The sequence below is a fragment of the Scomber japonicus genome, chromosome 7 (assembly GCF_027409825.1).
Source record: "Scomber japonicus isolate fScoJap1 chromosome 7, fScoJap1.pri, whole genome shotgun sequence".
In the NCBI taxonomy this organism is placed as follows: domain Eukaryota; kingdom Metazoa; phylum Chordata; class Actinopteri; order Scombriformes; family Scombridae; genus Scomber; species Scomber japonicus.
This window is the reverse complement of record NC_070584.1, coordinates 13,791,605-13,935,783: the sequence shown is the minus strand read 5'-3', so window position 1 is coordinate 13,935,783 and position 144,179 is coordinate 13,791,605. Positions and strand designations below refer to the sequence as shown.

Below are 144,179 nucleotides of genomic sequence, written 5' to 3'. Positions count from 1 at the left end.
CACTGAGAGGGAGCTGGGTCAGTAGCCATGCTAAATCTGGAGGCACAATTAGTCCATAAATACGTCAAATGTCAAGTTTTTGGGTTTTTAAAATCACGGATGTTAAGTAAATATATGAAGTGGCTTATTAGCCACTTTTCCTGTAGAGCTGATTAGACAAGTAAGAAACTAGGGGATGTGCTTCAAGATTAAAAGTTGAGGTATAATCACCTGTAATGATGCAAATTTGATGAAGTACTTTTAAACAACAAAGCACTCATAATTTAGAGTTAGTTGTTCTTTATAGTTAGTCTTTAAACTAACTCACCAGTTGATTAAAGTGGGAGTGATAACAGGTTCCAATTCTGTGCAAAAAAGTCTGATTGCCTTTTGAGAACTGCTACAATGCCCCAATCAGATTACTGAACTTTTTTTTGTTCTTTTCATTTGCACCTCCAACCAAAAGATAAATATGAAGACATTTTCTGTAAAGCATTAGTATTGCTACAGATTTACTTTAGGAAGAAAATGTTAAAGGTTTAAGCACAATGATTAGACTTGTTCCTGTACATACCTCTAAGTTTAATTCCGACATTAGAAAGGGTAAGTATGCAAATAGTCACTGATATTACTGTGTTTTACTTAAATTTCAGACAGCAGCTTGCAGTCTATACTTGCTTCATTGATTTATTGATTAAACAGCAAATTTAATAAAATTTTCTACCATCATTTTAAAGACAAAATGGGGATCGTCATTACAAAAAAGTGATCCCTTCTGCCTGGAGCTGAACACTGGCTGATGCTATTCATAGCGAGGGAGACAGGACATTAAAATGAACTTCCTTCTGTTAACTTGGCCCGTAAACGATCTACAATTTCCAGCACTCACAGCTTTGACACCTGCTACTATGATGTCATGTTATCATGACAACCTGCCACACACCAATATAGTACAAATACTAAGAGGTTGTTACCCTCTGATTATGGATCTGAAAAAAATGCAGTTGGAACTCTAATTAGAGGCATCAGCAAAGTACCCCTAATGCTATTACTCTGGGGATTTTGGATTTGGATATGGCTGTGGTAGCCCACACACTCACCAGAGTGGCTTTTAAGAGAGACACGGAAACATTGTTACTGTGTATGAACCTTAGCCTCCACAGAAGCTAAATACTTAAACACATCTTTAATAGATAAACCCACAACATAAAGATGCTCTATTGAGAATGTGTCAACTATTTTCTCTTTTCAGCTGCTGTGGCTGAACCTGCCACAGGTGAGGCAGGTGAGGTCGCTACCCTATCTGCCAGCCCCAGCTACTTTGTCCGTCTGGGGAAACTCTCTGCTAAGGTGCAGGAGCGAGCCCTACAGCAGTCTCTGGTCCGTGCGCGGCATGCAAGGGATGCAACCCATGTTGCCGTGTCTCAAATTACCAGTACTCTGGACCTGCTTGAGAGTGCCCGTTCCAGTCTGGGTTCCGCCAGCAACCAGATAGGAGGAGCCTCAGAGCAGCTACTGCAGCGCTGGACAGAGTGGAAGCAGAAGGAGGGTGGAGCTGGACAGAATGAGTCAGAGCCAGATGGGGCCAAAGATGAGACTGAGGTCAGGGCTATAACATTTGGGAATTGACTATGGTATTGACTAATGGTTTCAGTAACCAGATTATTGTTCCATTTTAGAGCCTTAGTCTGTACATAGACAGCTTGTATACTCAAAAATGACAATAATACTGCTTGAACAAACAAAAAAGGAGTACAAGCACACTTCTCTGATATTTACAAGAACAAAACAAGAGCCCTGAAATTCAGAAATAAATTAAAGTTGCATTTTAGAGGCTGACATTATATAATAATACCACCACAGATTCAGCGACAGGAGTGATTTTACAGTGTGTCAACAAGATTCGGATGCCTCATAATAGAAGGGACTTGCCAGGAATTTATATGATAAAGCTATATTATAATATTTCATTAAATATGCCAATGTTTATCATTCACTGTCTGTTCATAGCAGCTGGAAGGGCGGGTCCTGTCCATGGTGCGTGGTCTGAGTGAACAGCTGCGATCAGCGTCCTCCAATGTGGTGTCAAGTGCTCAGGGTCTGCCAGGAGCGGTCCAGGAGCAGCTGACAAGTGCCAGACGATCAGCTGAAGATCTGCACTCCTCTTTTAGGAACACCAGCACCCTCACACCCCTCCTGCTGGAGCGGAGCCGTCACCACTTGACCCAAGTACTAATTTCTCTACATTGTCTTTACCTCAGTGTATTATTTGCTGAATCAGCTAAACTTAATATAGTTTCTTGCCTGAATTTGTATTTCCTTTTTTTCCATCCTGTCACTTAACACAGGTAGCTCCTCCATTACCTTTTCATTGGTACTTGGTACAGCATCCCTAGGAACCACAGTACATATTGCACATAAATAAACAAACATTCTCAGAAGTAAATCCTCGTTCATATCCATTGATGAAACTAGGACAGATGAGTTTATGTTGTATTTAATAATGTGACACATATAGCCTCAGTGTTCCCTAACAACAGTAAAGCTTAAGCATATTTCTGAGGTAATGTATTTGTATTTGTGAGTATTTATGATTAAGTTATTGTGTATAAAGTAATACACATATGTTCCTGTTTCCAGGTTCAACAGTCTCTGGATGGTGTCATGGAGTACTTGCTAAACAACACACCCCTTAACTGGCTGGTGGGGCCTTTTGCACCTCAACTCACTGAAAAACCAGATCCAGTGGGAGATGTGTCAATGGAGGAGGCTGGACCACAGAAATAGACTTGATGACTTTGTTGTGTTTCTTCATAAATTTCTTTAGTGTGGTGACAGAAGACTTATGTTTACTGTAGATGGACCATTTTAAAAAGTGCTGCATATCAGCTTGCTATAATGAAAGAGGTCTGAAATTCATGCCATAATTACTCTTCATGATGCACTTATTAGGTAATGACACTACACTTGTGATGAAAATGAAAACGGTGTAACCATAATGGAAGCTCTTACCTGTGGCCTTATACATTTGTGCACTTACTTTTATCTTCATCTGGATAAATAATATTTGTACATCTACTCAAAGATTACCTGCCTGTACCCATACTGGGTGTTTGAAAGACTTTTTGTCAGAGGCTAAAAACAATTTAAAGCATTCCCAGAACTAAGCCAAATTTCTGTTGTCTGTAAAACATCAAGATCATCTCATCTAATAAAAGAGACATGAGCAAACATCTACACATTTGACATCTTAACAGTTCATAATGCATTTCATTTGTTTTTAGATAACCAATTTTAATGTATTATGTGTCTGAGCCTTGGTGAGTTTATGGGAGCAGCTAATGAGCTGTCAGTGAGCTTGACATGCTAATAAAAATGTTTGGACGCAGCACAGTGTCAGTGTCATCAGAGTGTCATGTTTGAGTGTTTTGCTGTTGTTGTGAGCGGGGTGGTGGACTTTGTGCTGGCCGTCTGAATCGATGCTGAGCATGACGTCATGGTCGTTGTTTCGAATGTCGGGAGCTGGCGTCGGGTAGGAGGCCGCGCGCTCTGCTGGGGACAGAACTTGTACAAATCTGAAGCCCAAGGTCGTCGACAGCCGCCGGTACCTTGAATTTCAGGTATTGTCTTCCCTCTAGACTGCTATGGTTGGGTTCCGCTGTGTGTAACCGATTTAAAATCAGCCGGGACACAGTCGGTGAGCCCTCTGTTTTTTGGGCTGGCAGATAATGCTAGCAGTTGAGCTAACGTTAGCCTGCTAACATGAGCCGTTTATTCGATTTAAAACAGCAGGTTTGTTTACAGCCTGTCGCTAAGGACGCTGTATTTCTTATTTTCTTGATTTTCATCATGATGAGAGGCTACCAGACGAGATGTGTCCTTTCTTTTTGTATTGGTATGTAGTGTCAGGCAGACAAAACGTCCAGCGAAGCTGTTTGCTAATGTTACAGTGTTTGCTTTGAGCTATGCAAGCATAGGACGTCAATTGTTTTCTGCTGCGGACAAACTCAAACTGGGGGCAGTCAGCTGTAAGTTGTTTAGCTTCATTGTACTTTTAACGTTTGTCAGATCATCGGCTAAATTTAGGCTTCTGTTAAAGTTTTCAAGGTGTTTTTGTGTAGACGTGTCTTAGCTTTTGTTCCTTTTTGGTTAACTTTGTTCTGACCAAAACATCTTGCTGTGCGGCGGAAGAAACCACGACCTAGCTGAGCTAGCGTATGCTTTCGCAGACTGTAATTCGCCTTTTTCACTGGAATTGTGCATGTCTCTTTGTACCTTTTTTGTTTTCATTGTTGTACTCAGCTCTCCACCTAGTTTGAGGGGTAATGCTATAGCTTAACGTTACTACTTGTCAAAAACTCCGGGTACCTTCTGGTAATCAAGAGGATCATTACATTATTTAGTAATCCTATAGTTTAGTATATATTGACTGCCATATTATGCTATGAATCTCAGAGATCGCTTTTGTTTTACACACTTATTTAGCTACATAATTTAGACAGTATTTTCAGTTAAGTGTGACCAAGTCCAGTTCTGCTTCAGTAGAACTGGACTTTGTCACTCAGTTGGTGTTGGATTTAATTATGAATGATGTAGTTGTGAACCTTTCATTACAGCTTGAATTAGCTGGTCATAACCCCTAGTTTACAAATAAGCTTCCAGTTTGCTCCAACTCTACTCTCATGCTCCTATGCCAGTCTCCAAGCTCTTTTAGCTTACAGATAATTAATCATGTAATTCAGCAGGGACTGTTAATCATTTTAACTAACTTTTGCAACCCCATTTTCAGGAATATCCTCTCCCATCCCCCTTACCCCCTCTGTCAGAGTATGGCTCAGGAGACCAATCAGACGCAGGTGCCAATGCTTTGCACTATGGGATGCGGTTTCTATGGTAACCCCCGCACCAACGGCATGTGCTCGGTCTGCTACAAGGAACACCTGCAGAGACAACAGGGAGGGGGGCGATCCAGCCCCCCAGGAGAGAAAGGTAGGAAGATGGGAGAGACATGACCAGTAAAAAGCAGGGGGTCCTGGATACAGATCTTAAGTGAAAAGTTGACATAAACTTGGATCAGGGGGTCACTCAAAATTTGCACTTGAATTTGCTAAAAGGGGTTGGAGAACAGAGGTAGCAGTAGCTGCCTACACTGTGGCATCAGAAAGCAAGAGAGTGACTTCTCCATCTGTTGTTTCACATTAACTCAAAAAACATGTTATCATGGTAGACAAGCACAGGCAATAAATAGCACATAATAAGATACTTAGAAACAGATGGAAAGTTGTCCATGTTTAGGGCCAGAACTTCAGGTTCTGTGTTGTTTGTGATGTCAGATTATTCTGTCCCTGCACAGCTGCTACATCACCGGCAGGATCACCAGGATCAGCTGGTGTGACTGTGGAGACGACGACCTCAGAGCCCAGCACAGAGGTGGCAGGAACCCCACCTGAGGAACAAACAACCAGGTATGTTTACTGATTGGAAATTTGTTCATGCTTGTATTGGTCTTAAAAGCACTAATAAATGTTTGTGAAGTAGATATAATCCATTCATCATGTAGAATTTAAATCCTCTGTGTTTATTTTCAAATGTTTTTTTTTACAGATTATGCATTCTATAATATTTAATTTGAAAGCTTCTCTGCATATGTTTGTATTTTAGTTTCTTCTGCATAGATTCACCATTTAACCTATAGCAATATTGTGACGTGGACATTGTGGGGTTTTTAAACAAATGTATGTTTTATTTTTGTGAAAGAATGTGTTTTTATAGTGGATGGTGGAGTCCTTGGGTAGTATGGATCAATGTTTGTTTTTTTTTGTTTGGGTTTTTTTTTGTTCACGTAGTTAGTTTTGGTGATATTTGTTTTGTGGTGATAAACAAATACAGCTTTAGTTTGTGAGAGGTCAGTTGTTTAAAGTTGACACAGAAAGAAGAGCTGAAGAGAAATGTACTTGCTTGAAGGCCTGTTCTTAAAACTGCTGCATAATGATGTTGAATACTTTTGCAGGCCTAGTTCATTTTTTTGTAATAAAGCATTTTGTGAGAGCTATTGTGTGGTTTGCTTTAGTTATGCCAATAAATCAATATTTCTGGAATTTTAAAACATAATTCTTATGGGTAAGAAACTAATTGGAAGATGATGGTGTTTTGGAGTTTTACAAATGTGTTTTTAATAGATGAAAAGCAAATGTTTGTATTATAATGTGTTTTCGCTGTTATAGAGATAACTGTCATTTGTTGGAAAGAGACCACAGAAAATAACAATAGACCAGGAAAGAATTTAAATTAGGAACATGAGAGACTTTTGGAGGATTGATTATTTGAGCTTTAACCTAACTTAATTTAACTTTAGTATAATACAAGACCTGTGACTGTATTTATGACTTTCCTGGGAAACACACAAAACCAACATTATAGTGCACCCAGTTATCAAAATATCTAGAAATAAAACATTTGTTCCTGGTATGATGAAATTTTGGAATTATCAGAAGGGCTTTGTGTTGCTTCTGTCTCATTAATTTAATTGTGATAGAAACAGGTCCAAACAATAGTAAACCAAACGAAGTGATGGGCTGTAATGTATGTAGCAAAGTAAAACAAGGAAAAAATGCAATATACCAAAATGCCTTGCATCATTTTTGGTGTTGTTGGGCTACTATAGCCATATTGTTGTTCATGAATACATTTACGGTCCAACAAAACATATTTCTTCTGTGGTCTAATATTGTTTTTTATGTTCTTGTAATGTCAGTCCCAGCTCTCCCAGCCCGGTAACTCAACAGATGACAGCTATGAGCATCTCCCAGGATTCGGGAGCTGTAGACTCTGATCGAGCAGAGGCTGAGGAGGGAGAAGAGGAGGGTACTTCCAACAGCACAGGTTAGCGTCACAGAAAGCTGTGCTTCTTTCACAAACCCATCAACCCAGGTGTCACTCCACATACAGCCAGTCAGGCTAACTGCAGTGGAGAACACTTATCAGCTGGTTATCAATAAACAGGTAAACTGGGGATATATCAGGTATTAGCTGGATGTTACTGATCCACTTTGATTTACAGTTTCTTAATGTCATTAGTTATGAAGTAAGTAATGCCTTCAGTTGCATTCATAAAGTCACCACAGATTGCTGACATAGTTTTTTAATGCCTTAGCAGTCCCTTACCTTATGTTAGCTTACATAAAAATGATTCCAGTGAGCTCCCCACAATGTGGTGTACAGATACGCAATATTGAAAAAAAGAAAGCACTGGTATCAGATCAGGAATCTGTAATAGATACCTTGAGTTGAGGTATCAGTAATGTGCAAGAAAATTTGTGACGGGTGCATTGCTACCCTTCACTATGGATCCTGAACGATGCTTGCTGGTTCAGCAGAAGAATTATGCATATCAAATCGGTAAAATGATTATTTTGCCCCTGTTTTTGCACTACATATTCTGTGACTTGTTTAAATTCACCAGAAAATTACAGTATAATGAAATCGTACTAATGGAAAAACCTCCATTAAGATGTATATGCTGAGGCAGGGTATATGGTAGTAGTCTAGTGGCCAGAATTGGTCCCAAAAAGAGAAAGAAACTGCAGACACAATAATAATTTCTTTAGAATCTGTCTAATGCTCTAATGTTCCTTTCCCAAATGTCTTGATCAATGTACCTTTTTATTTTACAGTGCATCTTTTCAATATTTCACTTTGGGTTAGTGTTATCTGTGGTATTTGAGCTGTTATTGTTAACATACTCTGCTCCCTTGTGCTACTGTGGAATCATCCATTTCAACATGTAAAGAATGAACTGCTTTGCACTCATTGTGCTTTGTTTCAACAGAGCCAGTGGGGGAGGCAGCACAGGCTTCTGATGGCGACCAAACCCCTGACAAAAACAAGAAAAAGAACCGCTGCTTTGCTTGCCGGAAGAAAGTGGGGCTTACTGGTAAGGAAGAATTTCATGGTGCATATTGACATAAACAAAGAGCAGTGAGCTCCTCTTAACTCCTGACATGGTTCAAAGGTTTATGAGCCATGAACTAGCATTGTTGGGATTCTCTGCTCCTCACCCAACAGTCATAACTAGACAGCGTTTGAAACTCAGAACAGTTTGTTTACAGCAGTGAAGATCTTGTCATGGCACCATTTTTGATGTTACTGATATCTTCTTGTGGCCTCAAAGAGCACAGAAGAGGGGCCGTTTTTGCACTACTGTCAGAAGTCCTGTGTAAATTGAAAGAAGAATAAGAATCACCCCATCAAAATGTATTGTCTTTAAATCAGCTGACTTCCAGGTAGATGCGAACAGAGCCCTTTTAACTGTTATAGATAAATGAACTGTTTCTGTTTTTATAACTCTGGAGATTCACCTGGTTTCTGAAATAGAAGAAATATCTTACTGCTGTTTCTGATACCACTGATCAGAGCTTGCTGCTCAGTAGCTTAGAGCATCAGGCCAAGCTCACTGTAATTTCTTTCTTTACATCTCAGTTGTGGTGTTCCCCGCAGGAACAGCTCCTTGTTATTTTCTACTCACATTCTCCTTCAGAGCACATGCAATCTAAGATATGGCTCCCACATGGTTATTCAGTGATGATTCCTCTACCTAAAAGACATCTCTAAAATTCACCGTTAAGTCCTTTTTTTCATCACTCACAGGTTGTATCAAAAGCCTAATCTGTAATCTAACCAAGAGCTCCATCAGCTGATTCTAACTGCTACAAAAAAGAGACTCTGAGTTTAGTATTTTGTATGTATATCAAGCTTTCATGCACTTACTGTTACATTTTGAAATAAGTCATTGCTAATTTCAAGGGCTTAGCATCATCAAGTAGCTGTAAGCTACATATGCAAAATCCAACTGCCAGTCCATGGTTTGTGCCACATTTTTTCCACTTTGGTACAGAGAGCTGCATACTGCAGGTTGGTGGTGCATTTCACAGTCAGAGGCATTTCACAGTGTACAGTTGGCCTACACTTTTTTCCAAACTGGATCGTGATTAAATCGTCTCCAGGGGCCATGTAAAGTTCAACTGTAATATTTGTATATTAAACCCAAAACCTCAGCATGCAATGGGCACACAATGGGCTTGTATGCATCCTAATAGAAGCAGCACCCTCCAGGGCCTGTCAAACTCTTCATTTCAGCCCTTTCTTGCTCTTAAAGGAATATTTTGTTGTACACTATAAACACAATTTTAGATATGCCCAGTTTGATTGCAACATACTTACTACACCCAGACGGTGATGTTAGGTGTGCTCAGAGCTGCAATAAATTTAAATCTTTCAACCCATAGAGGTCAGTGCTGCAATTTGTGTCTTCCATACAAGAATTAGTGTGCAATTGCTCTTTTAATATGTAATAATGTTTACAATAAAGACTTAAGACTGATTGTGTTTACTTCTCTTTATTGAAGGTTTTGACTGTCGCTGTGGCAACCTGTTCTGTGCCATTCACCGTTACTCTGACAAACACGACTGTCCCTATGATTACCGGAGTGCAGCTGCAGCCCGCATACGTAAGGAGAACCCCATCGTGGTGGCTGAGAAAATTCAGAAGTTATGAGGACTGAGTGCTAAAAAAAAAAGTCTCTCTGACTTTGTGAATTGAACAATGGCGACTTGGCTGAAAACACCTGATATCATGGCTTCATTTGTTCATGGTAGACTAAGACGGGCGGGGTGGGGTGGTGCAGTCACAGCCACTGTCCAGACGCTTCCCTTGCTAGCATCTCCCTCTCTCTCCACTAGTGACTGTTTGCGGCTGAACCTAAGTGTTTCTGTTTGTGTGTGTTTGTATGAAAGTGTGTGTGTGTGTGTGTGTGTGTGTGTGTGCACATTTTGCTTGAGAGTTGGGGAGAGAGCCGTAAGGGCTTGGTGGACATGTTGCTCTGGGGAGGGAAGGCATTTGATTTTACCCCTTTTTGTTTCTCAACTTGGGGGATCGTGTGGGTTTATTTTTATACAGTCCCTGTAAGGTAGTTGAAATGAGACAGGGGTAAGCTGTTAAGGAATGTGTCACAGCCTGGGTAACGACACTGAGGTCAATTACGAAAGTCTAGCAAGTTAAAGAATAACTAGCTGGGAGATTTCATCCATCAGCAAGACCTTTTAAGGGCTTTGGAATATAATTTTTTTTTCTCCCACAGTAAAAATGATGTCAACTTCTTGTCAAATTGGCAGACTTTTTTTTCCCCCCTCTCACCTCCTCCTACCCTTACTCTATGGGTCACCACACATTGGACTCCCAAGTCTCAGCATTTTCCAGAAATATTTCTCTTTGATATATTGACTTATCATACTGATATTGGGTGCATGAACAGTTGTGGGGGGGTTGGGGGTGGGGAGGGAAATGGGAGGGGAAACTGAGAACCTTGACTTACCTGAGTGATTGAATTCTGTGTTTTGTTTTATTTTATTTTTTTGTTTTATTTTTTTTTTCTTTCTGTTTTAATGAGCGTATGACATCAGAAGATCTATATTAATATATTGTAGTTAGCTTGAATTGTGTGATTGCATTCTATTTATTTTTTATCGTTTGGTTGGTCTGTGCTGGAGGATTGGCAGCATGTGTCAGCAAATCAGTAAGATTTGTACTTAACCTTTTCACTTATATTTAAGTAATTCCATCTTGATTATATAACCATTGAAGAAAAAAATACACAGGCTCTGACATGATGGAGTAGAGTCCAGTTAAGCTGTTATGTTACAATTGTGCAGTAAAATGTTCCCTATTTAGGATTTGGAAACAAAAGCACAACAAAGTGTGTCAACTGCAGAGCGCAAAATAATGTGCCACACCTACTCAGTTTTGTTCAGCATCTGGGTCATTTGCAGTTTATACTTGATCTGTTCAGCAGGCTAGTTGGAAAAAAAGACATACTTGATTGATGAGATGTTGGTAAGACGGTGTGTTCCTCTTGAATGCCCTTTTTTGTTTTGTGGAGTCACAGAGTGAAGCTCCATGTTTCTCTAACCACCAGCAGACCACTGACACATGCTGAATGAAAACTGACCCGGGTTGCAGTTACTCTACACATTGACACACTTCCTGCTCAGCTAAAGTTAAGATTGCTGCGATGCTACAGAGCTGCGCGCTGTGCTTTTTACGATGTGCTCGGATTCAGATGAGTCTTTTACAATGGAGACCGCTTCTAGCTAGCTTCTTCTAGGAAGATCAAACTTACTTGCATGTGTGCAGTCAAACATATGAGTTACTGTTTGGTAACTGACTGCACAGTTAGAAATGAAGCTGGAATGTTTAAAAAGCCACACAGCAGCAGCACAATGCATGGCTGGGACCTCAAGGTTCAAGTTAACAGGACTCTACTGTTTTTTTTCCAAATGTAAATACCATATGGCTCCTATTCATATAGTATAATCTTAATGTAGATTTTTGCCAGGTAATAAAGGCGGGGGACTATGGTGAAGAATAGTACTATGTGTATTAAAGTGCTTTTCATAATTATCCAAACAAAAAAAAGAATGTGCCACAAATGGCACAGATGTCTTCCCCCAATTTTTGTTCCACTTTTATTTACAAGTTATTTACCACATCATCTGCCCATGTAATGTCCAAAGTATTTTCAATAACTAGCTCGAGTATCACCTGTAGGCCACATGGTTTCTGTTTTACAATAGTCAGATTGTCAACAAGCCCCTGTAAGCTGTATTAACCTCGCCGAATTACACAGTATTCCAGTCCATGCTTTTATCCTGTTACTGATTCTATTCATAGCATAGTGATAATACTGAGAGTTTAAAAGGCCCCTTGTGAGATATGGACGGGGCATTTGAGGTTCCATCTTCCTTATAAAAAAAAGCTTTCCTTGTAAATGTTGCTTGGTCTTAATTATTAAATATTTATGGAAAAAAGCTGTAGAAAAGTTGCAAGGAATTGGCAGAGAATGCATTTTCTAAACAAGCCAATGCAGAATGTGTTGGACCTTAATGACTCTTTTCCTTGTATACATAGAATATCATACTGGACCTGGCCGTATTTAGCTCTAGCTACTAAGATTGGAAAATTGGCCTTTATCAGAACTCCCATTAAAGTCTCAGTGTTGATAGTGGACAGGTGGTTTTGTGACTTAATATACCAACACTGAGACTGTTTAGCTGGGATACGTCGCTCATGTAAATCCCTCGACTGTGGTTTGATTTCTTTCTCCATCTCATTACTTGTGGAAAATTGAAATTTGGAAGTTTTTGGGGGTTCTTGAGTGATGATTATATACAAGGAAAATAACTGTCTAAATATGACAGTTTGGTGTTATATAGTCTGAATATACAAGCTTGCCTGCTGGGTTGATGACAATAACAAAATAGCATCTCCCACAACACGATGGTCATTATTCACAGGTTAATAGTTCTTTCAGAGAGAAAGTCTTTTCTTTGGAATGATTGTTCAGCTGATGTAAATCGTGTGGATTTCATGGTTTACACTTTCTGTTTTCTATTGACTGCTCATATCACACCCTCTTTTTTTGAATAAATGTGAGCAGTTTGAATGTAAACCACCATAATTCATACAACAAGCTGTAATGTCATTTATCAAACTATACTTAGCCCTCATATTGATTATGACTTTGGGAAGACCATGGACGCCCATTTTTCTTAATGTGAGATTTGAGACAGTTGAATGGAGAAAACTGTTTTTGTTTCTGATGAAGGACTTGGCACCAGCAATTAGGGCAAAAAATTCTTAATTAATCTAGATATTATCAGTGCATATGTTTTCTTCCTTCTGTTTTGTTGCTTTGATAGAGTTTTGATGTGTTCAATCCTGTCTTTAGCACAACATTTTATAATCAATGTCTTCATCATGAAAAGGGTTTTGATCAATAATAATGATAAACCTGCCAGTTATGATGAATCCACTTAGAATTCTGTTTCACTGCAGAACTGAAGACAAATGAAGATGAGTTTATTCATTTTTGTCTTTCAAGATGAGCTTGAGGGACATCAAATGAAATCTGCAATGTTCACAGAGCTGTAGTTCCTGTCCCTTGGCACTCCAGTCCCCCAGAAACACCACCAGATATCTTTTTATTTTGTTTTTCTTTAAAGATTTAGGATTGTATGATGTGTAAGAGTAAGTACAAAACAATAAAATCGCAAAGTTTATTTTAAATTATACTTGTCTTTTGTATTTTTTATGCATTTTAATGTGCTAGATGCTTATGGAAACAGTCCTCTGTTAAATAAACGGATCTTTTTCTTTGTGTATTTAGTGGTTTAGTCACTATAGCACTCAGAGTAGTTTCTGTGTTGCTCCACATACTGCATCTACATACTGTGGCCCCTTTGCTTTGTATTTGTATATTGTTTCAGACTCGGCAATACGCTGTAGGCACAAATGGTACCACACAATGGTACCTAATGTTCAGCTTCAATGTATACTGTATGAGGACTTGCTATAAGGGCCATTCAACTACACTGAATTTAAAGCTCTGTAACACAAAGTTTCTGTAATGAGACTGAAATATGTCAGTTAGGAAAAAAGAGTTTTAAGAAAATCATGAAAAAATTTTTGACTAAAACATGCCATTGTCAAATAACCACATTTCATCATACAAAACTTAAAAAGTAATTGAATGTGACATCCAAGTAATAGAAGAAATCTTTCTCTGGAAAAAATAAAGAATGATGGATCCAAAAATGCTTATCACTGTAGAAATGTTGTCTTATAGGAAACACACAGATGTAATTCGTGAGACTAACCATGGCTTCAATAAAAGTGTCCCAGTAAGCCAAACCAATGAAGCAGAGAGCAGGGTCCCTGAACTGAATGGACTGCTGCCATCATTATGGTTATTAATCACTCCTGTGCTTTTCCTGCTGTAACATACTAAAATATCTGCTGTGAAAAAGGTCAATCGATGGCGATCTTCAGAAAAACACCAAGCCAGAATTATTGAATTCTCGTTGGTGCTGACAGAAGAAACATTAGCACTGAATATCAGTGGTATGAATATTTGTGCATTCATGTTTTACACTTTAGTGACACCAGTAGACACCAAAGTCAGTTTTTTTGTAACATGATCATTTTGTCAAGGTGCAATAATCAAAGTGCCTGCACAACAATGATCTACCTACACAGGTGTTTTCACTCAATTTGCCTGATTAAAATTCCTCCCAGGGCCACGTAGGTGTATTCTTGATTGATGTGTTGCCTCTTAGTTTTGTTGACCCAGTAAAGATCGAACTTTGATTTTGTTTTTTCTTTTGTACATGTTTTGTTGACCCAAAATTACAAAAAACATACTGTATTTTGTCACTGATATCTAAAGCCATCCTGGTTTTATTTACCCAGGTTTAATAGATACACCCCCAGAATAACAGAACATATTTGTGGGGTTACAGGGCCAGAAAAAAGCTGGCCTATTTCATGTGACCACGGGTGGACTACATTACAAAAGCAAGTTGATAGGCTGACATGAGCATTTTCCGGGGAATAGGTAGTAAAGGTGGTTCCTGAGCCAGCAAAACTTTCTACTGAGCGCTCACAGGAAAACTGTGTGCTCTGCAGTGTGTGTGTGTGTGTGTGTACTGGAAGGTGGGAGGTGGGAAAGGCTTTCCCGTAAGGATTTTTTTGTTGTTTCTAATAGGCTCACACCAACACTAATTAATCATTCTACCAATCATTCAAACTTAATTTGAATAGCAACTTTCATACAGATGAGTGCTTCACAGATGACTGAAAAGCCAAAAATAATAAGTGTAGACAGTAAACAGTAAAACAATGGAAAAGATAAAAGATAAAACACAATTTCACAACATGAATACAATAAAATGAGTCAATAAATAATATATATAAATCATCCTTTTATTGAAACAAGTATACAACAGGTTTACAGCACCTTGTGTATACAACGTCAGTCTAAAATCATAAACCATACAAACCTACAATCATAAACCAGGAGGACTAATGGTTGTAATAAAAAATAATAATTAGTTAAATAAACATCATGTAAAGCTTACAATGGTTATACATTACATACATGTAGACATGTATTGTTTGATGTGAACAGTCAACACTGAAAAATGTGGCTTTTTGATTAAGAATTTGTGAATATAAAGTTTGGTGAACACAGTAATCAAATTAATCAAAGAGTTGCGAACATAGATGTATGAACTCTCGCGAGAATGGGGTTAAGGTTATGCAGAGCATGTAGGTCATGGTTATGGTTAAAATCTCGCGATAGTTTTGCAAATCGCCCCTCCGGTTGATTCAATCTAACACCAACCTTTATAAACATATAATATTTTACGTATCTTTTACAACAACGTCACCCACACTGATAACAAGTGTCCCTTAATTGTCCAATGGAAACTCTCTGCGTCACATCCTGTCAGCTGTCACTTCCGGATGCGGTGAAACAGCGGAGAAGTAGGAAAACACCGCACGTATATGGACTCATTTAAATGACGAGACGCTGTCTGGAAAGTCAGGAGGAGACGTCAGCGGCATTAATGTTTACACAGAAAGAAATACACAGGCTGGAGACCGTGTTTTAACGATGTTTTTTGGAGTCGTCTGTGTAGTTTTTTACTGAGTAGCCGTGTTTATGTCTTCTTGCTAGCTTAAGCCAGCGTAGAGCTAGCTGGTACGCGCAGACGACTAGCTCCTGTCCCCGGTCAAATGCAACTTGTCATCGGTTGTTTTCCTTAAATATATATATATATATATATATATATATCGCTCATTCTCACAGGACGGAACAGTATAGTATGTTAAGTGTTTAATTGCGGCTGAGAAGGGTTCAGAGTTTGCTCTTGGTGAGATCCGGGTGAAGATTGCTTTGGAAACGTTTCCTCTTCACTCTCAACACAAGTTTAAAAAGCTGAAGAAACTAATTCCGCTTCATTAAAATATCCAGGACACTTCTTGGGGAAACGGCTGATCACTCTTCGACCTCTCAACTAGTGGACAAAATGGATGTTATCTGGACTTCAGGCACCACACTGAAAACCAAGCACATACTTTGTAAATAACACCACTTTTTCCTCCTTCCTCTGCTGACAGGGCGCTTATCTGCCTCCTGTGTGTAAATGTGGCTTGCATTTTGAAGAGGAGGAAGTCTTCTTTGTTTTATTTTTGTTTCAGCGCCATTTATTTTTAGCTTAGACTAAGCCTTTCAGCTCAACAGGTAGGTCTACTTTTGTCATATGCTGTATGTTTACAGGGTGGTGTGCAGGGCCCCATCTACTTAATATTTTTATGGTGACTGAGCAGTTAATTATTTTCCCCCTAGCCTTTTGAAATAATGAGTCACATTCACTGGTGTTTACCAGAGCCTGAAGTGAAGTCCTGGATCAGGTTATAAATGATATGATGAGAAGGAAACTCTTCTCATATGTGAGAAGCTATATGCTGTAACCAGTATTGTTTTCCTTATTGCTTAACCTGACTGAAGCTGCAAGGATTATTCAATTTAATTGAATAGTTGTGAACTATTAAGTTAATCACCAACTATTTTGGTAATCTCTATTAATCTTTTGGAGGTTTCTCTGATTCCAGCTTCTCAGTTGTGAATCTTCTCAGTTGTCTTTAATGAAAGTAAATTGAATATCTTTGCATTGTGGCCTGTTGGTCAGGTGATCGCCATTTTCTGGCACTTTATAGACCAAACAGCTAATTGATTTATTAAGAAAATAATCAACAAATTAAGTCACATTGGAAATTATCGTTAGTTACTGCCCTAAATCTGACAATTTCTTTTGGATTTAATGGATTCATCATTTGGCATCTGAAGCATCACAAAATAGTGGAAAATGCTCAGCAGAAAGGGGCGGTACATACAATGTACTGTATGTAAGACAAAGTAAAGCAACAGACACTCACATTTGAGACGCTGGCCCATCAAATATTTTGTTTTTTAATAAAAATGACTTGAAAATGCCTGACGATCAAAATGTAGCCATATATTAATCATCAATAACCCTTACATGCGCTAAACTTGCTCGAAACATTTCCATCATCATTGTCGCTGCATTTTGAGCGAGTGCATTGTACATTTCACTGTAATAAGTATCTCATTGTGTTACACTGGGATGATGTAGTTTCATTAGCACACTAATCCTCTTGTCCTCCTTGTGCACAATAAAGGATGAATGGCCTCTCTCTCAGTGAGCTCTGCTGCCTCTTCTGCTGCCCACCCTGCCCCAGCCGCATTGCAGCCAAACTCGCCTTCCTGCCCCCTGAGCCCACATACACCTTTCTCCCAGACCCAGAGGCAGGCCCCAATGCTCCAGGGGGAACAGGGACATCCAGCCTGCGGGTGCGTAGTGGTGCTTCAGTGGCTGGAGGTGCAGGGGCTGGGGCTGTAGAGGGAAGATGGAAGCTCCACCTGACAGAGCGAGCAGAGTTTCAGTACTCCCAGAGAGAACTGGACACAACTGAGGTGTTTCTCACTCGCTCCAGCCGAGGGAACAGGGTCGGCTGCATGTATATTCGCTGTGTTCCTAGTGCCAGGTGGGTTCACCTTTTGAGTAGTTTAACGTCACAGCATGCGTGACCTTTCTTTGTCATTTTATGACAGTGTGTCACATTTCCCTAAATGTGTTTCCACACCCTCCTTTCTTGTCCGTCTTGTCCACTCACATCCAGGTTTACTTCCTTTACTTATCTCCCTGTTGACTCAGCTGACTCAAACATGTTCTCTTCCTGCTTTTTCAGCGGATCACTGCTATCCATTTTTTCTATTTTCTCTCTTGTTTTTAGTCCTGCAGGTTTGTATTAAACTTGAATGTTGAGTTTCCTCTGCATTTTGTAATTCTTGTTTATGATAGCTATCGTAATAGAGTGTCACGCTCAGTGGCAAGATATTAGTTTCATGTGAGTCAGAGACTAAACATTTTTAGCTATCTGGCCATCTTTCCTGGAGGCTTGTGTCATTGAGTTTATTGGCAGTGATTTTTTTTTATGAGACAATTACGGCCTAAGAAGAAGTATTTTATGTGCAGAGATGTAAAAGTATTTATCTTCAGTTTGATGCATATCTTGCTGCTCTCTGCTGCTGATTAATTTACCCAATCTATTAAAAAGAGATGGACAGGCTTGTGTTACAGTCTGTGTATCTTGTTATAATGTAAATCTAGTATTACACAAAAATGAATCCAAACTGGTCCTGATATGGCAGAGTCATTGTTGTGCCATCTTGTGAGTGGAAAGGCCAAGAGCGAAGCCACAGGTTCATAAAAAAACCACTGAGGGAGGATCTCAAAACAGTTAGTGTGTGTGTGTGTAGAAGAAGTATCATGTTGCTGCAGGCAGCGCGACATGCATTCATGAATAAAAGCTAAGTGCAGGTATACCCAGACTTAATAGTGGATACCTTGCTTCTCAGGTTGTACAAAATGTCTAGAAGTAAGAGTCATTTGACACAGGGCCATCTCAGTGAACTCATCCGACATTATGCTGCATTTGTAGACGGAGAGACTAACTAACCTGTCTTTGTTTGTCAGCAGGTTGTTCATTGTTTGACTCAGGATAGAATTACATTTGTAGGTCGATTTAAAAAAAAAAACAAACAAAAAAAACGAGTTGGATTTAATTATGTTCAATTTGGTTTGTTTCTTTGTTTCAGTGTTATTGTTAATCCTTCCTGTGATGTATTCATTTGGCTTTGCTTAAATAGAATTTCCAGCATTTATACAAATCCTGAGGCATGTGCTTTTGAATAAAGCCTCAACTAAAGATAGTGGTTGTCTACACAAATAGAAACATGCGGCTTTCAGGGATTAAAGCAAGAAAAGATTCGAGAGCCTGAAAAGTTGTCCAGGAGGAAATGTGTACAATGTATTGAATTCATTGTTATGTGAATTTAAAACTGCTCTATGCCTGAAATTCAGTATGATGTCTGAGAGCTTTAAGCTCTGAGCCTTTTTTATTTTTGCTACAATATAAAATGTTGGCCTTAGCAAAGAATAAGGATGCCATGAAAAACAGGTGCCTCCTGTAATTATGAGAATCAAGAGAAAAAAAAAAGGATAAATGTCATATAAAATCCATCTCTATCTCTGTATGTTCATATCATAACCTCAGTTTTGTTTGTCTATCCTCTCAGGTTTACAGTGCTTTTCTCCCATGGTAATGCGGTGGACCTGGGCCAGATGAGCAGTTTCTACATCGGTCTCGGCACCCGCATCAACTGCAACATCTTTTCCTATGACTACTCAGGATACGGCGTCAGCACTGGCAAGCCCACTGAGAAGAACCTCTATGCAGACATAGATGCTGCTTGGCACGCCCTGCGCACACGGTATGATAGGATGTAATTGACTCATATGTGTCCTTCAAGGGATGATTTATCGCACTGCGCTTTGCTGTGTGACGACAGGATTTTAAATATGTTTAGCTTAGGAGTAAATCGGTTTATATCGTCATTGTGTTATGGCTTCAACTTCTGTGGGTACTGAGAAAAAGCAAGAAGGAGTGAGAAATGACAATTGAGAGATGAGGTCAAGTAAAGATGAAGATGCAAAGAAGGGGTGACTCAAGGAGGCAGAGCAAGTGATCAGGGGAGAGCTGTGATGAAGAGTAGAGCAGAGTTGAGACAGATGTCGTGGGAATAAAAGAGTGAGATGAATGGTGGGGAGAGGGGAGGCTGAGGGGGGTTTAGTCTCTCAAGGACATTGTGGAGTGATAAAGTGTCTCATTAGTGAAAGCGGAGCTGCCTTAATGCGACTGTTGCCCAGGGAAGACATGACACAGCAGAGCATTGAATAAGGGTTGGTTGGTGTGAATTATTTTTGTGTGTAGCAGTCCGTCTCCTGTAATTTCAGCATATTTATTAAAAATCTTGTCATATTTAATGGAAGTGCTCCATATCCTTGAAATGAGGACATCACAAAGAAATTATTTTTCTTGTAGAAGGTTCAATGGAATTTGTTCATTCAAACTGAATAGACTGAAGAAACTCTAAAATGGTCAGTCAGTTGATTATGACTATTTATTCCATTCTGTCACTTAATTAAATTACCAAAAATGTCCAAGTTATTGCTTCAAAACTCTGATTGTTTTGTTGACTTTGAGGGTGGGGGGCAGGCATCAAAGAAATAATCAATAATGTAAGTAATTATGTGGTTTTGTCCGGGGTTTTCTGTATATTTGTGTCAGTGTTGTCCTCTATCTTTGTCTCCCTGCTTTTAACCAGGTATGGCATCAGCCCAGAGAATATCATCCTGTATGGACAGAGCATTGGTACAGTTCCCACTGTAGACCTGGCATCACGGTATGAGTGTGCTGCAGTGGTCCTTCACTCACCTCTAACGTCAGGCATGAGAGTGGCCTTTCCTGACACAAAGAAAACCTACTGCTTCGACGCTTTCCCCAAGTAAGTCTCTGACTAGTGATTGTCTCTTCACATTTCAGCCCGTCTCTCTGTATTATCAGCCGAGCCTCTGCTACTAAGTGTTTTGCATAATAATGTATTTTCAGAAATGTATCATTCCAATTTCCAATCCAATTTTTGTAAGTAATAGATCCTACAACTACAGAAACATAAGAATGAAATCTGTACACTCTTATTTTATAAAACCCTAAATAAGGTGGTATGTTATGTTGTCGTGTTAACATAATGACATTGCACAGACAATTTGGCTTCACGTTGGCATTTCCACATAATTACAGATGCGTCAACAGAAAAGCATAATTGCCGCTTTCAGTTCAGAGCTTTTTGTTCAAGACAAAACATCTGTGCCAAAAGAACAGCTCCAGTGTCTTTCGTTAGTCTGTAGGTTATTTTATTGTATCTTCATTATACGTTAGTAGGCCAGATTGAGTAATATTTCAGAGAAACATTAATACCCCAGAGGTCTGTGATATCTTGCAGGAGTGATCTTGCTGCACAGAGATCATTCACATCTTGCAACTTATCAAAACCAATATTCTGCCGTATAGCTTGCAGCTCGAGTATGTGTCGTTTTCCACAGAGACTTTCTGTGCGTCATTCACACACGATCGTGTCAGATGTAATAACCATCATCCTCTCACACCAATATTTACCAAAACCTCTTATGTAAGTCCATCCAATATAGGTGAATAGATCCAGACTGTAACCAGCACAGACAGTTGCGTGGTGTGATGAACAGATGCTGTCAAAAGCAGTAAATACTGAGACATGTTACATCAGATTTATTAAGTCTCATTCACTGTCACCAGGCTTTAAGTTTGCTTAAGTAGATCTCACTGGAACTCCAGAAATACCATTAACTGCCATCATCTGTGGATATTTACCTTTGACAAAATGACATATTAGTATTATGTATTATCAGCCTACTACAACACATTTGAATATAAATCCTGTGACATGAAGTAGTGTTACATAATACAGATCAGATGGTTGGTTGTACTTTTTGGTACTTGTCAGAGATCATTTTAATGTATTTTAAGTATTTTAATGAGTTTAGTTAAAACCTCTGAGATTTGCTGTTGCATAGTTGTGTGTGACTGTAATGTGTTGTTACAGTATTTTTATTTTTAAACCATGGACACAAATCACTTCTCTTGGCCAAACAATAACAGCATAGAATAAAACTATGGTTACCTCTTCTGCTCTTGCTGTCAGGTTAGTTTTAGTGCCTGAATCTGATGAAGGGTTAATAGCAGCCGGTGCTAGTCTTAATGTAGAAACTAGTCCCAGATGGTGTGTGTAGGTGAAGAGCAGAGGTGGAAGGAAACCAAGGAATGTCTCACTGAGTCTGTAGTGAGCTGAGAAAACCTCCAGTGTTGGCATGTTATTGTAGCTCAGAGTGGGCAGCTGGCATCCCTTCTTTCTCTGTATCTCTCTCTCTCTGTCTGTCTTTCTTTCTCTGCTGTTTTTCACATAAAATATGTCCATATTCCACGGGATGATTTTGTTGTAATTTTAAGATAAGACCATTGTGTGCTTTACTTTTGTGGATGAGATAATTGAGCAGACATGGGTATATCTTATTTGGTGATGAATATGACCGTTTCTATCAGGATATAATCTACAGATAAATATCAAGACTAGAGTTTCTCTCCACAGACATCAAAATCATTCTGCACAGATTGATGAGGCAGTTCAGATGTAACATTAATCTACAAATGTTATCATTTATCTATAATTGACTAATCAGTCTGTGGGCTGCTGTGCATGCTGTGTTTGATAAGTAAAAATATCAGTGTAATATTCAGCAATAAATATGATGAAATATAACGATTAATGTAGCAGTCTAGACCAAAATTAAGCTTCCATGAAAGTTTTTATTATTTCAAATATTTAGACTTTTTTCAGAACATTTTTTATGACCTGATCCACAGAGCAAGATGATATATTTATAGATGATTGGGGGGGGGGTGGATATGTATATTTTATCATTATCTCTCAAATGTGACCTCTTTTGTTTTCCTTAACTCTCCCTTTATAGCATTGAGAAAGTGTCCAAAATCACATCTCCGGTGCTCATCATTCATGGGACAGAGGACGAGGTGATCGACTTCTCACACGGCCTTGCTCTGTTCGAGCGCTGCCCCAAAGCCGTGGAGCCTCTCTGGGTGGAAGGTGCGGGACACAACGACATTGAATTGTACAGCCAGTATCTGGAGCGCCTGCGCCGTTTCATTGGACAGGAGTTGGCAGTACAGCACGCCTGACCCTCCCATTTTACAACTACCACCGGCATCAACGTCATTATTACCAAGCCTCAACTCTCTGTGTCCAAATTGGAAACATCTCCAAGATTAATTTTTACCCTTCCCCAACCTACCACTGCACTGTATTTGCTCTAAGGTTTTCAAGGGGGGGTGCGCAGTATGCCTTGAATGGACCCAGAGGAAAATGGATGAACATTCATGAACATCAGATGTGCGTGAGTGTGAAAGACTTTGTCACTCACTACATTCAGACTGTTTAAACAGCAAATATATTCCTTAACTGTGCAATAATAAGGACAATGACTACAGGAAAAGGACATCTGTTGAAATTGAATGAAAAGAAGATTGAACAGAACAACAAACTTCTACTTATACTACTTATGTAGGTTGATAACAGTGAGGTTCAGACAGCAAGTTTCACTCGATTTTTCCACCCTAACCGTGTGTTTCACTTCATTCCTGCTGTTAATCCATGATAAATGGATAAGGATGTTGATGTTGGGGAATATTTTGGTTTTCTAATAACCTTTTAAAACAAAAAAGCAACCAAGTTCTCTGCATTGAGTCACCAGTTTTTATTAGATACACTTGTACAATCTAATGCAACCCAGTACTAAAATGCAGTTTTATGAAGCTTATAAAGTTCAATAAATCAACTATATGATAATTTTCTAGTAAGTGGTAGTTGTGTATTGGACTGCATTATATTGAGAATGGTTTCCCACGTCTATGTAAAACGAATGGATAAAACTGGTGACAAATGAAAATTATACATACACAGAGATGACTTTAAATTTTCTGTCATTGATTTCGTTCTCGAACATTTTGCTCAGGTAACCCTGTAAGACATTAGGGTCAGTGTGCTCCACACTTGTGTCTTTCTTTGTTTTGTATGCATTTAACTAAACCTCCAATCCTTTGAGATTTCTCCTTTTTAAGATTTCTGAAACATCTGATGTGAGGGCTTTTTTTTATCTTTGATTTTTAACCAAGTCATGAACCAAGTTATGACCCTGAAACTGAGGTGCGGACCAAACCTTGTGTTTGATGATCCGTTACTCATGTAGGTTTTTATTTCTAGTTTGAACTGAGTTTCCATACTGTCTTCAGTCTGTGCCGCAGTGATGGAGCGGCATTGGCTGCATTAAACAAGGAGCAAACATTTAGATTGTCTGAGAGTCTGTTAGCCCTGTCTCTTTTGTTTTACTCTTGTTCGTCTTGTTTATGTCTCGCACCAGTAGGTCACAGCTGTCAGGGAAGCTCCTATTTCCCTCGCTGTCTGGAACAACAACACTAAAATTAAACAGGCTTTGGTTTTCCAGCCTGTTTTTATCTCTTTCTGTCTTTTATTTCTTTGAATCTGTCTGGCAGACATCTTCCTCATTTGTAGTCTTTGTTTAAGGGCAAGTTTGTCAGTTTAAACTTGACAAACATGCCCCTGAAAACTTGACTTTGTAATTACATATTTTATGATTGTTAACAATAAAGAATTACAATTGATCTGCTTCTACAGACAAGCACAGGAACATATGTTTTTATATAATACAGCATTATGATTCTACACTTGTTTTACAGTTTGAACAGCATTAGGAAAGAGCACAGTAAGATGTTGTTCTTACATATTATCCAACATGATGACAATGCTATTCCACTGTTACTCTGCTATAGGTGAAAATTGAAATAGGCTGTGTGTCAGGAAAGAATATCCCTTTCCAAGTCTGTTCCCCTCGCTGGTTTACTGTCTTTACAACAACTGCCTATAATAATTATCTCTACATGCATACAAGTCTCATGTAATGGTATTTGTACTCCTTTTGAAAATAACTTCTTGATAACACTTGGTAACACTATGGATTTTGCTACACAGTAAGTGTGATGCAGTACTTCTTACAGCTGCTGGTGTGATTTTTTTTTTTTTTTTTGTAAATCTGTCTCAAATGTGGTATTGCTGTTGTGGATTACTGATATTTTGTGCTGAATATTTTGGGGGATGTATCACTTATCATTATCTATGATCCCTCTTGCTGCATTTGCCATCTTGTCCCTGTCACAATATTGTGATCATATGCTAACAAAACTGGTACAAGATTATGTCAGCTAGCTGCCCCGTTCAAGTCACTCATAAGATAAATTGTAATCCCTTCATTTTTTTTTTACAACCTCTTTCAGCCTCAAAGCACTCCAACATGACAGAATCCCGACATTCTCTCACTAACAGCCTGTTTTATCAACCAGACATTAAGTGCAGTCTAAGCATTCTTCTTTAAAGGTGCAACATTCAGGCCACTGAAGCATGAAGCAGTCCCCAGAACTATATCCACTAAAATTGTCATGGATTTATGTGTTTTTAACTAAATGAATTCATTATTTGAACCTTTTGAGTGTTGCACCATTAAACATCTAAGCTGAAGCTGATATTAAGACTGTTCTGTTTGTTAGATTGCTTTTTGAAAGAGAGGTCTGGATTTTCAGGCTTTCTTGTATTATGTATAAACCAAAGTTAAACTATTTTTTAGCGCTTTACCCAGTGTACCATATGTTTATGTTGGTATCTTGATAACCAAAGGCAAAAATGTTCAAATGCAAGTTATTTTATTTATGTATGTGGTCAATCTGCTGTTTTTCCACCATACATTTGGATAAAAATGACATGTAAATTTGTCAGATTGCGAAATACTTGTGATTCATCATATCATGTCTGCTTTCAGATATATGCAGGAACACAGTCTGAACAGCATAAATTAACCAAGCTCTGTTTGTGTGTGCGTGTGCGTGTGTGTGTTTTAAGCTGTTTATAATTGATCATCTGTGGAGGAGTACAACTAAGCAATACAGCAAAGCAGTGTGTGTTTTGATATGTTTAGAGCAAAGCGTGTGGGATGATAAAAGAACAATGACAGAGGAGCTTCAAGAAAACACTTGAAAAAGCTTTTTATCAAGAAACTCTTCAAATGTTTGCATCTTTGGTCAGAATTGGTATAACGCAGCTGTGTGTCTCATTAAATGTCATCGCACATTGGTATTCATTGTTTATTATACAAATTTTTCGTTTTTAAAGATATTGTCTTTTTTTTCCAAGAATGAGAAAGAAATAAGAAGTTAATAAAACAATCACAAATTGATCATTAATATGACTCTTCCCCTCTCTCCTTCAACCAGGTGTCATATTGCAGTAAAAATATGCCCTAATGAGCAAGAGAGGACTCTTTCTGCAGGAATCAGTTTTATATGTGTCTCATTCAGTCCACGATTTTCCACTCACCGCAACTCTGGCACTCAGTGAATAAAGATCTGCCTGTAGTGAAAGGCCTCACAGACACAAGCACGAGACAGATCCAAAAAAGGCTCTAGTGAATAATTAGGTGATGAGTAAAGTCTTTAATTGCCTGGTGTGTTTTCTTTCTCCTCTGTAGAGTTGTGTGTTGGGATCGGCTTGTTATCATCTGTGCCAAAAAAGGTTCAAATGATGTGTTTTAATTAAACCAGTACAAGGACTCATGTCTGTCCCAGCCTCCCCTCGCTGTCGAGTCTGCCACCATGTTGCATTGTGGGGAAACGGGGACAGATGGATTGTAAGCTGCGCCTCTCCACCAAACACAAAGACACACACACACACATGCTTGTGCCAGCTCTTTTTCAAGGGATGGCATAAACAATCTGGTGTCCCACTCAAATGCTCTTTCGGATTAAAAGCAGTCGCGGCAGCACATCCCCCTGCATAAGGCAAAGTTAGTGCAGCCTGACCTACTGCATCAAACACAGCCACCACCCCTCTAATACACAAATGCACTTTCACACAGCCCAGAGCATAAAAAGCCTTTTTATGTTGACAAAAGGGGTTGTGGATGTGCTTGTTTTTAACAAGAGAAGACTTAAAACAAGACTAGAGAATTGGCTCTGAATGTGAGAATTGAGAAGTGTGCTGAATATTTGACTATAATCCTCATCATCCATGGGAATGGGTATAACATGTAAAAGACGGAGCACTATTCAGCAGGACAAATGTCACAAAGAGTGTACATCAGATGCCAACACAGTGTCGCTTAAGGGAAGAGTATGAAGGGCTTGTACAGTGGACGGGGGGGGGGGGGGTAAGGCTACCAGGAGTAAAGTGCTGCAGATTTGCATCATCACTGTGTGGATGTTGTCAATCTGTGTTATCTGGCAGCCTGAATTTTAAGCGGTTTCCATTACACTATGTGTGACTGTGACGCAGGGCTGGATATGACCTGTAAAGACTGTGATGCTTGCTGGGGGAAAATGAGCACCATCTACTATGAGAAAATAAAGCTAATACGAACACAGCATGACAAACCAAGGTATCTGATCTGAGAAAAAGTCATGATTTTGCAAGTCACAAGTCTCAACACAAGGCCCTACAGTTCACATTTATGTCCTAATCATTATGTCATTATGTGTTCTTCACCAAGTTTGTCATTCATTGTAATTTATTATGTAAAATAATACATTTGGAAGAATCATTTGCCAGTAACAGTAGTCTTATGTTTTGGACATGCACTAAAACAAGACAGTATTTTTGTTTGTTCCTAAGTATGGAACTTCTATACTTCTTGTCTCTATAAAATTTAAACAACACTAAACATCCCACAATTCTCCCATATGGCTGAGGATAATGGAATGTAAACTATCAGGCCTGCACTGCATGACTTAGCTGACATTTGCTTAGGTATAGCAGTAACTTCACATTTCTTAAAGTATGTTTTTATGTCCTCGAGGAGAGAAAAGTTAACTCTTAAACGCAGCATCTGATTCAGACCTGAAAACAGCCAGTAATCATTAATTCAGTACATTGTTAGGTTCATTCATCATCTATAGGCCAGGGAGCTCAAACTATCAGCTAGAGTCTGACGGGTTGATGCCACTAAGTAGATTTTGAAAACGAGCCAACATGGCTGGAAGCAAAATACAGAAATGGAATATATTGAATGCACATATCCTACATGCTGCATATTCGTTCAAAGAGGTTGCAATCTTTCCTTCTTCTGTGTTCTTTTTAATTTGAGACTAGCCTGCTGAGTCTTGCTGAGTTTCTCATTACATTCTTCAGTCATTTTTTTGCTCGTGCATTATGTAAACTGCATTTCCCGCTGATGTTTATCTGTCTGGTTCTGTGTACTCCATGGTGAGTTTTAATGTGCCTCGCGTCTTAATGTTCTTTCATTTTTCCTGAGAAAGACCCTCAATCACAGAGCTTTTTCTGTCATATCTTCTTCTAGCAATATAGTATGCCTTTAACTGATTTTGTTTTTTGTGGTGGTGATGGGGTTGACTGTCCCTGATGTTAGAGACAAATAAACTGTACCTGACCTGCATGACTGTGACAAGAGGCTTTACTCACGGGAGAAGAGCCCTTTCTTTGCCCTTTACTTAAGAAGCACCTCATGCAGAGAGACCACCTGTTGAAGCATGCTTCCTGTCACCCTGTCTTCCAGCTGTCCATTTGTCAAAAACAAAGTAGATAAAGCTCATTGAGTGTTTATTTCCATCTTGACAGTCTGTCAGTGCGAACTACAGTATTTTTGAAGGCAATGCAGTCTGGCTGACAGATGTTTGCAAAGACATCAAATTCAGCTTTTTGTCTGCCCACCTGTCACACCCCAACAATGGATACATTAAGTGGATAAAACATAATGTGTATGAAAATTTCAGTCAAATAACGTAGCTCTCAATGAAGGGATTAGCAAGAAAGAGAAACTTCCAAGATAGTGTTAATAACTTGCAGCATAAAAGAGCCTTGTGATGTGGACAGCCTGAGGGGAGCAGCTCAAACTCAGTACACAAAGGATGACATTAGTAATTGAAAATACTGGTCTCTACTGGCTTGTTTTGTCTCTCTTAGTGTGATTGCTCTGAACAATGTTTGCTTGAGAAATTAGAACAATACAAGGTCCATGGCTTTTTTTTCATCTGCATTTAGTTTTTGTCATGCCTGTTAATTGTAATTGAGTTTTTCAAACAATGAAGCAAACTCTACTAATGTATAAATATATGAAATATGTACTTAAACATGATGTAATTATCACTCAATTTAATTATTTAAAGTAGTACATTTTAACATACTCTGGATATTCTGGATATGAAGACTCTCATGTTGATTGATGTTGATTGAATCTTTTTTTCTTGAGGTTTTTTCTGTTTTGAACAATCATGTGGGTTTGCCTTTGAATTCCAGGAAAAGAGTGTGACCAGCACACCAAACCTAGCTTCAGGAAAGGAAGGTCATGAGTGCTGCATTCAAGTCAGCAGAAATGTCTTCCACTCAGCAAAATAACTTGGGCTCTGTCCAGAACAGCCTCTGGTCCTTTTATTTACAATGTCAATCCTGACAGGACTGAGCATGTTGTCCATCACAGCACAAGGGTAAAAAAAGACAGACAAGGCAAGAACATGATAAAGAGGGTTGTGTAGTCAGATAGATGCACTTAAAAATCATAACATATCAAACAGAACAGTGCTTGGAAACTGCTAATCAGAAACTCTATTTCCGAGGGTGTTCATTCAAAGATTCATCAAAAACACACAGGACAGTCATAATAATAATAATGATGATAATAATTTATTTATTCATTCAGGTAGAGGAAGAGTCTTTGGCAGTGAAGAACATAGGAAACATAGGAACTGAGGGTGATTTAAGGACATAACATCTTTAAAGTGAAGTGCTGCATGGAGACAAATGATTGGGCCAACTGGGCCATTATCACAAGCCCACCAGTGAACCAGTATCCTCAAGGGAAAGGTAACATTTTCTTGGTTGTGTACACAGTGAACTTTAACTGATTGCAATAACATTAGATCATGGCACAATGGTACAACTCTAACATTAGAGCGTCTGCAGGAGTGAAGGAAAACAAAATCGGTCAGTTAAGTGTTTATCTGTATGTGTCATTGTTACGTGACAGGTGATAAGTGTTGGCAATGTTGTTGTGAAACTATGATGATGACAAGAATACCCATGAGGCAAACAGATGGGAATTCAGTGTGTGAAGAGGTGTTTGGATTGTGTGTGTAATGAACTGAAGTGTCCCTAAAATTAAATGTATCACAGTAAAATCTGGCACTGGCTTCCTTTTTTTTCTGGCACTCTGAATTCATTCAACATTTACCTTAAAAATCTTCTATCATCTCTCCAAGCTGGCATTGTGTTACAAAAACATATAAAAAAGCAACAATTACAGACAAAAATAGTATTTCATTTAGTGAAGAGGGAGTAAACCACCAACAGAGTGGCTCGCACATTTTTCTGTATTCACATCCCACTGGCATCTCCTCCAAACTGTCAAGTGCAACTCTGTAGTTCATATAATGAAGGGCAAAGAGGTACAAGTATGCAGTTTGAGACACTTTGCATGGTGCTTTCCATTTCAGAAAGATCTCCATTCCTCTGTTCTTGTACATCCCTTCTCTTTTTTCTCTCCAATAAAGTCTGAGGATGTGATGAAACATCTTTCTGGATTAGAAAGCAGCACAAATTGCATCTCTACACCCTAAAGATAGGGCAGGTAAGGCCATTTCAATATTTGCCGAGGACTTGTTAAAACCAAGTAATGGAACCAATCAGAATGCGTGTAACACAGCATTCGTCACACAGCTCACAATATGAGAGGGGCAGAACACACACTGTGCACACTGTGCACAAGCCGGACATGGCAGGAAAACATGACCGACTAGGGACATTAATGACATCACAGCTCCTGTCAATCAATCAATATCATTCAGAATACTGTCAGAGATCCATTCATTCATCAGTAAAGGCAACAGGACTGGACTCTCAGTCCACATCTCCTTCGATTCCATCATACATCTGTACTTTTGAGCTCTTCTGTTATCAGACAAGTAAATATTCAGCTACACAGACATCACAGGACACAAAAAGAGTTCATTTTAATATCAGAATACTGTTGGAGGTCAGGAGTTTGGCTGCTCCCATTATGTGTGCAAAAACCTGTGGTTGTAAAGAGTGGAGGCCACTTGGGGTCGCTGTTTCACTCTGTCACAGCCATTACTAGTCAAAGATTAAGTCCCACTGGCACGGCAGTCACGCTACACATCTTTGTTCCATATCAGGGTTGGGCAAGGGGCTGAAAAAGACAGGAGGGGGTGGCACAGTTCAAGAAGAGACCCGACTGGTAAGATAAGAGTGAAAAACTCATTGGGGTCCATCTGTTCTGTTTTGAGTCTTCATCCTTCCTCTCCATCTAAAACCCAACAGTTAAGGTCAAATCCAACACCCTGTATTGTCCTGGGTTAGTGGTGTAAAGGCAAACTGCTGGGTCACTGCAGTCCAGGGTCACAGAGTGACCTTGCTGAGTCTAAGCGAGAGGCTTGAGCGTTGTTGGGTGCGGGGGAGTGTGGAGCTACACCGGCTACGCAGCTGGACTGGCCGACCTGCGGAGCCTCGCACCCGCAGGAGGAAGTCAAAGTTAGCTGAGGTGTTCATGGCGTAAAAGACGTTGGCGTTGTCAGGAATCACCAGCTCTGATAGAAATAAGGAAGGAAGAGAAAGAACAGAAAGTGTGTTAGAGTTGGTTCTTGTGAGTAATAAATGGGTCATTGTGGTGCATTAAGTTTTGAAAGAGCTGATCAGTAGAGAAAACGAAATAATTAAAATGCTGAATTGAGTGTTGAGAGAGCTGGCACTGCTGAATCATTTTATACAGCAACATCAGCAGCAACTTCTGCTTTCTGTATTTACTATAAATCTAACTGTATGACTAACTATATTGAATAACATGACACATATTTTTGGAGAGCCCAGAATGTAGCCAACTCTGGAAAAGTGTACTTCTGAATAATGAGAAAACTCAAAGAAACTGATCAAGCACCCTAGTAGAGTCTTTTTTTTACCTCTTTCTTCAGAGATAACCTGTACCAGCTCATATCCCTCCTCCGGCTCCACCTCCAGGTTGTGCTTCGCCATGGCTCTAGAAATTACAACTGGAGTCTTGTCTTGATTGGTCAACTATTTAGGGAACAGAGAGAAAATAAGATTATGGAGTCATATACATTATAAAAATGTGTATATGTAGCCTCTCAGTCTCGCAGGAATACAAAAAGACATAATTATTCACCAGTATGCTCTTGTAGAGGTTCCCGTTGCCTTGCTCCAGACTGACTCTTATGATGCATGCGTCCTGGGCCTGGGTGTTATAAGCTGGGCTTTGGCTCGGGGAGCTGGGGGACAAGGGAGTGAGGGAGATGCAGCGTCTGTGAGTGCAGGGGGGGCCGGGAAGGGAGGGAGATGCAGGTGTCATGGAAACACTGGCTGTTGATGAGCAGGTGTCCATGGAGTGGAGTGAAGTACATGAGGAAGACTCTGATAGCTGAAGAAACACAGAGAGAAGTCATATAGAGATGCACAAAAGTCTAAGTTTACTCAACAGTATTCTGATCATTAATTTACAGCTATTTGAGACATGGTTTAGAAAAACCTCAAGTGACAAGATTAAAGAGAGATAAAGAAAGAGAAACAGTTTTTCATTTTAAGCTTTGTCTCAAATACAATATTTTGAATAAGGGACTGTACAAAAATTATTAGGAGGAAGGGGTCCAGAAAAGTGAACGGGTTATGTGTTTATTGAGGGAAGTTTTAGTATACATTTAGTTTATTATACAAGTAGAAGTATGGGGGCTTCATTTCAGTTTTTCCTAATGAGATTTTTTTTTTTAATTATACTTTTTTAAAGATCAAATATTTCCACTCCAAAAGATCACTTTTGTGTGTTGTAGATGTGTATTTTACCATATAAGGTGTCTTTGTATCAGGATTTTATTGTTCTTAATCAGAATGAACTCAACAGAATATGTTATTATATTATTATAATGAGAGTGTATCATTTTTCAATAGCCTTCCCAAGTTCAATGTGACAGATATTTAATTCAAAAATAGTTAATGGCTCAGTAAGCACAATGCATTTTTGTATTTTTATACGTTTGCAATAATTTTGGTTTGCTAATTGCTAATTCTGCCCCTATGTGATTATTTGACCATGTAAAAAAAAATACTATTCCATTATATATTCATTTTTTGCACACTTTTAGTTGTTAAAAGCAAAGCACATTGTACCAATTAAATAATGTTCAATTATTTTGATTTGTTTGAGGAAGGATTTTTGCATTTTCACTGGTCATTTCTACACAGTCCCTAAGTATGCCCAAAAGGAAAACCTTCCACAGTGTTGTAACCCACCTTGTTTTGCTGGGTGTCGGAGGTGTGAGTGGGGGTGAGTCCCTCACTGTCTGAGGGGCTGCTGGAGTCACTAGAGGATACACTGACAGAGTCCATGCTCTCCCCTGAGCTGCCAGTAGGAGGCGAGCGCGGCATCTCTCTGACGGGAGAACTGGCTGCACTACTGTCTGTTCCAAGAAACAGCCTGGACAGTAAAGGAAGTCAGTTATTAGATTATAAAAGTAAATAGGTCAAAGCAATATACCGCTTGAATTTGACAATGTGATCTGTCCAATGTGACACATCTAAGCCAAGGAAAACTATTACAAGCCCACTCAAAAGACATTTCAAACTAGACCCTCCTCCATTAGGTTCTATTCAAATCCATTTTCTGGATATACTCACAGGCTGAGCCTCTTCACCATGCTTTTTCGTGGTTTGGGTGAAGTTGGACTGCTGTCACCGAGACCTTCAATTTCACATGACAAGGCGTAGCTGCAAAAGAGAACATTAATAACTAAGCTTAAACATCATAAAACATGACCAAACAACCATGTGCCCAGTGGTTTTAGGAACCATGAATTCTGGGTAAAAAAACAAGGAAAGAGAAAGTTAGAGAGGGCAAGAGAGGGAGGGAGAAAAGAGAGCACACAGAGCAAAAATAACAAGCACAATAGACCAGTAGGGAGTATTGAGATGACATGAGAACAGCGGGTATAAGTGAGGAGAAAGGAGAAAAAGAAGGCGCTATTGTGTATGTGTATGTATAAACAATAGATGCAACAGACCATGACCTCATGCACTAATTTGCTTGTCATCTAATGGATAATGGTGCAATAAAGAAAGAAGGCATTCTGAGTAAAGCAGCAGTACCTCTCCTCCTCACTGAGCTGACACTGGCTCTTAAACCAGCGGAGGAACGCCGGATCCGCAGTCAGACAGTAGCTGTTACAGGCCGACTGGAGCAGTTTGATCTGGGCTATCACCTCAAACTCCTGCAAAGACAAAGTTTTGATTAGATTAGATTTGCTTCTCTTTGCGTATTAACTTCAAACATATGTCACGTGGGAGCCTAGATCATCATGTTATAATTGTCATGGTGTAACTTTATTAGAAGAGATGGCGTTTGCAGCTTCACTCACCCTGCGTCTCTTCTCAAAGTTGATCAGACCACTCTGCGGAGGACACAAAGAGCATGCTGTCAGACTCTGGACATCACATACCAGTGGCCGCTTAGACAAACAGCATTAGGTGGACCACTCCAAAAATGGACCGACAAAATTCCTCACACACTCATGGAAACTTACGCCCCAGTTTCTGACAGCAGGTTACACAGACAGACTCTCAGATGTGCAGAGTTGTGCAAACTCGCAGACACATGCTCTCAAATATCGAAACACGCACACAGGTGCAAACAGGCACATACATACAAACACGTATACACATTCAGGCAGGTGTTATGGATTTTTTGTTTTTACCTCTACTAAGTCAGGAAGGGCAGTATCAAGCATGGTCAGGTCAGTTAGAAATGTCCCCAAGTACGGTATTGTTCCTTGCATTGCTCCCTGTGAAGAAACAGTTATTTGATTACTCTAACATCTAAGTTTAAGTACTGTGAATTCACTGAGCTGCCACAAAAAGTTTAAAGAGATTTTTTAACACTGTGGTCCTCACAGATGGCAGTGTGGGTTTGTTAAACATAACACTGGCTTAATACGAGCACATCACATAATGCATTGAGTAAACAAAGCTGAGCATGTGGCTTCATTATACTAGAGAGTCTGGGACTTACTTTACAGTACATTGCTTTAGAGGAATGTGTTATTTAAAAATATAAAGCTTGGTTTTAGCTCTGTTTGAAAAAACCCTGTTTGTTGCTGAAGCTTTTAGTCTGCCAGTCTTTGTCTCACCATTTCTTTCTGCAGCTGTAGCCTCTTGTGGGTGCGTTTCTGGTGCTCCTTGGCACAGCTCTCCAGACTGGCAAACTTTGAAGTACCTTCCTGTAGGGCAGATGAAAAAATAGCTTTGGTCCTCAAGATTCTAACCAGTGATGAAGTGAGGAATGTTTCAAGGATTTCTTTCTCAGTTCTATTGAGATAACATTTATATGCTTTAAAACAGGATTTGTTTCAGTGGGCAACACCTTCTCATTTACTGAATATTTACACGTTCATAATTTCAGCGGGATGAACAAAAGCAGATTTACAACCCCCAGGTATGAAATACAGGATGAAGTTAGAACTCACCCTCATGAGTAGCTCTCTGCTGGTCAGGTAGTTGTTGTGGTCTGAGAATATGTCCGACAGTTCCTCAAATGTCTGCATGCTGTCTCTGTCAAGCACAGACTCATGTTAGCTGCTACTGCACGTGAGAAATTAGAGATTTTGCTGAATTCTGACAAAAATGCAGATTCTTTTTATGAAGACCTGCTGAGATTATCTGCATAGTTCAGAGATTTGAGGCTTACTTGTGCACACAGGCCCATGCCCTTTTCAGCCTGTACAGAGGGTTGGACTGCAGCGCTGACACAATGGCTCGTAGAGATGAGAAGTTTTTGCGTATTCGACACTCCTGTTGAGAGAGAATTTAGGTCAGTCATAACTTGGTAAAAGGTTAGTGTAGGTTTTATATATTTATATGTGTGTGTGTGTGTGTTTCTACCAACCTGAGCGATGTCTATCCAGCGCTGGATGACCCGTGCTCTGACATGCGGTCTGATCTGTCTGTGTTTCAGCACCGTGCTGACCACGCAGGCCGCCACAGCGTTGAACTGAGTGATGGTGGCACGAATGGTGGGGGCACTGTGCTTGTTGTGTTTCTTATCCCTCTGAGACCAGATAGAACCCAGGCAGTGGTGGGGTACAACTTTTTTAAACAGCAGCTAGAGTGGAAAAACAGGCTAACGTCAGTATAACAACAATGACGAATAATAATGGGGATGTGACCTACATGACCGTTCCCTTCTACACTACACACAACGCCTGTTTCCATCTCATTTCCGTCTACTTACTGCGTCCATGTAGGTCAGTTGCTCAGCCACCAGGTCGGCGTCAAACGATAGGAAGTCCTCCTGGACCTCGATCTCAACTTCCTCCTCCTCCCCTAGGCAGAAAGAGCTGTTGCCATGGAAACCAGCTGAAAGCAAGCAAATAGTTAATTTGACATAGAGGAAATTATAGTTGAGATGAAAAAATAAATACTACTATGGGGGGGAAATATACTGTATATGTGAAAAGTTACCATCACTGTCATCCATTCCAGCCTGGCTCTGCAGCTGCTCCAACAGACCCTCTGCCCGTCTTAGAGTCTCTGAGCCAGGCAGGGCCCTGCGCAGGTAGTCCATTAGCCTGTGAAGACAGGGGTAGTGAGGAGGCTCCTGGAAGTCTTCAGGACATTGGTCCAGCCAGGCACGAAGGATAGAGGCTAAGGCACTGTGGAGAAAGTTTGGAGTGTTGAGAGAGCTGGCACTGATGGCAGAACAGGTGTGGTAAGTTAGCAAATATAAAACTGTATCTCACTTTCTGATGGCTCCATTGGTTTCAGAGCCTTGACATCTGTTGGTGTCTTGTTCATGTTCTTCCACACTTCCATACCTGTAGTAGACAAAATGAAGAGATCACTTTAAATCAATACAATATTGTGGCTTTATGGATCCACTTCCCAATGTAGCACCTAACTCCAATCCTACCTGTCTAGCAGGAGCTGCAGTACAGTCTTTGTGCTAGCGAAGGCTCTGTAGGTGGACAGGAAGATGGAGGTGTAGGTGAGGTCGTTGTCACCAAATGCCGTCAATAACGTCTCCACCAGACGCTCTAGTGTTCCAGCACGGATACTTCGGATTTTGCAGGTCTCCAGTTGGCTCACCGTGTGGCCAGGAGGCAGACGATCCCCCTCCGCCTAAACATACACACACACACAAACAGATATTTTCACACTGTTAGACTAGTGGGAATTGTAATGAGCAGTAGAATAGTTGCAGGGATTTGGTTGGTGCTTGCTGAGCCTTTCCTGGTTTTCTTTGGTTTTGGACGGGTGTGATTACATACTTATTCTCCTAGCATGTCTGGTTAACTTGTTTTTTATCTTTCATAATCAATAAGAAAACATAACATCCTTTAAAAGAGTCCTTTAAATGGATCAGGGGTAAGTTTCAAGCTATAATGAAATAAAGTGAATGAGGCAATTCAATAGAAGACAAAAAAAGAGGGAAGAAAATCATGACCTATATTTAATTCTGATTTATCCAGATGTGTCCGACTATTGTGTCTACGGGGTGAGAATGGACAGTTACAAAACAGGCAGGGAGAGAGACGTACAAGAGGTGGCACAGACAGAGAGAGAGAGAGAGACCTTGGTGAAGTTAGCACGCTACAACAGGAAACACTCCAATCTGCTTTTAATCACAGCATGGCCCCTCCTCCACCGTCCCTCCAGACAGAGAGGAGGACAGCAACAGCAGAGCCAAGTTCTCCCACCACTCCCCTCTGATAACAACTAAGTATGCACAAGAAATATGATTATTCATGGCTTTGAGGGGACCCTGCTGTCCAGTCACACACAAACACACACACACACACACTGGCTTACAGTTCACAATTCATTAAAAATGCACTAACTTTGCAACTGAATGGAGTTGCAACTATCCTGTAAACACACACACTGTACACTGTAAACAACACATCAGTGTTCAACTGCACTGATTGTAATTGCTCTTGTTCGCAGACAATTGACTGTTCATAGTAAATATACTGCTGTCTCAAACGGGAGCACGCTCTATTCTACTCTACTCAATACACAGTGTTGTATCAAGTACACACACTGTTTTAATTAACTCTAATACAGTTGGCAACATGCGCTGTCGTCAATACATCAATACAGTCTTAAAGCCTCAGAGCTGTTATCTATTTCTTCTTTCACATGCCAATCCCCCATCCCCCATGTCAAGCACAAAGAGAGCAATAAACAGTGATACAAAAGACCATACACACATACAAGATTCTGATTGCTCTTGGGAAAACTCATCCTTATTTTCTAATCTATATTTTAGTTTTTAATTTTTGAAGTTCATTCATTCCTGCAGATATCTCTAATACAATTCACAAGACAAAGTAAACATAATACCCTCTAATTGACTGTTCAGTGCAGAATAATAATAATATACTGTATAACATCTTATTATGCTGATATAAACAGCAATGCCTTATGTGTTCTGACAAAAATGCACAACTCAAGGAAAAGCCTTTAACCCCCACCCCCTTTTTTTTTGTTTGTTTTTGTTAAAGCAGCGTTTTATAAAGCACTGCTGAACAGGGGATGGAGCAGTTTTGTTGGCAGCTGGGAAAGTCAGGAAATCACATGCTTTGGCTAAACAGTGCAGGTCTGGTGAAACTGTTGGTGAAACTGTTGATTTTCAGCAGGCAGCTAAAAAGGTGTTGTCTATACTGAGAGACTTATAGCAAATGTTAAAACAACACCACCAGTGGAACATGCTGAGAGACATCGCACAACTGAGAGACACAGTCTGCTTCAAACAATAGAGATTCGATATTTTTTGTTTTAAGTGGAAAGCTAACTGAACTTCTTTTATAAACCATCTACACATGTCACATTCCTAGACTTTTCCACTTGGAATAAAAAAAAAATCCTCAGTTCACATTTTGCACTGCAACAGGTTAAGAGAGTGGAAAGAATATCAGTTTTTTTAGATGTGTAATTTGCTTCACTGTGGGTTTGGAGCTTGACTCATCTCCTTTCTGAAAAAGCTTTGTCAGCTGTGATTCTGTCACAGCGTGAGAGATCAGACAGGCCTACTCACCCCCAGCCATCTTGCTCCCTTGTTGGCCGCCTGCTGAATCTGAACCCTCTTCAGTGTCACATTGTAGATGGCTCCTTCCTCAACTTCCTCCCCCCAATCCTGCACCGAGCTCTGCATGGAAGGAATAAGAGGGAAAAACTGTTAGGAACCCAGAGAGGAGAGGAGAGGAAGACAAGAGGAGATTAAACAATTTCCTGTAAATAACCAATGGCTGTAGTGCAAAACTTTAACAATGAGTGTTATTTTGACAGTGTTTTAACAGAATGGGAATTCACTTTTCTAAAAGCTATTAAAGGAAAGCAGAAGGAAGAATCTCAGAAACACAGAACTACAGCCATAGCACTCAAGCAAAATAAGAAGAAAGGGACTGAAGTGCAGTAAAACATCAAGAATGACCAACTCCCCAACCCCCAACCCCCAACACTCCCTCTTTTATTCCCTATCCATCTCTTTCACTGTGTCCCTGTCTCTTCTGGAGCTGAAGTCAGAGCTGGGCAGCTTTCCTGGAGCTCAGAAAAACTGGAGATAAGAGCCAGAATGGAGGATGGATGAAGTCTCTCAAACTAACCCCTACGCAACAAAACAGGAGATTTACATCACTTTTTTCTCTTTTTTTCCTCTCTGTTGATAAGTCTATGTCTGTTTGTCTGTCTAATACAAGCCAAGAGAACTTGATCACAAATCTGTGCCTCCGGAGCACAACCACTTAAATAAACCCATAAGACAAAATGGATTTGTGCTCATCTTGCAGCAGCAGTCCATATGCACTATGTCTGTCTCTGGTTGTAAATCACTGACAAACAGCAGGACGCATAAACAAACAGAGTGGAATCAAAATATAAAAGTACTGCTAAGAGTGCGCGCAAACAGAGCCTGGGATCTGCTGAGAGATCAACATACGGAGACAGAGACAAAAACAGAGAGGCAGGGAGACAGCGAAGGAGAGAGACTGGCCAAATATAAACACCACGCATGCAGTATTATGGCCAAGTCCTCACACACAGGCAAAGGCAGCCAAGATCACTCTCACTTGTCCCCACTTTCATTTACACAGCTCAATGGTAAAGTCCAAACTACTGCCAAACAGACGGGATGCCAGAAAAAAAAAGGGGGTCAAGGGTCAAAGTCACCGTTAACAGGCTCAATGGTCAGTCACGGTGGCCGGTGGCACTCGACCATGACTGGACCTGCATCAGAGGCGTGTTTGGGTTTAAACAGAAGCAAGTGATGCAGAAATGGAAAGACAGCTCCAAACAAAAAAAAAGACACAAAGAAAAGGAAAGGGAGAGGAGGAGTTAAAAAAAAAGAACAGATGAAACCAGCAAGCATATCTGTGTTGTCCATGTTACACTCTACACTTGAATTTGTCTAACCATCCTTTTCCATCTACATGTCTTCTACATGTTCTCTTTAGCTGCTGGCTTGGCTGGCGCAGAGACAGATAAATACATCAGTGAATGAGTCATGCAGTCCACACACTCCCAAAACAATAGAGGGAGGTCTCTGCGCTGGCCGGCCGGGCTGCTGAGTTCACAGTCTGCACACACAGCCTGCTTTTTTGTCAGCCAGAGAGCTGGAGATGTTTTTCAGAGCGGGGTTTAAAAAAGCTCTGCTCGCTTTGTGCACCAAGTTTGGGGCTTAATGTGAGGCAAAGTTCCATGAGCTTGCACGAAAATGGAAACCAGCCTGTCACAGTATTTCTTTTCACCAGCGATAAGGGGATGTAGTATATCTTACACAGGGCTTGTTTTAAACTTAACAGTTATCATTGGATAGAAAATGAGTTTCCAGAGAACACACAGTATAACAAATGACCCTGGTTGAGGTGTAAACAGGAGATGGGTTGTTTACTCTCTGCACTAACTTGGATGCTTCCACTGAAGATGCTCAAAATATGCAGAGTAAGCAGAGCAGGGAGGCAAATAGAACACTATCTCTTTACAAATAGAGCTAATCTGCCTATCAACCTATCAGCTGTATGTGAAACAATACTCCCAAGATAACAACAACAGCGGTTGTGTTAAATCTTTGGCGATGATCTGTTGGCTTTTGTGTTTTCCTTGCTTGGACGCAGCTGGGACCCGTGGAGAGACAGCGATGGCCCCGGGGCCTCGCCAATTGTTCCCTCTCTGTTTCACTGCGGGCCCCCAGACAAAAGTTTTCATATCCATCATCAAGGAGGGGAAAGCTCACGGATCGAGCTCTCATACTCTGGCAGAGCCGACGAGGGACATTTTTATTTTATCACCCCCCTCCTCCTCCTTCCCCACGTTTCTAAACTTTGCGTGACATCTTTACGCACAAGCGATATAGGTTAAACTGGATTTAGGGTCCTGCGCCACAACATATGCGCGTAAAAACAATTAAAACTCAATGTTCAGCTGTGCCCCCCTACCCCGCCCCCCCCTTCTTCTTTCCCCTTTATCCGCTACTTTCCCAAGCCCCCCCCCCCCCCTCCTCTCCCCCAAACCCACTTCCCTCTCCACCCCTCCCTCTCCCACTAAGCTGACTTCAAAATCACAAACTCAACAACATAGCAGAGGATGGAAAACGGTGAGCTTTTTTTTTGTTTTTGTTTTTTACCATTTTAGTTTTCCAGGCGAATTTCATGGTGAGCGTTTCTTTCATGATCCGTGGACAGCATCAGAGCTCGGTATTATTCCGCCAATGGGTGAAGAAGAAAAAGAAGAAGAAGAAGAAGAAGAAGTAGTGTCTTTTCTTTTAAAAAGTCCAAGATCCACGCTGGGGGGAAAAACACTTTCCCTTAACCACACACGGCCGTTCCTTTCAAAGTCCAAATCCTCCTTCCCTGTCTGTCAGTAAGCGGTCCCCTCTTCTACTGAATGACCAAACTCCTCCTACTCGCACTCACAACAGTCCTGCTCAAACTCCTCCTCCTCCTCCTCTCTTTTTGTCTGACTTTCATCAGTGACAACAATGTGCCCGCTCAGACGCAGTTGTGAGTTCTGTTTGCGCAATAGACCAATACACTCTCATCATAAATCACTCTGCAGTGAAAACCACTGAACACGGATGACATTTAAAATATATAGTATTATATTAATAGTGTATTTATAATTACAAGCTTTCAAAGTCAATTTGGTTAACTTGTATTTCAGTTGTGTTGTTTGTTATTGCTGCTATTTTATATTTTTCTGTTTTATTATCAGTTTTTTTTTTTTGCTTCTATAATTTTGTTGTTTTGTATTTGAATTATTTATTTTTGTATTGTCATTTTTGTGTAGCCTATTATAATGACACAGAAATGTATGGGGTGTTTTTAAGTGTGTTTTTAACAGATAATATTGATTTTTGTTTTTTTTTCCTCTGTTATGTGGCAGCGGTTTGATAACTTTATTTACAACATCTGTGCTTCATTGAAACATAAAATTGTCTGACCATTTTAGAAACCTTTGGTGCCAGGAAAGAAAAGAAGAAAAACACCTATTGCAGCATGGAGGTATTAACTGACTTTCTTTATGAGCACTTTCACTTTAGGCCTGCATACTTCAGTCAACTATTTTATCTTATTTGATGTTTAGCTAAGATATTTAAGTTTATTCTAGCATAGTTTTGTTGCTTTTTTGGCATTTTCATTCGTTTTTCAGTCATCACAACACCCAAAAAACATCAAAACCATCTCAAATCTTGCATCCAGACATCCATACCCTCCTTATTCACACCCCAACAAGAAAAGAAGGAATATACAATACACAAAGGAAAGGGGGAAACAAAATGTAAAGAAAAAAAAGGAGGAGAGTTTAGGTATTTGAGTGAGCCTGTAGTTTTATATATGCATTTTACACATCTGGTTATTTATTTCTATACATCGTTGACCATAAACATATAGATTAACATACATTTATGAATAGATATCAGAGTGTGGGTGATAATGTACTGCAGGTCCTTGCTGTCTTGTGAGTAAAGCAGCTGCGGCCTCCTCATGCTCCCTGCGTGGGACAATACAAGGAAGGCCGTATATGCCGTCACCAACACTGTGTATTGTCAGTGACGGGAGAGGAGAATGGACAACACTGTTCCACCATGAATGTCCGTGCACACGTACTCAAAGAGCCCACTTGTGTGTGAATAAACGGGAAGATATGAATCAAGCACCGGAATTGTGAGCTGTCTTTCTTGTATTGTAAAAACATACCAAATGTGAGCAAGCACTGGGTCTTAGATTAACAAGTTCATTTAGTCCATTGATGAAATGATCCAGAGTCATGAGGACTGTCCTGAGACAGACAGAACCTTATGATGTGTATTGTCATCTGGCTCAGTGGGTGAGATGCTAGATCTGCAGCGGCCCCCTTTTCACGTGTGTGTCTGCGATATGCCTACTCACTCCTCTGGCTCCTATAACCCCAACGTCACACTCAGCGTCACTGGCTGTCGCACACTGCACTGCCAAGAAGGGTGCACACACACACACACACAGACACACACATACACAAGGTCCTCGCTCTTGGCATCATTGCTCCCCTCTCAGCTTTGGAGAGCTAGAGGCCACTAAGAGTGCAGGGAAGCCCGCTGAACGTCTCCATCAGAGTGTTCCTGTGTGTGATCATGTGTTTTCTCAGTTTTTCTGTTCAGACTGTATTTCTGGCTGGGCTCCAGTTCCCAGGCCAAGCTGCCCCGGTGTCCACTTGGGTCTCTGGAGCTCTGGGATGGCCCAGAGGGGCAGTGGGAAGGTTACAACCCCACACGACCTCCAGCTCTGCCCTGGGGAATTGGAGTGTTGGTCTCACAGTGGGACTGATGTCATATCTCAACGCAAACAAGACGTCTGACAAATGTGACAGCTGTTGCTCAGTCTGATGGATGAGCAGACAAGTACGCACATCTTTCAACTTGAGATCAAAATGAGAAATGTATTCTCATACTCTGGGGTCTGTTACAGTAGTATATGCAAGCTAATATGATAAAAGGACTCATGTGGGCCTGTTCTGTAGTTTAAGGTTCTACAGAGGAAAAGGAGGCCAGGCTTCAGTGAATCAGAGCTGTTTTGGCCCAAATCCAAGTCGATTCCCAAGTCCCTCAGGCCAAATCCAATCATTTCATCAATCAAACATTTTGGGAAATACACTCTCATGACTGCATGCTAAATATGAAGCTAGAGCTAGCAGGCAGATAGATTAGCTTGTATAGAAAGACTGGAGACATGAGGGAACTGACAAAATCTGCCTACAAACACCCGTAAAGGTCACTTTAGATCCCTATAAAAATCAAAGTCTCAATGACAGGTTTTAGTTTTACAGCAGGGTTTTGTTACTTCCTGGAGTCTCATCATCACCGTGACGTTGCCAGTGGAGACTCTGAAGCATATTTCACAAAATGTTGAATGCCCTAAATGACATAAAATTACATGAGATCTATGTTGAAATTGTTATAAAAGTTATTTTTTAAAGTATTATAGTTAAATATTTAATGAGTATGACCATGAAAGTGCTTTCCTAGTACTGTCTAATTCAATGTTTATTGTTCTGGGATTTTAACAATTCAAAACCTGATTAAATGTGTTTCAAATCTCACAGTTGTGACACTCAAGTTAAGTCTCATCAGCTGTGGAGGAAGTATTTAAATCATTCACCTTAATACAAATAATAATACCACACTGCACTCCATGACATGATATGAAAATGTAAAATGATGTAAAAGTATTTTTATCAGCAAAAGTATAAGCACCCTGTTCCACCTTGTGTAATCAGCATTTCAGTGTTGTGGATCTAACTTATGGAAATACCTGAGCAAAGAATAAGTGTATTTTCCACTACTGAGTGTCACATCCTTATATACCTGAGTAATGTCGAGGAGGCCCTACATCTTAATACTGCTACTTTGAATGTAAAAGTTAAACAGAATATGATAAAGGTGAATGCTGCTATGTTTGAAAGGCTGTCAGATATAGCACATGGTACTCCTAATCTACATCCATCCTGAGTTTTACTTTCTCTTGGAAGACTAATGACATAATAATACGTAGGAAAGCCCTTAATGGGGACAAAGCAGTTTTTTGTACTGGGTTCCTGCCATCATTGAACTTCCCAAGTATGGTCTTCTCTCTGTTCCACAACGTCAGTACAGGGAGCAACAGTACAGACAGAAAGGGGACAAAAACAGGAGGAGTGCAGCTCACACTGTTATTGCACCACTGTGGGGAAAAACGCACATTCCAGGAAATCTCCCACTTCCTGCCTCCAGCCTCCTGACTCCAGCAAGGCTGCTGTCCTCATACCTGACTGGCTGGGGAGCCTCTCTGGCCTGAAGCATGGTTAGAAAAGCAGACCAATAAGAAGGAGAGGAGAGGAGAGGAGAGGAGAGGAGAGGAGAGGAGAGGAGAGGAGAGGAGAGGAGAGGAGAGGAGAGGAGAGGAGAGGAGAAGAAAGGAAAGGAAAGGAAAGGAAAGGAAAGGAAAGGAAAGGAAAGGAAAGGAAAGGAAAGGAAAGGAAAGGAAAGGAAAGGAAAGGAAAGGAGAGGAGAGGAGAGGAGTAATAAACACGAATCCTGATGTAAGCAGATAGAGCAGAGTAGTCTGAAAATTCACAGATATATCAAGACGCACACATTTGGTTACACACAAAAACAAAGAGCACAATAATTGACTCTTGGGGGGCATGTGTAATGTCAGTGTCTACATCCAAGATAAGAAGGTCGTGCATCAGAGAAAGTGTAGGACACTACAGAGATTAACTTGAAAGGGCATTATCTTTACTCTGTGTGTGACGTCGAAAGGAAGATGGAGAGGGGAAGAGTTCACAATACAGTCAGAAACTGAGAGAATCCATACTGGCAGAAAGACAAGCATGATGCAACCGTAGCATCTTGTACTGACTTTCAGATAATGAGTTATTTCTTACTTCAGACTGGAAGACTTTTTTCCATATTTGCTGAAGAGGAGCGGAGTCTCATAATTTAATCCATTGAGAGGAGTATCAGTAGTAACTGGAGCCAAACTCTCCAGTGGAAAAAGTCATTGCGTAAAATTTATAAGCTTCCCTGTTACCATATGAGGACAAAATGTGTCAGTAAAACATGCAGTCAGGTAATACTTTGTTCTTGTTTGTGCATTTTTCAGCCTTCAAGACCACAGCTTTTATCACATATCTGCACATGTCTAAATGTACTTATCATGTCTGCTTTCACTGTGTGTTTGTGTGTGGTTAGTTGGTTGGTTTGTGTTTCCAAAGCATTCTGCCCAGTAGAGGGCAGAGTTCATAAACCACCTTGTTTATCCATAGTCAGCAGAGGCTTCAGCAACTCCAGGTTGGATTTATGGTGTGGGGTCAGGGTGATCCTCTATAACTCAATAAAACAGAATAGCTGTGCAAGCAACGTTCTAAAAAAATATGGTGTTTTAAGAGCTGTAAAGCAGTGGCAATGTACTCCATGTCTGTGGATTCATTTGTTAAAACACAGATGGATGAGGACATGCCAGATCTCCTCTCACAACACACACACACACACACACACACACACACACAGCTGCATTTTCTTGTTCTCTCTTTCTCTGTTTCTGTCTCTTCTTTGGTCAACTGAACCCTTTGTTCAAGCAACCACATTAAAGCTCCATCTCTGCCTCTCTCCTTCCCTCTCCCTCTGCTCTTATGTCATGTCTCTGCTCCCCTCAGATCTATTGTACTTGCTGTTGTTGAACTCTCTCTCTCTCTCTCTCTCTCTCCTCTCTCTGGATGGGTGACATCATTTTAGTTTCCAGTAAAGTCCACAGCTTCAGACAGAGACGCCTCCTTCTTCACACTCAACATTGAAATCACATCTGACCCTTCACACCAGCACACGCTTTAGGGGGAAATTTCAGCTTCATTTACAGCAAATCATGTTTATGTGCAGATGTGTTTTAGCTTAATGAAACTGTACAACAGACTTGTTTTTTTAACCTTAACAGCCTTCATGTGGGGCCAGTCGGACCGTTGCACTAAAGCGGGGATAATCCACTCTGGAACTATGATGACTCAGATAGTATGCTGCTTGTAAGGGTACTTTCAGGTGTCCCTGTCTTTAGAAGAGTTACGATAAATTAGACCCATGCAGCACACACACACACACATACACAACAACCCCCCTTCCTGGGCCTCAACCCTGACAACCCCCCACCCTCCCCAGATCTAAGCCCTAGCTAAGCCTTGAATGAATCGGTCTGGACTGGCTCGGTTGTCTGTCTGACCCCCTGCTAATGAGAGAAGGACCATCTGTTGCCCCACAGATACATGCTACTCTAAGTTGTCATATACGCAACAAAAACAGCACACAGCATCAATGAAACTGGTAACACTCTGGTGAGAACTGCTGCCACACCAAAACCTGAAATCACACCAGAAAAACTACACAGCAAGGCTGCAAATACATCACACCAGAATGTACACAGTTACTGTAACTATTACGCTATTTCGGTTTTTACTTCAGTGTTTGTTAAAACAGTGTTTGTTCTGACCGTACTGTGAAAGAAAAATACGAGGAAATTAAAGGTTCCTTCCATCTAATTTGTTGTGCTGATTTTAATTCTATGTGATATTATTCTGTAGTCTGCAGCCCTGTTAGTGTTAAATTCCAAAAGTGAAGCATGTGCCTCGGAGGAAATGAAACTGCAGTTAGTGATGAACACAACACACAACACAACACGTACTAGGGCTGCTACAAAAAAAGAGGCAGTAGCTGTACTGTAGCACATAAACAAGCTTTAAGAACACAGCTGTTGCCATAACAACAAAATATAAGAAGATATTTACTCAGAGCAATATAGACACATCTGATACTGTGTAAAGTTACAATAAGACACACACATATGTTCTCTTTTCTGAACTAAATTTTCATTGTTTCTTTATCATAGTGTTTGATTTCTGCACTTATTATAGTTAATTATCTGTTGGCACACTGAATGTATGACTGCTGACTACTCATATTAATGACCAGCTTTACACACTAATGCCACACACACACACACACAGACACACAGACAGACACACACACACACACACACACACACACACACACACACACACACACACACACACACACAATAACACCCACATCACAATGCCAGCTTGATCCTAGTCATGCGTCGTGGCTAATATTGCATGCCCTGCCTGAGTGGGAAAAGGAGTAGAGGATTTTGTGTGTGCATGCACTTGTGCGTCCAAATGTGTGTGTTTGGTGGGGGGCACCTTGCCCCAGACATATACAGGCACACAGTCACCAAACTGCCAAACCATAAAAACCAAACCATATCAAAGACATGCTGCTGCCAATATTGCCTCTTGCCTCCTACCAGTGCTCAACCCACACTTAACCCCCCCCCCACACACACACACACACACACACACACACACATACACACACAATTCACAACATAATACACACCCATCTCCATATGGTCTGATGAGTTTCTGCCCCAATTGAGCAGGCTGCCCCTGTGGTGTTTGTTGCCTGGGGATTGATGTGCAGGGGACATGGACAATAACTGAAGAATTGACTTTTCACACCAGTCCCATTATGTGACCTAATTAAGCTCAAGATCACAATACGAACGTCAACTGAGATACAGGCGACCAGACAACTTGACATGCCCGGGCTTACCCAAGTGTGTAAACACCATCTTAAGTAGTCAACTGAATAAAAAGATGACCTGGATTTTGGAGAAGAAATAAGTTTGGTAGTTTGCGAATTGGTCAATTAAAGAAAAAAGATTGTACAGAAATGGCTGAACTTAAGTACATTACTGTCCCTCCTCTTGTGTCTTATATTGTCTGTGCTCCCTACCCTAACCCTAACCCATTATTCTCATCTAAGTGATGGTTTCCCAGCTGCCACCAATACATCTTTGTAAAATGTATTGATTTTTCTAAAAAAAATTACAGAGATCCTTGTAAAAGTGAAAGCCATATGTTACTTTAAAAGTTAATGAACCAGCACACCACTCATACAACTAGTCTTAGCTGGATGAATGAGTCAATTAACTGTTGAAATTGTGGTAACAAGTCATCAAAACACATGACAAGCAAGTATCTGTACTTCAGGAATAGAAACACTGAGACGTCACTGAGCATTAGCTCGAAACGTGCACTTCTCTGTTTAAAAAAGAAGAAAGAGGAAGGAGGAGTGCTAGCTCAGCTTTCTTATTTTTTTCAATGGAAAACACCTCATCATCAAAATTCTCTATTCCGTTCTTCCTTTGTCCCCATTCTCCCTGAAAACAGTCACTTCTGCATTTCCAGCAAATGACCTGCTGAGGTTATTGAACTATCCTGCTGGTCACTGTGGGCCAACGGGCGTGAGGGCGTGGTTAATATTCCCTCTACTGGAGCTTTTTATTGATCAGCCAGTAGCTTGATTACATTGCCCTATCGCTGACAGAGAGAGAACAGTAGAAATGTCCCACAGACTTCTAAAATGAAGTTAGAGCAATAAAATGTACTGTGATAACCCACTGAGATATGTGTGTTGTCAACACTCTCACTTCTAATCAGTTAGGATTATACCCAGTCATGTCCTGTGTCACTCCTTTATTTGACATAAACTCTGACGTCTGAATTATGCCTTTTAAAAGATGGATTTTAAATATAATATAATAAATATAGTAATATAGATATATATCTCTGTGTTCCCCCTGCTTACATGACCATATGTTCACATGTGGGAGTCTCACTGTCCTTTGCTGATAATGGCTGACACCTCAGCACTCCTCCCTTGCCTCTGACCTGAACTGTGGACCTGACAGCTGTCTGTAACAATTCAGCTGGATGATTACGCAGACAAGTCAGTCCAATCAGTGACTTTATGAGTGGCATGGTTTCATAACCTCCTTCAGGTGTGGATAAAAGTTAGCTGACAGATGAGAACGAAATACTTGAGAGCAATTAAGGCAAAGTCTGAGCCAGCCCAAGCCAGTATGATGGACACGTGGAAAGGTTGCGCAGTTATTGCTTTATACCACAGGTAAATTTCACTATCACAGCCACTGATAGTTTCATTTATTATTACATAATTTTATTGAAGGCATTTAACCCTCTGTGTAATTGCACTCATTGCTCTCTAGCCCAACAACTCAATAAAAAACAGTCACAAGGATTGCTGAGTTCCTGACATGCAGAGTTGATGGATGTAAGCTTAACCTCACTTTGACTGTGGCACTCAGAGTGTGTGAGTGTGTGCAAGTTAACCTCCAGTCTCCTTACCCTGTGAAACAATTGGCGGAAACAGTCCTGCGAGCTGGGAGGACATGTCAACCAGGATGTCAGATAGGCAACGGGGTGGATGATCTCCAAACATTCAAAACATTGACACACACATACTGACAGATTCCGACAGGTATCTGATTAAAGTGAAATCCATCACTCAATGAAAACTTCATGTAGTAATAGTAATGATGGAGTTATGAATCCTGTTTTTCCAGTTTTGCTGTCACAGAACATTCAGACAGTTTTTCATGTCTGTCTTACAGCAACACTGAACTCTAAAATGAACATTGAAACAGGTTTTTCTTGCTGTAATAATTCCTCCTGTTGATACTGACCATCAGAAGATCCCTTAAAAACAAAATCCAAAGACCTAATTTTCAGCAAAAATGCATTTAGAAGTTTATCTTAAGATAATAAGACACTTCAGATGTCTTAGTCAAACTGTCTTCCACAGTTAGTCTTTTTAGTTGAAAAAAACAAAACTCTTTTTGTCTCGATGGACAGTGTTTTCCTGTTTTCCTGTCAACAAAATGAATGAATGAACTAGGAATGATTCATTTGGACAGCTAAAGCTTCATATTAGCTTCAAATAGACTTTAAAATACATCATTGTAAGGAGAGGAGTAATGACTACAGCAACAAAAAACTGTTTCAATTACATGTGGACACCTGACTGCTGTTTTAAGACAGACTTGAAACATTGTGAAACTGTCCTTTAAGGACACTTCAGCTGGCTGGTTTTTCAACTTCAGTAATTCTACTCACAAAATCTCAACGTCCCGTTTAAATACCAAACAACATTTTCTGTTTGACCTCATTAGCACAAGTACGCACATGCAAACAATTAGCAACAACTAAGCTGGAATAAGCTGTCGCTGCAGGTTGTTTTCTGGTAATCACATTGTTATGAGAAAAATTGAACAGAAAAGTAAATAAACACAAATCAGTGTATATGCGGACATGAAGCATAACCAGAGAAACATTTCTGTCACTGTGATTTTAGCTCTGACACATTAAAATCATTATTCTGGTTGGGGTCTGAGGTGAGGTGAGGAATACCTTCACTGTGAACATGCTGACCAGCAAAACTGTGCTGTCTCAAACACACACACACACACACACACACACACACACACACACACACACACACACACACACACACACACACACACACACACACACAATAAGCAACCAATAAGCGGTAGTTACAGTGATTGTGAATTACTGTCTTTCACAAGAGGTCAGCTGTGCTCCCATCTGGGCAACCAAAGGTTACTTGTCTACTTTGACTTTTCGCACTATGAGCTGTCGACTTGTTGCATAAAATTTCATAGAGCAGAGTTCAAACAGAGGTAATGAAAAATGAGATGATGGTTTAAGAAATGTCAATGAGCTGATTACTGCTTAATTTCTCAGTTGACCTGAGCAAGTTGTCCAGAGGAGGGTGTTTCTGACTTATTTGATTTCAAAATGATCCTCACTTACTGTACATTGAAAAGAGACCACTGGAGTTAGAGCAGTCACAGATTTATCACTTTTTTCTCACACATGCAAACACATAGGTATCTCTTTCCATATTTTTCATTTCTCATTATTTACTCTCCTCTGCATTCTCACAATCACCACAAACATCCAACAAACAGACCTTGGAGGAACCACTAACACTAGGCCTGGTCCACCTAACTCTCCATTCCTCACTACTTCTCTATGAATGTTTATACTTCTTACGTTTTTTTTTTCATCAGTGAATTGGTTTCTTAGAATTTCTCCTGTATTCATTTTACAATTTACAATTTACTTCCCATTCCCATCCTTGAATGTATCAAGACTAACCAGACCTTTGACACCAAACAACATCGCAGTATCTCACATGCTTTAAATAACATAAGGCACAGGAAGGTCACTCATGCGAAGGCCAACATCTGCCACATTGTTTAACAAGACTGGAAGTACCTGCACTTCCCAGAAATAAAAACAGATTTCAACACACACACAATCAGTCTGCCATGTACTGTGTGTACTGACCCAGTGGTGTGGTGTGCTCTCTGGATAGCGAGGTTGATACCTCTGCAGAGCAACACCTCCTTCCCCCTCCAGCAGCAGGCTGCAGTCCAGGTCGGGACAGTGGTGTTGGGACCCTGGAGGCCAGGGCAGAAGGGTAGCCAAAGGGTAGTGGGAGATCATGCCGACTGCCTGGATCAACGGCAGGGGTGACAGGGATGGCAGGGATAGCAGGGCATATTTCAGGCTGGACGGCAGAGTAGATAGAGTCTTCTTCAGGGAGAGTTGTAGAAAGATGGAGCTGTGGTAGCCAAATGAGACTCCAGATGAGAAGGATGTGATTATGAATGAGTCCACAGGAGTTCCTCTTGATTTTCCAGAGCAAAGCTGACGTTGTCACCTCCTCCTGGATTTCAGCTCAGAGGTGTGACAGATGATAACTCTCCTCTCATGAATGTTTTCTCCCTTCCTGTTTCTGTGCTTTCTCCCCCTTAGTTTCTATTTTTCCCTCTTCTGTTTTTTTCCCTTCCTGGCGCGCGTGGAAGTTGGCTTCCCAACAGCTCTCAACCACATGAGTGATTAGATTCTATTGTCTCTCTTTATTTCTCTCTCCTTCTCTCCCTCACCCCCCACATTCATCCCAGTCAGAGGGGAGGAGTTGGAAAGCTTTGGCCCGGCCCCTTGAAAACTACCCACTGACTAAGAGAGTTTGACTGTGAAAGAGAAGAAAAGAAAAGACAAGAAAGCTGAGATACAGAAGGGGCAGGGGTTCTAAGAATTACTAATAATAGTGAATATTTTCCATGTTAGATTAACTCAGGTACAGTATGTCTCACCCATGCACCCCTATGATAGAGATTTCAAGTCTTACTCTCATTGTTTCTAGTTATTGCCTTTTATGGGTTTTGCCATCATTTGAAATCCCTTCCTTTAAGTTCTTTACAGATTTGTTACTGAAAGTTGAGGCAGTCCCATGTTTGTAAAACATGTTTGTTAAAATTAAACTTAACAAGTTCAGTTGTGTAGATGAGAAGAAAGTTACTGATTCAGCTCCATGTAACACAGCACGGCTTGGGGAGGGGCAAAGGTTGAACCATAATAAATGTGTAACAATTTTGCAGATATAAAAAGTGTGTGTGTGTGTGTGTGTGCATGCATGTGTGTATGTGTGCTCTGTCATTAACTACTTTTGGGGATAGATTTTAGACTCAGGACCAGTTAACTGGAACTGGTCTGTGCAATTGGGGTAGTGGTGTTGATGGTTAGGGCTAGGATAAGTCTTCAGAAATTATATGTTAGTCTATGTGTGTGTGTGTGTGTGTGTGTGTGTGTGTGTGTTTCGGAGCACTGCCTGGTCCCAGATAATCCTCTTCACAGCAACAGCAACCCTTTTACACATGACTGGTTCTTATTCCTACCCTGACCTCAATCACACACACACACACACACACATACACACACACACACACACACACACACACACACACACACACACACACACACACACACACACACACACACTGTAAGTGTAGATCCAGCAGTTAATATTGTACAAAGTGTGAGGAAAGCTGCTTTCAGCAGTTAGAAGCTGTAGTGTAAAGTCACCCTTTGCTTCCTGTTTTCTTAGGTAAATAAACAACCGTTAGAAAAATAGTAATGTCAGAGTAACGTCCGGTGAAGTTGCTCCACACCAGAGAGACGTGCATCAGCACTCACACTTACACACATGCAAACACACAGCAGCGTCTTCTTTCAATCATGTACAGCTCATTACTTAAAGTGATAACACATCAAGTGGCCTCCCCTCAGGACTTGGACCACATTGCTGGCATGACTCAGAACTTCAGTCTGACTCAGCGTGACAAAGTTCCTTTGGATGCTGAACACATAAAAATGCAATGAGACTCCACCTAAACTATGTTTATATTTAGGAATTACTCATGGCAGGGGCACATGGATAAACATATCAAACATTAAAATGCCTCTCTAATCACACCAGATAAATTAGCTTAAGTGTCTGAAGAGCAGGAAAAAAATAGAAAAGCTATTTGACCATGACTCTGTGTGCCTGTGTGACTGCTAGGAATGAATGGAAGTGTGATAGACAGGAAGAGTGAGTAAACATGCTGTCTTGACTTCATGCAGTCTGCATGGACTTCCAGTGACCTGGCCTCCACTTTCAGCCTCCCCCTCCTTCCCCCATTTCCTCTCTCTGTTGTTGAGTGCTGCGCTCCTTTTCTAAAGACCCTTAGCTCTCTTAACTCACTTTACTTCTCTTTACTTCAGCTTAGTTCAGTCGTGTTTTACTGGACTGACTTTAAAACTAATTGAAGGTGCCACTACTTTCTTTTTTTCTTTTTTTTTCTTCGATTTACTTCACCTACATGTACACACATATTTTACTCTTCATTCTTGCACTTTTCTTGCTTTTCCTCTGTCTCCATCTTAGTGTGCTGACACAGTCACAGTGTGGCCGGCACCAGTTTACACAGCTGGGAAGGCAAAACTCTATAAACACGCACACACACACACACACACACACACACACACACACACACACACACACACACACACACACATTCAAATGTACACTGTATATACATACACACTACACTCTCAAGATCCTCTCAGCCTGGGTCAATACAAACTAAATCTCTGCCTTTTGCTCTGATTTTCTCTCTCACACAATCTTAAACAATGGGACACAAAAGGACATTAATCTATTGAACACAATAGCAAATACTGAATAACTGGGTAGAAATCTCACAGCTGATAGTATACGAGATGATAGTATAAGAGATGAGGGTGGAGGAAGTATTAGGATCTATTAAGATATCTAAAGTAGAAATAGCAATATCACAATGCAGCGAAATGTACTAAAAGAATCAGAAGTAGAAGTACTCCCTCAGAAACTGTCAATCACTGAGGAAAGTACAAGTGGTAGAAAATGAAACAACTCATGTAAAGCACTAATACCTTAAATTCTTATCTGAGGACAGTGTTGGAAAAAATGTAGGTACTTATTGTTGTTACTTTCCAGCACTGAAAACACAACTGCAAAAACAAGACAATAAATTATGGTGCTATATTGCTACTATGTACAAATGACATGTTTGATTCCATGAATTGATTTGTTTCTCTAGAATTATGACACATACATTCACACATGCAATAACTGAGTTTCCCAGTTCACGCTTACACAACTCCACACTGCCCTCTGCTGGTTAACATGGGAACACAACACACAAAACACACAAATGGGCTAATTAATTTCTTCATTCTTTCGTCTAATTTCCTAATCCTTGTTGGAAATTATTTGACAGGATTATCACTTAGCAAACACAAATCATATTTATAGATGATTTATTTTAAAGCTTACTCTCCTGTCTTTCCATTGGCTGTGAGTATTGTTGCAATAGTGCATTCAGGGCCCTCTTTGTAGTGACAATGCTACACTCCATTGCCTAGTACACACATACATTAACTCACTGAGTAATAGACATCTGTGAAGCTTTTGTTGACACTGAACAGTTACTCATTATCAGACTGACGAAGAGAACAGAAGGAGACACTTTCTTTGCATCGCTGATAGAGAGAAAAGGAAAAACAAAAGAGGAGAAGGGGGAGGAAGAGGCACTGTGAATGTTTCGGGAACAATGTTTTCTTTTTCCATTTCCTTCTCTCTTTTTTTTGCTTCCTCAGTGTTTTCAAACATGTGTATGCGCGTGTGCATGTGTGGTTTGTGTACGTACTTAAATGTGCGTATGTGTGAGTCCATTATCTGGAAAAGGACACGGCCTTACAACAGCACTGTTAGTCACTTGCCTCTTTCCTGCTCAGCACATCATCACTGACTCATTTCAATCCCTTACGCAATAATATCACTTTGTTATATAAAGAATCATCAAGTATTGCAATCCTTGCCAGTAACACTAACAAATCATCCGCTCTTCCCTTTGATGACTAAGAATCCTGCATTTGGTATATCTTTTCTCCACATATTGCACGCAGAAATTGAGTTCAGATATACAAAATGAACAGATACAACACACATTTCCAAACTATGAGGAGGCTTCTCACATGAGTGTACAAGCGTTCCAAAAAATAAGATTTCATCTGTTTCCCTGCATGTGTTTCACACCAATTATTACATGCTGCTGAATTACAAGTGGCCCCCAACCCGAGAGACGGGACCCCCCTATAAAGCCTCAAGATAAATCTGAGGGATTGTAATATGTTTAACAGGTTAGAAAAGCAGAAAAACATTCATGAGGCAAAAAACAAACAAAAAGCAACTTTACCTCCTCAGGCTTCTATATTGTATTCAGATGAAACAGGTGGAAAATCACTCTTTATTTAATTTTGTCATAACTCATAAATATGTGCAACCAGTGACTCTGGGCCACAAGGAGACATTGCTTTATTTTAAGGGCTCAAAAGCCAATAAGGATGCAAACGTGGGTTCTTCCAGATCATATACCAAAGCAGCAGGCACATGCATAGCTGTTACCAAAAACTGTGACCCCCACATGTAACATTTAAACAGGTTCATACATTTTTAAACTGGCATCAAATAGCATGTGAGTGTGTCCTTAGAGGCATCTGTCAATATTTGGTTAATCCATGTGCCTGTTTTCCATATAGATGACCCTCTATTGTAACATATTCTGAATACTATGCTGTATTATTAGAAAAGTTAGAAGTACGTTTTGAAAGCTTATAGGTTGTATAAGTAAAACATCTGGACATTTAGCTTCATACTTCATATTATATATATTCATACATATATTCATGTTTTGCACAGATTCAATTTTGTTCTTATGTTAGAGACTTCTTAAATGTTTGGATCACGATCAAGTTATCAAATGTTAAAACAATGCTTACATGACAGGCATAGCAACAGTTTCACCAAATGTACTACAATTTACTCATTAATAATTTACATAATTGCAATATTTATGTTTCATTTTTTTCATTTTTACTGTCAATTTCTTTTATTTTAATTTTAGTTTATAAGATGAAAAACAGCAGAGCAACCTGAAACCATCTTTGGGCCTGACATTATTTTTAATCAGGTTTTCTGTTATCCCACAGTGAGGACAAAAGCAATAAAATACATAATTAATATAAATTAAATATAAAATTAATAAATTATTATTATTCAATGGAATAAAACATACTTTTTTTTAAATGAATCAGCAATGTTAAAAAATGTATTGCAGAACAACACATTTTAGACGTTTGCAAAGAGAGAACAATCAGAAGAAGGAAATATTTGTGTAAATATTCAAATTGTAAGAAGAAGGTAGAATTTCGGATGTGGTATGGGATTTTGTTATGGGTTAATGTAATTACAGCAATGCAAAAACATAACATAATCAGTTCATTTTCATACAGTAAGGAAATGAGTTTCCTGGAAAGGCAGAAACAACAATCCAAAACACAACAGCATGCTTCGGAAGCGGTATCAGCATACGGAATAAGAGTTTGAAAATATACAAGATCAGACCAATCAGGGAGCAAAAGGATAGACTGGGACAGCATATTTCAGATGCTGTCCCAGTAAACTGAGCGTGTGTGTGTCTGTGTGTGTGGGGGGGGGGGGCAGTGCACAGTGATGCAATCCCCATACAGACACATAATATAATGCAGGTCAAGTATAAACACAGACAGTGAGTGTTCCTCCCTAACTCCCATGCCTAACTTATTATTAATACATGTGTAAGGTACTGTATGTCAATATTTAATTTCAAACAGTCCTGCTCCAAACCTACAATGTATAAATGCAGTTCAAAATACCCAATCTCACATGCTATAGTTTAGTCTATTTTTTGGCAGTGTGATAATAATTGTTCTGTATTTTTTTTTATTTTGTAATATTCTCTTACCTTAGTGCAGTATCCCTCTGTGAAACAGCAGCACTGCACTCTACAACAGCAGAAAATAGGAAGTAGAGGAGGAGGAGGAGGAGGAGGAGGAGGAGAGATGTGTGGCTGCCAAGTCCACACTGTAGTTGGGATTTCTCCACTTCATTTAACATCCTTCCCTCTCGTCATGATGTCTGTCTTGAGGAGAATTACATAGATATATGAACAGTGTATGGACTGACTGAGAGTGAGTTATGTACTGTATGCACAGTGTGTGTGGTACAGAAAGAAACTCAGGATTCAGAGAAAAATGTCTAACACACTTTCTATTTCTTCATTTGATTAAGGGCAGTTAATCAAATAATATATTGTATGATATTATTTAGCAGAACTTGTAAAGCTGTGTACAATTTCCAGTCGTTCCAAATCAAATGCTCTTGAGGTTATATGTGTTGCACAAGGGCCTATTTTTTGTCCTCTTTTATTCTCCCTCACCTCACTTTAAGACCCATGTGGAACATCTGTCTAGCATATTGAGGGTCAAACTTGGATTTTTGTATCCTTCTCTTCTGTGATATTGTATATCCCCTTCACATTTGAAGCTTCTTGAGTCTTTGTTGCATCATAACTGGTTGGTGAGCTAGTCCTGCTTAACCAACAGAATGGAGAAGCATGTTATTATTTATCTGTAATGCCCTATTTCAAAAACTGAATCACTACCTCTGGTCACATATAAATACAATACTTACAATGTCAGTTCACGGGACATTATAACATTCACTGTACCTCATGTTCACACTGAGCTTGAGAGAACTGGTTTCAAATACAGTGCTGTGTACAGATGGAATGAACTCCAAAAAACGTCTAAAAAAACGTCTAAAAACTTGTTTGACATAATTTAAATGTGAAAATAATGTCAAACCTGTGTGTGAAATGTATGTGTCTGTAGCACCACCTATAAGTGAAATTGTATCAAATCCTACAGACCTAAACTTCCCCATCTGCAAAACTTTGCTGAATTTGGTTACTATATGGCAGGTAATAATTAGTATGATGGTATTTTACAAGGTGAGGCTATTGGCGCCATACACATTCTCATGGAGAACGTTTGTATCAAGTTCCTTTTTATTGAAGACAAACAGAATTGCAGAAATATCATATTTTATTGTTATTCTCCCTCTGGACGCTGAATTGCATTGCAAATCTATCATGACTGATGATATCCACAGAATCACGCCCATGACCTGATATTCTTATAATAATAAGGGAGTCACACAGTATGATGGTACACAATAAACATATGAAGCACCTTTGGTCATAATAGCAATGTTATAAGGAGCACTGCAAGTTTCATTTAACAGAATTGCAGATATGTCATGTTACTTCATGTTTGTAAGACAGCTGTGCTATACACAGAGCTAACATATTGCAGCAAACTATAAGCAAGATCAAATTTTCAGACTTTTAATTGAAAATAAAATGTTGCCGTTCTGCTCAACACTTGCTTCCCTGTGATGTGTTTAAACTCACCAACTTTGGATCTATAAAGGGCACAGAAGTGGCCTCTTCTTAAACCACAGGAGGATTCAGTCTGGTGACAAATATGACTGCTTTTTAAACATGTATATCATATATATATATATATATATATATATATATATATATATATATATATATAACATACATCTAAATATTAATGATATTACAGAGTGCTGCTGTTGCATTGAATGATGGTACATGATCAAAATCTCAAGCAACATTGTTCATAAGAGCAGTGTAATGAGGGACACTGCCACGAGCAGGTATCATTAACAGGGCTTAACCATAGAGCCAGCAGAGATCCTTGAAACACACAAATTCACATTTTGTTGCGAAAAAACTGATTTGCTTAAAACAAAGTTTTTAGGTCAGAAATTTGACTGGCAAGAGGACTTGCAAAGTGTGAAGATGTATAATGTGTACAAAGTGTCTGAAAGAAGAGAGAATCTGTAAGTTTGGGAGTGAACTGCAGTCAATGACAGCTTGACAGTGACTCCCTATCAATTAAGGTTTAGATCTCAAGTACTACATATAAGTCCTACGGTAAAGGTATTTACTTTGTGTGAGAGAGAAGACTTGTGGCAACATTTTTAGGGTACGGTATGTGCTTGAGGAGTTAAAACTGTGGGAGTATGTAAAAAAAAAAAAAAGGTTTTAAAGTTTGGACAGAGTCTCTAAGATAAAGGGATGTCCAAGCAGTTGAGTCAAAGGTTCCAACTCAGTTTGACAACTCCTCCTATAGACTGCCATTATAAATTTTAATACTTTACAAAAATTGTACAATAAAGAAAAGTAATAGAAGACGTACATTTTGACATTGAAACAAAGTTTGTAAGAGCAACGGTACAGAAGTAGATAGCAAAATAAAGTAAAATAAAGAGCTCACATACAATTTGTGAAAGTTGCCATTTCACATATAACCAGCAGATGGCAGCAGAATCTCTCTCCTGGCATGGGAGCCTCAAAAAGACATTACCTGAGAAAACAAACCTGCAAATGGAGCATCTTATAAAGATACTACATTCTCTACATAACAGTAAAACTAAGTAGGATCTGGCCAGTGTTGCTTGAAACGTTCTTTGAAATATACATTTTTATTTAATCAAATAAGAGGAAAACCTGATAGCAGAACAATCAGAACACCAGATTGTTCATATCTAACAAGATTTTTCTGTGATCCGCTGAATTCTTCAGCTTTCCTCATGTGTCTCTTTCTGTCTTTCATCCATTACCTCACCACATAATCTCTAACCTCCACTACCTCCCTTTACCCCACCTCCCCCTCCACAATCATCTGTTTTCCTCCTCTCTCGCTATCCTTCGCTCTGTCAGATCCCTCAGCAGACAGGAACCATAAAACCGTGAGCAGAATTTCACTCAGCCAGTGAACAGTGGGAGCCAACACGCCCACTGTGCGTCTCCTACATGATCACCCCTCAAACCTCACATTTATTAGGAGTTTGCAGCTCCCTTCATGTTTTGTTACCGTTTGGTGTAACATCACAGGAGGGTTTAGGGAGAAAAAGCTGATTTAAGTCTTTCCTCGGTTGTAGGATCCCCTACAAGAAGGTCATGGGAACAGTTGCAGCAAGTTTATGCTTGCTATTGAACCGATTAAACAATAATATACATGACTTAATGAAAGCACCATTCCAGTCCCACAGAGAAATAGAGCGCAGTGCATTTTTAGTTATTTTGTCCTGGGATTGAATCTGGCCTGGAATCTCATTAGCGTCCATCTCCAAACCTTCTCTGTGCCTCTGCAATGCTAATAAACCAATAAAAGCAATCAAATAAAAACCTTTGTCAACATTACAGTAAGTAGATGAATCTGCGTCAGGCTGGGCTACAGAGTGAGTGAAAATACAGAAATGACGAAGCTGTTTTATTGGATCAGCCCCACACCACAATTGAATGAATCTTAACCCAACCATAAAAAAATCATGAATGTATATTGAGGACATTAAGAATTAATTAATAACATTCTTTCAATTCAAATTTTTATCCTTTGGATTCTGAAAGCAGGGGTCTGAAATAGATGAAACTGCACCCTACAGGCTACATGTAATGTATGAGTATGAGTATGATGTATGAGTGATGCTAATGCTAACTAGCAGGACCAGCCTGCTGTGTAAGTGAGATATTGGCAATGACAGAACAGCTGGATGAAGAACATCCGTTACTGCCCTGTTGTTTGCTCGATATGTATGTGTACGTGTACGTGTACGTGTGTGTGTGTGTGTGTGTGTGTGTGTGTGTGTGTGTGCGTGTCTGACATCCTCTGATGCAGTGACTCTTGGGTACAATATGTCAGCCGCCCTTCTTCCACTTAGGAAAAATCCACACACAGCTTCACATATTCACATATGCACACACACAGTTCAGAGTTTTTTCAGACAGCTTTATGATTCTTTTATTCCTTGGCTGTCCATTAGAGACATCTGTTCTTTTTAAATAACAATAATCTTTTCAGACAATATGAAATTGATTTGTGACAATGTTTTTTTTTCTTTCGCATCTTGAAAATAATGTAAGCTTTGTCTTGTCTTGCTTAAGTTTTCTTAAGCTTAAGTTTTGTTAAGCAACACATGGAAGTTACTGAAGTTTTCTTAAACACGTGGAGGCAGCGTAACTGTCTCCATGTGGCCAGAAGAGGCACATGGGAAATAAATAAAGCTTTTGTCAAAGGCCACCGGGCCCTCGTCCCAGATTTTGGTCTTCCTCGTCTTCCTCCTCTCCTCTGTGTCCCCTCATGCAGCAGACTAGATTGACATCACAATACTCCTTTTATCCATTTGGAGACCAGTGTTTGTGTGTGTGTGTGTTTGTGTGTTTGTGTGTGTGTGTGTGTGTGTGTGTGTGTGTGTGTGTGTATGTATGTGTGCATGTACAGTATCTTTGCTTGCATTTCAAAAGTCTTTTCAAGTGTGTGTACACATGACATTCACTGTGTGCACATGGCACACGAGTCTTTCTCTCCGAGTCTCGGGTCTCTGTATCAGAGTTCATCCCGCGAAGCCCGAGCAGCTGGCGGCGGCGAGTCTCCAGTGACACTGTTCTGTGCCACAGGGCGAATGCGACCCTGCTGGGCTGTCTTGCGGGCGTGCTGCCGGTCCCAGTCTGTGGCCACGGCCTCGTCGTCCCAGATGGTGGAGGTCTCTGTGTCGCTGATGTAGCCCGGCTCCCCGGTGTAGTGGGTGGGATAGATGAGCAGTGGCTCCACGGAGAAGGCCTTCAGGTCTCGTGGCTCAAAGTAAGACATGTATTCAACACTGAGGAAGACAGGGGAGGGATGGGGAGACAAAAAGAGAATGAATCATCATATTCAGTTTACAGTGGCAGAGGGAGGCAGAGGGAACTTTTAATATATTATGAAAAGTTTTTGAATAGTTTTGTCTTCGATTGACTAATTGTGTCAACTAATAATAATGAAGGGAGACATAATTCTTATCACAAGAGTCAACCCGAATGTTGGCAACTGGCTTTATTTTTTAATTCAGTGCCTACAAATCTTGAAATCTACAAATATGATCATGTGCTTCATAACAAATGTCACAAATAAATAGGAAGGAAGATCTAACTGCACATGGTGCAATCACTGTGGTTTAAAATATGACTATGTAGCATTATTCTGTGACTTCTGACTTAGCATGTCCTGTTTACAGGAACTAAATTTCACCACTGAGAGCAAAATTACATGAGGTCAAACAGGAGAAACTGGAAACTTTTCAACTGTAGCCATACTTTGTTATAATAGAGATGCAGATTCTGTAGAACCAAGAGAGTTGAATTCCTTTAAACAGTGAGGAAGTTTATGCTTTATTAGTTTTATTAGAAAAAAGTAAAGAAAGTAAGAAAGAAAGAAAGAAAGAAAGAAAAAAACTAATATAACCAGTAACTATAGCTGTCACATAAATGTAGTGGAGTAAAAAGAACAATATTTTCCTCTGAAATGTAGATTGTAAGTATAACGTAGTGCATAATAAAAATATCACACTTGTAAATACTATACACTACTAACCTATGACAATAAAGAGCATCAGAAAGTTAAAATCACATCTTCATGTAGTAATGTAAACCCTCATCATATTGTTCCACATTGTAAACTGCACAAGACTACTTCTGTCAGCCTGTCATCATCGTCCTGCAGCAGGGCCAGAGGGAGGAATGAGGGCTATTTGGGTGTGACACGTCAGCCTGGTGGAGTCACACTCGTGCAGACAGGGGTCACTGTAGAGGTCAATTCCCTGCTGTTCTATCGTCTGTTTAAAGCCTGTCAGCGCTCTGCAGCGACAGTGATACCCTACACCTTTATTAGTGCTCAATGAAGCTGACCTTCTCCAACACACAAACACACACTCAACCATAACATTGTGCCTTCATGCAGTAAGGCCAACTTCTAGTTCTTTTGCATCTGTTTTTTTAATCTGCTTTTAAGAATTGACAGATTGTAAGCATCTCCTTAAACAGTAAAATGCTCCCTGAAACAAATAGAGCTCTGACATAATATCCACAGTGTAAACAGAGCGCATAATCCCCTGCTGTTGATTTATATAATGCACAATAACACATTTTACATATTTTTCCCGCCACCAAACCACATCTCTGTCCATATTTCCTATTTCTCTCCCTTTTGAACAAACTCACCTTCTCTCACTGTTGAATACACACATAGTGTATTTACCCAGTAACCTATACACTGCACACTGGACACACATCTCCATGTATTTATACACACACACACACACACACACACACACACACACACACACACACACACACACACACACACTCACATAGCGTCCATCCCCACCCCACCCCCACATTCAGGCCTCTATCAATGGGAATCCTGTCCCCTTCTCCAACCAGCAGGAAGAGCCTTGCTGGCCCACATTCCTCAAAGAGAGAGAAGGAAGGGGGAGGAGGAGGAGTGGGTGACACAGAGAGGCAAAGGGTGTTCAGAAAGTAAAGGGTTTGTTGAGGAGATGTAAAAGATTTTTTTTTTTTTTAAGTATGACGTGTATGAAGAAAGAGGGAAAAGGCTGGAAAGGTGCAAGACAGGGTTAAAGAAGAAAAAGGTAGAAAATTGAGAAGGAAGGGGGTGGAGGCAGAGGTGGTTGTGGTGGTGGAGGAGAGCAGGGCACGGCAGGAATCCCCAAATTATAAAAAAAAAAAAAAAAACAGAAAAGGGGGTATTGTGTGTGCTGTACGTGCCTACTGAACCCTGAGAACAATCCATGCCCTGTGTGTGAAGGAGCAGAGGAGACGAAGAAGAAGAGGGGGTGCTGCAAAGAAAGACAGACGAAAGGGGAAACACTTAGGCAAAAAAGAGAGAGAAAGAGGGAAGGAGAGAGGGGAAAATGCATAGAAGAAGAGATATATGGGGAAAATAACTAAGATTTAAGGATGTGGTCATCCACGAGAGTGCAAACGGAGAAAAAAAAACCCAGTCTAAAAAGTCACAAAGACCACATGAACATGAATGTTTGTGTCTACATATAATTACTGAAAGTCGCTCTGTGTTTCTGCACTGCTCTATAGTCTTTAAGTCTGCTTTGGGGCATGCACAGGATCCATGCATGCTAAAAATTTCCCAGACTTCAAATTTAGCTTTTACTTCTTTTTGTTTATTTTGAATGTGGATTACCTGGTGCATTCTTGTGTAAGAGTGTTGTGCACCTGCAATCATTTCTTTGAGGTCCTCAGTAAATATTTGTCTGTCTGCTCATAAACCAGGCTGTCTAAAAGGACCTTTGTGTCTGTGTTTGTGAGCAGTATACTGTATAACTTCTTTCTGTAGCTGTGGTTTTCTGCATAACACGCCTTAAATGAAATCACATGTGCCTGTTATCCTTTTAAGCACAGTTTCTTCAAAGAAAATAAATATATTATTAGGTTAAAGACTAACTTGGGATGTTTGTTGAACATGATGGGCAGGAACTCATCAACAGGCATCATCATTTTTAAGGGTTCGGCAGCCAGTAGCTTTCTGGCTCCCTGCTGTGACAGCGCGTAGCCGAGCGTCCAGTAGGAGTAGTCAGCTTCAACCAGGTTGTTTACACCATCTACCGATTGCTCCGGCTGCTGTACCTGCATACGTTTACGCCCCACGTAGCTGAAGAGAAGAGTAGATAGACAGTGTGTTATTGTGTATAATGGGGCTTCACCATCCAATATAAAAACTCAGAACTTCTTTTACTCAGGGAAAGGGGATGTGGAGTCATTGTTCTTACATGAGGTCCCATTTCAGCTGGGCTTTGTCTATGTCATCCATGATGGCCTGGAACCGCCGTTTAAACCTGGGCTCAAACCTCACGTCGTCCTCTAAAACAAGAATCTTCTGAAGGCCATGCTCCACCACCTGGTGATCAGAACACAATAAAGGAAAAATGCATGTGATTTTGTTAGTTGCCTCTCTTTTATAGTCCTCCTGATGATTGTGCATGATTACTATTTTAGTTGATCTTATCTAAATGATGACAGAAATGCAAACTAGGGTCAGAAGCAATCATGTTTTGTCTATCTTTCTGATAGACAAAACATGATTGCTTCTTTTGTTTCCTGTTTCCTATTTTCAGGCAACCCAGGAGCTGCAGGAGATTGGGTATAATGTTGAAGCAGATGCAGGGTATAATGTTGTGCTGGTGCAGGATCCTCAACTTTCAACCTGTTTAGTACACAACTCTTGTCTTTTTCCCTACATTATTACAATACACTTTGCTGCGCTCACCCGTGTCCATACGGAGTGATGGCTGAGGAAGCAGCCGATCTCCCCTCTGGTCAGGACTCGACCAGAGTAAGGGTCCTTATAGCCCGGCATCATGTCTATTCCCAGCCCCTGCAGCTGGGATGAATTCAGAGCCCTGTGAGAGATGAAGAAGCTGAACTGAGCGGTTGTTGGTGAGAAAACCCTCCGAGGAAAAACAAAGAGAAGTCAAACCCCAGCAAGTTGCAACAAGTAATACATATTGCCAGACGAACCAAGACTGGAGGAGGGATTAGGGCATTCTCAACAGTGGATTAAAGTAAAGCTGAGGAGAGAAAGTAAGTCAAGCATATTCCAACAATCCCCCATTTTGGACAGGATGTTTGGATATAGATGTCAGAAAAAGTAGCAACAGAAGAAGAGTTTTTTTAACTGATGCTCAGAGATCAGACCATCAGCTGTTTTAGGTAGAAGAAAAAGAACTCTTTCATTGTTTTGCTGAATAAACTAAACTTCAAAAGAGTTTATCACAGACAGGATTAAATCAGGCCTCAGGTCAGTTCATTGAGTGCACGCCGGGCTGCATGTTTGTGACCTACTTGCCGTCCACTGCGTCTATCAGCTTGGCATGTAGACCCAGTGAGGCCATTGTTTTCAACATCCTGGTTCTTCTCTCCAGCCGACGCTTCAGGTTTATCAGAAGGATCTAAACATCGAAACATGATCGGTTAAGAGGAAATATTTTACTCACTTGATTCTTTTAGTGTATTTTTTATATTTTTCTGGTACATATTGTGCCGTCAGTGTATCTGTTTTCCCTTTAGGGCAAGGACATAGCAAGGAGAGAAACTTGGTATACAGGAAAAGAAGGGAAACTAGTACAAAAACAGGAAGTGGGAGTTGCTGATTAACAGTAAATATACAGAGAGGAAGAACTTCTTGAGCTCCTGTTTCTCCAGGCAGATTCACTCATAACTCACTTCATCAAAGGTGATTGTGTCATCCGTTGATGGTGGAGAGTACAGGTGCTTTGTAGGCTCAATGTCGTGGTCAACTGCGGTCAGAGAGAGGAAGAAGGGGAAAGGTTAAAACAGCGAAAACAGGAAAATGACTGAATTTCCTCTGGATTGTGGTGGTTTGCTTAATCAGGTTTATTTAAAACCTGAGCTGAGAGAAGACCAGTGGAGGAGGCTGAAAGAAAAAAAAGGCAAAAGAGGTGGGGGTTGGATAAACAGAGGGAGGGGAGGGACAGTAAGGAGGTGGAGGATTAAATTAGAGAGGGCTGACAGGATGCAATCATGGACGCTCGTGGAGGTCAAGGAGGAGAAGAAACAACCCAGAGAGGTGAAGCAGGGAGTGACAGATTGTAAAGTTACAACAGCTGGAGAGAGAGTGTGTGTGTGTATGTGTGTGTGTGTGTATGTGTGCGTGTGTGCGTGTGTGCGTGTGTGTGTGTGTGTGTTTGTGTGTGTGTGTGTGTGTGTGTGTGTGTACACTCACTCAAAGCCTCCGTGATGGTGTGTATGAAACTCTCGCTTTCATCTTCAACATTTTGCTGAGCCTTGAGAGGGACAGGAAGGAAACCATAGTGCTCTCTGTTACACACATACATCTGGACACCTGGAACACACATGGAGACACATATGAGGCTCTGTAGATAAAACCTCCTGACCCAAACATCTCAAATAAGCAGGCTTCATGCTACACAAAAGACATTTTAAAACTTCCACAACAAATATATTGTTTGATATTCCTGAAAGTGTTTTTGTTACTCATGATCCAGTCAATAAACAAAGGTTTGGAACAACGTGATATCCAGCGGGTCATAATTTTCCATCTCATATTTTTCTTAAAATAAATAGTAAACAATTTGTCGAATTGTGAGAATAACATTTAGGCTCTGCAAATGCCATTTGCTGATGGCCAGCGGGGGAGAGTCATGCTATCAAGATCAACAACTACTTTAGACTTTTGACTGTTTGTACAAAAAAAATCTGTGTAACAGCATTCATCAGATAAAAAGTGTCAGTAAGGGAATTCACCACGTATATATTCAATTGTGGACCAAAAAAATGCTCTGATTTGAATGTTAACATCTGTCTGACATGTTTTTTCCATGTGAAAGTTCAATTACTGAGTTAGACATTCTTAAAATGGTGTCTACTTCTTTTCCCTCATTAAAAAAACCAATCTATGAATATGCAAATACTTATTTTTAATGACGGACACAAGATGTCTGAAAATGAACTGAAAAGTCTAGTCTTAGTGTGTGTATGTGTGCTAGAGAGGTTTAAAGTTTCCACACTGGACTTGTGTAAGTTGCATACTGGATAATGTGAGTGCAGAGAGACTTTGCACCTTCAGTCGATGGATATGAAACAGCCTTCTAATGTCAAACTCTGCACATAAATCATTCTGTAAAGTGAAGTTCAAACATCAAACACATAGGACAGTAGGACAGATAATAGATTATTTTAAGGACCATTTGAGAAACTGTTACTTTCTATATTGACTCTCGTTGGAACTGAAACACTAGATTTGTAATTCTGAGCCGCAGTTCTCTTTTAGTTCGATTCTTGTTGCTTCATGCAGTCTTAATATGCAAGCCACTCTGCTCGACAGACTGATTATTCATGTTTTTGTCAACAGCAATATACTGTAGGCTGAAGTTTATTTTCCTGTGCTCACTGTGCACTTATTGTAGTTGTGTGCTTGATAGTTCTAGGATGATTTGTGCATGATTATTGACTTTCCTGTGGGTTTTGGACTTCTGTTAGCTCTGTTTCCCTTCTGTGTTCCTGTGCTCCACACCTGCCCTGCATCAGTCTCGCTAGCCCTGCCCTGCTCCATGTGTCTTCCCAGCCAATCACCTCCTAGCCTTTAAATTAATTTTAGAGATAGATAGAAATGTGCCTTTGTGTTTGCATATGTGTTATTGTTTGTGTGACACCTTTCATTGATTACTTTTTACAGTGATGGTAGGTGAACGCATTCTTGTCATGTCATGTCAAACACACACATCTACAAACACTGATATTGTTGCACATTTACAAGCATCCACACGCACAGTCAAGACACACACATGGATCCAGTTATCTCTGCAAAGTCCTTATTGTAATACACACATGTTGACTGTGCTGTGATTGATCAAAAACCAGCTCTCAACTGACTCGTATGTGATTAATGAAGTCAATGACAGTCCTCAGCTCAGAGAGGCATTTGCAGCCCTGCCACAGATCTGGTAGTTTGTTGTGAGTTGAGGGTTTCAAACAGACCTGCTTGACGTGCTGAGAAAGCAAACACCATTATGTCATCAAATGCCCAGCTGTAGTCAGGGTGAGGGGGATAGAAGGTCAGGTCCTTGCTGGATTCACGACGCAGGTCTAATAGGAAGGTGCTGTGCACCATGGGAACAGGGAAGCAGCCAAGCCGCTTCCACTCTCTGATTGGCTGATAGTCGGGGGTTCGCTTATAGTAACCCTGAAAGAGATGAGGGAGTGAGAAAAGATCAGGATGAAGTTGTAACCCTAGCTGAATGGATGGACAGTTGGAGGAATTTATGTCCAAATTGTACCTGTGGGGTGATGCCACACCAGAAGTTGGAGTAAAGAGAACGAGACTCCAACATGGGAGCCACCAGGGTCAAATTTTCAGCCATCATCAGTTTCAGCACATGGGGATTCGTCAGCAGGTTATCACTGTCAACAAACTAAAGATGGGCAGGGGTCTGAGTGTGCAACTCACAATGAAATATCAATTCTAAAACTATATAGATAACAAACATGTACTTGAATAAGATATGTACTTTTGTGGTGTGCATCAGGTACACATGAGATAAACAGTACAATCCAATTCAGAACATCCCTATGTATGACCTAAAACTGAAGTAAAATGAAGTATAGCATTAGTGCAGGAAAAGCATAAAGTAGGTGTCATTTAAAATATTATAAAGCATTTGTTAGTTCCAACAATCCCTTTGCAAATGGTCAGTTCCTTGTTCTGTCTCTGACTGAATTGTTGCTTATTTATATTAAAATAAAATATCATCTTACCAGTATGTAGTCAGCCCATCGTTCTCTGGCAGCCTTCAGTGCTGCCTGTCTCAGCTTCATCACATGGTTGAACCTGGAGGGAGGCCAATGCTTTGGACCCCACTCATCTGTATAGGACCTGATACAGAGGTAAAAGTCTCTTAACTGATCTTCAAGAATATATTAGAAAACACAAATTCATAAATGAGTTGCTTTGACTTGATATTAATGAATGATTTTAAACTGTGACTCACTTTGGCTCCTCCATGGGTCTCCACTCCACATAATGGTAGAGACCCTGTGCTTCCTTCAGCCATTCTCTCAACATGGCTGTGGTGTTGTCCATATTGTGATCTGTTGCTGCCCTGGAACACAAGCACAGACAACATATGATATTAAAATGAAGAAAAGACTATTGCAATGTCATTGTAATCCAGAGAGCTGCACATTTTTCGTAGCTTGAGCTAACATGAAAGAAGTTGTGAAATAGCATTCAGACATGCGCTCATGCTTCCAGATTAGTCTAATTACTGTCTGGTGTTATAATAGACACTCAGTGTCACAAAGCTTCCTTGCTGCCTCATTAACTGCAATATTGGAGCACAGACAAAGTCTGAAGAGCAACATGAGAGACAGGCATTGCTCTGAGGTTCTACAATATGCAGACAGGTACACCAAGCACTAAACTCCCTTAGAGACTTGCTGCTGCTCTACTAACAATTTCTCAGAGTGCTGAACAAAGATTTACAATCAAAACTACAAAGCAAATGAACTCAGACTGCAGGTACATTTATACATAATCTGAAAGAGAATTATGAGGCACTATGGCAACAACCTGTCAAAATATTGCAAAGATTGCCTGACAGAGAACCAGTTTACATAATAGACTCTATATGAAGATATAGCTTTAAGTTAATACCTGTAAACAAATTATGTCAGTGTAAAAGTTAGCTAGAGGTATTGCAGCGTGTTTGTCTTGTGGTTTATACTCTGCATCACTGTTTCTTTACAGAGATTTCCACTTCAGCTCCCAGTGCTGACTCAGAGAAGACACTGTTACTACTGTGTGTGTGTGTGTGTGTGTGTGTGTGTGTGTGTGTGTGTGTGTGTGTGTGTGTGTGTGTGTGTAAATTCTGTGCAACACAAAAAAAACGGCACAACAACAACTTATGACACAGCTAACATCTGAGTATGAGAACAATAAATATCACCTGTCTCTCTCTCTCTTTTTAAAGAGAAGTAGTAGTCAGTGGCATTTGAGGCAGAGATGTTGACTTGAATGTGCATGTACACACATGCACACACACACAAACAAAAACACACACACACACATTAGACCATAGTCACTTTTGGCTACATTACACAGACTTACATTGATTTCCTGGAGACTTACCATAACCCTAACCATCACCACTAGTTGCCTAACACTAACCATAACCTAACCATAACTTAACCTAACCATAACCTAACCATAACTTAACCTAACCATAACCTAACCACTAACCAAAAAAACCCAGCTTTTTCCCAGATCAAGACACAGCTTTCGTACCCAATTGAACAAGCCGTCCCCAAGTAACTAGACCTATGTCTGAAATTTGTCTCCAAACGTAGCCTATGACAGACCACATACGCACACACACATACACTCACACACACACACACACACACACACACACACACACACACGCTATGTGAGATGGAGTTTTCCACTGCCTGCTGTAATATTCCTTGCTGTACTCACTCCAAAATTACACCCAATTTTAGACTTACTGGACAGAGATAGAAATACACACACACACCCCGTCTCCTCATTTTTTTCAGTAAGTACATTCTCAATATAGCAGACAACAGTGTTGACCCTCTCCATTTAACTATGCTGAGCACAGACATCAACACAGAAACACCTGTTTTCACACAGACATGCGCAAAGATGCTTTTATGTTCACATAAACACAAATTACACACGTGAAAAAAAATAACACATACATGCACAACCTTGCATTACACACATGGATTAGTCAGAGGCAGAGCCCTCTCATGTTTGGAATTTCAATCATTTTCAGTCAGTTCATCAGATATATCCAGAGGCTAGAGATGTTGAAAGCCTGAAGGAGACGCAGTGGTCAATAATCTTCATAGTGTGTGTGTGTGTGTGTGTGTGTGTGTGTGTGAGAGAGAGAGAGAGAGAGAGCGTGTGTATGCATGCCTACACCGGCTGATGTGTGACAAAACATAAGGACATTCATTATTGTATCCTGGGAATGTAGAGTGGTTATTTATGTATTGCACAAGTGCTAGTTTTAAAAATGTTAAATGTATCTGCATGTGTGTGTGGAAGGTCGTAAGAATGTGTGTAAAAAGCAAAAATGCCTGTGTACAAGCAAACATGTGCATGCGTGTATTAACCCATTCTTGATGACTAGTCCTTTTTTATCATAGGCTAAAAACACTGAAACACCTGACTCCATAGTAATGAGTAGATGTGCACACATATTTACATGCTTCTTCAACCGCTAAACTGCAAAAATCGCCTGGGGAAATATATTTATATCCTACACGCCATCCCCCAATGAGAGACTCAGCTCCAGGCAGGGATTTAAAAATGAGGGAACATCTGGGTAGTAAAGAACAATAAATGGTATGGTATTTGGCAACGTCTACTACAGGAGTACTGGCTATATGTTTGTCCTTGTAGTAAGGAAGAATGTGAGAATGAAAAAGGGAGGAAAGTGAAAAGGGGATTTGCATTTACATCGTTTAATTTTACTGCTAAACGTAACCCAAAAATGTGCAGAACAAAATGTTCTCATTGATTAAGAACTAAGATTTTGGTGAATTCCTCACAGACTTCATTAAAAACCTACCAAACATATAACCACTCAAACAGACTTTGTTTTAAACACACATTAAAAAGCTAACGATGCTTTTTCTTTGCCTCACAAACACAGAAGGAATATAAATCTAACTGGAGTCTCTTTTTATTTTATTTTTATGGCTCTTTTTGGCAGAACATATGCTTCCTATGTCCAGGTAATCCGTCGCTAAAGGTTTTGGGGATGGTTGTAAAGGAAATGTGGAAACAATTACTTTATTACAAATTTCTCCAATAAAGCATTTGATTTATAGCCCAACTGTGTTAAGAAGCAGTCTGATTAGAATAAATAGACATATACCATACGTGGTATATATCTATTTATGAACAAAATTCATCTACTGAGGATAATGCATGACATACTCAGAACTAAGGTTGCTTGCTAGCCCTCGTTTTCATAAGCACATCCTACAAACCCGCCCCTCCCACCGCCCAGCCCCTCTGAGCACTCAGGACTGAGTACACTGTGTGATTTTCCATTACCAACATTAAATCTTAGCACGCCTTATGATTTTGGGATATTTGAGACCTAGTGATGTATACATCAAATGAGCATACACACAAAATGAGTGTGCATGTGAAACACAGAGAGAGAAATAAGGAAAGGACTTTGTCTGTGGGTCTGCTGCATGCTCGATTGGACAAAGCACAGAAGAGGAAAAAGAAAACAGCCTAGAGTAAATTTATCCTAGCCTTTAGATGAATCATTTCTATGGGGCATCTTCCCCTCCATCTCATTTTATTTTAGACACACTCTTCAGGAAGTATCTGTGTGCTTACTCCTTTCAATTTCCTCATACCTTCAGGCAGGATCAGCCACTGCAGCTGAACTGTACTGTGTTGTGACCTCGGTGCCAAATCAAAGAGCTTTAGCAGTTCCCTTCAGATAGGCCTACTTAAACTGCAAAATTTGTGCATCTGGGAATGGAGACTATAATCAAAAAAGGGGTGCAGCAGACAAAACTATGCTAATGTCCGTATTTCAATATTAAAGTGCAAGGTCTCATATCATCCTCATATTCAGTCCATGGATCAATCTTTCTTGCTCCCGCCACATGCTACATTTACAGTAAGCTTTAGCTTCATTATTCTGCTGCCTGCAGGGTTTGGCTTACTCTCCCTGTTTTCTGTCTTTATGATCAGCATCTGGACGACACATGCTTCCCAAGGCCTCACCTACAGATCCTGCCACTCCCACTCACTATCGCTTCATAGATGCCATTTATTCTTTGCTCATCTCAGCGCACTGGAAGATCTGTCCTTTCACCTACTTTCATGCAACTGTCCATCTTGTCGTCATTAGTTTCTGTAGCCATCACACATGTGTACTTAATCAGTACTTCAGCAGGAAGTATCAAATGTTATCATCAATATTTTATCAGACTAATTGCAAATTACAAGACAAAACATGGTTAACAAACTGACAGATGATACCAGTTCTTTGAGATTGTATGATATCCTACAAAAAGCACAAATTAAATAAGTCATCCTATGAAACACTCACAATCCAATAAGATTACAACAAATTGATATTTATAACAACCGGCGTATAATATATTTATTTATCACAATATTAGAAATGCAGTCAAATGTGCTAACAAGTTGATCACATCTGCCTCTCCTTTCACATAACGTGATTATCAGCCTAGTCCATCACTCTCCCTCCTACCTGGTGGGGTTATCCACAGCAGGAGCATGTCATGAAGGGGATCAGCTTAAGGCTGACATCTGGCCTTAAACACATAGGCTTGTCTCTAACACTGGCCCGTTCAGGTAAACACAGGTCTGAAAGGCCCCAGCAGGCCAGTGTCAGCTGACTGTTGATTCAATAAACTATCTAATACCACTGCCAATAATGACTGGGTCCTGCATGTAATTAAGAGGCAAGAATGCCTCTTTCAGACCTGACCCTAGATGCCTTTAAAACATAATAACTATGCTTGTGTGTGTGTGTGTGTGTGTGTGTGTGTGTGTGTGTGTGTGTGTGTGTGTGTGTGTGTGTGTGTGTGTGTGTGTGTGTTGATTTTGCAGGAGAGACTCTCCTGTAAGGCTGACGTGGCTAAAGGCCTCTTGATGGTCGAGCAGGGCAAAGAAAAAAGAGGAGGGGGTAGATGGGTAGAGAGATGGAGGGGGAGAAGGAGCGGGAAGAGTAGAAGGGAGGGAGAGAGAGGGGGAGAGAGGATGGGGTTGGAGAGATGGGAACTTCTAACTGAAATTCCTCATGACTTTTAGGGTCAACAAAAGTAGGCTAGACCTGTAGGTTGCATTGAAGTGTAATATTCAGTATTTACATGCAAGGTTAGGCAAATATATGCATCTTTGTTGAATAAGAAATAAGACAATCTAATCCATAATCTATTGGAAGGAAAGAAAATTGTCAAATAAGCAGTAATTCTACCATGTATCTCTGCAAAGGCAAGTGTACAGACCAATATCATAAAGTTATCCCCCGTCCCAATGTGTGCTTTACGATAACTGGATACTGGACTGAAAGCTAACACCCTTTTTTTCCAATGTAAGCTGCACACTTTGCACATATTTGTATTCAAAGAAGTTTTCAGCATGTCCCATGGCACCAGAAAATCAGGCCCCTGCTTTTTGTCTGTGGGTATATCACTATATGCTGATGATCTACTTTCTAACCCAATATCTTCTTCTCTTGCAGTTCTTAACCAGTTAGGTACATTTTCTTCATACAAACTCCGTTGTTATAAGAGCAAATTGCTCCTAGTTAACGTCCATACCTTCTTTCATTTTAGATGGACACATTAGGTGAATACGTCTGGCCCTAAAACCCTAACTATCTGTAATATTTAGATAGTAATGTTTTTTTTAAACTTCATGTCAATAATATTAAATGTAATTAATACTTCAGTTTGTAGTTTTCTTGCAAGTAGCTATTTATAAAATGTAAACATTCAAAGTAAGTTCAGTCATGTAATTATAGCAATTTGTTATTTAAAACATACGTGATGAAAGAGGTTGACTGTGAAATGACAGCGAGAAAGAGAGTATGAAAAGGGTTGAGAAAACTAAAATAAACAAACAGGTGGAAGAAGTGATGGCAAAACAAGGGGATGTCGGGAAAGAGGGAGGAAATTTAAGAGAGAGAGAGAGAGAGAGAGAGAGAGAGAGAGAGAGAGAGAGAGAGAGAGATGACAGGAGTGAAAGAGGAACACAGTGGTTAAGCAGCAAAATTGATGACACAGACAGATGGATGGTGCTGAAATTATATTTCCTCCATGAGAACATTAGCACCAGTCTTTCTGCTGAATACGTCAGTATTCATGAAAACATCCCATATGCATGAACAGTAGACCTGCTTCATCCTCTCTCTTGTTTTCTGTACCTCTACTACACCTAGCCTTTTCAGTGTCCAGGCCTCTCCCCTCTCCAGATGAGAGAGTTCATACCAAGATGCCATTGTGTTTCAGTGTTTGCCAACTCTTTTGTCTTTTGTTACTGCACTGCCAAGCTCTGACAATACTGCTGGAAGTATGCTGGAACACATGGGGCATCTAAGCAAGAATGTGCAGTCCAAAGCCAAGTCCAGAAACCACTATTTCCACTTCAGGGGAGAGAGAGAGATAGCGACTTTTAAAAGGCTCAGGGATTGGAAAGTCAATTCTCTTTGGTAACAGAAAAAATGTTCCCATGAATAGTTTCTTGCTACGGGGCAGAGAAGATAGAGCTTGACTTTTGGCAGGTACAACAACGTCAGCTGCATCCCTTAAGCTTTACAGAGAGATTGCTGGATGGGGCCCAGTGAAGGGCTGGCAAGGATTAGCCTCTGAAGTCACTGTGCTTGGCAAATGGACATTGGGCCACAGTAATTTCAAGTATTAACACTGCATCATCAGGTGTATAATTACTTTGTTTCCACAAATACCCTGCAGGTAATTGAGCAGCATAATATAAAATGTGACTCAATACATCCTATATTCATCTGAACACTCACTGAATGAGTTGTGTCACTAACCACAAGCCATCTGCTGAGCATTTTTGTCCTCTTCACATCAGAACAGTATGTACACTGGAGAAACTGAGACATTTCTTTGGCCTGTATATCATTGTGGTTACAGTATTTACTGCATAAAAAACAGATACATTTTGGTCACACTTAGATTTCATGTGCTATTGACTAGTGGCGATGAAACACCGAATCAGATGTGTTCTATTTGAACCCATCTGAGATAAATGTAAACTAACTGTGTCTGTAAAATGAAGGTTGGCATTGATGTCAGATGCTTCTTTAAATGTTCCAAAATGGTGATGATATGGGTAGCTACCTCAGTTCTTATCAATAACGGTTACCTTACATTTCTGGAGTCTATGTCACATACCAGACTACATGTTTAAATACAGTTTTCGCATGGATTGGATGTGACTGCAGAATAAAACTCTTCAGGTAAAACTGAGATTATTGTGGCTTGTTATGCTACACATGGAAGTTCTGGCTCGCTGTGGGCCTTATGGGGTAATCGGAAAAGTGAATGGAAAACAGCCCCTGAGCCAGAAGAGCAAAGCTGAAACACACACCCATTATGTGTGTAATTGCATTCAAACAAACAAACACACACAGGCACATGTGAGAAGAGACCCACATGCCTGTGCATACATGCCCATACTTTAACCAGAGCATCATAGATAATAAAACACAACAACAAATTTTATGACAGAGTGCTGGACTACACTGTGATCGAGTACATACTGACATTCACATGTGCTGTTAATCACTCATAAAAGAACCAGATAACACACAATAACCTATCCCAACTTGATAATTTATTCCATTCACTTGGATAAACTGAACTTGAATAAACTGAAAGGCCAAACTGTCTGCATGACAGAACCTGAAAGGGTCTACGCTTCTGTTGTGTATTCCGACAGAGGAATGGGGCCTGAGGTAATACACCTGGCACAGGGAAACCTACAGGGCAACTTTTCAACATCTCAACACTGATAAACTTTTCAGTCTGTTTGATTCTTTCCATTTATTTTGATATCTGTCAGTCAGATGGGATGAAAAAAATAAAACATCACATCTGCTCCATAAATAACAGCCAACAAAATAAAAAATAGAAAACTTCAGTGGTGTCCATAGACTCTCTGTGGGGGAGTTGCACCCCTACCATGCACTGGGTGAGTGTTACATTGGGTTTAGTGGGCATTTAGTGTAGGGAGTTGCAACTTGAAATACAGCAATTACTTTACAGTTACTAATTCCAGTAACACTTAATTGCTTTGATGATTTGGGTGTTGGCTTGTTTGTTGTATCTTTTTAGTCTCATTGGACAGACTGTGGTCGAGCATGTTGGCTCAGGAGCCGGAGGTGTGGGGAGGCAGTTAGCCTCTACTAAGAGAAGAAATGTCCCTTTAATATCTTAAAAGTTGCTTCATCTCTTTTTGCCTGGCTTGCTAATATTATCCACTAGTAGTCCTACATTAAAGAATCACATAAGTGTTGTTAAGAATTGGAGATTGTGTGAACCCTGCTGCAAGCCAAAAGTAATAAAATAATAGATTACTTTTGCTGTTGAATTACTAGTTAAGTAAAATAATTACATTTACTAGAAGTAATAGATAAACCTTCCCAACACGTAAGACAAGTTGAACCAGGTTTAACGTTTTCGCCAGACAACCTGCAATTTTAGGCTGTGATTTAGGATTTAGGCTGTGCTACTGCAGTAATCTCACTGAAATGAATGAGGAGGCTGCATTTATAAATTAAGTGCTATTGCCAGTCTGTATATGACTGTACATTTTATCCCCAAGGTCACAACCAGAGGAGCATCCAGACAAAGTCAACACATAGCAAATATTTAGTCTCCTTTATGGCACAAACATCTTCTGGTTTAAAAGGGTTTTTTTAAAGGGACATTTAGCACTCAGAGCAAGAAGGGTGGGCCATTGCAAAGCACAACACTGTAGTCAGCATAAATCATACAGTCAAAGACTTTAACATTCAGGTCCAATTTTTTATGGTCCATTTAATACTGCGTAATTCAGCAAACTTGTCAAAATAACATATATAATTATTTACATATGTCATATTATTTATGGCATGTTAGGTCATATCACATGGGGCAAATCATTTCCATCAAATGGGTGTGTGATTCCGAGTAACTAATAATCTCACATCAATCTCCTGATGACATGATATAATAGATACAGGATACAATTTTAAAACCACGGCATGGGCGACACTGCTAACCACTGTCGCCTTGCATCAAGAGAGTTCTGAGTTAGAATCCACCAGCCAGCTGGTGTCTGTCTGTGTGGATTCTCCCTGGGTACTTTAGCTTCTTCCCACAGACCAAAAAACATGCAGTTAATTGGTGACTTAATTGCCCAAATGTGTGAATGTGAGAATGAATGGTTGTCTGTCTCTATACTATATGTTAGACATGTGATTGATTGGTGACTTGCTTAGGGTGTACCCTTTCACCCAATGTCAGATTGACCAGCCCAGTATGTATGGCATATCTATCACTGAGGCCTGCAGCCTGCATTTGGGCTGGATAAGTGAGAATTTTAATAATGCACTTTCACGATCGGTGGATTTTAATTTTTGCAATCTTTCCAGTCACCTGCCAATTCTATCACCACACATAAACTGTCCCATAAGGCACTCTCTGACTCTAGACCAGTGCTTTGGCAACATGCCCAACACAATCAAAGTGCTATCCTGCCCACCTTTGGGTAAGACAGACTGCAATGCCATTCACCTGCTGCCAATACACAAAGCACAGATCAAACAAAAGAAGCCTGTTGTCAGATAAGTAGCCTCGTGGTACAGATGCCTACAAGAAGAAACTGAGAGACTGCGTTGAGGATATGAACTGGGACATTTTCTTTGACAACTGTGCAAATGAAGAGAGACAGATACAATAACCTCCTAATATCTCAGTGAGAAAAGGGCTGCCTTTGTTCAGAAAGACATGGTTTTAATTAAAGAAAAAAGGATGAACTGAGGGGGAGTATTATTGTTTTTCTCAATAGCTAAGACACATTTCTTGGAATTCTCCCATTCCCAAAACTCTACACACAAATGTATAACTGCCCGATCATCTTCACAAACTTCAGGCTTTCATGTAAAAAACAAACTCTCCACTCAAAACCACATAATCTTACGTCTAAATCACACTTTGCATTCAGACACCACTCAAAAGCCATCAAATACACATAGACAACAAAATAGCAATTACAGGCTGATGGGATCCATTTAAAACACTACCATAAAAACCTGTTACTGCAATGTATAATGGTGCTCATGGTTTTCTCTTTAGAAGATGAACACAATATAAACACACAAAACGTATAATTTTCAAAATCTTTAATTCCTCAATGTACTGTGATAAATTAAACTGAAACTAAGTGAAGGCATAAATGTACTATAAAATATGCAACTGATAAATAATGTGGGATGCAGTCAAATAAATCACATGTATTCTGCTTCAGGTCTTTGTGGGTCCATTGTGAACTGATCCACGAACCCTGTTACCTATCTATCTTGATGCTCTGAATGGTGCACCTGGAGAATTTTGTGTTAATTGGGTTCCAGCTGTGATGTTTTGAGTTAATGACACTCAATGATAGTCCTTTCTAAATGAGCACATGAGTGAAAACAGAAGAGGGGAATAGTGTTTTTCAGTAGATGGAGTCATGGTTTAGGGACGTTTATTTAACAGGTCCAGTTATAGTGTGTAAGCAACCTAGAAAAAATGATCCAGACAGCAGCATAACAAATGGACAAACAAATTATTACTGGCAATGCAAAGAAAGTATGGAGCAGTCTCAGTACAATGATGGCAGAGATGCTAGGAGATGGCCCTTCCTATCCACTTGATACTGTTTCCTTTGCCAATGAGCTAAACCAGTTCTGCTGTTGTTTGCTGCAAATGTCATGGCACTGGAGGGCTTAATGTTCAAGGGTATTGATGAACTAGAGAGTTCCCACATTAGACACACCAACAGTCTATTAACATGGTGTAAATGCTAATGAGACTAAAGAACTTTTAAACAATAGGGTTGGGTAACCAATGTTTCAGCCAATTACAAATGAGGGCCACGCTGTAGAGGTAGTGGTAGTAGTAGGTAGACACCACCTTAAATTTTAATGAATGCTCTGACTATATTTTTAAGAATGCAATGCAAAGAGAAAGAAGTGCTAAGGATGGTTTAAATTTCCTACATCATCACATGCTAGTACAGAAATGTAGGGGCTACGAGCAAAAGCAAGCTGAAAGATGACAATGGTTAAAACAGCCAGCAAGATTATACAAAGCCCCAAGAGTGGAGCTGTACACCACAACAAACTAGGAGGAAAGAGGCATTAATAGTTCAGGACCCTTTACATCTTTTGCTTAATAAATCTGAAAACCCCAATACAACAAGGAAAAACATCTTTAATACATCTTTTATTCCACCCTTTGTAACCTTATTAAACAAATGACCTTCATTAGTAAAGATATTTGTTAGTAATTATTATATTAGTGACTGCTGCTGTATTTAAAATGTCTATTGGCCCAATTATTTATTATCTTAACTCATGTATTCTAGGGCTGTCAGCATTAATGCGTTAATCACGATTAGATTAATGCAATCCATAACGCGTACATTTTTTTAAATCGTCTTTTAATGTTGCAAGCCTTTTTGTCCCTTCTACTCACCCGTAGACGGCTCCTCTAGCTGTAGCGCTATGCTTTGAAGTGGCCTCCTGCAGTAAACCTACTGCAGTGATGGAAAGTAAGAGAGCTACTGGACTTTTGAACGGCTTGTTCAACTTTAAAAAACTTCAAGACGGTTCAGTTGACAAGTCAAAAGTAAAATGCAACCTGTGTCAAACCGAGTTTAACTACCACCGGAGTACGTCGAGTTTGAGTTAGCACCTCCACGCTAAACACACAGGTGCAGCCAAGCGAGCCTCAGCTCCACCAAAGTACCATTTTGGAGTGCGAGAGTCGCAGCAGAGCCGTGATTGATTCCCAGTTAAGACACTCTGGTATGAAATGCTTTACATTATGGGCTTAAAACTGCCTTGAAATGTAAAATAACAGGATTTTAAACATGCAATTCAAAACGTGATTAATCGCGATTAACTATGGAAATTCTGCGATTAATCTCGTTTAAAAAAATTAATCCTTTGACAGCCCTAATTCTAACCCAAAGCAGAGATATTTGTAGTAGTGTATGTACATCTCTGAAGCCAAAGCGATTTTCCACAACTAGACAATAAACATGTTTCTATCAAACTGTGGAACATTCTTAACTTGTAGCGTTATTTCATGCCTGAGGCTTGTGTGCATCACAAATCAGGTATTTACAATAGCTGTACCATCTCTATATTAAGAGGGTTATTAATAATAAGTATAGTTTGCTATTAAAAGTGGAAAATTCATACCATTAATTATTCCAATCCCTAAATTGTTTCTGAGTATAGATGTCAGTCAGAAGTATGCAATGATTGGTTATATGATAAATGAGTAAATACTAGCTTGACATCATGAGTGAGAAAGCAAGTCCTCCAAGGACAGTTGGTGATGTCAGCGCTCTAACATCCTCCTCAAGGTTCAGCCTATCTCTGACAAGTCCACAAATCATCACGACCCCCAAGCTCAGCACCTGGGAAAGCACTTCACCACATGAACACAGCCAGCAGGCAATAAGCAGCAGGCAACCAGCAACAATCAGCTTGAGGAGCAAAATAATAACTGGCCCGCCTGAACTTCATGTTCCGTCAGTATTGTGCCTGCAGATATCAAGACAAACATATAGTTATGAAATCCTAATTCCTTGTGAAGCTGCTTACTAACAACAGTAACTCCTGTGAGGAGAGTGCAAAACTCAACTGTGAGCTGGCACAAGATAAAAGCTGATCAATTCTGAATGTCACCTTTCACTCACCTAGGACCCAGTAAGCCTTTTGTCACCAATGTTACTCTACGTTGTAATGCATGTCATGTCTTCATAGCTCTTCATGTGAAAATGGTCATAGAGCCATAGAGATCCATTGATACTCTGCTGCATTGGAGCTGCACTGGTGGTTAGGTCACGTTCAAACCTAAAACTAACCACTAAGTAATGATGTTGAACTCTGATATACAAGTACCGATGAGGATTTTGCTTATGAGAGATATATATCTCACCTCTCATCTGAGGTGAAAGAGCTCACACATATTTCTTTATCTATAAGTCTCAATCAAGGATTTTTTTTCTTGCTGTTGCTCTTCTTACTGATAGAAACTACTGAGACATATTATAAGGCTCAGTCACACTGAGTAAGACTGTAAAAAAACTTTTCTTGAACCACCTGAGCTAGTGCCTTGCAGGTCACTGTAGCTCTGTTAGAACTGATGTTTAGGGAGAAAAGGAGAGTAGATGTGGTCAAGCTACACTGGGAATGTGGATTAATTAACCTGCTCAATGCCCCCTCGGTAAATTACCAACTGTCCTCACCACCTTCCCTCCACCAACCATCCCCCTCTTTCTCTAATTCCCTGCATTCTTTCATTCTTTAACAGCGGTGTGAGAGTCTTTCTCACTGCTCTGCCACTTCTCTGTCAGATTGCTGCCCATTTGCTGAAAAGAAAACTTCTAAAAGGCTGACTGGTCATCCTGCCTGTCAGTGTGAGTCAGAGAGGACACCTCAGCGGGATGAGTGCAGATTACCCTGTGAACTTGCTCAAACTGGAAACTTTCATCTTCCAAACATCTTCAGATCATCCCAAAACCTGACCTTTGATTTTGTCCCATGGCAGAGTCATTAATGTGTTAAATTAATTAATGTGTATATGGTGTGTCTTTGTGCTCCAGTTTTCAAAGAATGCTGCAAATCTCATTGTTCATCTTGATTTAAAAGTTAATACTAAACTGTCCAGATCATCCCAGATATGGATAGATTATGCAATTAAAAATCACATCAAGAAGTCTACAATAAAATGTTTTCTAATTTGTAAGCATATTATCAGGCAACATCAGGCAACACATGATTTCTTGCATCTGGGGCTGGGCAATATATTGATATTATATCAATATTATGACATGATATAATTTTCTGGAATTACCAGACTGTTCTAGCTGTTCTGTTATTTGCCCTGACACACTATTTTGTGGAAGCACTGAAAGTCATCTTTAGAGCATTGTAGCAATATCAATATCGAGGTATTTGGTCAAAAGTATTGTGACATTTGATTTTGTCCATATTGTCCAGCCCTACTTTTGTCATATGTGCGCCACAGTAGCTTGAGACCAGACAGGGAACTTTGCTAACCATCTGTTCATCCCTGTAAGACTTCTTTGTGTTTCTACTGTGATTGTGTCACTTTTATAACACATTAAAAAGCACCTAAAAACATAATCTGCAAGAGGAGCAGGGGTCCTACTGCTGTTGTTACCCAATAAAGAGACGAATACCAGCATCACCCCCTCTTTCATTGCTGCCCTTTTTCTCTACTCCTCCTCGCTCTGTCTATGTTTGAAATGAGAGTAGGGGGAGATGAAGAAAGGAAAACTATCCTCTGTGCTGCTCTATTCTGCTCAAGCTACTGAGAGGAACAAATGCATGGAACATCATGTCCCCACACAAAAACCAGAGCTTCACAGTCAGACCTGTAGGCATTTTCTGTTTCTTTGTGATAGTTTCCTTAATAGTTTACATCAGTTTATCTATGATCCATCTACAAAAACTCTGTATGGTAGTAAAGAGGAAAAACCTGGCAGTAAAGATTTATTTTAGGTCAACTCAAATCCAGCTGGAGACCCTCGGCTCATTTCTCTCTTTCCCCAAACTTCTTACCGCTCTCTACTGTCAAATAAAGACAAAAATGTCATGAAACAATCTTTCAGCGGTTGTAATATTTTATCTAGAAGTCAAATGCAGCAGGCAGGATTTACTGTTTTAGTCTCGAAGAGGTTTCATAACTCATCCAAGAGGCTTCCTCTAAGTGCCCCACTTCTCTTTATACACAATGGTTGAATTTTAAACTGCAGTTGTTCTGTCCTTAATAAAACTAATTAGTGCTCTGTGACAGACTGTGAAACCACTAATATGTGGATTTATGTTTTTAGTGACAGTTGCATTGAAATTGATTGAGTGTTTTGGTTTACACGTTGGCCAGTAATAATGAGGACTTTGACACGCAGAAATGGCACAATGCTGCGTGAGTTATGTAAGGGGAAAAACATGTAATTCTGTAGATCAGTTTAATCACATAAAGCCAATTGTGTTTTTTTTCAGGTGTAGAAAAATCATCGCAATAACGTAACAAAAGTTACACAACAAAAGCTGTTTTCTAGTGCCAGTTTATAAATGCCACAGAAACACAGCAGTGCACCGCCTACTACAGTGTCACTGCACACACATATTTAAGCCTTCATGTGTTTAACAGGCTCATGTCAGCACATGTTCGCATATAATCTCAAAGTATTTAAAATATACAATGTAAGTCTTATGTACATATCTGAATACTTTACAGCAGTTAATGAGAGTGTGGGTAAAAAGGCCACAGTGGTGGAAATGCTTAAGTCTGTGGCTGCTGGAATAAAAACTAATTGTGTGAATAAAACAGTCCCATTAGAGGTTTGTTATGTTACTGCTGGGCCAAATGTCTCTCTCTCTCTCTCTCTCTCTCTCTCTCTCTCTCTCTCTCTCTCTCTCTCTCTCTCTCTCTCTCTCTCTCTCTCCCTCTCTCTCTCTCTCTCTGTGTGTGTGTGTGTGTGTGTGTGTGTGTGTGTGTGTGTGTGTGTGTGTGTGTGTGTGTGTGTGTCTGTGTTTCAGAGACATTGACGTGTTACAACAAACATACTTATGTGACATACGGAACTGATCTGCTTAAAACACACACTGTGCTTTTTTTCTCTGCACTGACTGCAGGGTGGAGAGATGCCACTCATAACTGAGGGGGGGGGCTTCCTCTGGTAGGTAAACCACTCACAAAGCACTATTAACTCAGTCAGTCTGCCACTTTACTCCAGAGAGAGAAAGGGCCCCTCTCTGTGTAGAGTGTGGGTTGGTGTGTGTATGTGAGTGTGTTTGGTGGGGGTATTGGAATTAGAAACAGCCAGTCCCCCTGCAAACAAAAGCAAGACATTTAGCAGGGGCAGGGTGGGAAACAAGACAAAAGGCTGAGTTTGGGTACAGCAGGCTCTCTGGGAGACCAGTGCTGAGGGGGGAAGCACTGCCCACATCCACCGCCAGAGCACACTATCTCATCTTCTTCTTCAAGTCTTATCTTAACTTTCATAATCAAACTTTGATAATCAACATTCTTTTTTTTTGTTTCTACATAACCCACATAATTCGCATGCAGACCATACAAGCGTGCGCAAACACAGATTTTACGCATAACTTCCCAGAACTTATTACACCCCCCAGTCCTGCTGTCAGACCAACTCAATGTCTCCTTTCATCCCTTTCACCTGCAGGGTCCCTCTTTAATAGCTTTATTTTATCTCATAAGAGACCAAACACACTACAAGACCCTACCTGGGGTGAGGCCCCCATCGTACCTGCCAGTCCTACTGTTTTAAAGCCCCGTTTCCGCAGGTTTGTGCTGAATCAGAAAGAGGGAACCGTAATTAAGGGTTAAGTCTGACCCTAACATGCACAGAAATCTTTCATCTTCTCTCACAGTGTGCAATTTGGATGCCAGCAGACACGCGAGGTAAGTGCATCATAAAAACGCAGCAACAGGTCTCTGAGCCGACACTGACAACCTCTTATTAATTAACTTGGACACACGCTGCTTCTCTTTACAACACGCTCCACTGCAGACCACGTCTACACATCATGCACTGTATGCACTCTGACAGGCATGTGTCTGCTCTGGAAATGCACTCTGTTCGGTATCAGCCAACTATATGAAATATATAATAAGTGTTAACTGAAGGAATATTTACAGAACTTTGTCTCAAACTCATTATTGTAGTAGCCATGTCAGCCAAAAACTAAACTCTATAACTTTCATCTCTGCTTGTGCGTCTCTTACCAGATCGCTATGCGCTCCTTCGGGTACTCCAGCTTCTCGATGCAGCCCAGGTAGTGGGGCAGGCTGTGCGCCGCGTTACGAGCCACAATGGCGATCATAACCTTTGGCTTCAGCAGGGAGGACTCGGTCTTGACGGGCTCCTGCACCACCGTCACCAGTTCCGACACACCGCCTGGCACCAGAGTGGCCAGCAGCGCGCACAGCACACCGACTCCCGCAGCCCACACCACCCGCATCATCGCTTCCAGGATTCGCCGCGATTCTCCAGACCTGTACCCGAAAGTCCTGAGACTGACTGAGTAAGGGAGCGAGCGAGAGAGTGAGTGAGTGAGGCACGGTAGGAGGGGGAGAGAGGAGGGAAGGTATAGGGGGAGAGAGAGGTGGGTGGAGGGCTCACTACCTCTTTTACCCCTCCTACACCCCTCTAATGACTGCTGCTGTTGCTGCTGCTTACGAGGAGTCCTGCAGCAACATCTTTCTTTCCCATTTTCTCTTTAATGACACACATTCTGAGCACCTGAACAGCTACTGAATCAATTCTTTGTGCTTACTTATTCACCATTTTATGTGACTTAAATTGTTGGGTGAGGTTCAGCATGTGTTTAGTCATGATGCCCGTTTAGCTCAATGTCTGACTCTCCTTCCTGCACGTTTCTTCTGTCTGCTCCACGTCTTTGCCATTGACAGCCTCTTGGATGCTGCAGAGTTGGAGACCAAGATGTGACATCAGCCCTCAGACAGCCTGCTGGACTTATGTTATTTTCTGGTCTGTCTTTCCTTAATAGATGGGTTGAAAAATGTGGTAATGTTTTATAGAAGAAAATCAAAGCAATTCAAAAGAAAGAGTGTGGGAACATAAGTTCCTTCTATATGAAGCGCAAAGGGCCAAGTTTACAACTGTGCATGAATCAATGTGACAAATCTGACTTGGGAACTATAGGAAATGTGTCAGTGCAAGCTTTAAAACACTCAACAGCTTATGGCATCAAGAAAAAAAATATGCAAACTATTATAAAACAGAAAAAAAAACAAGTCAAACCAATATGACAGCACAAAACAAACACTTCACACCCTTTCCGTTCCAGACAACTTCCATGCTTCACTTTAGAAATGCTGTACTTACTGCAGAACAATCCACAAATATATACCTCCCGTTCCAAGTTGGCATCAATGCTCTATACACTATTATAATATTATACTGTATGTTCTTATATGATTACAGTAACCGTCCAGTAACCTTTTTTTAATTATAGTGCACTGACAGCGCAGACAGACGGTCAAAGTCGGCGTACTTGTGTCTTTGTCTCGACTCTGTTTATTTAAGCTAGGATCTCTGCCACCTAGTAATGTTTTCCCTCTTCATTGAGGTAATGAGAGCACTCTGCCATGTTCTGTTATTGGATGCTCTCACAGTTTTTCACAATTGCTTACACACATTTTCTGAATCACTGGCTCATCTTCTCAAAACATACAAACCACAAACCTCTACAAATCTCCAGCAAAGGAAAACTGTATTCAGAACTGCTTTATCTCTTCCCAAATGTTATTTTTTTATTTTTTGCATCAAAATGACACATAATATTCTATGAATAGATCTTTCTAGCAACCAGCAACACATCAATGTGCTCAACACAAAGCACTAGGTTTATGCCTTTTGCATTTTGTTATACTGTAGCTGGTTGAGAAATAGACCCAGAGCACCAACTTCACACTGATTTCATAAATGAAGAACATATGGCTTTTCATTTTTCTGTGTGCAGGGCAGCAGTTTGCAATAAAGTTTTGTCGTACATGTAGTAAACACACATCCACACAGGTATCCAAAAGTGTATTCTGAACATAAACTATCAATGGCCAAATCTTGTCTTCTTTTGTGGGAGTGACCATAAGCCTTCATCCGCATCACAGTATAGTGTTCAAGCGCTGATTTGTAAGTGAACTGATATTCAAAAAGTGTTTTCACATGTGTCGATGTGGAAAAGCAATTGGAAAAATAGTGCAGCATGTAGACACCAATGTTTACAGTTTTGCTAGAAGTGTGTAATTAAATTGCAAACTGAGTGTAAAGCATTGAGTTGTGTTTACAGTTTTGCAAGAAGTGTGAAGCTGAGAACGTGCATTCAGTTTGGCACACTTAGTAAATGCATTGGCTACAAATGTTAATGGTTTCAAAGGTAGAGCTTCAAGAATTACTGTAAGTGTTTAAAAAATCAGAAGTTATATGGTGAAGCACAATACACTGTATTACAGTACTGTAATGTCTATACAGTGCTGATATGATAATATATTAACAACATAGTACTTACACATATTCATGGCGCTGTTCTAAACCCTCTGTTTCAAATGACACCCTGTACACCTCGAGTTTGGTCTGGATTTGGTTACGTTGTAGAACACAGTCTAATGTACACAAGCCCACCTGGTGAATGTTATTGAATATTGTGTTGTCTGCAGTTACAGTATGTGGCTCTGTTGTTCGCCACTACCATGTTCACAGTAGCGATCTCCAGTTCTGGTGTGAACAACCAGTGTCTTCCACCATAGCCTGGTCGTCTCTCACTTCTACAGAAGATCCAAAAATAAGATATGATTGGTTACAATAAGCTAAATGATTTGTTTGTTTTCTAATACAAAATGACATTACTGTAACATTGGCCAACAATCACTGGGTAACATAGGCCTACTGATATGTCGGCCTGCAGTATACTATAGGATACATAAAGATATAAAATACATAACGAGCAGTAGAATAGAGCTGATATAACTTGCTGATTCTCATTTCTGAAGATATACATGATTGACCATAAGCTTTTCCTTCACCATTGACATCCATTTTCTTTCAAAACAAGAGAGCTCATCTGTAGCCCTTTTGTTGTGTTAAAGCTCAGATTTCTAAGTGAACAATTACCAGTGTTTACACCTATGAGTGTTGCCACATGTTAAATAAGGCTTGGCTTTTTGAATGGCATTGCTTTCCAAAGGAACACAAGAGATTTTAATTTTGAATGTTGTGCCTAATGTAGAGAACTGCATGCAACATTTTGCAAAAAGTGTGATATAGAATTGAAAACTGAGTGCAAAGCAGAAATTGTACTTTTGCAGACTTGGTCTAGGGAATAGATGCATGAATTTCAGGTTTCAGTAAGTGCATTTCAAGTTCCAGCTTTAATGTGTAATCAATAACCAATCAACTGTAGATCACCAGGGATGAGAGAGAAAGAAATGACTTCAGGCTATCCAAGGTATTCCTTAGCTCCCTCTAGTGCTTTCTCAAAGAAAGTTCAGATAAGATGGGTTAAAAAAATAAATAAATAACATGGAGAAAGTCACCACAAAATCACAGCCTTTTCAGACAAACTTTCCCAAGCTCATACCCCCAGAGAAACGCTGAAAATTCACGAAAAATTTGCCCAGAGATGGTTTGTGACCTTTTTAGCCTGTAGCCTAGCTTTTATACCTGCCCACGGCGGTGTAAAACAAAGGTCAGAGAGATCATCAGCAGTCCACAGCTGAAAGCAGTTTGTATTTGTTGTGACTTGCTCAGAGGCACGTAAACAGTGACTTATGGGGAAAAACTCTGGTCATACTGGACAGAGATTATTTAGCTTTCAGGTTGAAATGAAAAGAAAATGCATATAAACAAGTGGCTAAAACAACAAGGCAGCTTTACTTTTGCTGTTTGCAACTTTTCTTTAAACTTTCTATTCAGTTCTCAATGAAAAACCAGTCTCACACTGCTGGCCCAGTGTCAGGCTTCAGCGCCGGGTCAGATATATTATTCAAATGGATCGTTCTCGCATAGCAAAACATTTGCTTTGTAATTTTGGTTGTTTTGCTTGACATCCAGCCATTTGTCTTTTTTTTCTTCTTTTTTTTCTTAACTGGACGATAGATGACATAGAGCAGAGCTGTATCATTTTTTTCTACTTATGCCCGGGATAAATGTATGTTTCCAGGACTGCAAAGCTTCTGATTTGTAAAACTGTGGCTGCAGAGAAAGTGTGGTTTAAATAACTACACATTCTCCCCTCTAGATTTAAATAGCAGGGTAAATCCTTCATAAGTTGAGTCAATAAATAGAAAAATATTTCATCAAAAATGTAGAGAAAAAAAAATAATATGACACATTATGGAAAATTCATGAACAAAATATGCTGCAATGAGCCTTTAAAATGAGATATTATAGGTGAAGCATATAAAAGTGTAGTTTTACAGTGTGGTGAGCCTCTCTCTATATGATTCAGTGGAAGAAAGTGATTTCGGGAGAGAGAAGGCTTGCACTCTTGTTGTAATTCCAGGTAGCTGGAATTTATGTCATTAAAAGGGGGGTCCAGGACTTCATGGCTCCTCGTCTGGCTGTCAGGGTGATGTACAGCTCTAATAGATAGTGCTTGATCATGCAGAGAGCCTGTGCACGCACATGTGCCAGCATCATGGGAGAACCTGAACCAGCAGATGGTGCTCTTGTTGTATCCTTTATCATCTCTCCCTCTCTCTTACACACATGCACACACACATACAGATACACACAATTATGTCTTGGGCTAACTCAGGCCCAGACAGTGTGAGAGGGAACCACTCAATCTGGTCAGAGGGCTGAGAATGTTGAAATTGTCTCACGTCACTCAGTGGCTGCTGCCAACTGCAGCACAGCATCAGTCTCCTTATTGCCACTGGGCTCATATAACCAGCCTTGCTCGGAGCATTGACTGCTTGCTCAGCGAATGTGAATTTGGCAGACTGCAGTAAAATACAATACGAGGGCAGAAGAATAAAGCAACTAGGTTCAGTGGATACTCAACCCTTCATCAGCTGTTCACTTCAGTGATGCAGGGAATTCACAAGCAGTTTCTAACATAGCTCAACTGCAAAATTGTGCTCTTGACATGAAGTTAGGTTGCATAACTATTCATGGATAAAATATGGTTTGTTTACATTGAACAATTAGCTTCCTGGGCTTTAAGTAGGTCATTTCTTGTGGGTGTACGGCATGACTGCAAATGCATCTAATTCTACCTTCCTAAAGCTTTGGCCTCCCCCTCATGTGAGTTGCTTCTTTGCCAAGGTAATCCAGAGTATGGATCTGCATGGAGAGGCTTTACATACAAATGGATGGGGAGGAGAGGGAGAGAAGCTGTTGGGCTGATGGAAGAGACACAGGAATAGTAGGATATAGATGGAAAAAATTATACTTATCCATAGTGAGAGAGAGGAAAAGATGGTGAAGAGGTTGCTGCTGCCATACTCTGTGTTTAGAGCTACTAGAGGTAGATTACACCAAAGTGGGTATTAGGCAGCCAGGAACTGCTGGAGAGAGTTAAGACACCAAGCAAAGCCCTGCTAGGCATCCAGCTTCTCAGAGTTGACTCATACCCTATGTGGGCAAGGTTTGGATGTACACACACACATACACACACACACACACACTTACAAAATCATGCATCCAATTTCTTTCTTACTTCACAGTCAGACAAAAGCATATGCTCCATTTAATATATATTTGAATGCTTAAAACATGTATGACAGTTCTTCTGTGTCACAACCTCTCTCTCTCCCTCTCACTCACTCACTCACTCTCTCACACACACACACACACAGTAGTTAGAATTACTGTTTGTTCCAAACTGAAGCCTGATTGTACTGGCTCCCTTCTACAAGCTGCAATGTTGAGTGCTTAAAGGCCAAAGCTGTGATCCAAATATAGACAAAAGTGCTCAAAAAGATTCAATGCAGAGGGACCTGCTATGACTCCTGCACTGACTGGCAGATCTATCAATGCACCAGACAACAATTGATACTCTTCAGTTATGCATATGAATTTTGCACAAATTTATATTAGGATTGGCACTTTAAGCACAATGTAGCCAGGAACATAATGTTCCCTAATAAGGACTCTAACACTTTGGGCTCTATTTCACTCACGCACACACAAACATTAAAACACACACAAAGCAGGGAGGAGTGGACTCTTTATTGGTACTTACGTCATGGTGGAAAGAACATTTTCTTGCCCATATTCCTGTCTGAGGTTAACGGGCAACATCCGTCTCTTCCTCGCTCTCTCCCTCCCACATTCTCACTTTCCCCAACTCCCTCGTCTTGATTTCTCGCTCTTCTCTCGCCCACCCTCTCTCTCTCTCTCTCTCTCTGTCTGTCTGCCTCCAAAACACATTTATTTCTCTGTGTAGGAGAGCCTTACTGCAAGCATGGGCCCACGGGGACCCTTTCACACTGCTGATGTGCACATTGGCCGCTGATTGTAACCTCATGTGCCCCTGCAAGTGAGTCAAGCGAGGTAAAGAGAGTGTTTGTGTGTATTTTAGAGACGGGGCAAAGACAGTTGGGTACAGCTATTAAAGAAAAAGCCAGGCTACTGAATGTGCCTTTCATAACGTGGTAATCAGCTTACGCATTGACACTCACTCAAAGCATTATTATGGCGTCCAGACCCACAGGGTGCACATTATGTCTGGCCTCAGAGTAGATATTGATTCAGTGCTCTGGTGCTTTACATACTAACACATCATAAAGTCATTTGTGAAGTTTCAAAGTGTCATCCATTCAGCAAATGATGTATGGCCCTATTTTAAATTATGGATAGCAGTCATTAACATTGCACTATAATGCATTTCACTTCTTTATTTTAAAAGGATTCCTGGGCAGGTTTCAATGCTTGGATCTGTGTTTAGTGATCATGTTACAATCTCAAAAGTGAATCTTACTGTTGAAATTATTTTATTATCTATGATTTTATATTTGATGGTTAACCTCATATTTTTTTACAAGTTAAACCTGAGATAAAATACCAATAAAGTCTCATAACAGACCACATATTGTTCAATTATTTACTTGATGATGAGTGAAATTCACCTCTGACACAAATGCCAGCCAGACTGCTGTGCTGATGTTTTGCCAGCAGGTGGCATAACGCAGTCTTGCTATTATTGAGTGTATCAGTTCTGACTGCATGGCCTCAGGCAGTATGACCACAGCAAAATAGACTGACTTCACACTCCCCAGTCCACTGCCAGCATGACAGCGCTCGATTACTCAGCTGACAGAGAAAAACACACACACGTGCACCACACACACACAGGTTAAGATGCCACGCACATTAAGAGCTTCTGCGTTTTTATTTTTAATAGAAAAAAAGTATTCCAAATAATACAACAGGAAGTATCGAGTAAAGATGTCAAACAAAAAAAATGTGATCAGATCTGTGTCTCCACAGCAACCACACATCCTCCCCTTGAGCTAAGCCCTGTTTTGCTGCTTCAGTGCCCGAGTGTGTATGGATGTGTGTTAATGTGTGTGTGTATATGAACACTGAAACAAAACAGAAATACAGAGCTTGGCATAATACCTCTGAGTGATGCACATGAAAGTCTGCTGGTGAAATGAAAGGGGGATACGATGATGAGTGTTTGTCTGTGTGGTTTCTATGTACAAGCAGAGATGTTTTGAAATGAGAGTGTGTTGCCAAATGTACAATAAATTCCTCCATATATGTGCGTGCGTCCGCTAGGATCAGCTGTGTTATGGTATATGTCGGAGGACGGATTGGGTTGAGACACAGATGCTCTGAATTACGCAGCTTCAGTCTGCCTGCTGTGGTGATGAGGATGATGATAATGACATTGTTGATGATGATGATGATGATACACTACGAAGGAAGCCAAGAGTTAAACAAACTGAAGAAGGAACATCAGAAAAAGGGAGGAAAAAAAATAAGTGAACGAGTGGCTGCGGAACAGAATAAAAAATAAAAAACAAGGTCCTTGACTTTAGAAGGCAGGAGGAGTTTAGAGTTTCTAAATCACCAGCTCGCTCCCTACTCTCTCTTATTAAAATATCACAAAATTTCCCCTTTCTTCTCCACCTTCCCTCACCCGCCCTCTGCCCATTCTCTCAGTCCCTCGTGGCCCAGGCCGGCCTGGCTGTAGGTAGGCAGGTCGGAAAGTTCAGTGCAGATCCTGGTGGTGTTACGTAACTCCTTTGCCTTCACCATCTTTTCCTCCCAAGGCTTCCTTTCTTGTCCACGTGCGTGTCTCTCAGTCCTCCACACACACACACCCACCAGGACAACATTTGTCCTCACTGGGCCTCCTCCATATTTGGGAGTTCCATTTTTCCAATAGCAGGGGTTCTTTACTCAGGATTAGACAACAGAGGGACAGACGGACAGAAATGGAGGGATGAGGAGCTGCCGTCCCGCTCGAGGAAATGACTGTCTGACCAGACTGTGGCAAGTCCTTCCCTCCGTTCATAACGATGTGTGCCCATCTGTCGTCACGTTCTCCTCCATCTCCTCCCTCCTTTTATCTGTCTGTCCCTTCAACGCTCCACCACCTCCATCTGTGCGCTCAGGGGGCCTGAAGGGCTGAGGCGTTAAGAGAGGAGGGCTATAGTCTCTGAAGAAAGTGTTCTTTATCCCATTCTCTCTCCCTCGCTTTCTCCCATTTATACCTTTCATTCACTTTTTTTTAAAATACTATCTTTGCCATATGTTCATAAAATCACACACATGTTCATACCAACACATACAGTGTCCTGTTACATCACCGCCCCATTGGTCAAACATTGATTCAACTCTGTCTCTCAGTCACACATAAGCACATACGTATGCACACACACACGCACACACACACACACTTTATGAGGCTCTCAGCGAGGATGAATTCTGGGGGCCTCTGTGCTATGTCCCATCTTCCTCCTCCTCCTCCTCCGAACAGTAGTCTCGTCCCTGCAAAGACACAGATAAGAAATATTTGTTATAACCTGCAAAGTGCATCTTCTCTTATTTGTTCCAGTTAAGTATACGCAGTAATAACCTAGCCTACTTTAAACGACACTCTCTGAACTGTCTGCATGCAGCAAAACCCCCACGCACTTGTTACTCCAGTCACATTTAAACAAACCATCGTCTATTTGCAGGTACTCACATAGAAAATACTTGATGAGGCAGTAAAGTGCTGACAGGTGGGCTGTTATGTTGTTTTGTCTTCCATCAAGATGAGAATCTTACTTAACTGCTTCTCTTCCTCTCCAGAGCTCATCTAACAGCTCGCCTATAACTCTACACTCAGTCTCTCTTCATATATGGCTTTAAAACACAGCCTGCCTCAGTAGTACAATAGAAACTTGTAAATTGAATATGTTTGTGTTTTGGACTGTTGGAGATGTAGCTTTCAGAAATAATTGTTAGTTCCAGCCCAATTGCAAATTAACATTTAAAATGTTGAGAAATATGACTATTTCATGAATGGTGAAGCATTGTTTTAAATTTAACTGCCCCACAGTTGCTGCAACATTAAACCGCTGCTTACACATTCACACTCATCTTTAATAATAATGCGAATGTACAGCACTGTGAAAGGGTCATTATTTTGATGCTTTGAACCTGCATTCAATGATTTGTTGGTCACTAATGCAACAAGCTGTAATCACGACACAATGCAACACACTAAAACCATATTCACAGAGTTGACACATGTTCAGCAGATAAGCAACATTTAGATCATCATCAACATTCACTCTTATTTTTTGTCTTTCTGCCATTTGGTGCTGTACAGCAGAGGAGAACTGCCCAATGTGTTGAGAATTCTTGGTGAGTTTGTCAATATGAGTGACCAGTTTCACATTATATTATATTATATATTATATATATATATATATAATATACACAGATGTTTACATATATATATGTAAGTATAATTTGAATACAGGACCTTTACTTGTAACAGACAATATTGCCAGTTTACATACTTCAGTAACCACTTCTCTCACCACTGCTGAAAACCACTCTACCATTTCTACCATGGTAGAGTTAGAAAATGAAAGTAGCTCCCAAAGCAGAAGCCCACTGCTGTTTCACTCTGCAACCTAATACATAGTCAGAAACAACCAGTGAAGTGTCAGACAAAGAGTAATAAGTGCTCATCATCAGTGCAGCTATTACATGTTCCTCCCCCTCACACATGTGGGGCTGAGTGTTGAGCTTGTAAGCAGAACAAACACTGTAGACTAACGGATGCTGCTGCTGTTGTTGTTGCTGTTGTGCAGCCTGTCTCTTTAAATGTTGAGACCCAGCTGTTTCTTTAAATGCTCTGAGACCCATTCCCCTTCGCACCCCCCAAACCCCTTAAGAGTATGCAAACACACAGCCCACCCCGACCCCCTCTCACCTTCTCAATCTTCTCATCCAGCATCCTGAAAAATTCCTGCTGGCTCTCTGACGTGTGAATACTGGGAGAGAGAGAGAGAGAGAGAAAACAGAGAGCAGAGAAGGAGGGAGGGAGAGGAAGTTGGATGTTGGAAACGAGGAGGAGAAGGGAGGCAACAAATACATCATGAGAATTTTCCATTACACCCCCCACACAGCACAAATGCGCGCGCGCACACACGCGCACACACACACACACACACACACACACACACAATCCCCACTGCAGGCTGAGAACTCTGAGTTCGGACGCTGTGAAGGAATCTAAATAATTATTTTATAAAAAGTATTAACCCCGTCTCCCATCCAAACACTAAATACTCTGCAGCCTCCAGCAACCAGTATAGATATGTATACAAAGACACGCAGAGTATGAAGCTGGCCAGACACAAAACATCACTTACTCCACACATCATAATATTAACAATACTGATTTAAAGTTGGATCTTAATGGGTATTATCAAGGAACTGTTTATTAAAGGGTTAGATAAACCAAATTACTTTAACAGTACTGTGAAAATGAGCAGCTGACTATGACAAACAGGTAATTTAAAAAAAAAACTGCAAAGAGTGCGGCCAACGATCAACTTACTTGGACTTAATGTTTGCCCCAGCAACCTCCTTCTGCTGTTTGCCCCTGTACTGCACATTACTTTTCTCCTGAAAGACACACAAACGCACATCGTTAGTTCTCATTATCAGCTGGCAAAATGGGTAAAAAACAAACATCTCATATCAGCAAACAGCCTCAGCACTGAAAGCATACGTCACCAACTACCATACTGTAACCTGCACTGTTTACTCCCATCCATCAACACTCACTCTGCATTATGTGTTTGTGAATTCCTCTCTGAAAGGAAACATCTACAGTAATGACAAGTGTAAAGAGACAAATACTAGTCTGACCATATGTAGAAGTGACTGGAGATGACTTGGTTGTGTAAAAATGTGGTTTGGGTCTTCTAATAAAAAAAAAAAAACAGTAACTGTGACAAAAATTTAAAAAAAAAGAAAGCTGTTTGTTTTACTCAGGAGATATCAGGAATGAAAAGTCTTGTCTCGATCATTTTTGCCATCATCTTATTTACAACCAACAAATCTGCTGACACCTTTCTGCATGTAGCTTTCAGCTGAGTGTGAGTCGAACAACATTTTATCTGATGTTTACATAAAAATCCTTGATGCTGCTGGTGCTACATAGTGAGTTTCCGAGTATAAGAGGTGCTTCCCCTCTTGGTTACTGTGATATGTTGGCTGGGTATTGAGCTACAGTAATATAAATCAGTGGGAGTGTGACACTGCTTCTGTTTTTTAATCAGGATTTATAGTTACACAAGTTATTGTTTCACTGCTTGCCAGGACGCCAGGCAGACTGACCTGATTAACTGAACAAGCACACAGGATGTCACTTCACACTAACACACTTTTCACTCATTTAGTGTTGTTGATGAGGATGCACATAGGTATATTTTTAAAGGGTAAATGTGTCCGGATGTTGTTTTGAGAGACAGTCGAGCTATTTGACTCCACCAATATGTCAAACAGTAAGAAGGCTTTGCAGGACAGAGTCAAACCAACCAAGCAGTCAGCCCCCACATTCCACACACACCAGCATGTTGTCTCTACCTGCGTGTGAGGCACCATTGTGTGTGTGTGTGTGTTTGTGCACAGACATTGTGTATGTGGGGAATGTGAGGGCTGACAGAGCTGCCTTTGGACACACACACACACACACACACACACACACACACACACGTTCGCTTGAGCTGATGAACTGTCAGGAAAAGGTCTGTGTGCAGATGACGAGCTGTCAGCGGATGGGTTGATGTGTGTTTGTTTTTGTGTGTGTGTGTGTGTCTCACCAGGTTCTCCTGGTTGCGGGCATTCACCCGGTTTTCATCCCCTCTCATGTACTTCACCTCCTCCACTCCCTTCATCTTGTATTCATCTGAGGAGAGAAAGACGATTGGAGAGACAGCGACATGATTAAAGGAGGGACAGAGAGAGGCAAGAGAGAAATAAACAACATGTATTTATCAAACGACTCCCGGAAAAGAAACACTGACCAGATTCCCTTCATTCATCTTGCTATATATATATATAAAAAATATAAAAAATATAATCTGAAAGGTCAGAATAATTGAACCATGTAATTTTACTGCATCATATTAACATACCAATGACTATTCCATTGATTCACATTACAGGGGCTCCAAGGGTAATCTGATAAGTGAGACCTGACTCAGTGCTTTATAAAGTGGACATGACAGTTGAGGTATAAGTGGGAGGACACTAGTCATCTCCGGTACACTTTAGCTACAACAACTCGAAAAACAGAGAGACAGCGAGGGCGAGAGGAAATACACATGTATCGTGTAAGTGAAGTAAAAGAGGAGACAAGATGGTAAAAAGAAGAGGAGGGAACCGATAAGAGGGAGCAAGCTGGAGGGGATTAAAGATCAGTTGAACAGCTTCTAGTCTACATGGACAGCTTAGACAGTTAAGACAGTTAAGACAAGCTCAGTGGCAGTGAGAGTTGTAACACTTCTACAAGACTGCACAGCACCACCACGATCATCACCACCACCACCACCACCACCACCACCACGCCCTGCACTGAGCGTTCTCACTCACTGCTAAAAATAGAAACATTGACGAATAACTGAAGTTATTGAATTGCTGAAATGATTAATTTCTTATTAGTCCAGGTTTAAATATAATGCAATTTTAAATACAGTAAATATGTCTGATTGCCATAAAAGTAAATGAAGAATAGCTACAATGACCAGTGCCATATCAGAAGAGGGTCAACTAATCAATGAGCCCACAGAGGTGCAGAGTCTTTAATTGGGCAGACATAATTAGAACAAACAAATCACAAGCAAGCCAGTACAAGAAATTCAATATCATGCACTGATGCAATAAAACAAAGCTTCACTCATTTATCATGATTCATTTAATTGTGACTTTTAACTGTACATACTGTAGATTTTAGGGTTGCAACTAACCATTATTTTCATTATAGATTAACCTGTTGATTATTTTCTTCATTAATTGATTAGATGTTTGGTGTTGGTCTTAAAAATACTTTAATAATATTTTTTTTTCAATAGAGCTGAAAATGAATCAGCAATTATTTTGATTTCAAAAACCAAAAAGTTACCCATTTGATATTTTCAAATAATTGTTTCAGTTATTTTTCAGATAAAAATGCCCCAAATCTCTCTTCTTCCAGCTTCTCATGTGTCTACAGTTTTTCCTTTTTATATACACATTTAGTCAGAAAAACACATCACTGTGGCCTCTAAGAAATGTTTTCATAGACAGCTAACCAAAAGAGAAACCAGCAGTATAATTGACAATGACAATAATCATTAGTTGCAGATTTTTAATTTAATATTAATAAATGATAGCAACATTAATTTCATGATATACAGACATTCTCTACCGACGTCTCTTCAACACTGTGTTTGCCTTCCTGGTTGAAATGTTCAGGGCATTTGCTGTGTTGCAACCAATGACGCTTTTCATGATTTCATTGTTACAGTTCATTATTTCTACAAATGACCACTTCATCATTTAGTGAATAAAATGTCAGAAAATGGTGATCCCAATTCTTCATATTCCAAGGTGATGTTTTTAAATTGCTTGTTTTGACCAACCAACAGTGTAAAACTAAAAAAGATATTCAGGTTATAATCATAGAAAAACAGAGAAAAGACGTACATTCTCACATCTGATACATTTTCTATATACATAGTAAGCAAAAAGTGTACATCTTAGATAAATAATCACTGTTCTGCTTCATCGCTATTGCGTCATCATAATTTCACATCCATCAAATGTGATGTATTGTGTTTGAAAGGCACTAAATACTGCAAATACTGTTCAGATACTTCCAAATACCATTCAATATAATGCCCTCCACTACATCACTACCACTCACTACAACCTCAATTATAAACATAAAGTAGAATTATCACCGTTCTGAGCTTTGTAAATGCAGAACTTCTAGCACAGCTGTTGTGTTAGATTACATTGGATTATGAAGGTGCTTCTCATAAAGTGGCCAGTGAGTTTATAGAAGATAAAGAGTGACTTTAGACACAGCCTAATTCTTTCAGCGCCAAATGCATTAAGCCACAAAAAAAAGACCAAAAGCCAGAGGAAGAACCCCTCCTGGAATTTATACCAAGGTATCAAACTAAAACTTGGCAGTGATGTAAAGTGATATGATGTCTGAAAACTCAACATATAGCACCTTTTATTTCAGACTGAACCAACCTAACCTTGAGCGGAACAATACAATCACACCCGCATTTCTGCTGACTCCCTGGTTGTTGGACATTTAACTGATAAAGTACCCGTGACGTGACATAAACACAAACACACACACACACACACACACACACGTAAACGCCCTCAGTCGTATCTGTTGCACACTTTGTATTTTGCCCTCACTCTATCAGCAGTTGGCCTGTGCCCGGTTCGCTCCTCCCTCTGGGGCACACAATCCACCTCTCACCTGGATCACCTGGATCGCCTGTGTGTGTGTGTGTGTGTGTGTGTGTGTGTGTGTGTGTGTGTGTTTGATCACCTGTGTTTTCTACATCTCATCACTATCGAGCCAAACATGGGCTTCACTTGTCAGATGAACGCGGCTGATTTGAAATGACTTGGAAGAGAGAAAGCTGGCAGAGATTAAGAGAAACAGAAGGAGAGGACGAGAGAAACAAATGTTGGCTACTTTTCTGCTGTTTGTCTCAGGAATGTAAACGAGTCAGAGCAAAGCGGCTCCTGTCTGAACATGCCGACACACACACACACACACACACACACAGAGATACGCACAAGCGTTTTTTTAACACTACACAGGCTCACCGAGGTAAGATCTGCTCTGTAAACATGCAGCATATACAGTGCTGGAGCAGGAAACAAAATTAAGAGCCACTTCCTCTGCTCTCCTGCATATTACAGGGGCAATCCACATAAATTTCAAGCTATATAATCTGTAACTTGATTGGTGGATGCAGACAAATAGGAAGTGGTAAAATTAGCTGCTGCTGTGGGCTGTGTAAATAAATGTGAATGGACATTTCCAAGCAGCAATTGCGAAAAATGTCATTTTATAATTTGGGTGAGCTTCGGTCTCACTGAGCTTAATGTGACGTGCATAGATAGATGAAAGTGACCCAGCTTCATCACATCAAGACTCATCATATCATAGACTGTGCTTCAATTTAGATAGGATCAAGAACTGGTCATGCTGTGTGAGTGTGTGTGTGTGTGTGTATGTGTGTGTGTGTGTGTGTGTGTGTGTATGTCATTGTCACGAGAAATGACAAGGGTGTTTCGTCACGGCGATGCCGGGCTCGATTTAGGAGAGAGGGAGGGCAACCATCTGAGAGAGAAAGATGAAAGGGAAGAACTATTTTGAGAAGCTGTGATTTTTGTGATGTGGACATATTTCTCATCTCTGATTAGAGGCTGCGCCACTGCGCTGACCTTAAAGTACCGACACTGACTACGTGTGCATAAGTGTGTGTGTGTGTGTGTGTGTGTGTGTGCGTGCGTGCGCACGTTTCTATTTCAGATAGCAGCGCTGTGTCTTTGAATCAGCACGTTTATCATTTTATGCAACTGCAGTGCTCGTATGGGTGTGAGTCATTTAAATAGCCTTCTTTGGGTGTGTGTGTATGTGTGTGTGTGTGTGTGTGTCCTGTGGCTATGTCACTATGTCCTTCCTGCTGTTTGTCCTCCCTCTCGGCCAGTCTGGCTCGAGGCCATCACCAGCCTAGCCATGACATTTACACCTGAATACAAAGTCACACACACACACACACACACACAAAATACAACTAACAACCAGTTAAGAAATATATAAAGAAATGCTCTAGCCTACTGCTGACTGAGATGTAATGATGAAAACTGACTGATCTGAAAAGACATATTGAATTTTTTTTCATTTCTGTTACTGTGATGCCAATTTCAAGCCATTGCTGGAACTAAACTATTAAAATTGCTGCTGACCCCCTGAAAGTTTTTCATGACCCACTGAAAAGCAACTAATACAATCACCTGAAAGAAAAATCTGATTCACTGACAATCAGACTTTTCTGTACCTGTAGTCCGACTACATTTAAAATGATACATGACATGCACATGTGAACAAACAGCCTCCAATTGCAAGCAGCAAGAGTCATCTCATTAGCTTAATGTTGCAGAAAGTTCAGTGAATTATCTTGTGATTATAGATGATAAAACACAATTGCAATTTACAGACGCTCTAAATGTGTCTCAAAACTATCAGACAGAGACGGACACTTCTGTACTTCTGCACTATGAAGAGTAGACTGACCTCTGCTCTGTGATGGCGACAGGGCCGTGGATTGATGATGTTAGCATGGATTGGCTGCATTAACTATTGATTTCATGTGTGGACCTCAGGTGCATTCAATAAGCCACAGATGTCACATGGGACATGGTGGTGATTTTCAGGACTTGATCTTTTCAATGAACTTTAACTGTGCAGTCACATTTCAGAGAGGTCTCTCTCTCGTTAGCGCATACAAATCACAAACCAGACTCGCAACAGTCAGACAGGAGAGGGAGAACATGTCCTATTAGGCCCGTACACAGAAACAAATACATGAGGCATGCTGGGTTCAGAGCACCACGGACCAGTTCAAGTAAAGGAAGGGAATTGAAAATACAAAAAAAGTAAATATAAAAAAGGTGTGTGCCAATATGTATTAAGAATGTCTGAATGGGAAAGTAGTCTCAGACTTTTAGACCCCCCATTTTTATATAGAGCTCCATGTACGTGCATGTTGTGTTGTTATGTGCATTTAAGAGATGGATGCACATTCTTTTTCAATTCAGACTGTGCAGAATTTTTTTCAGGGACGCCATGCTCCACAGTCACACTGTTCCTAGTGTGACCACAGTCTGATCATTTAAGCGCTGCTCTCTCACTTCCTGCATCCACATTTATCCTTCCAGCTCAAGGTCACTACCTTCAGGTCACTATCTGCACCTCTATTTCTGTACTGCCTACACATGCAACACACAGACACTGTGTTTGTTGTGACTTCAGTGTTTCATTTATGTTTCCAGTTTCTCAAGGAAGAAGAGAGAATTCTCTGAAAAGTGGTACATGATTATATTTCCAAGGACTGAGCTCCAATTCATCGGTGAGATGAAGACAGTATGACTGAAGTGACAGCATTTCTTTGAACTGCTAATGAACCGAAGAAATATCTGTAACCTAAACAACATTCCTGTTATTGTCTCTACATTTGTGTCATGTTTCCACACACACACACACACACACACACACACTGCAAATTGTCAGTCAGTAACATCAGATCAAGTCTGTTGGTAGGACAGACCCTTACACCACTCAGCTGTACTGCCGCCACAACACAACAGCTAACACAAACAGTGAAATCTGCACCGCCACCGTGTTCTGTGTATATGTTAGGGTGCCACGTCTACTTGCATACACTCATGCAGCACCACATAACGCTATCTACACTCCAATCTCCTCCGACTGTGATAATTGCAGACATCAATTGCATGATGTTGTGGAGAGTGTTGCTATTTTCCCTCGTCGTCCTTCAGTGTTTGTGTAATGGAGCTCAGCCTTTTCCGGTTATTGTGCGAGAGCGACCAAGAGAGGAGGATGGTGGTGGTGGTGGGGGGGGGGGGTTAGTGGCCGGAGTCTGGCAGAGCGGGCAGCTAGAATATCTGGGACAAACACACACAGGCACGCACACTCAGGCACGCATACAAATACACACAAGGACAGACTGACTGGCAGACAATCTGTTGGAGGCGGATCAAGAAGGGTTCACTGTCTGACTGAATGCATTGATACACACACAAAATATACACAAATACATATGTGAGCATGTACACACACACACACACAGACATCCACAGTCTACTGGGGGTATATTTATGTGTGTGCAGGCTGAGTGGCCAAACTTTTCCGCCTCAATCATGAGAAGTGCACCGGATGCAGTGAGCCAGTTTGACTGGGGTTAGAAAGGGCTCTGACTTAAGTGGGAAAGAATGACTACACAGTGATGTGATGCAATACAGTAGAGAGGAGCTAGAAGTGCAGAAGAAACAAAGATAAGAGTGGATGAAGATAGGATGAAGAAAAAAAAAAATCGGGGCTAATCCACGCTATCCGGGTCAGCAGTCGCTTTTGTCACAGACACACAGACACGCACACACAGGCTGATGAGCTCAAACAGTAGTCTGGTCCACACTGGATTCCCCCTCTAACCAACTGCCAGAGAAAGCGAGGGATAGCATGGGAGGAAGAGGGAGGAAGGAGGTGAAAGGACACAAGGTTCTGACCTAATGTTGTGCCAGAGATGAGAGGAAAAGAGCTGGAGAGAAGAAAAACTGGGAGATGAAGGCAGGAAGAGATGGGGGAAGGGGAGGGGGGACAGACACCCAAAATAGAGAGACAGAGAGAGAGAGTGAAGGAGTACGAGGCCTTGAGCAGGGGAAGGGAAGAAGAGATCTAAACGAGACGGAGAAGTTGAGGAGAGAAAAAAAAAAAGAGCAGCAGTGTCAACACAGCGTCATTCTCCCTCCCTCTCTTTCTCTCTCAAGGAACACGCTACACTCCTCCTATCACTTTCTCTCTCTCTCTCCTGCCTCATTCTGTTGCTCCTTAAAAGACGACAAGGGAAACAAGACGTGAGAGCGGAGATATGAGAGGGGAACGTGTCGGAGAGAGAACAGAAGGGACGAGGAAGAGCAGGGAGTCAAGAGTGAGGTCGCAGAGAGGGAGAGGCTGAACAGGAGGGAGGGAAAAGGGTCAAAGAGAGAAAGGGACAACAGAGAGAGAGAGAGAAAGGGACGACAGCGAGACAGCGAGAGAGAGAGACAGAGAGAGAGAGAGAGAGAGAGAGAGAGAACCTCCTGTGGATCATCATCTGCCACCACTATCCGCCCGTGTGCAGTTATACCAGAGTGTTGCTCCTAATTCTTAATCGCCATTAATCCCTCAGCCGCCCATCAGCGCTCTCATCATGTCTCTGGCTCTCACTCTCATTTCAGTCCCTCATTGCACAACAGTCTGCCAGTTCTAATTGAAGCCGGGGGTGCAGCTAACGATCGTATTCATCACGATTCCTTGGTTATCAGTTCATTGATTAATTATTTAGTCTATAAAATTACATTTCATTGATGTAGAGCATGGTTTTGTGCAAAGCAACTTCCATTTTTGCCATGTCATGGTTGAGTAACTCAGGATACTAGATGACATATAAACAGGAGGAGCTGGGAATCAAACCACCAACCCTAACCCTACAATTAATGGGTGAGCCGCTCCACCACCTGAGCTACACCCACGTAAAAAAAATGTCAGAACATTGTAGAAAGATCAACAATTTCTGACCAAAACTCTAATACAGAACAAGAGAGAGAGAGAGAGAGAGAGAGAGAGAGAGAGAGAGAGAGAGAGAGAGAGAGAGAGAGAGAGAGAGAGAGAGATGCAACAGATTATAACTCAAATAGCTTTTAGAGTTGAAAGTATTCAGTATTTCGCAACGAAAAAGAATGATTAAAATATATGTTTTCATAGAAATTTGAAATTCTGTTTTCAGCAGAAATGTGTTTCCTTTCCTCTTTTTTTTTCTTCTATATCTCATTACTCAAAACTCATCACATTTATTTTACTTCCCCTTGAAGGGTCTTAACCCCAGTTGGAAACCACTGGAGTCATCAATTAACAGGTTTCTACAGCGTCCACTCAGACTGTTAAAGACCTAACATACCAGCCATTATCAAAGTATGATGGAGAGCAGTTGGAACAATGAAGGCCTTGAATTATTTATTATTATATCACATTTTTTAGTACCTCATAGCAAGGTGTAACAATAATTCCTAATGGCTGAATTAATTAAATTAACATGACCTGGACTTGGATAAGCGGCAGGAAATAGATAGATGGATTAATCAGTGAAAATGGAGTTTAATAATAATAATAATAATAATAATAATAATAATAATAATCATAATCATAATAATAATAAGTTTTAGCTAAAATCTTGACTTGTCCAGTGGGAACTGCTTTAGTGAGCAGTAGTGACAACGTTTTGGATTTTGCTGACTGAAATAGATTTTTAAATGAATGTCTGAGACCTTGTGGTGGGGAAACAGAATTTGATGCTTTTTAAAACTTGATTCAATAATAACAAAATTCTCAACTGTTTTCTTATCTCTTTCTTCTACCTTCTCTCTCTAATCTCAGCTTTTCTGTCCATTCCTCTCAATTTCTTTCTCTCTCCACATCTACAAACTAAAATATTAAAGACACACGACACCTGAGTGAGCAGCCTCACAAACTCGTTACTTCCTCTCTCTCTTCCATGTATGTCAACATGGATGACCACCATAAAACTGCAGTGTTGACAGTTACTGTCTGAAATGGAGAACTTAAAACTCTGCCAGAGGACTATGAGCTATAATGAAGAGAATATATTGTAAGGGCAGACAGGGCAATGGGTCCACACTGAGCAATTAACTGAGTGAAATGGAGCTGTGAAGCTTTTATTGACATCCCTGCGTGTGTGTGTGTGTGTGTGTGTGTGTGTGTGTGTGTGTAAACTGACCGGTGAAGAGGTCTCCATTGCTGTAGGCCTTGCCGCGTCCCTCCTCATCGTTGGGCACGGCCGACACCTGCTTGGCCGAGGTGCAGCCCATGGCCTCACACTCTGAAGCCTCTCCTCATCGCACTCACACCTGAGTAAAAACAGAAGAGAGCAGACTTTTTTATAAGCAAGACAAACATAATAAAATGAACACTGCGATTGTGTTTTTACAGTGTGCCATGCAGATGTCATTTATCAGAAGTACTGTATTGTTTGTTTACTCGTGGTAAGTGTCAAACAAACCAGCTCCGTCAACGTGAAAATGCTTTGTGCAATGTTTTCTCACAGCTCAACAGCTTTTGAGACTTTGCTTCTCCTGTCTGTTCAACGCTATCGACCGCAAACTGTTGGAAATGCCTCAGAGCAGGGTGTTATAAAAGCAATACCGACTTTCTTAGAAATACAAATTTAGTAACAGACGTTATCTCACACCGGGTGCTCAGAGCCACAAATATAACAAAAAAGACTGACAAAGAGGGCATTTATATGAAAATTTAACAGACGATGACTTCACCCTCTTTTAGGCTTTAACATAACCACCATTATTACATGTGGAGAGCAGAAGCAGCAGGGTGGCCCAGTGCATGAATAGATCACATGACCTAGTTGGAAACAGGGCTGTCATTTATGATTTTCATTAATATATTCAAATATCAGACAGTTGATTATTTATATTTCATTATATAAAGCTATTTGGTTATTTTTCTAGCTTTTATATTCATTGTTTTTAGGATTCACATCACAAAACCTCCTACTGCAACTAAAGTAAAAGAAGTTGTTGTACAGGGAAAAAAGGTCAATTGTCAGCTGTGTGATCTAAAATGAAGAAAAGCAGGAAACACTCACATTTTTTATAGTCTGAAACCTAAAAATATTTATTTCTATTTGATAAATTACACAATGATTACATTTTTTGGTAGCATCAAAATAAAGTACTGCAAAGCTTTCCACATATTGTGTTGATTCATTGTTCATATATCAATTTTGATTATTGCAAGAAAGAAATGAATAAAATTGATGAATCTGTCAGTCAGATCATTTCCTCTTGTGGCTCTTAATCTGCCCTGTTGAATTGTCCGTGAACCAATCAGATATCTCTGCACATCAGAGGGGTGGGAGCAAAAGAAACTTGACAGTTATTCAGAAAAGAGGAAAGTGAGACCCTCCCACCCAGCAGGGCAGCTGACATGAGGCTGTAGATATTAACTGTCAGTCAATCACATGCACTGTCAGTGAAGGCCTCGCACACTGTCAGACACATTACACTATAGATAGTCTCCATGTCACTCACACACGCCATATGCTGTCATTGAAGGAGCCCATCTGACTGCTGCCAGTTACCAAAATGGAGACAGACACACACACACACACACACACACACACACACACACACACACATACATACACACAAAAAGGCAGGCAATGATTACCCATCACCGAAATGTAATCTTCCGTGCTGGTACACAAAACGAGAGTGGGAGGAGGTGTCAGATGAAGAAGAGTGGAGAGGCTTGTTGGACAGAATGGAAACACTGAAGAGACAGAAAAGACAAAGAAAGGGAGGGAAGTAGGTGGGTTGAGATGATGGGGGGGGACAGGGGTGAAGTAAAAGGATGGAAAATGGGTGGGATAGAAAGAGACCAGAGAGGAGGAAAACAAGTGCAGAGCTTCAAAAGAGCACAAACCGCCCCTCCTCCCTCTCCTTCAGTGATCCTCGCAGCGTTTGAAGTTGACAGGAGGCCAGTGTTTACTCCTGTGTTTAGGCTGAGGCTCACCGTCCTCCGTCTCGCTGGACACGACTCAAAGAGGCAGGTGGACAGAGACCAGGGAGTGGCAGTAAGATTTGTAAGACTGTACAGTTGGATTGAGGCTTACTGTTGTAGCTGTGGGTGTCACTCCTAACTGGTAATAATAAGATGACACACAGCAGGTTACGGCTGAGATTTGGGAACGTACTTACATACAAAAGGGGAAAAGGAACATGAGCAATCATACGGGTTTCGAGGTTGGGAAAGAGGGATTATTATAACAAGTAATTCAGATGTGCTCACTTTCATTTTCGCTTTCTTCTAAAGGAGGTTTAGTAATGTTGCTACACTGTTGGCTTGTTTATAACCTGCTTGACTGTCTGATAACTTGTTTCTTTCCCTGTTGGACTTTGTTGTAGGGCTGTCACCACTCCCAGATCTCACTTATTAACTTTTTTCCCCTCTAATCTATTCAAACTACCATTCAAATGTGCATAAATGTAATACTTGATCAGCGCTGCAACTATGGATTATTTTCTTGATGAATCAATTTGGTTATAAGATGTGAGAAAATAGTGAAAAATGGCTGTTATAATTTCTTAGAGCTCCAGGAGATGTCTTCAAATGTCTCTTTTTGTCTGAGTTCAAAATCCAAAGATATTCAGTTTACTATCATGTATGACAAAAAAAAAAGCTTCAAATTCTCACATTTGAGAAGCTGCAACAAGTAGCTAAATATTTAGCATTTTTCCTTAATAAATGACTAAATGCTCTGCCACACTGATTTACTGCATGCTCTGTTGTCCTATCAATAAACTATAGGCAGCTGTTGTTCTCTTTCCTAATGAAAAGATCATGACACGTCTCTATCTGAGAAGTAATGTCTGGAAGCACTTTGGATTCAACACCACAGACGGAGCAATAGTGAATTAACATGAGCCTCTTTGCTGCCCTTTAAACATGCCGCTGCCTTCCAGTAACGTTACCATGACAACAAATATCGAGTCACCTGTTCGCTTATCACTTATCAATTCTCCCGTTTCCTTGATACTTGAATAAGAGTCAAGTACAATGTTATTACTGATAGAACAGGTGACCAAAACTATAGAAGACCCAGGTTTTGACGAATAATCCTGTAATGCTGCTTTAAATGTGAGTGTGTGAGGTGTGTGAATGTGTGTGTGTGTGTGTATATATGAGGTGTGTGTATGTTCAGGATAAAGGAATTTGTATATAAATCTCTTTCTCAGCTCTTCAGGTAAAATGACAATAATCTCCGGAGCCTGAGCAGAGTTTACACATGAATTTCTCAAAAGGGCCTGCAGGTGAGAGGTGGTTTTACCTAGGAGGAGGACAAGATCAAACACACACACACACACACACACACACACACACACATACGCACAGCTGGGAAATCTCAATGCAGTCTGAGACGCGTCTTTGCCAAGAGACACTGGCTGCGAACTTTCAAAAATAATCTCATCCAGCATAATCTGCCTCCTGACAGCTTCGTTTAAATGAGGATCCTGCGCTAAACAGCATGAAGTGTGTACCTGGAAACCCTGCCACAGGGGTGCGTGTTACCTGCCAGAGAACACAGTGAAGCAGAGAAGTAAAGAAGCCACTGTGGAGCTACTGTACAGAGGAAAAAGACGAAGGAAAAAAAAGAAAGAGAGACATAGAGAGAGCGAGAGACAGAGACAGAGACATAGACAGAGCGAGAGACAGAGAGACAGAGAGACAGAGAGAGAGAGAGGGAGAGAGAGAGAGAGATTTGAGTGAGAACATTTGAGTCTCTCTTAACTCCGGGTTATTAGTGCAGAGCTGAAGTGAATATTAGATTAGCAAAGCGCAAGGACTCCCCTCTCTAACCACTGAAGCAACCGTATAGAGAAATGTGAGCAGCCTTGATAGATTTTAAATTTCAAAGGGTCTCCACTGTCTGGGCAGCATCTGTGTGAAAGGCTTTGATTTGTGTGTACTGAAACATCAAATTGTGAGAAGGAGCAGGCTAAAAATAGGCCTAGTAGTCCCAGAGCTATTGTTGTGTGGAGGGATAATGCTAGGCTGTATGAATCTGTGAGCCAAGCTGCTATTACATGGGCTACACATATGAGCCACAGCTAGTAGACAGACTATTACCAAGCCAAATACATGTATAAATAAATAACAGTGAGGTCTGTAATAAAGCAATAGACACAGGGTTCATTTGGTGATTAGTGAGAGAATTAGTTGTGTTGAACACAAACAAAAATCCATCACTGAGGGTTTTTTTGGGGGGTAGTGGTGCTTGATTGGGGAGTTGACTGACGAAAGATGCACACTGTTGCATTTGGCTCCATGTTTTGATTAAAAAAAAAAAGAAAAATCAGCACTTTCATGACCATCCAATCCAAACTACTTCTCTGAAATGTTCAGTTTTCATCCTAAAATCAGTGGTTCCCATTCTGAGAGGCTCACAAGATTATTACCAGAGCAGGAAACAAGAAGAAAACAAACTTCTGCTACACAAAACTCAAGTTTATTTTTTTTAGGTTTTTTGGTTTTGTTTCTTGTCAAATACTCAACTCACTCCCCATGTAGATGTGTGCCACTCTTTTGCATCCACATACTAGCTTTTTGCATGTGTGTCCAACTTTGGCAACTGCAGCTGGAATCAAAACACACGAGCCCGAGCTCTACCCAATGAGCCGCTCGGTGCCACATGCGAGACCGCAGCGGGGCGTTGCTCGGTGTTGATTTAACCCACAGGACAGCTGGACTGTGCTCCTCCGAGTTTTGCCTACACCGCTGTAGACGTTCAAGTGTGTCAACAGGACAAACTTAGTCTGGCAAGTCAGCTAAGATCCTCACACCAACTGTCTCCTTCTGACTCACACACACACACACACACACACACACAAACACACATACACACACACACATATACACAAGCTGAGCCAACTTGATCTGATAAACATCCAATTTCTGAAGGGGATAAGAGTTCTTAATACTAACTGGCACACAAACACTCCGGGATTCATACGACTCGCTCCAGATGCTTATCATCCATCGCGGGCACACTAGCCAAAGCAAAGTAGTAGCCTAATTTAGAGATAAAAATAATGTTATGATGTCAGCTCACAGGGCTTGCGTCATTTCAAGCTGAACTTGCGCCAGATTTGGCAGAGAGCCTCATGTCGATGTTTCACCCTGCAAGCGATCTTAAATATGTCAACACAATAATATAGTTGAAGTCTCGGCAACACAAAAGGTCTCTAACTCTTTTTAAATACACGGTAAATAATAAAACCCTTAATATGAATACGGTTTGGCAAACACGCAGACTCGCCCGTGTCTGCATACCTGGAGGTGGGACGTGACCTACTCTCAGTTGTGTGAATAAGCCTCCTTTAGAAGTCAGTTTGTCAAAGGAGGAACTCGAAAAAAGGACTGTGGATTGAGATGTGAGCGTACACGCTTGCTTAAACACACAGTGCGCACACAGGCTGAGCAGTGTGCAGTCAATGCTGCTAAGGTTTCTCAAACAGCAGACTGTGCCAGAGGCAGAGAGAGCAACCACAGAGCCTGAAAAACTGGCTGGACAAAAGTGAAAGAGAGAGAGAAGAATACTAGTACTACTTTTTTTTTTTTTTTTTTTTTTTTTAAAGGGAGGCATGGAGCAGGTTATTTTCTGTATGGCATTGATTGCTGTCTGAGTTTTATCAGTCCACATCATAAAGCTGCTGTAACAGGACAGGAGTGCCCGGCTGTGATTCAGCTTCCTGGAAAGAAAAGAGATTTGAAAGCCAGGGAAGGGAAGTGATGACTTCAGCTGCGGTAAAAGCCACAGGGAGACTCAGAACGGCGGGGCAGGTCTTTCAGTAAACCCACCTGTGACAGCGCAGAGATTCACACCCTGCTTCATCATGATGCACTGCTTAGTGCTGAGTCGTGCTCTGAGGCTCTGTGTTCAATTGAAGTGAACTGAGCTAGTCAGTGAATTGTTATATGTTATCGGTGCTCTTTGCTCATCTGTGAGTCAAACAGGACTGAGTATCATGTTTACCCAAAGAATCTCATCTCATGATCCAATTAGATAAACAACAGTCACACTAAATAAATATACTGTATATGGCCTGGTGGCACTGTTTGAAATAGTGTATCTGCTGTGTTTTACCTCATAAAAATATATCAAGATTTATGATATGACTCTTTTTTAAGTGAGGTATCCTACCTCTGCTATGAAACATTACAAGAAACCTAAAATGGGGTTGACAAATGTGATTATGCATATGACAGCAGGACAGATATTTCACTAAATCACATTACATATATAGTACTGTGCAAATGTTTTAGGCACTTTAGATGTTTAGAGTCTTCTCCATAATGCAATATCGTCATGCCAGCATCTGATTGGTCCCATATTTATTTTGCAGCATGACAACGACCCTAAACATCTCCCCTGACAACAAGGAGTCCTTTAACAGATGTACTGCCTCCTTCCACAGAACCCTGGATCTCAATATCATGGAGTCAGTTTGGGATCACATGAAGAGACAGAAGCAACTGAGACAATTAAATCCACTGAACTGCAGTAACTTCTCCAAGATGCAGGAACAACCAACCTCAAAAGAACCTTCAAAAAACTGTGTGCAAGTGTACCAAAGAGAATTAGTTGTGTTTTTAAAGGCAAAGCATGCTTCCATCAAATATTGATTTAATTTAAGCTTCTTTTGTTTACTGCCCTTTGAATGAAGTTAGCAGATGAATGAGAAGTATTCATGACATTGTTTTTGAAGCATCCTCACATTAGTGCTTAAAACTTAGGCACAATACTGCATATTAATATTTACCCATCAAAATGACCTCTATAGAAGCTTTTCTCTACATGGCCCATCCCTAATATAAAATGTCCAAACCATTCAATTGTGACCGTATTTATTTGTATTATGTTTATCCTCTGTTGTGGTATTCTTTCATATCATAAAGCAAAAATAAATAATACTAATAATAATAATCATAAAAAAATAATAATAAAAAAAGCACTTTATTGACCCCTGTAAGTGACTGTTCATGGATTAAATCACACGACAAGAACGAGACAGTTGAGACATTTTGACTTGTCACAGCAGTAAAAGCAGAAGTGTTACTAATAACAAACCATTGTTCAGCTCTATTCAAGTGTCCCAGTAACTATGACAGTGTGACAGTGAGCCAGCATGCACAGGATCAGGACCCTGAAACTGAAGCAGCTAAATGGAATTCAGCCAAAGGCCTACCAGTGACCCAGAGATATTAAAGTGATAGCGACCACAGTATGAACTGAATGGCAAGATCAACGACAGCTGACAAATATATACTGTACATCATCGCACGGCATATATTGTGCATATTACTCAACAGTGATGCAGCTGCAGACACTTCCCACTGATGGCTAACCTAACAAACTGAACAGTATGTTTGCCTCTTACAGTAAAAGCAATCTAAATTACATACCTGAAAGCAACTTCACGACACGAAAACGGTGGAGAGTCACTGCTGTGTTTCTTTGCCTCTCTCCTCCGTGACAGAGCAGAGTTTCAGCACAACTCCTGGGCCAACGCGCCATAATATTTACTCTAGCCAGGCAGCAAATGCTGCACCTCTCCTCCTGTCCCAGTTTAAGCACTCCATCAGTCTGACAAGCCCGGGAAGTCGTGCCAACGCACACAGGCGAGTGGACAGTGAAGGTTTCTCCTGAGTGGTGTGGTGTTGCTTAAAAGTGTGCGTCTCTGTTGTCAGTGTCACTGCCTGCTGTTGTGTGAGAAGGGGCTCTTTCCTCTTTCCTCACTGTTATAATGAGGCTGACAAGTGGTCAAAGAGGGTACGGGGAGGGGGGGGGGGTTGCTACACACAGGAGCTCCTCTGTTCTGTTGGCCTTGTGACTGACAATGAAAGACATATTGCACATAGCTACAACATGTGCTGGTATGGTGTGGTAAGACAGTTGAGTTGTTACATACATACTGTTTACTTTGGCAGAAGGCCTTTATGTCTAGGCCCATAAAAAACAGTTGAGTCGAAATATAGACGTCTGCATTGCTCTTACCATTTCCTGTCACTACTGTACTCTAATTCACATATGGCCTACTGTTTTTATAGAGCTACAGTATATTGCTACAGGTATACCTAAACCAAACCACAAGGGATTGCTCTACCCAATACACACTAGGATAAAATATCTCCTCCAAGGCCCATTAATGGCTGGAGTTTGTACACCTCAATCCTCGAGAGCCAGGTGAATTCAAAGAGCAAAAGCTCATTTTATTCCCTCCAATACTCCTCTGTTCAGCCGTTTCCAGTCGGGAGGTAAAAGCAGGTCAGAGTCCAAGGTGACTGGTTGGTAAAGAGAAGGATCAAAAGGGTGAAAAAGTGGGAAGAAATGTTCCAGCAATATCATGACTTCCTCCTGTGAAAGACTGACATTAAAGATTCAAACTCCTCAGAGGGAGAATAAAACTACAGCATCAGGTGGGTCATTAATAGCTTTTAAGTGATAAAGTTTAACTCTTCTATCAACCAGTCTGCAAAGTGCTTTGGCCAACCTTTGATATGAGAACTTGTTCTATTCTTAAGATGTATTTAAAAAGGTACGTTTGGTTTTAGCAGCACCTGCGGTTTTTTTGTCACGGCTTCAGTTCCTCAAAAGTGAAACAGCTGCTTCTAAATGTTCATGTTGGGCTTATAAAGAGGACAGCATTATGGTTGGTTTTCCCATCATTGCATTGACATATTCAAGTTCAGTATGCGTGTGCCTGCTCATCAAATCCACTAACAGACAGTTGCACATGGCTGTGTGGTTGCACACAATAGATCTTTACTTCTCCAACACAGCAGCCACACAAGGTCAAACATGTTTATGTTTTCTCTTCCAAATCCATCTGAATTGCTAACACACCAACCGGCAAAATAAAAGAATACCGGCATTAATATTCATTTGAAATTACCACAGCTGAAAAAACAAATAAATATCAATCTATGCCTAATTGGCGAACATGCTGCAGGATAATTGGCAACGCCGTTCCGGATGTGTGTCTGGGTGTGAATGAAACACATTGAGATGTTTGCCTGCTGTAGTCCTTCACCAACAACCAGCTGCAGATGAGCCTGTATTTCATGTCTCAACATAGCTGGTGTGATCGCCACAATGTTATTCTTTCAGATGCAAACCAGTGCTTTTACTCATCTATTGTCCAGCACAGTGGTACCCTCACTACAGCAAGGACGCCTTTCATTCAACGGGCCCTTCATCAGTTTTTAATCATGTGTCCAAGAGACAAATGACAGCCAACATGAGCTTATGATGCTTCACAATTAGCTGACATTATTGTGTGAAATGGTTGAAACCTTTATCGGAATATTAATTGGGATATTTCCCTCTATTCATATTAGTCCCAAAATTGCAAATGTATGCAAAATCATATAACAGGGTTTTGTCCAGGAAATGGTTGTGCCAAGGTGGTGAGCCACACAAGTCCTGACACATCTCATTTCATCAAAAGTTTACTTCATTCATTAAAAGTATTATGTTTATGGTCATCTTTTCCCTAAAGATTCATGTTTTATTATGTTAAAGCAGGTGGTCGAGGTGAAGTGGTGCACTTTTATGCATTACAAGAGACCAAACTCAACAGAAAGTGATTTGTGTTTTGTTTTCAAATGACAGCTTGCCTCAAACTCATTCATTTGGTACATTAGAAATTTAAAGAGGGCCTGCAACTCATGATTGTATTAATTATTGATTAATCTGTCGATTATCTTCTTGTTTAAATTATTAACGCTTTGGATTAGTTGTTAGTCATACAACAGTGAACAATGCTCATCACAATTTCCACAGGTGCCCGGGGTGACATTTTCAAATCGCTTGTTATGTATGTCTACAACATCAAAATATTTTGTTTTATATAATATGGGGGGGGGGGGGGGGACAGCAAATCTTCAGAAAAAAGGAACTGACAATAATGAATGTTTGCAATTGATTGAAAAAAAATGATTTAAATGAATGAATGAATTATCACTAATCAATTAGCTGTTTCAGAAGTCTGAAAAGTAGCCATTCGACAGAAAGTTAATCGGCAGCTATATTTCTGTAAACAGCTGATCATTTCAGTCATTTTAAAAGCCAAAACATTTGGAGGTTCTTCTCAAACTTTGAGGACTTGATGCCTCGGATTTTGAATCCTGCAGGAACAAACTATTTGAATATTGACCCTGGGCTGTGGGCCTTCCCATTACTTTCTGACATTTTAAATAGAAAATGCTGAATTGACTAATTGACAAAATAACCAGCACTGTTTCATCACAATATGACTCTCAAAGTTGATGAATAAGAACACTACAGTAGATGATTCTGTAATTTCTAATCTGTCTATAAAAAAGCAATGTTGATGCATCAAGCAGCATAAAGACTTTGTTTAATTCCTCCTGCAATGCCATATTGTGTGAAAAGCAACTAATGTTACACAGAAACATCTAAATACTGCATAAAGTAATAAGCTCTTGTAGTTTGTGCACATGGGAACTATGAAGTAACTCAATCACTGCACACACATTGTATTTTCAAGGCTATCTGATCCAAGACAGTTAGTAATGCTTGAAGTTATTTTACATTTCCCTAGCTTCATATTAAATGTAAGGGGCTTTTATTGAAGGTTGAACACTCCATTTGTCTTCTCACATCAATCTAACTGAGGATTTATCGTTATCAAGGAACGGGCCTGCAGTGATCCAATCAGAGACCACTTTATCTACGGTGGAGGTGGGAAACAGATTCATTCTAGGAAAAATGATGGGAAAAATCTGTGCAGAGATCCACACAGCGCTTCAGAGTGAACATAGGAGTAAGAATGAGAGATAAGAGGGGCGGGGATGGCAAGCTAAATCACTACTGAACCCTCCTTGTCCCAACCCAACTGGACTCTGAACACAAACTGCACTGTAAACACAGTCAGGGACACAGATATGTTGCTTTATCATGTGACACAAAGCATGCATGTGGACTAAAGGCTGCACGACCGACCCCCTCTGACTCAAAGTGAGCAGTAAGGAGGTAGACCAATGGGAGGAAATAGCCTATGTCCACTGATCTGCACGTCAGCTGCAATGCAGACACACACACACACACACAAACACGTGTGTACGACCCAGACAACAAAGCAGGCGATAAGGTGACAAAAATGCAGTTTTTCGGGGTTTCATGCTGCAACATTTACTGCTTAGGCTTTGATTATTCAGTCAGATAGACAAACTGATAGGCCAGCAAGCCGATCAGTCAAAGTGACACACACACAGGAGCCAGAGAGATCGTGTTGTGCTGGCCTAGTGCTTTCTGCACCGCAATATAGACTACCTCATCACACCTGACAGCATGAGCACTCCCACAGACAGAGCACAAACTTGAAGTAAAGAGACGGTCACGGGAACTCCTTTCCACACCCACACACAAACACTGACAGACACAGAAGACATCCTGGTAACCATGGAAACCCTCCACCTACTCACACGGTGACATCACAGGTGTTGCATCATGACCCAAACAGAGCCCCAAACAATCACCTAAACTATACTGTTAATCAGCTCAAGGTGAAGAGGCCACGGATGGACAGGCTGGAGGGACGGGGTGAGGGGTGGGGGGGGGTATGTGTGATGATGATAATAGTGATGATGATTGAGGGGGACGAAGAAGAAAGAGAAGGACTAATAATAGATCCTCCCGCCTCTGAGAAAGAGACGGAGTGAAAGAGAAAAGAGTGAGGAGGAATGAGACTGTCTCTTCTGATAACCAACGGAACCAAAAGCCATATGTGAGCAACGTCTCATAAGCACGTACACACAAACTCTTACACACACACACACATACACACACACACAGTCTGTGAGATAAGTAAGCGAGGGAGGGGCAGGAGAGAAAAGCAGATGGAGGCAGATAGATGAAGACGGACAGATAAATCAAGAGTAAAGCAGGGGAGGGGGACTTGCAACATCCACTCACAGGATTGCTAACCTATATACTGTAGCCCTGATGTAAGCTGCTGGTGACAGGGGGGTATGCGCCACAACCCCCCGCCACACCAACCTACTTTCACACCAGGGCAGCCACCTAATGGATGTAAAGGTGATGTAATGGTTGATCGCAGGCTAAAATCTACAGTAGCTAGTGGCCTTATGGGACACTTAAACACAGTGTCCAGGAAGGTATTCAGGAACTTCTTGAGCCCCTTTTGGCAATGTGATGTTTTTTAATAATGTCTGAGGAAGTGAGGAAGGATGCATTTGAAATAGACTCAGGCTAACTTTTACCTAATGAGCTGCAAATGAGCCTATATATCAAATCTAATTCTGGCCACTGTGACTTATCCTAATATTATCCAGCAGCTCCTGTCTTCCCTCTGAGGCAGACACATTGCTACATACAGTAATGCAGCTGCCTTCAGTGGTTTCTAACGTTACTCTCCTCTCACAGCAGACTATATGTGAGCTGGGAGGCAGCACATCAGCAGCAGGGGCAGCAGGAGCTCCTGGCCTTGGCCACAGAGCTATCCCCTGTGCTGTCCTGTCCTGGGGGCTTGCAGAGCTGCAGCTCGGCTCAACAGCTGTGTCCAGCTGCGCTACAGGGAGACACTGGGCGCTTTGTTCCCCACAGGGGGGAGGCAGGCAGAGTTGAGGGCAGAGAGGCAGTGCAAACGGTCTCAGTGTATGTACACATAGTTTCATTTCTACAAAAGGTTAACGGCATGTAGCCTCTCTGTCAGCCCAGGTCCGACTTCCCCTCTGTTTGAGTGTTTCTCCAAAGACAAACGGCCTTCCAGCAGCAGCAGCAGCGGCGGCGGCGGCGGCTCCAGCAGCAGACAGACGGAGGGAGAGGGAGCAGCGGGACAGGGTGGCACAACCAACCAGGATGTGTGGAAAATTTGAAAATGCGCTGAGCCAACGTTGTTCAAGCAGTGCGAGCACATTCACACACTCAAAAAAAAATACGAGAAACGTACACAATCTCCTTCGAGTCCTCCTGTGTTTTAGCTGCCAGGAATAGCTGAGATAAAGCTGCGTTTAATCCCCCCTCCACCCGACATCAAAACATCGACACAGGCTGATGAGAAGCCCCGTGTGTGCAGGAAGGAGAGCGCCGGGTAATCACGGTACTCTCAGGAAGCAACAACAAAAGAGAGGAGTAAAGAGAGAAAGAAAGCACGAGCAGGGACGTGCTTTTTTTCTCTACTGAAGGATACACGACACCTCTGGGAGACAATTAACGAGCGATACACGCTGGTACTTACTCAGATGAACCGGTGCAGCTCGGTCCACTGGAGGTTTAGCCGGTCGGTCTTCCGGCTGCGTCGGGCGGGATCTGCGCTATGGAGACAGGAGAGCTCAGAGCCTGGAGGACTGAGCGTAAACTGTGGCTTGCGTCATTTCACCAGGATGCCACTATTGCGCGCAGCAATGCAGCCATCTTGCTGAGGAGTGCCCCAGCAACTCACCAATCACTGCCGGACCCTGAGCTGCTTCCTTATTGTGGCTCCCAGAAATGAAAAGGAACTGCTGGTATTTATGCAGACCAAACATTTACTATACATCAGTTATGTTTTCATATTTTCCCCCTTCATATAAAGATGTTTGCAACTTTAATGCAATAGTGGGAAGAAGATAAGTACAAGTAATTATGCTACTTTACTCAACTACATGTATAAATATTGTACTTTTACACTTGTGTTATTATAGGCCACTATTATATATTGTCAATATTTTAATTTTTGATATTTTACTTGTATCATATTTTGATTGTAAAGCACTTGTAACTTTGTTTTAAAAGGTGCTATATAAAGTTATTATTAGTAGTAATAGTGAGAAGTGACCACATAGAAAATAATGCATTGTAAAAAATTAAGCTACCAAACTACACATTAAGTAGTTATATAAGCTCCACCTAATACTGTTTTAAATCATCAATAATGACAATAATAATAATCCAATATGATATACAGTGATATAACACTATGATAGTATTGCTACTTATATTTGTGTACTTTTACTTAACACTTTGAATGTTGCAGGATTTATACATTTCCACACCTGTGTATTTCAGTCTTTTAGAATATTTATTTTTATCATTATACTAATCCCTATCCTTATTTAGTTATTATTGTTGTATTCTATTCTGTGTATTGCTATTGCAGATTTATCCCTAAGGATTATTCAGTATGTACTGTACCTTGTAATGTAATTTCACAGTATTATCAGTTACTTGCTGCTTTTTTTCCTGAATGAAAAGCTGTGAGATCCTCCTCCACCACATCTTACAGTAATGCTATAGTATACGGTGCATTATGTGAATTTTCCAGACATGTCACGTTTACTGGACTGTGTGGGTGTCCGCTGACTGATTCGAAAATAAAATCTTCAGCTTCCACTCAAATATTCCGCTTTCCTCTAAAAGTCAGCATGTTTTTTTTGTTGTTTTTTTTCTTTACACCATTTTCTCAGTGAAGGACATGACCAAAATATTCCATAAAGCCCTTTTGACATAATTAAAAAGTGGTAAGACAGTTAAGGTTTACAGTAAAATCAGAAACTTGTGTTGGATTCAGCTGTGTATGCACCCAACCATCATAACTCTGCTTCCATTTTACAAATTCACTGACAGTTTTGCATTAAAACCAAACATTTAGTCATCAAACAGCAAATCCAAAGAATCAAGTCAGTCTTTCCAGTTTCCCTCTCAATTTTTATTTATTTCATCTTGTTAACTTATTGGCTTATTTCTGCTCCTTTCAGTCAGTCAGCAGCTACAGCATGACAGACAGATCATATAGCACCCTCCTGTGGCGATCCACGGGGGTGTAATCAATCCCAACGCACTGCTGAGGGTGTGTCTGCTCCACCCAATATGGTCCACAGGTTGTTGGTTGCGGGTTGAACCAGAACCTGAGCAAACAACGCTATTTTTTTTTTCCATCAATACATCTTGACAAATACATATTTACACTGACAGATGACTTCATATATCCTCCAGAAAGATTAAGTTTGGTGTTGAATTTGTCTACCATAAAGCCATAAAAATATCTTGCAGCTTATTATGTCACCGACCCTTAATTGAATCAAGTCCTTAAGTCTTAGTTAACCATCAGTGTGTACATATGATTAGGCCCAAACCACTGAAAACAGTTAATTTTGCATCACAAATAAGTCATCGCTTTTAAATAAAACAAATTGGTCGATGGATTAATTAGTCTAAAAGTAGTTGTTGAACCAGCATTCATTTGAGCTAAAGGAGTCAAAAATGCATAGAGAGAACAACAGTGTGAGAAGTAATTTGGATTGGAAAGTGAGACGCTGACACATACAGTCTGGTCTTTGTCATTCATTAGGATTAGTTATGACACATGAACAGAAACTGCATGAGAATGTGAGGTAAGAACCCTGGTCTCTCATCCGTCATCTACCAGGCTAAGAAGGACTCCCTTATGGTCCAGATACACAGTATGTGGGCTGCCTTGGCACTTGATGCCATCCACAGAGGGCAAGAGAAGAAGCAGTGATGAAAACAGTCGATTTAAAAAAAAAAAAAAAAAAAAGGCTTCTCTCCTGCTTCTTCTCATTTCTTCAGTGTTTGATTGAGGCTGGTGACGGGTGAAGATGTGCTCCCTCCGGGTTTCTTCCCACGGTGGGATCAAACCACAGTCACAGTGCACAACGTGTCGGGCAACTGTCAGAGCTCATCCTTCTCCATCTGCTGGAACGCCTCCAAGTCTTCCCGCCAATCAGCTAGCAGTTCATCCACTGACTGGCTGCTGGAGTCTGTGTCGCCATTGGGCTCCTCTTTCAAGTCTTTCTCCCCTTTAGGTTGTGGCACATCAGTTTCTGCCTTTGTGGGATGAGCTACCTCTTCCTGTGGACTAACTTCCTCTGCGGGACTAGTGTCTTCCTCTACAGGAGTAACTTCCTCTCCTGATGGCGGAACATCCTCAGGAGAAGATTCGTCTAGCTCCACCGTGCTGATTTGCGATTGGGTAGTAGGTTCAAAGGAGGTGGGAGTGGTTGACTCAGTTAGGCAATCCTCCTCTGCGTCTTGCACGTCCACACCTGAAAAGACAGCAAGGGTGTGAGACTGAACTGCTCTGTAGAAAAAAAGATGAAGACACACACACACACACACACACACACACACACACACACACACACACACACACACACACACACACACACACACACACACACACACACACACACACACACACACACACACACACACTTCTCTTTTCCTCCTCCTCAGTCACTAATCTATACAACATGCCTGCTGGTAGCCATTCTCAGTCAAAAATAGAACAGTTTTCATCAAGGGGCTGTCAACTATAACAGCACGATGCTGATGGTGAGTCATGTTTCCTGCAGGATAAAGCCTCTCTCATATAGCGGCGCAACCAAACTGAGAGTCAACTGAGAAAAAGAAATCTGGCAAGAGAGCGTCCTGTGAATTCTGTGCAGATCAGGTTCAGGAAAGAAATATCTGATGTGTTATAATTCCTAAAAATGTGACCACTTTTTTTCTCTGCTTGATGTAAAATGTGTTAAAAATACGGGTCAGTGATTTTAATTACACATTTGAGGGAATACACAGGAGACAGCTGCAACAGACAATGACAATAACTTAAAGGCTTACATGATTCAGTTACAGCTATGTGAAGGTTGTAGTGTCATGCTGGTTTTGTGGTTAGAAAGACAAGTCATAAAGCAAAGGATCTGTGGTCAAGTGGCTGTCCTATAAGCCTCTCTGCTCAAATCCCTAACAGCTCTTGAGGTGCTGCAGGTTACTTATGATTATAGTAGTCTCTATTTAAGCTTCTTGGCAAACCGAATTTATAAATGTAAATGTAGTTAATATCAAGACAAACTGACCAAAAGCTGCATTAATATTAAATGTGCTGTTCATGGCGTAGATAGAAACCTAAAAGTGGGGTCTAATCCTGCCAATCCTGCCTTGTATAACAACTGGTTTGCTCTAGTGATATATTTTTTTTTAAAACATAAGAGCCGTCATGCTCCTGGGCTCCCAGAGGGGATATAACAAACACCACAACACTGTGATGGCACTAAGCTTCTCCGTCAAATACAAACAGAATCCTGTGGTTGAAGGGCAGACTGAGAAAAGGGGATGGGTGGAGAGATAAGGGGGCATTAAAGACTGAAAAATGATAGAGGAAAAGGATAGGCTGAAATTGGTGGCTAAGAGATGAAGAAAGAAGGGAAAAGAAGAGATACTTACTGCCCTCAATCAGGCTGCCAGGAAGAGGTTTACCTTTGAATATGGCTGCTGCTCATCCAAAAGGTGAGAGGATTGTCAAAACACAGAAGAGAAATCAAGAAAGACAATAGAGGAGAGGCACCGTTACAGTCCAACACAGGGAATACAGGGATTTGACAAATGAGGAAAAAAAGGAAAGGGACTAGGATGTAATATTGATAAAGGTGTAAAACCTCCACCATGAAGCATTATAACCACAGCTGGTGGGTGGCTTTGGAATGAGTCATGATCTCTAAAGATTTCAAATAATGCCTGAATCCCTGCACCTCATCTTTATTTTAAGCTCAGCACATAATGAGACTCAGTCAGTGGAGAGATAGAAGCACACTGATGTGATCAAACTTTCAAGAGAGATAAACAGAACAAAGAAGTATTTAGAAAGCATATGAGGGGTGTCATACCTCTGTCTCTGGCTTTGTCACTCAGCAACACCTCCACCTCCCTGTACTCCTTCAGTGCCTCCAGCAGGATGTTGCCCTCCTTGTGGAAGAGGAAGAGAAGTGGCAAGGTGATGTCATCTGTGCTGCGGCCATCCCCAGCCATCTGAAAGAGGGGAGCCGTGTCACTGCTGCTGCCCTCGTTGTCATCTGGGAGAAAAGGAAGAGACCAAGAGGAGGAGAAAAATTATTATTATAATTATCAAATCAATTAACTACCTACTATTATTGCTTTGAGTTAAGTTAAACTGACATTTTAAATTTTAAATCCATTGCAAAGAAATGTGACTTTTGATGACAATGGTGCAATACTGATTATTACTGAAACTATTATTTCATTTATTATTAAGTTTAAATAAGTTTGTGACTGAAGAAAGAAACTTTATTATTCAGTCATCTTATACAGGACCACTGTATATAAATATGGATGTCATGACAGCTCCCAAAAAGGGAAGCCAAAACATGTTCATCGCCCCCTGGTGGCTGGCAGTATAGGCATTAATCCAACCCACTCTATGTTAGCAGATGGGACATGAGCCAAACTAAAAAATATTTAGGTAGGTCTTACCACACTGATATTTGTTCATGTGCTAATTTTTCTGATAAACGTTTGTAATTAGTTATTTGATATGAAAAGGGAGTGTGATGTCATGATTGTGACTGCTACTTTCAGACCCCCATCAAGCAGCGACAGACTCTACTGCACAGACTCAGCAAGATGGCAGCTTCCAGAAAAGAAATATGTTGGCTGACAGCATGATCTCCATATTTATTATACAGTCATTAAAATAATCTACTTATTGAGCCCTAATCACATTGATATCTTCCGCTTTGAGTCATTAGCTGCTTGTGCTCACCAATGACAATGCCTCCAATGGCACCAGCCTTCTGAATGTGTCGGGCCTTCTCTGCAAACATACACTGACCCCTCTGGAGCAAGGCAATGTGGCCCTGGATGTAATCAGCATTAGTTATCTCAGAACAGCCACTGTAGGGTTCAGCCACAGTCACAAAGCCTCGTACCTATACACAGAAGAAAGGAGGCAGAAGAGGTGAATACTTGCAAACAATCAAGGAACATGCTTTAATGTTATGCTGTACAGTACTGCGGTCTCTCTTGGGACTGAACCTTATATTTCCTTCTGTCTGGATTATGAAAATATTCTGTGAGGAGAAGTGCTCACTCAAAAATACAGGGGGATAATGAATGGTTCTCTCAGGCAGCAGGACAGTTAAGTGCCCATTTGAAACCTGACAAATTGGTGAAGATACAAAACCCACTTACTCCTGTGGTACTTTTGGAAAGGTCAGTACCAAACTGCGCTGGGCCAGCGGTCAGCACAACCCTGCCAAAGAATGGATGTGAGACGATCTGAATGGCTCTGGGAGGCAGTTGCTCTTTCTGCTGCTGGCTGGACAGCTCCATCATCTCCTGCATGAAACGCACACCGTCCTCTGCAGCTACAGCACTCACTGCCTAGGTGTGGGTGTGCCAGAGTGGGAGAGGAGAGGAATTTTTAAAAGTCTGGATGGAAAGAACACTGTAATTTGCAGGTTTGGAACAAAGATTTTATCACAAAATTTATACAGTCTCTTGCAGTTCCTTCTTGATACACCTGCACCATTATCACAACATGTCCTCTTGCCGTTTCAATGATGGCACACACATTTATAATACATAAACATCATGGGTAATATTATTGGGGTACCATTGCTCAATATCACCCCTTTTTGTTTGAACACATGGAAAAAGCAGAGGTGAAGCACTCTGTTAGGAAACATAATTATTTATCAATATTATATTAATTATATCAATTTTGTGTTTTTCATGACAATCAGTCACTAATGAGAACATGTGGTTGTTTTCTTATTGCTAAACTATTTACCTGCGTAGCGTGCTGTACAAGCTGCACCCTGCCATCTTTCAGGTGGATGAGACTGACTCCCATCCTCCTTAGCAGCTCCAGATGTTCAGGGTTGTTTGCCATGAAGTCCTGAGCTCTCAGGGGCGGACGGCCCATGCCAGGCTCCCTGCATGGAGGGAGAGGAAATTTAATGAAAGTGATACAGAATGTAGGGAAAATAAATAAGTGCAGCTAAAGTATATAACTTGATAATATCTGTATGTTTGCATACCGGTAAACAGCAGGGCGGGGACAGCTCTTATCCACGGCGCTACGGATGGGTTCCCTCAGGTTACGAGGGAAGGCGGGGTCAGGAAACAGGAGGCGGGTGTTCGGGCAGGTCCAATCAAAATTAGAGTCGTCCAGCTCCCCCTCCGTCTGAGGTATCATGATTATATGACAGGTTGTTAGAAAATGGATTGTATAAAGGCTTTCATCATTTTGTCAGATGTAACTGTAATATCTCTCATGACAGTTACCGTTCTATTTGAGGGAATAGATGAAGAGTGAGGGGCTGTGGAAAGGGACAGAGGCAACAGGTGTGCCTCAGTTGTAAAGATATAGTCCTCCACGTCAAAAGGCAGGTCCTCCGTGTCAGCAAACAGCAGGAAAAGGTATTTAAACATCTCCGCAAGGAAGAATGAATCCATTCTAAGAGGAGAGAGCAGACATAAAATATGGGGCATTGGGTTAATAAATGGGGCATGTTTAAAGCATCTGTGTTTTTATCAAATAATCAATATGTGCATTAAAAAGTAGAGCCTGACCTATTGACAGACACATAATATGTTCTTACTGTAAATCATACCAGCATATTCTCTATGCTGGAAGATATAAATAACACACTTTCTCAGTATTTAAACTGTGCTTGTTCCTTGCACAGGCTGTAGTTCATACCATGCTTTACAACATCATATGGTATGTAAAGCATGTCTGAATGTGTCCACAGTTGCAGTTTAATAGTCTATCATCCAGCAAATACTCAAGTTCTCACCGGTCCTCGTGGCTCCCGGTGCGCACATCCTTCATTGCAGCGAAGCCACAGGGAACACGAGCAAAGCGATTGAGGTTGTCCAGGATGGTGCGACCTGCCTCCAGGTAGTACGGGTCTCCTGTGGCCTGAGAGAAAGAGAGAGGACAGTGGTGTAATCATAAAAGAGGACAGCACATCCACTAAGCTCAGGTCAAACACGAAATTGTAACTTACACTCCTTGGACTAATTATCTCAGCTGTGTTTATCATATTATGTTCCTTCATTACTTACAAGACCATTATGAACACTAATTACAGATCTGTATGCTGGAGGTTGATTAATACCTGCAGAAATGGAGATGGTGTTTCTGAAAGTCTAGTGCTTTAGATATTTTGGTTAATGCCAGAAACTTGTGATCAAGCAGCAACTTAACATTTAAAATAATGATACATGATAATATTCATCTATCTCTGTACTGTGATGCTGAAAAGAGAATGTATCCATTTTGTCCACCTTCCATAATAAATTACCTTGTAAAGAAAATAGGTGCTCTCTGCAAACTCAGGCCTCAGGGGATGCTGGGCCCAGTGTACCCTGAAATCAGTAGTGAAGGCCTGGGGACAGATGCAGAAGGACACAAAGGGTCAGCACACCATTCCAGCGTTGTAATTAACACAGAAAGACGAAGCTCAAATGCAGCCGTGTCACACACAATGCAAGCTTATTCATTTTTAAACAGTTTTGGCTGCCAACACAAGCTATATAGTTATTCAACTTAACAGTAAAATGAAACCAAGTAATTTATTGTGTGTGCAGTTAACGTCCAGGTAGTATTTTAAGTTGGACACAGAAGAAACAGATTACCTCTGGGAGGAAGTTGTGTTTCTTGGTAACTTGGTATAACATTTCATGAGTCTCGATGGCTGGACGGATATCCCCCTTCAACACCTGGATCACATACAGTATAAACAATATGTACAGAGTTACTGAAATGGCACAAGACAATAGAGATAGTAAATGCTTCCATTCACGTGATCTAATCTGACCTGCAGTCCCGGGAAGAATGCTAGCAGAGAGTCCATCCAGGTGCGTGCAGGAAGCAGAGGTTTGTGGATGTGGACATCCAGCAGCAAAGGAGGTTGGCTAATGTACTTCATTATAGATGCATAGTGCTAAGTGGGACAGAGTGAAAGGATTTAAAATATGCTGCTTGGTGGAATAAAATAGAAATAAAGAAAACTAAATAAATATACAAAATTAGACCAACATGAGTGTCAGGTTAAGAATAAAGTATTTATCCAAGTAAATATAGAAAACATAATATTATGAGTGCTACTCTTTATACTGAAGGACTTAACTGAACCTTGTAATTCAGTAACTTAAAAGTATAATGCTATCTTTTGAAGGAGAAGCCTTTGTGACAAAATGCTTTTATGCAGATACAAATGTATTGAGTTTCCTGCCCTAGAAGAGTGTGTGTGTGTGTGTGTGTGTGTGTGTGTGTGTGTGCTCACAATATTAAACCGCTGCAGAAACTGGTCATCTCCCAAGAGGACATAGGCTTTTAGCAGGTATTCATAGTATGAGTCAATTCCTGCTCCTACTCCACTGTCTGGAAACACAAAAATCATACAGGACTGTTAATATGAATCTTCAAACAGACACACTCTTTTGACTTGTTGATCATGTTATCCTTCTTCCTTCTCTCCATCTCCTCAGTTATACCCCCCCCCCCTTTCGTTCACCTCTGCGAACCCACTCTCCAGAGTGGATGTTGATGGTGGTTCCCACCAGATTGCTGTTCCTCTGTCTCTTCTCCCACAGGAAGTCCAGGGCTCTCCGGGCATGGGCCTGCATATATGAAGATGGGTGCATTATTGACTTAAAAAATAAAAATCAATCTGCAGTAGCTGTCCACTGTTAGAATGATTACAATGATTGACTCTGTGCTTGTTCAGCATTCTACCACTGCCAGGAAATGATCCAGTCCCAGGGTTTAACATTGTATCACAGGCAAATATATCAAGGGGTTTTACAAAAACTTCATGCAAATAAAATATACAAAGAAAAAGAAAAGGATTTGAATTTTTTAGGTTGAGGCAGGTTGAATAACAAACAAAAACAAAGAATACTGGTTCAATATAATGTTACAGCCCTTTCACAAATGGACTACAACACTAGGTTTAGCTTATTTTTATATAATACGTTTCAGTACCTAAAATGTTTCAGTTGTTTTAAATAAGCAGTTTAAAGGCAAATGTTTTATGCCTAGCTTAACAAATCTGCTTCGTCAACTACTAATGATGACCAATCAAAGAGCTCAAAGTTTACGTCTATAATGGATGATGTAGCAATTTAAGTCTGTTTTTCACCATGTAAAAAGGAAGCGGCATAAAATGGTTTCTAATGAAGGGAAGTAAAAGTAAATATTATTTGGCACAAACTACATTTAATATGCTGCATTATCTTTGTGATCAGTTGGTCCATGTCCAGAAAACTTAACTCTTGTTCTTTGACTTTCCTGGTCTAAAGTGCTCAGAGGCTACACCTAGTCCATAAATCTATATATAGCATGAGCAGTGTGATGAGGTTAAAATGTTAAAAATTTGGTTAATACACGACAGATATTGTCTTTCACATCATGTATAGTCAAAACAACAGGGCGGTTTCACAAAAGAAAGTCTCTGCAAACTGACCTCAAGAACACTAAAAAGACACAGTGTAACTTGGCCTGCAGTTAAATGAAGAAAGATGAGCCAATTGAAGGGTGCGGCTGTTCAGTTTGGACACATATCTATTTAAATAGCTGAGGGCTTTCTTACAATTCAAGAACTCTTTGACAGCAGTGATGCATACATGTGTTAAAAATCAGGCTTAATATCACAGTAGACCCACAAACACAAAATGGAAGTTTGTGTATTGAAGCAGTTCTGCTTAAAAATAATTAACAAAGGTCAAATACGTTCACTTATTGAGGTCGAAAGATAAAATGATTCCTAATAACTATTTTGCTGTTTTAGATCTTCATCTCATGTAATTTATTGAACAATATATGGTGTAAATCACTTCATATAGGTGATGTGTAATGTGAATGTGGTAAACCAACATCATCATCAACCAACATTTCTAGTTGTTTTCACCTTAATAATGTGGACAGAGAATTTGCAGTTAGTTAGAAAGAAAAAAATTTAGACATGTGGTTTGGAAGAAGGGGTCCTTTGCTGCATGTCACACCCCCTCTCTCTTTCCCATGTTTCCTGTCTGTCTACTGCTAAAATGTCAGTGTCTATGCTGAAAAAAATCCAAAAGAATGTAAGCATGGGATAATCTGATTACTTGATGTGTTACCTCAAACACAGGATCCCCAGTGAAGCGACTTAAGGCAGCAAACTCCAGGATGATGGTCCCTGCACACGCTGTACAAGTGTCTGTTTCTGTGCCAGTCCTCGTCTCAGGACCCCTGACACCATATTTCAAGTTCACCTGTTAAACAGGAACAAAGGGATTTAAAATATGTTTATCGAGTCACATTTGGTGTGCATGAGCCTGTGCGTGAAAACCAGTCAGCCAGAAAATGTCTGCTCCTAAAGCTGTAACAGCTGTGTATGGAGCACTGAAGCAGAAAATGTAAATATGTAGTCATAATCTGACAGGATGCTACAAACAAATGTCAGCTTGACCAATTTCAACCATGGGTACATGTGTGTAAACTCAAATTTGTTCAACTGTATTTGAAAAACATGAAAATTGAATAACCTGGGAATACCAAGTAGCCAAGTGTGTATTAGTTTCTGGTTAAACATCCCACCTTATACAGATTACAGTGTGTTTAGATTTGTTTCTGGGATTAGGGGTTGAGTTTATGTATTTCAGTCTCACCCGGGGGTAAGGCAGGCCACTGCTGGTGTTAAATGCCGGCAGCAGTCGGAGGCCCAGGTCTTTGGCCATATGCAGGAGCTCATCCTGGTACCACTGCATGTGTTGACCTCTCTCCTTCAGCATCACAGCCATAGAGTGCCCTCCTAAAAGACCGCTGCAGACATGCACATATACAAATCAAACACACATCAAGATTTACATACAACCACTGATTTCTTCTCGCTACTGTTTTTTTTCCCTGTGTGAAAAGCACTGTCACTATAATGTGAGATTACATAAACCATTTCCTAACAGGAACTGTGTGTTTATAATCCAGCCCAGTCTCACCCAAGGACTCGAATGTTGGTTTCGAAAACGGACACCACGATGTCATTGTCCAGCCTCACATCTGACAGAACTCTCCTCACTGCAGCCTCAAACTCTGTCGTCTTGTTCAAAAGCTGACAATGAGAAATAGAACAGGACTGTAAAAATCAGCCTCAGACTTTTTCACTGTTTAAAAATGGAATTAAAAGGACTGACCCCAAAAATATTTAATTAGGGCCTTGTTCATTTATATTTAGCAACACTCACATTTCTCTCTACCTTTTATTAAGGACATGTAAACACTGCAAAAATGACAACTAAACTCCAAAAATACACAAAAGCCATACTCACCACAAGAGTATCCAGAGTGTCTATGAGAGTCAGTGAGAACCTAGCAAAGAGACACCGCAACTATTTACCAGGTTGAAATGCCTGATGGCCTTCCTTTATTGCTCCATTAATACATTAGATCTAAAGGAACAAAGACAGTTTGCTACTCACTTTCCCAGTGCGTCGTCCACGTCACCTCGGCTGGGTTCTAGGCCACGTACTCTTCCTCTGCATGTTAGAGGCATCAGCTCATCTGCTGGATATGCATGGTCCTGGGCGACATATAAAACACACATTTTTTTAATTCATGCTTTGACTTTCAATTTTGTGAGATCCATTAGAGGCTGGCTTGGTGTAATTAGACCTAAGGCCATCGTAGAAAACACACACAATATGACTTAAACCAACAAGAAAAAGCCACCTGGGGTGTTTTATTATGAATAAATGTTCATAATTCTATTTGCTGTGGGAATGACATTAAAGATATGCATAACAAAAAGTGTAATTATGGATAGATAATTAACCATTCCAGGCCTTAAACAAACCCAAATATCATCAAAATCCAAATTTGTTCAACAACAAACTCCTGTTATTTTGAAAATCTTACCATGTAATTCTGATAGGCATGGTCAAACATCTCGACCACTTGGTTCCTTTAGTGAGAGGAGAACAGAGATAAATCAGCATGTGTGACATCCTTAAGGGGGACAAAAAATTATATTCTCACATTAAACTCTGAGAGTCTTGTGTGTTATTCTCAACTCACCTCAATTTGAGCTTCTCCTCTCGTGACATGGCCTGTCCGGAGCTAAATAATGCTCCGAGCAGCATCAAAATGAACAGTACAGGCGGCATTGTGGTAAGTGGTAAAAATTAAAGCAATATAACTACTGTTTGGCTTTCTGTCAGTCAGTGAGCAAATACACTGTCATCCCCGCCAAACCTTTCCAACAGTTCACACTACCAAAAAACACCAAAGAAACACAAAGCTACACCTTCCTATCAACATTATACCTCTAAGATCATAACATCAATGTTTACAAGGAGTATCATGAAACATCCCTACTTTGTTGTTCAGTCTCGGTTGCATACACTCCATCGGGTGACTATGTACAATGTGCGCTTCAATAAGTATACCTTACAGCCGCTATAAAATACTTTAAAGGAATGTTGTTATTTCAAGTAATCAGATCTCTAGGTATAACGCATAGAGATGTAACAGATGTACCACTACTCTGTACTGCAAAGTTGTCGCAAGTGCTGTGAGCAGCGTTGTCTGTCACACTTATTTACTTTTCCAAGCTATAACCCGGACCTAAGGTATTGTAAACAGGGCGTGCGACACGTTGGCATGCAAATAACAAAACGTTACATGTAAATGCGCCTTAAAGAAATGCCACTAAATCAAAAGAAAATCCACCTAAATATGACATTTACACCAATGTTACTTCCAGGTGCTTACAATTTCAAGGCAACTTCTATGCTTTTCAGCATCAAGACCCACTGTCATATTAAAAGAAGAAACTTTAAAGCCAAGCCGATAACGCCGAGTGTTATCTCTATAATATCTATAACAGAGTTTACTTACTCCAAACCACCTAATGTTACAGCCAATTTAACCAACTTAGCTGATACACCCGCAGTCCTTGAAAGCTCCTGTTCATACCGGTTCCTTCTTATCACTCTGGTGTGTCCACTGTAAACCCTTTTTAGATTATTAGTTAATAATTTCCTCCTCCTGACAGTTTTTCTTCCGTCAGCTAGTCAAACAAGCAGCCGAGCACTTGTCAGGGTTTAATTAGCCAGTTAGCCGGTAGTGCTAACTCGCCTAGCTGGTGGCACCGGACATATTAACAAAATAACAGATATAGACAAAAGAAACTCATCCATTGTTTAACAGACGACCAGACCGTAGTATCTTTTCTGTCTTTTGAGGTGTTATTGAGGGTATTTTCGCCGTATGCGGCTATTTCGCTAAGCTAGCCTGCCTAAAGAAAACCGGATGCTGTGATGTAGACGTCAACAACTTCCTGGTCATGTCTACAACCCTGAGTTATGCTTGTCAGGCAGCACTCTGGTTCAGTGTTACAATAAATCGCTACTCTTTCATTGAAACTATCAAAGTACAATTACATAAATGAAATTATGATCCGTATAACCAAGAAATAACACTTTGTCAAATGGATTCTGCTGTAGTAACACCAGCTATTAGAAAGGAAGGAGGAAGAGCTACCTGACAGTCATATTTAGGACATTAATAACTCACATACTTCCACAGTCGCTTGTGTTGCCTTTACGTGCTGTTCAAAAAAGCGTTATCCTTCTGGTGCGCCAAGTATTTTGTAGGTAGTAACGACATAATGTTTAGTAATCGTAACATTAAGCGTATATTATTATTAAATTAAGTAATAAAGCAATGCTAAATTTATGAAAAACATTTATAAACATTTTATTTAAGAAGAAAACTTAATTAGGCCCACAACACAACTTCTAGGCTATTTGACTTGCCCCCTTCTCTACAAAACATACATTTTCAATTACTTTACAGAGTATAAATGTATTATATTTAGTATTAGGCGGATGTTTAGCAGGTCTATATTTCTTTCTGTGTATCCACTTTGTGTTTGTATCATATAGCCTATTTTTTAAACGGCATTTGAAGGCAGGGTTGATGTTTTGTAAATCAAAGAAAAAACGACAGACAAATTAAACTCTAAAGGAGAGAGAAAGCATTTGGAAAACGCTGGTGGCGTATTCAAATGAGAGAGCTGTGTATTTTATAAATCCCAGTTGGATTCATAGACTGTATAAAAGAAGGTTGGATTACGTCTCTTGTTTTTTCAGTGTTTAATCTGTAACTACATTTCCCACAAGGCTTTGCAGTGTCACTTGATGTTTGGATGGTCTCACATGACAGTTATATGAATATCCTGACAAGCCGAAAACAAGTTGGTTTTCTCTTGCATCCCCGGAGCATACATTGATGTCCACAACTCAGCGAAGGAAAACACTTTAACAAGTAGGCAGCTGCTGACACTGAGATTTATTTTACACTTTTCGACTACATTTTATAATTCCCTCCTTTTCTGTCTCTGCAAACCCGTTATATGTCTGAATGCGTACAAGCCTTGTACCCTATCGCTGTATGATGCAGTATTTATATAAACGTGTCTTTTAATAAGTAGATAATGTGATGTTGTGACTGGCCTCACTGGCAATCATCTCTCTGTCTTCTTTTCTTTGTCTCTACCTCACATGTATGTTACTTTGTGTGTTAGATAATGTCAGTCATGGCTCCTGCTGCAGACAAAAAACTGACAGGTCTGGTTGCAGCCACATTTACTCCATTCACCACCCAAGGGTAAGTAGCTTCAGAAACCCTCAGTCTGCCTGTTTTTTCTACAGCACTGAATCAAGTGTTTGGGCGTGTGAGTGTAAACATCCAGTGGTCCCCTGTAAGAGATCAAAATGAGAAATGAGTGTGGAAGTATTTGCAAACTTGCACCCATGTAGACCTGAAGTGCTGTAGTGTGTTTGGTATTCTTTTTGCCAAATTGTATGTAGGCCAATATTTTTCACATTTTCCCAAAACAGTGAACTCAACCTATCAGAGATCGGATGTTATATTGACTACTTGAAAGAGAAGCAAGGTGTAAATAACATATTTGGTAAGTTTTCAAGTGGATTTTTCTTTTTGTCATTGTCTGTATCCCCACCCAAATCAGCCCTGACATGGCATGCTTTTTTATTTTTTTATTAACATACAGTAGTTAATGTGTTACTCCTGAATGTTAACCCTCTTCCAGTTTTGAAATGTAGTCAGTTTGGGTTATAAACATACTGGAATACCAAACCTTAGTTGTCCAGACTAGTTTGACATAGAAAGTATGTAAATAAACTGTTAAAAAAAACTATTTGAGCACACAGTGTTCAATCAGTGGGGAGAAGAAAAGGTCATTTTACTGCCTACAGCTTCATTAAAGCTACAAATTCTTTAATTAATAATCCCAATGACTTTTTAAGGCATGTTGTCAAAATGAAACTAAATCTATAAATACCCAGCTGTATCTTAGTGTATGATTCATCAGCTTTAGTGCTGTTTCTTCAGATGAACATGATAACGTTTGAGCAGTCGTTCCTGTTTTCAGTAAAATTACTTGTGCTTTTTAATAAAATTACATTATTCTAAAATATCTTCTTTATTAGCCCCATAATCCCCATTCAATACACTCAGCTAACGCCTATATCAGACCTTCCCACCAGAATCATTTTATTCTTATCTTAAGGTCTGTTTGTTCAACTTCAGCCTCTGTCCTTGGAACAGACACATAGACAAAAGTTAGATACGATGAGAAAATGCCCTTTCCCCTATATTGATCAAGGCTGCTTTCTTTTTTCTCAAATGTGACTCTCTGATTCTTCGACTGTGTCTGGTCATTGTCTGCATGACTGCAAGCCTGATTATACCCATTTAATTAATATTCTAGTAGTATGTTCTTCTATTTTGTACGACATACTGTACTGTAATGTCTAATTTTGTCTTGGGAGTGAGCATTGATTCATTAGAACTAGATTTCGGTCAGATTGTTCTCTTTACTTTCCTTTTTAAGACATGTTTTTGTCATGTTTAAAGTTTTATATAATTAAGACTTGCATACATGCTTACAGTGAATGGCACCACCGGAGAAGGTATGTCTCTCAGTGTTGCAGAGAGGAAGATGCTGGCAGAGGAGTGGTGTAAGAAAGCCAAGGGAAAGTAAGTCATTGCATAGCACAGCCTCTTTTATTTGGAGTTTAAAATGCAGGAAGGAGAAAAAAAAGTATAGTTTGTGAGATGTCTGCATGTGTGTGCACATCTCTACAGAATGGATCAGGTGATTGTGCATGTCGGCTGCACGAGTCTTAAAGATTCCCAAGAACTGGTGAGTTGATGCCCTCACGTCTCCTGTCCTGATGTGAACATTAAACACAACACGTAACTCACAAGAGGACCAGAGGGTGTGCTTCATGATACAAGATTAACCATCAGAAAGCAGGCTTACTTAAGTAAATCAAGCTGATTTACCATGGAAACGTATCCCTCCAAACTAGCACAGGTTTGCTTCACCTCAGGCTTAACCAGCATTGCAGTAAATTCTCCAGAATCAAATGCAGTGTTTTCTCCCAAACCACATACACTTAGAGCTCATATCTTCAGTCTACAGTGTCTGAGTAGCAATTAAAATAAAGTTAATAAATAAGTATGACACAACATCATCTCTACTTGTGTCAGAGCCTGAGCCCACCGCTGGTCTACAGTAAGCTGCCAAAAATGTTCTACAGTATGACTCTGCTTATGAAAGTGGCTGAATCATGTTTTCCTTCATTGTTTTTTTATTCTTCTGCTCTACAGTTGGGAAAATATCAAAGTTGTGTCTTTCTATTCTTTACACTACATGTTTCAAAAGTTTAAATCCAAGATGGTCCTTTGGAAATAAAGCCCACATTCTTGCACAGCCTTTTAGGAAACATCTGTTTGGAACGTCAGCAAATTTCACAATATTCCTAAGAAGACATGGAAGAGATTATGTGCCAACACATACCAAGCAAATCTAAGCAAAGTTCTTTTAAGTGTAATTTTATTAGAACATTTTAAATTCTATGTTTACATACATGTAGGTCATTGTATTGTACAATAACAATAAAGGCAATAAAAGTATTTCAATTCGTTTTTATGGTTGATGCCGTTTCTCAGCTTGCCTTCTCTTCCTATTTCAGTCAGCATTTGTCTTTGTCATTATTTCTTGTAACTACATTGAATTTTGATCTGTTGAGGCTTCTGTCAGTAGAGAAATTTGCTCTTTTACTTTATGGTACATTTCTAGACCTAGCATAAACCTTTGATCTTTGATTTTAAGAATCTAACAACAGAGTTTCTCATCTATGCCTAGCTAGTGGTTAGCTTGAATTAGAAAAAAAACAACATTAAACAGTTGATGGGTTGTCAACTGTTTAATGTCAATGGGTTGAGTCGTATAACGTTAGTACACCGTACAAATTGCAATGTCAAATATCTCTTTTTATTATCATTATTCAAATTATTCAGACATTTCAAATAACTTTGGAGGTTACAAATTACCATAGTTTTTGTTTCTCATCCTCACTGTGTTCATCCTCCCTCCAGGCCCGCCATGCAGCGCAGATCGGGGCTGAGGGGATAGCAGTCATCGCCCCCTCCTTCTTCAAACCCAATTCTGCAGGTATGTGATGGATTCAGTGGGAGTTTTAAGTGATGGAGCTCAGTGAACATGTGTGTGGCACATTAACATTTGTTGATGTTGCTAAGTTGTTAAACTTAGTTTTAATGTCAGTATTATCAATTTTCCACATTCCTTTCCCCCTCATCCTGCGTCAGATGTGTTGAAGAAGTTCCTCCAGGAAGTGAGTTCATCTGCACCGACTCTGCCTTTCTATTATTATCATATCCCTGCTGTCACTGGTGTTAATGGTTAGTGCCATTGATGATTGATTTTTGCAGCCCATTTACAGCTCTGTGTGCTGAATGTCTTTACTGATGGCATACTGAATGTCTTTTCTGTAGTGCTCGCAAGAGATGTGTTGGAAGATATTGAGACGCTTATCCCTTCCTTCAGAGGTGTGAAGTTCTCCTCCTGTGACCTGATGGACTTTGGCCAGTGCATCAGCTACAGTCCTCCCCACTGGTCTGTCCTTTATGGCGTGGATGAGGTTAACTTTCTTCTCCCACTCCATCTGTTGTGTGCAAAAACTGTTTATGCTGCACCATGACATATTGTGACTCTGACCTCATCCGTAGAGTCATCCAGAGTCAACTACTTTTTTTTTTTTCTCCATAGCAACTTCTAGCATCTCTGGCTTTTGGAGCCAAAGGAGCAGTTGGCAGGTCTGTGTGTGATTTCTTTGGCTCCTTTCATTCGCTCTGCTAAACAGTTGTTTACATCATTCATTTCTCTGCCCACAGCACCTATAACTATGTAGGAAGTCATGTCAACAAGCTCATAACAGCATTTGAGAAAGGAGATCTTGTCCAAGCCAGGAACATACAGGTACTGCACATCTCTCTCTGTTGTTGTTCCCAGCTTCTCTTGATATTTTGCATCAGTTTCAGTTGTTAACATCTTTATCTCATTTCCACAATCAGTTCAAGATACAAGAACTTATCAGTTACGCCCAAAAACTTGGTAAGTTATGGTTGTGTCGAGATATTTTCTACAAAATTGGATCTCATACTGTATGGACTGTATATATGTTGTTCTCTACCTTAGAAACTGCTTCACCTGTGACCTAAAATTAACATTCTCTCCTTTACACCAACAAAGTAGTTATTTTATATACATATGTTCAAAGAAAATGAAAAGAGAATATTGCAATCTAATTGTATGAATATATATGTGTCACGTATATATGTCAACATGCTAGAATAAAAGTTGACACAAACCTTTTTACTATTATCTACAGGCTTTGATGTTGGAGTGAATAAGCAGCTGATGAGTGAGGTGTCAGGCCTGAGACTGGGTCCCCCTCGACTCCCTCTGATGCTGCGTCCTCCAGCTCACGCTGTGTCCATTGCAAAGAAATATCACAGCCTTTTTCCTGAACCCTGATTATGTTCATACTCTACTGTTGAACTTAAAATCAATCATTCGCTATACATTTATTGCTCACTTGATTCCTGTTATTAGTGCCTCAGATGCACAATGACAGCAAGGGCCGTGTGATGGGTCCAGTTACTAAACCAGCAATCAGCCTGCATCAGACACTTGCACTTTGCAACAAAGCTCACCTTTAAACAAACTGAGAATGAAAGGCATCTCCATTTTTCTGACTAACTTCTGGTTTTGAGGTGATTACGTAAAGCTACAAAATCAATCTGAAATCATTCCTTAATTATGCTGTAATTTTTACATTTTTATCTCTTAAATCTTAATGCGTATATACTACTGTGGCAATGAAACTCAACTTAATTCAAGTGGCACTACACACTACCACAGGTACAGTAAGTTCTCTTGACTGAATACACTTAGTATTTTTTGGGCATTCTCTATCTCTTTTAAGGTAGTATTTTCTTTGCTGAGGAATATTCTAATATTTTAACATTTATTTTAATCTCAAAGTTTCTATCATTTTATTGCAAACAGTAACTAACATCCATTGAGTAACAAATGATGGAACTTTGGTTTTATCACTACATTTAGGAAACAGAAGCTGTATCACAATGTAACAGTATTATCTCTATATTATCTTGTACTGTGTAAGACCATAAATGAATCTCACTTCTGGAGGGGGTATGTGGGCACTCTAAGCCTTATTTTTGTAAGTCACATGGCATGAGGAAAAAATTGACAATAACCACAGCGGAGTAAAGTGCTTTAATAAATTGGAAGGAACAGTCATATTTCACTACTCCATCCTTTTTGTGGTTCACATTTGTAGAGTGTTTTGCCTCTGTCTGTAAATGCTACCAGTCAAACAGAAGGTTTTTGAAGAATGTTTGTTTTTTATCCTTGAAAATCTGTGTTACTGAAAATCTGTGTCCTTAGGCTGACCCCACCAGAGAGATCAGGTTGAAAATGGAGACAGAAGGGTATTGATATGAACTGTCTCACACTCCAAAAAGGGACTAAAATTGAATGTCCAAGTAACTAGAAGGGACCTTAAAATACTTGAAACTTAAATTGTCCTTGTTTCTTTTTGAGTTATAATGATGAAATGTTTATTATATGTATACTTTATAAGGGCATTAAATGTCAAATTAAGAATCTTTGCTTTGTATTATGACTTGCCAATGTTATAAATTGCCAATTTCTTACTAATAAATATGCTTATCTATTTGTTGGTTCACAGTCATCTCTGTCTCTTATATTCTGTCCCAGAAATGTTTGGAAATCACAAAGTCACATTATGTAAAAGTTTGGGAATCCTCTGAGAGCACATAGGCAATACACTGTGTGCTCATTTGTGACTGCTGGAGTTTTCTAGACCGGTTTAACTTCTCAATAAATTAAACCTCATCAATGGATGAGCTGTATGTCACACTATTAGTTCACTTTAAACCCAATTCTATAAGGAATGAAAAACCCTTCCCTCAGTTTTCCAAACCTGGAGGGGCTCTGCTCCAACATAGCCTTTAATGGCTGGTTTTGGCCACATATCTTTACAAGGAATTAATTTCAAGATACTGCTTTTGGTTTATAAAGCACTGATTAGTTTAGGGGCAAAATACATTTCTGATCTTCTGCTATATCATCAACCAACTAGACCTCTCAGGTCATCTGGGGTTAAGCTTGAAATTAACTCAACCTCAACCTAATTTTTGTGGAAAAACCTATAGGAAAATCTGGAGCAAAACAAGTGCAGTGAGTAGTTTGTGTGTGTGTGATGAAGCACCCTATGCCTTAGGCCGCATGTCTAGTTCTGAGCTGCAGTAGCCCCCTGAGGATTGTTGAGCTGGTGTTGGATTTCTGCAGGTGGAGACACTCCCCTCTGACACCAGTGAACATCCAGTGAGTGGACATTGAGATCTTACAAGTACCTGGGTGTTCACCTGAACAATAAACTGGACTGGACAGATAACACCACTGCACTTATATAAGAAGGGCCAGAGCAGGTAGAGACTCTACCTGCTCAGGAGACTGAGGTCTTTTGGAGTGCAGGGGGCACCCCTGAGGACCTTCTATGACACTGTGGTGGCATCAGCCATTTTCTATGGGGTGGTCAGCTGGGGCAGTAGTATCTCGGCTCTGGACAAGAAGAGACTGAACAAACTCATAAAGAAGGCCAGCTCTGTCCTGGGATGCCCCCTTGATCTGGTGGAGATGGTGGGAGAGAGGAGAATGATGGCCAAGTTGTCTTCTCTAATGAACGACTCCTACCCCATGAAAGACACCCTGACTGCACTGGAGAGCTCCTTCAGTGACAGAATCCTTCATCCAAAGTGTGTGAAGGAGCGATATCGCAGGTCCTTCCTCCCTGCAGCTGTCAGACTGTACAATCAGCACTGCCCAGTAAACCTCAACTCTCCACCCCACCCCCAACCTGGACAATCTGACACATTGCACTTTTAATGTCCAATACTCAATATTAGTATTTTATGTATACTACTAATTTCAATTGTGTGCAATATACATATATATTTATTTCACCTTAATCTGTGCAATAAGAATATCATCTCTGGTATAATACCATTCAATACCAATATTTAAATAATGTAAATAATGTCACAATTATTTTAATTATATATTTTATACTGTTATTGTTCTTATTGTTTTTCGTACTTATTATTAATTATTTTATTATTTTTCTTATTGCTGCTCTTCTATTTTGCTGCTGTAATAATGCAAATGTGTGTGTGTGTGTGTTGGGGTGTATGTGTGTGTGTGCGCATGAGGTCAAATAAAGGTAATTGTAGAAACATTCATTATCTTTCTAATCAATTTTATCAGTTACATTTATCAAAGTATGAAGTGTTTACGTAAGCAGTTTGTGTGGATTGTGTAATCTAGGGGCCATGCTAACTGGAGGAGGTTAAAAATATGTGTCCACATGATCACTTTAGACATGATCACAGTATCACTGGGAGTACTGCCCAAGCAGGCAGAGTACATCATACATTCCAACAGATTTCAAATGTGGTTTCACCCTTTTTAATGAGTATAGCACATTACACTTTGGTATTAGTATCAGTGTTGTATTCTATTTTAGGTATTGGCAGTGAGACTCACCTGGTCGTGATATTCATATTCATGGCTTTGTTTGGATAGAAGCTGAATCATGGTCGTGTTTGGATGAAGCTGTAGCTGCAGTGGCACAGGACTGTTGCCATGTTAACAGATGGGACCTGGGGAGCAGACAGAGAGGAAATATGATGGCATTTTAATGATCTCCATGATGACACTGGGAGGTTGGAGGAGAAACACTTAAATAAATGAACAGAATAGAGCAGATTGCTGCCTAAATTATGCAAAAGTTGGTAAAGTGATGTGTAACCAATAACTGTTGTGTTAAATAATTAGAAATATATAGACAAGGCTGAATAGCAGCATGAGCAGCAACAGGTGAAGATGTTCCATGGCTGCTTTTAAGGATTGAAAGTCCAGTTTTTCAGTTTTTTTCTTAATTGTTACATGAACACACCATGCACAACACCTCCAACATGTACCAAACTAGATCCTATCATCTTATTTTCTACCAAATATCCAATGAAGGGATACACACTGTTCTTTTATCTCCTTCCCCTGAGCTCATGCCATGTGTCGCCTCCATGAAATGTCAACTGGGCAGCAGACATGCTGGGTGGCAGATGCCTGAGGTCACTTGGTGTGAGTCTGTCATGTCAGGGTCTGTCATGTAAGGACTGAAGCCTGTGACAGTGCCTCCCCGTGGATGCACCACCTGACTCACTCTGTTATCACAAGTCACAAGACTGAGAGGTCGTGAAATGACTGGTGAGCTGCTTCATCTTGGCATTTTAACTCAGGCCATCATTTGGAGGAGGAGATTCTCACTGAGATTACAGAGTATGAGCTTCAGGTTGATGCTGTCTTATAGCTTGATTATGAGTGCAGGCTGCTTA

General features: G+C 40.4%; 8 protein-coding genes across 13 annotated transcripts in view; 4 read left to right on the top strand and 4 right to left on the bottom strand.

Moving 5' to 3' along the window:
* Positions 1-3,367, top strand: part of plin3 (perilipin 3) — a 9,561-nt gene extending 6,194 nt beyond the window's left edge. The window contains exons 5-8 of one of the 2 annotated variants that reach the window (XM_053321702.1): positions 1-17; positions 1,232-1,581; positions 1,993-2,208; positions 2,620-3,367. The exon at positions 1-17 is cut by the window's left edge and continues 215 nt beyond it. In XM_053321702.1, coding sequence (XP_053177677.1) covers positions 1-17; positions 1,232-1,581; positions 1,993-2,208; positions 2,620-2,766 — 730 coding nt within the window. In that variant the 3' untranslated portion in view covers positions 2,767-3,367. Of the gene's footprint in view, positions 18-1,231; positions 1,582-1,989; positions 2,209-2,619 lie in introns of both variants that reach the window. The other variant, XM_053321701.1, reaches the window with a different exon arrangement.
* A 100-nt stretch (positions 3,368-3,467) lies between these two features.
* On the top strand, positions 3,468-10,288 carry zgc:77486 (uncharacterized protein LOC405808 homolog). Of its 2 annotated transcripts, none has more exons than XM_053321703.1 (6): positions 3,468-3,599; positions 4,769-4,968; positions 5,333-5,444; positions 6,734-6,861; positions 7,808-7,912; positions 9,384-10,288. In XM_053321703.1, exons 2-6 carry the CDS (start codon positions 4,809-4,811, stop codon positions 9,530-9,532), a joined length of 654 nt encoding a protein of 217 aa, XP_053177678.1. In that variant the 5' UTR covers positions 3,468-3,599; positions 4,769-4,808; the 3' UTR covers positions 9,533-10,288. The 2 variants fall into 2 exon arrangements, with proteins under 2 accessions (XP_053177678.1, XP_053177679.1); XM_053321704.1 differs by having other exon boundaries at positions 3,491-3,583.
* Positions 10,289-17,016: 6,728 nt separating this feature from the next.
* Positions 17,017-23,309, top strand: abhd17ab (abhydrolase domain containing 17A, depalmitoylase b). Its single transcript, XM_053322526.1, has 4 exons — positions 17,017-17,443; positions 19,038-19,232; positions 20,127-20,306; positions 22,366-23,309. The coding sequence occupies exons 1-4, from the start codon at positions 17,079-17,081 to the stop codon at positions 22,589-22,591; spliced, it is 966 nt and encodes a 321-aa protein (XP_053178501.1). The 5' UTR covers positions 17,017-17,078; the 3' UTR covers positions 22,592-23,309.
* Positions 23,310-29,146: 5,837 nt separating this feature from the next.
* Positions 29,147-52,301, bottom strand: rgl1 (ral guanine nucleotide dissociation stimulator-like 1). Of its 3 annotated transcripts, none has more exons than XM_053322109.1 (18): positions 51,813-52,301; positions 38,593-38,703; positions 36,466-36,674; positions 36,296-36,370; positions 36,018-36,208; positions 35,788-35,912; positions 35,443-35,658; positions 35,245-35,348; positions 35,024-35,108; positions 34,688-34,777; positions 34,256-34,342; positions 33,920-33,952; positions 33,651-33,772; positions 33,183-33,272; positions 32,799-32,982; positions 31,681-31,932; positions 31,457-31,571; positions 29,147-31,087 (listed from the first exon to the last, which is right to left on the bottom strand). In XM_053322109.1, exons 1-18 carry the CDS (start codon positions 51,969-51,971, stop codon positions 30,900-30,902), a joined length of 2,436 nt encoding a protein of 811 aa, XP_053178084.1. In that variant the 5' UTR covers positions 51,972-52,301; the 3' UTR covers positions 29,147-30,899. The 3 variants fall into 3 exon arrangements, with proteins under 3 accessions (XP_053178084.1, XP_053178083.1, XP_053178082.1); XM_053322108.1 differs by lacking the exon at positions 51,813-52,301 and adding an exon at positions 41,176-41,290; XM_053322107.1 differs by lacking the exon at positions 38,593-38,703.
* Positions 52,302-62,192: 9,891 nt separating this feature from the next.
* Positions 62,193-70,214, bottom strand: colgalt2b (collagen beta(1-O)galactosyltransferase 2b). Its single transcript, XM_053322138.1, has 11 exons — positions 70,186-70,214; positions 69,953-70,070; positions 69,475-69,609; positions 69,176-69,380; positions 67,401-67,520; positions 66,881-66,954; positions 66,500-66,606; positions 65,925-66,057; positions 65,428-65,555; positions 65,103-65,309; positions 62,193-62,466 (listed from the first exon to the last, which is right to left on the bottom strand). The coding sequence occupies exons 1-11, from the start codon at positions 70,197-70,199 to the stop codon at positions 62,193-62,195; spliced, it is 1,515 nt and encodes a 504-aa protein (XP_053178113.1). The 5' UTR covers positions 70,200-70,214.
* A 23,697-nt stretch (positions 70,215-93,911) lies between these two features.
* zgc:92140 (uncharacterized protein LOC447854 homolog) lies at positions 93,912-120,968 on the bottom strand. The gene is made up of 6 exons (XM_053322588.1): positions 120,735-120,968; positions 107,651-107,780; positions 98,876-98,961; positions 97,606-97,673; positions 96,976-97,036; positions 93,912-95,534 (listed from the first exon to the last, which is right to left on the bottom strand). The coding sequence occupies exons 2-6, from the start codon at positions 107,739-107,741 to the stop codon at positions 95,487-95,489; spliced, it is 354 nt and encodes a 117-aa protein (XP_053178563.1). The 5' UTR covers positions 107,742-107,780; positions 120,735-120,968; the 3' UTR covers positions 93,912-95,486.
* A 2,041-nt stretch (positions 120,969-123,009) lies between these two features.
* Positions 123,010-134,590, bottom strand: edem3 (ER degradation enhancer, mannosidase alpha-like 3). Of its 2 annotated transcripts, XM_053322152.1 has the most exons (21): positions 133,356-134,590; positions 133,197-133,242; positions 132,761-132,861; positions 132,611-132,650; positions 132,281-132,393; positions 131,954-132,107; positions 131,423-131,557; positions 129,820-129,925; positions 129,589-129,686; positions 129,121-129,246; positions 128,939-129,022; positions 128,605-128,688; positions 128,095-128,219; positions 127,580-127,751; positions 127,333-127,478; positions 127,083-127,227; positions 126,482-126,673; positions 126,054-126,219; positions 125,161-125,346; positions 124,721-124,768; positions 123,010-123,540 (listed from the first exon to the last, which is right to left on the bottom strand). In XM_053322152.1, the coding sequence occupies exons 1-21, from the start codon at positions 133,442-133,444 to the stop codon at positions 123,167-123,169; spliced, it is 2,730 nt and encodes a 909-aa protein (XP_053178127.1). In that variant the 5' UTR covers positions 133,445-134,590; the 3' UTR covers positions 123,010-123,166. The 2 variants fall into 2 exon arrangements, with proteins under 2 accessions (XP_053178127.1, XP_053178126.1); XM_053322151.1 differs by lacking the exon at positions 124,721-124,768.
* A 1,281-nt stretch (positions 134,591-135,871) lies between these two features.
* Positions 135,872-141,438, top strand: npl (N-acetylneuraminate pyruvate lyase (dihydrodipicolinate synthase)). The gene is made up of 11 exons (XM_053322153.1): positions 135,872-135,950; positions 136,184-136,257; positions 137,258-137,345; positions 137,454-137,511; positions 138,753-138,828; positions 138,984-139,076; positions 139,170-139,315; positions 139,444-139,490; positions 139,569-139,653; positions 139,749-139,788; positions 140,066-141,438. Exons 1-11 carry the CDS (start codon positions 135,880-135,882, stop codon positions 140,209-140,211), a joined length of 924 nt encoding a protein of 307 aa, XP_053178128.1. The 5' UTR covers positions 135,872-135,879; the 3' UTR covers positions 140,212-141,438.
* The last annotated feature ends 2,741 nt before the right edge of the window (positions 141,439-144,179 follow it).

Coding starts and splice junctions, on each gene's coding strand:
- zgc:77486 (XM_053321703.1), top strand. CDS start 4,809: ATGGCTCAGGAGACCAATCAGACGCAGGTGCCAATGCTTTGCACTATG. Junction 4,969..5,332: donor CAGCCCCCCAGGAGAGAAAG/GTAGGAAGATGG, acceptor GTCCCTGCACAG/CTGCTACATCACCGGCAGGA. Junction 6,862..7,807: donor GGGTACTTCCAACAGCACAG/GTTAGCGTCACA, acceptor TTGTTTCAACAG/AGCCAGTGGGGGAGGCAGCA.
- abhd17ab (XM_053322526.1), top strand. CDS start 17,079: ATGAATGGCCTCTCTCTCAGTGAGCTCTGCTGCCTCTTCTGCTGCCCA. Junction 17,444..19,037: donor CGCTGTGTTCCTAGTGCCAG/GTGGGTTCACCT, acceptor CTATCCTCTCAG/GTTTACAGTGCTTTTCTCCC. Junction 19,233..20,126: donor TGGCACGCCCTGCGCACACG/GTATGATAGGAT, acceptor GCTTTTAACCAG/GTATGGCATCAGCCCAGAGA.
- rgl1 (XM_053322109.1), bottom strand. CDS start 51,971: ATGATCTCCCACTACCCTTTGGCTACCCTTCTGCCCTGGCCTCCAGGG. Junction 36,371..36,465: donor CTGCAGCTCCTGCTAGACAG/GTAGGATTGGAG, acceptor TGTCTACTACAG/GTATGGAAGTGTGGAAGAAC. Junction 36,209..36,295: donor ACCAATGGAGCCATCAGAAA/GTGAGATACAGT, acceptor CTTTCTCCACAG/TGCCTTAGCCTCTATCCTTC.
- colgalt2b (XM_053322138.1), bottom strand. Junction 66,955..67,400: donor CACCATCACGGAGGCTTTGA/GTGAGTGTACAC, acceptor CTCTGACCGCAG/TTGACCACGACATTGAGCCT. Junction 65,310..65,427: donor CAGCTGAAATGGGACCTCAT/GTAAGAACAATG, acceptor TCTTCTCTTCAG/CTACGTGGGGCGTAAACGTA.
- zgc:92140 (XM_053322588.1), bottom strand. CDS start 107,741: ATGGGCTGCACCTCGGCCAAGCAGGTGTCGGCCGTGCCCAACGATGAG. Junction 97,674..98,875: donor CCCGCAACCAGGAGAACCTG/GTGAGACACACA, acceptor TGTGTCTTTCAG/GAGAAAAGTAATGTGCAGTA. Junction 97,037..97,605: donor GGGGCAAACATTAAGTCCAA/GTAAGTTGATCG, acceptor TCTCTCTCCCAG/TATTCACACGTCAGAGAGCC.
- edem3 (XM_053322152.1), bottom strand. CDS start 133,444: ATGCCGCCTGTACTGTTCATTTTGATGCTGCTCGGAGCATTATTTAGC. Junction 132,862..133,196: donor ATGCCTATCAGAATTACATG/GTAAGATTTTCA, acceptor TATGTCGCCCAG/GACCATGCATATCCAGCAGA. Junction 127,479..127,579: donor CTATTCCCTCAAATAGAACG/GTAACTGTCATG, acceptor ATGATACCTCAG/ACGGAGGGGGAGCTGGACGA.
- npl (XM_053322153.1), top strand. CDS start 135,880: ATGGCTCCTGCTGCAGACAAAAAACTGACAGGTCTGGTTGCAGCCACA. Junction 135,951..136,183: donor ACTCCATTCACCACCCAAGG/GTAAGTAGCTTC, acceptor TTCCCAAAACAG/TGAACTCAACCTATCAGAGA. Junction 139,491..139,568: donor GCCAAAGGAGCAGTTGGCAG/GTCTGTGTGTGA, acceptor CTCTGCCCACAG/CACCTATAACTATGTAGGAA.